General features: G+C 41.9%; 1 protein-coding gene across 1 annotated transcript; it reads left to right on the forward strand.

The window, feature by feature from the left end:
* The first annotated feature begins 22546 nt into the window (after positions 1-22546).
* gabrb2b (gamma-aminobutyric acid type A receptor subunit beta2b) lies at positions 22547-102841 on the forward strand. Its single transcript, XM_079565982.1, has 10 exons — positions 22547-23047; positions 23213-23313; positions 23772-23839; positions 64165-64385; positions 76330-76412; positions 88677-88814; positions 92887-93039; positions 97746-97990; positions 99642-99779; positions 101245-102841. The coding sequence occupies exons 1-10, from the start codon at positions 22965-22967 to the stop codon at positions 101587-101589; spliced, it is 1575 nt and encodes a 524-aa protein (XP_079422108.1). The 5' UTR covers positions 22547-22964; the 3' UTR covers positions 101590-102841.
* The last annotated feature ends 41338 nt before the right edge of the window (positions 102842-144179 follow it).

A 144179-nucleotide genomic window follows, 5' to 3' on the forward strand; every position in this document is an offset into this window, starting at 1 on the left:
AACTTGACCTGTTAATATTTTTTTGATTGAAATAGCTTTTGATTTCAGTAAGTATGACCTCCTAATGCTACAAATTCAACAAATGACCATTTTCAGTTAATTACAAGCTTTAAAATGTATTGAAACGATGAGTTGCATAATAATTTGGAACAGTGGATTTTGAGGTTTTTACTATATTTATTTTTGAAAAAAGTACTGTTATCACTAGGATTTTTTTTCCACCACATTTAAATGATCCTCTACCAGCTTAAGACTTGAAAATTATGCTGACTCTCATTTGAGTTGACAATTTAGAAAATCTTAGAAAAATGTCATTTGCATAATAATTTGGAACGCAGTGTACATGCGTTTCTAATGACATCACGCCTAGTTCCGGCAGCCATTTTGAATACCAAAGTAGCATTATACAGCACGACAACATGTACAATATCTCTGCTCAGGATGAAAATGAAAGACAACTGATTGACAGTGGCATATTTATGTACTCGTAATCATTGCTCAAGAAGGTAACAGTAAAAACACGTACCCTAGAGACGCAGGTTTATGTGATATAACCAGCAAATGTGGCACAGAGGTAGCAGCGCTGTCTGTCGAGCTACAGCAGGTTTTTACTAAAGATCTGTTTTTCTCTTCAGACTAAATTAACACATCAAAGAGGAAACAGAAAACCTTTCTCTGTGATTTTTTACAGGTTGTCATGTCAACAGAGTCTCAGTCTGAGTCAGTGTTTAAGCTGCTCAAGACGTTAGCATGCTACTGGTTAGCAACTGCCATCAATCAACTGTCAATGACTTCAGGATAAACACGTGTGGCTCACATCTATGAATACTGAGGAAAGCCTACAGTAACAGCTCAGCTCTGACGTTGTAGCCATGGTTTGAAGTGTGGTTCAGGGCTTTCTCTTGGAGAGATCGGAGCTGAGCTGTTGCTGTAGTATTGTTGAAGCTAAGTGCTAACCAGTAGCAGGCTGTCTGCAGTGAACCGATTTTATAATGAACTGATTTTACTACATTGCTGGGCAAATGTATTGGAATGTATGAGTGGAATGTATGAGCAAGCCAAAGACAAATTTCTGCCATCATTGTGCATGGTGGACAATAAAGTTTTTCTATTCTATTCATTCTAACATCTTGAGCAGCTTAAGCACTGACATAATGGTTTCTTCACATAAATGTGCGTCTCTGGGGGTGTCTTTTTACTGTTATCTTCTTGAGCAATGATTACGAGTATATAAAAATGTCACTGTCAATCAAATATCTTTCATTTTCATCCTGAGTAGAGATATAGCTACATGTTGTAGTACTGCATAATTCTACTTTGGTATTAAAAATGGCCGCCATAACAACAAAAGTCATATGACTGAAAGGCATGTATAGGCCTAATAAAGTTTTTAGGTAAAAAAAAATGTAGAAAAACACAGAGAAGGTTTCAAAATAAACATCTTTTTCAAATCAAAATTGCACTAGATAAAAGTGTGACTAAGTGGGATGTATTAATTACATTTATTTTGTATTGTATTTTTATTAATTTAATATTTTAACTTAACTTTCAAAGTTATCACACCTCCGCTAACACCCACATTTGATCTACATCTACACAACTTTGACATTCCATGTGATACAAGTTATTTCAGTCGTAAAATTACAAACAGCATTGTGTACTTTTCAATTTTCTTTGTTTATTCTCAATGTATTTATCATGTACATTTTGAACTCTTTGCATGTCTTACAAGCCCTGTAGCAAACATGTACATACAAACAATTGCCCCGGGTACAGACTTACACACGACAATAGCAACGATACAATACGTTGTGTGGGAGACAACAGCATCCCCAAGAATCCGATTATCTTCAGCAGTGTACAGTGAGTTCACCCCCAAGGCGCTAAGAGACTTTTTGATTAGGAAAGAGCACACTTTTATGGGACGCAGTAATAGTTTCGCTGCCTCGGTCGCCATTACCCAAAAAACAGTGCATTGTCTAAACTAATTCCTGGCCAGAAGAACTCAGCGGAGCTATAAATACATGAGAGCTCCCACGTGAGGCTCGACTTCTCCACAGCCCCAACCATGTGGTCTCTATGGAAACCACTTACAGTCGGAAAAAAAAATCTGGTGGAATCGGAGCAAAACGAAAATAGAATTGTGAGGGAATTCTGATCACTGCGGCTAAAAGTGGAGACGAGATTCAGTAAATATAAAACAGGGATTAAATGTAGCCTCATGTTGGAGTCTCCGCGGTAAGTGTTTTTTATATAGTTGTTCATTTGTAAGTAACTCCACTTTTTACTTCTATTTGAATAGTATTATTTGTAATAATATTGAAACACTATTTAACTCCTTTCATGATCATTAAGTCTATATCAGTGACAAAAACGTGGTGTTGACATGACTTTATGTCATACTAAATTTGTGAAGAACATCTTTCAAAGTGATAGTGTGTAAGACTGCAAAATGAAGAGAGAGAGAAAGTCCAAAAGTCAACAATCTAGCCCCTCCCCCTCATGATTGGACCGGAAATCCATAACTAATTTGCAAAATGAGGAGAGACAAAGACAAATTAAACAATCAAGCTCCCGCCCTCTTCCCTCCTGATTGGCCGGCTCATAGGAAAACTCGTCTCATTGCCCGAAGTGATGGCACCGTGGATTCTGATTAGCTGCTGAGATCTGCAAAGGGAGGGCCTTTAAAAAAAATCTGATAATTTAATAATAAGTATATTATTTAATATTACTTACCAGGCGGTCAATTATATGCAAGCTATTTATTGTGTTGCTTTAAAGCAGTACTAAGTAACTTGTGCCCCTTGAGGCCCTAAGCGCCACTGCAGGTCGTAGCATGTTGCATGTTTTACTCATTAATTGTCTGTGAGAGTAAATATTACGCTGACAGAAAAGACAAAGGGAGAGAGAGATATTGTACAGCCAACTACACAATGGAGATATTTTTTTCACTCAAACGTGGCTGTAAATACGGTTTAAGTGGTGTTAGCCCACAGTTAGCTTTGCCTGTTAGCCTGTTAGCTTCCTTCTTCGTGATTCCATTAGTGTGTATTGGTGACTCCTACCCGGTGGCAGTGAAGTTGCAATTGTGGTTTTCTGGCCAGAGACACAGGGGGGAGATGAAAGACCCTCCGTGGCTGAAGTGGTAGAAGTTAGATGCAGGTAAGCATTTGGATAATTATATCAGACATTAAAAAAGAACATTGTTGAATGTCTTTAAAATTCAGCTTTTTACTTTACAACTTTTACGTAATGTATTTGACTGCAAGTTTGCAAAACCTCCCAAATGTGGCCTTTGCATCAGCCACCACTGAAGAGCATTTTTATTGAGTTGTAATACTATTCCTCAAAAATCCTCTTGAGGGCCAGGAGTTCTATGCTGGAAGGCCAGATTTGACCCTCGGGCCATTATCCCTGTGGAAGGAAATATGTGATAACTCAGAGGAAACCTTCACAAACACAGGGAGAAAAGGACAACTCTATGCAGAAATCACAGTGAAGCTGGGGTTGATCAATATAAGCAGGTCTCCTCATCAACTAAAGTTGTTTACACAAACATTCAATTAGCAAGTTGTTGTTATGCTCTGATGCCGAGACATGTGATTAACCATTAGCTTTAAAGGTGCACCATGAAACGTTTAATGTGAAACAGCAGTTGATTTCATATTACCCTTTATTATCCATCATGGTGGCCTCTGTGATGCTCCAGGATCCATTTAATTGCACATTGTTTGAGGATTTCTGGTAGGTTTTTCGGAATGAAATGAATGCGTAACCATAGAGACGGTTAAATCAGCTGTGAAAACCTACCAGAAATCCGAAAAACAACTGATCATGGAGCATCTTAGGGGCCACCAGGATGGTATAAGTTAAGGCGCTATAAGCTAACCACCCGAGCACTAGGTCACTGAAAGGGTCAAATAAGCACTGATATAATTACTATTTTTATTTTTTTTATTTTTTTTTCATAAAAAGTTGCATAGTGCACCTTTAACCTCTTAAACCCCCACCTGAACCAAGCACCTTTTCTCCAGTTTGGCTTTACCCTAATCAAAACTCAAAGCTTCTTGAAAAAAAGCATCAAAATTGCGACAAAGACATGGATGAAGACACAACAAAAATGTGACAAAAAAGCAACAAAAGAGCAACAAAAACATGCCAGAAAAGCAACAATAAAAAATAAAAAAGCGACAAAAACAAAAAAGCAAGGCAAAAAAATGATGACGAAGCAACAAAAAAGCCACAAAAGAAAGACCAAAACGAGCCAGCGAAGCAACAATAACACAACACAAAAGCAACAAAAAAAAGTGGCAAAAAAGTGACAAAGACATGGTGAAAACATGACAAAAAAAAGCAGAGAAAAGCAACAAATTAAACAACGAAAACAAGTCAAAAAAGCGACATAAAAGAGAAGAAAACAAAGCTGCTCTGCTCTGAGAAGCTTTTGGATTTGGGTAAAGCCGAACTGGAGAAATTGCGCCTCGTCAAGGTGGGGGGTAAGAGGTTGACAAAGAACAGTCATTCCCTGATCTCAGTTGGCCATTACTGAACAGGGACGCCTCAATCCCCTGTTGTGTCTAAGACGAAGCTTCTGTTTCACTGCAATGAATGCTTCCTGGACGAGCGAGAGGAACCATAGTAACCGCTGTGCCGACATAATCCCCGCTGAGCACCATTCACTGATTCAGAATCGATAGATTTACAGTAAATCCAGTGTTTGAGCAGAACTTCGGAGCTGATCTTGTGTGCGTCGGTGGTTATGCAGTAATCTATTAGTAAGTCGACTAACGGCACCTTTCTCCCTTTATTTAAAGCTCAGTAAAAGGCCATTACTGTCAAAGATGACTTCAGCCTCAGAACTTTTTCGCGATTCTAAAACTTTCAGCATGCTCTGCACCCACACACACACACACACACACACACACACACACGCATCCAAGAGTGCCGCTTTATTTTTTTTATTTATTTTATTTTCACAATGCTTTTTTTTTCTCCCTCTCCCATATTCAGCGCCACCTCCACCTCCTCTGGATGTGACGCCAATGGTGATGATGATGATGAGGAGGAGAGGCAGACGAAGAAACGGCTGCTGTTTCCATGGATACCATCTATATCATCGTAAGATAAAAATAAGCGTTTGTTTTTATTTATTAATTTACTGTTGTTTTTTCTCTCTCTCTCTCTTGTTGCAGCACACAGTTGGCCTCTCTCTGCCTCAGTTGACCTATCGCCCGAGCGCATTCAGCGAAAAAAAAAAAGCTTCCTCTCCACTGGGCCGCAGCCAATAAAGCCCGGAGGATCCAAACGGTAAAACTATGTTGCAAACTTTGCAAACTTTTGTCCTAAAAAAAAAAAAAAGTTATTTTGTTCCTTTTAACGCATACGTTTAAAACAAGATGTATAACTTTGCACTTGGGCGCTTCATATGCAAACAGGCCCCTATAGCGTCTATAGATCCAGCCTATATTAGCTTTATGGCTGAAAAAAAAAAAAGGGAAATTAAGGTTTTAGTTGCTATGGTAACCAGACTGCTCTTTCTGACAGCCGCGTTTCATTTTTTTAAGTAAACTTCTCCTTTTTTTCCCTCCACTCCCTGCCTTCGCTGTGCAGAACTGTAAACTGTAGACACAAAATCAAACTCCTGCCAACAGCTCGCGGTGCAACACAAAGAGAACAACCAAATAAACCGGATTAAAGAGGGAGAGACGCGCTTGACACCGCCGCGGATGTTAACTACAGGAGGAGATCAATTTCTCTGGGGAGGCTGGATTCATTGCAGCCATTTTCCCTCTTCACGTCGGCCGTTTCGCGGGCGTAATCGTTTACAAATAGTTTGCGAAGTTATTGACGACCATTATTGGAAACAAAAACAAATGGCGCCGCTTCCCGTTTGTCCTCATGAGTCAGAACTCGGACCTGATTCCTTCACGTTCCTTCAGCTGCTGTTCCGGCTGTCAAGTCTGAAAAGTGAATGACATGAATGGGAACAAAAAGAATAGATACAGACGGCATCTCGTCATGTATAGATAGAATCTTTTGGAAATCACAATTGTTTATTTATTTATCGTCTAAAACAAAACGGCCTCTCCGGTGCTGTGAGTGTGGATACCTGCTCCTCGAAGGTGCATGGAATTACATGTGGTGTGCCCCAGGGTTCAATTTTAGGGCCAGTGCTTTTTAATCTGTATATGATCCCTCTTGGTGATGTCATCAGGAGACACGGGGTCAATTTTCACAGTTATGCTGATGATACACAGTTATACATCTCCATGTCTCCAGATGACACCAGGCCAATAGATGCACTTTTTAACTGCATTTTAGATATCCAATCCAATCCACTTTATTTGTATGGCACATTTAACCAACAAAGATGTTTCCAAAGTGCTGCATATGAGATCCTAAAAACAGATACAATACTTATTAGCTCTACCACAAAATAATAATAATAATAATTTAAATTTTTTTTTTTTTAAAAAAGCATTAAAATAAAAAATAAAAAAGATTAAAAATAAAACCAAAAATAATCTACTAAAACCTGCATAAAACAACAAATAGTTTGTAAAAGACATTAATAAAAATAAAATAGATAAAACAATAAAAATAATTAAAAACATTGAATAAAACAATAAAATCAACAAGATAAAATAAATAAAAGACACAGATATCAAATTCTGGATGGCAGAAAACTTTCTCCAGCTTAACCAGGACAAAACTGAAATGTTAATCATCAGCCCTGAGGCCCAGAGAGAGAGACTTTTACTCAAACTACAGTCACTGTCTATTAATCCTTCCTCACAGGTGAAGAACCTGGGTGTGATCTTTGACTCTGAGCTGGCGTTTATTCCACACATTAAGAATTTCACAAAGATAGGTTTTTACCATCTAAAGAACATAGCCAGAGTCCGATGAAGCATCATGTTAGCATTCGCTGTTTATGTATTGATGGGCTGTTGCTCCTCTCCATGTCTTTGTATCTTTATTTAGTAGAAAACTATATTTACAATTCAGTGTTTGTTAAAGTCCCCCCTGGAACCGCCACCTTAACGTGGTGGAGGGGTTTGAGCGCCCGAAGGATCCTGGGAGCTCTGTAGTCGCGGGCTTCGTGCCCCTGGTAGCGTCTCCCATGACAAACAGGTCCTAGATGACGGGTCAGACAAAGAGCGGTTCAGAAGCCCCTTATGAGAGACCAACAGAACCATGAGGCCATCCTTCTGTGGACCCACCACCTGCAGGAGGAGCCATAAGGGGCTGGTGCAATGTGATTTAGGCAACTCCAACAGCTGCCCCCACAATCCGCCAACGTACAAGTGGAAGAAAATGGATGGATGGATGGATGGATGGTTGGATGGATGGATGGATGGATGGATGGATGGATGGATGGATGGATGGATGGATGGATGGATGGATGGATGGATGGATGGATGTTTGTTAAAGTAGTTTTTGAATAATTAGAGAAAGTTTTGATTTTTCTCCCTTAACCTTTTTCAAACATGAACATATGGGCGATTTCAGAGATGTCATCTGTATCTTTGAGACAAAATATGGTCCTAAGAAACATACTTTTAAAACTTAAACAGCATGGTTATAATGTAATGGGCTAAATATTGTTAGTGAGCCCCAAAGGACACCCAGCAACACCTGAACTAAAGGATAACATTCACGTAAAAGGTAAAAAATACCGTTGTCAGCAGTGCCATGTTGGATTTTAACATATGTGGACAATTAGCAAGCTGGCTAGCCGGTTCAAAGTATTTCTCCTATAGCCGTTAGCATTGGCAATCAAATATCGCAAACTACGAACGATCCAGATGTTTTCAGCTGTTGTCAAGCCATCGACATAGCTTATTGTTAGAAATCATCAACCAATGTGCAGACCTTTTCAGATTTTACTAGAGACGGATTAGCATGTAAAAGTGGCTTCTGAGCTAAATGCTAAATCATATTCAGTTTCTGTTTTTTGCGGGGTCGGATACACATCCAATGGCCACCAAAACATCATCTTAAAATACGTTGATGATGGGAAAGTTGTATAAGTGCCCTGAAACCGACGTCATAACTCGCCATACTTTAATATAATGCCTGACTTCACTATTCATTTCTATGGAGATAGAACGCTCAATACAAACAGGTCCGGGAAGCCATTGGCTAACAGAAATATGCGTTTGTAGGAACAGCCTCAGGTGCTTCTATGAGTTCAAAAACAATGTCTATTGGCTATGTAAAAGACAACAAATGGCTTGCTAACAAATCAATGGTGCTGTCATTAACACACTTGGACAATGATGAACAATGCAGAACGGGCCTGGTGATGATTTGGGGACTTTGACTACTCAAACTTGGGTCAATATAACATGAAATACAACCCAATCAAGCGTCATTACTCTAATACTCAGTAAAAATCGATACCCCCATGTATGCACTAACTTTAGTAGCTGCTTCGATTCTGTCAAGTCAACTCAAACAGAACGCAGCGGGGATGTGATGGTCGTGTAAGTGGGTACATTGTTGGCGGGTTGCAGTTTTGTAATAAATTCTCGCCGCGCTCGTGTGCGTTTCCTCTTTTAGCACACGTTTGACAGATGATTATACAATCACTATGGTTACCACGTAGTTAAGAGAACGGAGTGTCAGGCTAAAGTCGTGGAGCCTGCAGAGGTGGAGATGGATATGTGAGAGAGGTGTTCAGAGGAGACTGCCCCGGTCAAAGCGTCAAAGTGTGGCATTTTCAACACTTTCTCAGTCATTATCTTGCCGTATAGAAATGCACTGACTTCCTCTTGTAGGTGGGATTGTAATGGGAAGCAACAAACAACAAGTTCAGTCTTTTCAGCCAGCGTTACGGAGAACCCTGCGAGTGTGCGGCTAATACTTAGTTATATCAGAAACAGAAGGAAAAACTGAAAACTGAATATTTATCATTCTCTATTGCAAATTTTGTGACTTTTTGAATGTTTTGTGGAGGATTTTGAACATAAATAGAAAAGGTTTGATGTTTGGGTGAATGTTAGGCAACAGCTGATGCATCCAGGCCTCAAACGCTGTTACCGGTATGTTACAGTGCAAGGGAAGCATTGCCCTGTTTGAGAACATTGCTTTTGCCTCATCACAGAACTATTATTATTTATCTAAAACATTAAATTGCCCACCAGACGTGACGACATTGCGATCGCTTGTATTAAAAGGGGAAGCAAAATCGACTTTTTAAAGAACTTTTTACCATGTTTCTATCAAAAACATATCTGGGGCTGCGTTTCAAGCTGCTTGCGCAACTTTGAGTAATCTTTCGATCTTTACCAGGGAGTATTCTTAGCACCATTTGCATCAGCTCTCGAAAAGCTCCTCATATCCAGGAGATTATTTTCTCGCCTCTCAACCTCTTGCGCTGGTGAAAACACTCATCATAGCTTCCCTACAGTTTTAATTGTCCTTTTATGGAAACAGCTGCACAGCGAAGGGGAGCAGGGGGAGGGAGGGTGGCAGTTTTAGCTGTTTTAGATCAAAACAGCATTTTCTAGCCAGCAAAATGTATGACAGTGATACACAGTGATGCCAGTAACACGTTTCTTAGTAAAGAATTACTCTAATCTGACTACTTTTTTTTTTTTAGTAACGCATGACTTTTTCCAGATCAGTAATCGCGCAAAATTCAGATTAGTCTGAAAAAACAAGCTTTCACCTGGAAACAAAAAATATACCTAATCTTCACAATAGCATGTTTTTAATATTGCACTGATTCAATGTTCCCCCATAGATTTACATGGGAAAATGTAATTTCAAGGGCCTTTTTCTCAAAACACAATATCCTCTCATTGTGGCGACATTATCTCCACGTCAGTAACACCTAAAGACTTTAAATTTTTAAAGATTTCAAAGGGATTTTTTAATATTTAATTCTTGATTGATTTTAAAACTAAACAAGATATCCAAAATCCCCTCTGAAAAATTGTAATGATTTATGTAATTGTGTTAGCTATTTTATTTCTTAGGGACCAGGTCTGCGAACTAGCTTTTAGCTATACGGCCTATGAGCATGGCATCGGTTATTGTAACAATGCTTCTTGTTCTGTCCCTATCAAATAAACATAAAAAAGCTGAATTTTGGGGCATTTTTAGGCATAAAACTCCTTATTTTTATACAAAAACATAAACTGACAGAAAACTTGCAATATATTTTGTTCTCACATTTATGCCAGTAATCTAGTACAGCAACAGTTTCAAACTGATATCTGTACATTTAAAAATGTTCCCTATTCACCTGCAGTGTCTCGCTTTAAAGTTACTTTTCCACTGTGAGTCACTGTGAGTTACTATTCAATAATCTTGCGTCTCGTGGAGTGATGCAACATGTGTGACCAGTCACATTTTCTGCATGAAGGCAACTCATGACAGATAACAATAGAGGAGAGAGATAGAAATATGTCACTATTCTGACTCTATGGCAGCATAGTTGATGTTACTGTCAAAATCAACTTCCAGTAACGCGAGCATTGGCTAAACCGGTCGTCATTCGCATTTTGAGGAAGGGGAGGTGATTTCAGCAGCAGATAAATGAAACTAATAAAGTAATTTGTGATCTAACTTAATTACTTTTTAAAATCAATCAAGAATCTGTAATCAGATGACCTTTTCAAGTAATCTGTGACAACACTGGTGATAAAAATACATTTGAGAAGACCCAGCGAAAAAAAAAAAAAAAAATTTAGTTGTCTATTTTCTCAAAAAGGTTAGGGGTCGTCAGAATGGATTTGTGAGGAGTGTGAACATGGCAGGAAATACAACAAAAAAAAGGAGAGAATCTTTAAAGGAGGAGAGATAAAATACACTAAAACATCCAGCACTGCCACTATTTATAATCTGCAGATAACTGGTGGGAAAGGAAACATAAGAGGCGACCCACGGTGTCACCATCCATTTCATCCACCTGCGCGTGCGTGCCAAGGCACCAAAACATGCCGGGGCTTTTGGCGGAGCACCTCAAACTGATCCTGCTATCTCTCCAACTGTGCCCAAAGATGACACGCACCCAGATACTGTCAGCAGTTCTGGCACGGGGATTTTTCAAACTGCGCCAATGGGGGGGGGCAGAAGGAAAAAAAATAAATGAAAGACGAACCAGAAATGGAAGGTGAAGTGAATGGGGACTGCTGCCAAGAGTGCTGGTGCTGTTTTGGTTGAAGGAAAGGTCAGTGTAACCTTGGAAATGCAGCAGGTGGCGCCTCCTCTGGTGGAGCGAGGTAATGAGGCATGAAGGTTAGCCCGGTTGACCTGAAGAATGAGAAGACATCGTTGACTTTTAAATGCACTTTTGTTATTTTACTCACTAATTAAAATATGATTGAACTTGGTCTTGGTTCATGATTGGCTAGAGTAGTTTATTTTTTTTATTTTTTTGTAGTTTCCTTGCTGGAATATAGAAAGTGAGTTCACAATCTTGTTTTCCAGCTATAACTTTGTTTTGTTTCCATTTAACTATTTCCCACCAGCCACCACATTACAAATCAAACAGGGCGGCGCCATATGCACGCAGTCATCAGTGTGGCATTTGCAGTGGGACAGGTGGCTAACAATAACCTTATGGCAGCGTCCTGGGGTGCGCTATGGCACCCCGTGGCTTGAACCCCCGCTGCCCCCAAAGATGGCTCCTCCATCCGACGTGTCGAGGAAGGGTTTCTCAATTATAGCCACGGGCCAATGAACGTATACACAGGAACGGGCTGTGGAAACATTTATTACTTGAACTCGGATTATTATTACGATTGCAATCAAGTGCCGTAAATGCCCTGAGTGCTGCTCTGGAATGAGTCTGAGGAAGCAATTTTCTTTAAGTACACACTGAAACTGTTAAGAGCCTTTTTTTTTTTACAATTAGACTGCGGTCCTGGAGCCCACGCGATGCAAAAACTTTAAATCAATAAGTCTATAGGAGGCATGGGGCAGCTGTTGTGCACTAGTGTTGAGTGTGTAAGCCTGTGTGTTTGTGGTGTTTTGTTTTTAAAAAATTGCCTACGCATCGCATCCGCATCAGTAATAATGACAATAGGAGGCAATTAGGCAATTCATCCATATAACACATCTGCTCCAGTCGGTTCCCAGCTCCAGTTGAGTTGAAAATGACGAAGTATCAAGCCGGTTCCCCTGTTTGGGTTTGAGCTCCGGGCCCACCTTGTCACCGCTCAGACAGACATCATTCCCCGGCTCCACTGAAATGCTCCGCTCTCCCGCTGGGTTAAGGCACCAATCAGCTCCGCCACTGCACTAATTATCATCGACACAAAGAGGAAAAGGTGTAATTGTAGATCGAGGGAGTGAGTCGTTTTCCGCTTTTCGACTGTTTATCACTTTGTCGTTTGAGGATCGCGCTTCAAAAATACAAATTATTCCGTTAGAGACGGCGATGGATTGGGCCTTTTTACTTTTTTTTTTTAATGCTTACGTTGTATCTACATGAGGAAGCTTTGACGTCGGTGCAGTTAGGGCTAACACTATAATAATAAATAATTTAAAACAGTAAGAAATAAATAGTCAATTTAACATCAATAAACGACAAAAAAACAATAAATAGTAAGTAAGTAAGTAAACTTTATTTGTATAGCACCTTTCAGAGACAAAAAGCCACAAAGCGCTTCACAACACAGTTTAAAGCACACACAGTATGAAAGGCCAAGACAACACCAAAAATCAAAGCAGCATAATCAATTATTAAAAACAATAAAAAGAAAGAAGAAGAAAAAGGAAGAAGGAGGAACATGTGAACTCAGGTTGGGGCGATACAAAACTTATCTCGACACATGTCATTATAACAAACTGAAAAATCCCAAAGTAATAAAGATAATAAAAATAAAAAAGCACAAGTTTAGTTTCCAAAGTGTTATATTAAATATAAATCACTCAAACTTTTGAAAACTGCAAATGGCCGACACATTTTAAAAAGCATCCTCTTTTGATTAAAGCAGTATTAAGTAACTCTTGCCCCTAGAGGCCATAAACGCAACTACAGGTGTTGTAGCAAGTTGGGATTTTTTTACCTATTGAGAGTAAATACTACACTGACAGAAAAGACAAAGGGAGAGAGGGATATTGTACATCCAATTACACAATGGAGATACTTTTTTTCACTCAAACTTGGCTGTAAATACTGTTTAAGTGGCGCTAGCCCGCAGTTAGCTTTGCCCGTCAGCCTGCTAGCTTGTTCTTCGTGATTCTATTAGTGTGTATTGGTGACTCCGGTCCGGTGGTTTTCTGGCCAGAGACACCAGGTGGAGATGAAAGACCCTCCAATCATCCCATTAACACTTGGATTACCCCCAGAGGGACAATGAAAGGATTTATTAAGGTAAACAAATTACTTGGTGCTGCTTTAAAGGCGCATTATGCAACATCTTATACGAAAGTTGATATTTGTGCATGTTTGACCTTGTAGTGACCCAGCAGCTGAATGGGCGGTTACCATGGCGCCTTTACTTTCGATCACGGTGGTCTCTACAACGCTCCAGGATCAATTGTTTTGTAGGTTTTCGGATGAGAGGCTCTGTCAACAGTGAAAACCTTCCAAACCCTGTTTCACTTAAAAAGTTGCATAACACACCTTTAAACCAATCAATGGAATGGAATGGAATTAAACAAAATCAAATGAAGCAGATCCCCCGTCCCAATGATAATGATAATATTAATTTACCTTCATCTCAGTGCATTTAGCTAATTATATGTGGTTGATAATTTGTCCTTTTTGTGCGACAAGGCCCATAGTTAAGAGCAAGCCCCACCTTGAATAAGAATGAAAATCCCATACCTGACATCTTTTCTCGTTCCAGGCCTCCGTCACAAACGACTTCAAAAGTGTGGCGAAGCGTGCCATATTTCCCCCGACATGTTCTTGGAGCCCACGTTGGACCTCTCGCGGAATTGGATTTATTTCACAGAGCGGATCGACGGGAGAGTTTACCTGCCGAGACCGGACCAGGTGTAAACTCCACAGTCAGACTCCGCAGTTTATTAAGAACCGAGGCCTAATCCGCCCACCAGCAGGTCCGTCTCACCGGGACCAGCTTTTGAATGTGTAAGTAAATAAGGCTCATTGGACGGGCTTTGTGGGACTGCCAATATTTGTGGAGGGTTTTTAGAGGACTCGGAAGGTAAATTCATAATGCCCCCTGTGTTGGAGAAGATTAAGTTGTAGGCAGTTTGGTTTACAGAAAACTGCTACTTTGAGACACTTTTTTTCTCACTGGTTTACCCTGGGTCAGGAGTAGTACACATCAAATTCACAAGTGTTAAAGCAGTACTAAGCAATTTATTTACCTTAATAAATCCTTTCCGTAGTCCCTGTGGGGGTAATACAAGTGTTTATGGGATGATTAGAGGGTCTTTCATCTCCCCCTGGTGTCTCTGGCCAGAAAACCATGTTTGCAACTTGACTGCCACCGGTGCGGAGAAAGCAATACACACTAATGTAATCACGAAGAAGAAGCTAACATGCTAACGGGCAAAGCTAACTGCGGGCTAACGTCACTTTAAACAGTATTTACAGCCAAGTTTGAGTGAAAAAAAATATTTCTATTGTATAATTGGATGCACAGTGACCCTCTCTCCCTTCGCCTTTCCTGTCAGCGTAGTATTTACTCTCCAAGACAATTAATACATTAAAAAATCGTAACTTGCTACTACACCTGCAGTTGCGCTTATGGCCTTTAGGGGGAAGAGTTACTTAGTACTGCTTTAATTCAACTCTCATATTGTTAATTTTAACACTTTAATGTTGTCATATATGCTCCACACCAGATATTGTTAAAACTACACTTTTGAAGATGTTGAACACTTAACACTAGAAAAGTGACATGATAACACTATAGATTGTAGAATTTGACAATATTCAGGGGTTGATTATTTTACACTAGTGTACAGTGCAAATCTAACGACACTATATAGACATGTTTTAACACTTTATGAAGTTTCAGTTGTGTTCAGTGCTCTTTATATTACACTATGCAAGTGTATTCCTTTAAACAATTCAAATTAGTTAGTTGATGCCATTCCAAGTTATGCTCCCAATAAACAGAAAAAAATGGAATAAAAACTTTATTTCAAGTGAAATTATTAAACAGGCACACCATACAACAGCAGTGTGACAATTCAAACAGTGTGACAATGGTGACAAGGTATGTATTGTCATCTAGTGCATTTGAAAATTGCATATCAAAAGGTTTGTAATAATACAGTTCTCCCAGAGCGATAACAGAAAAGGAGTCCTCTGTATCTTCAACACAGTATGCATTCAAGTGTTCATCAAAATAAACATGTACTTGACAAGTCATGAGAAATGCCTGACCACAATTATGGCGTTAATCTTTTTAAACATTGGAGTATCTAAAACCATGTCAGTGCAAACAACCATACCAATCTGATATTCAGTTCCATAGTATTTTACCCAGTTTGTGGTTGACACCTCATCAACATTTAAAAGAGAACTCAAAGCTTCGCCTCCTTCAATCATGTTGTAGTTGCAGTAGAAGTAATAGTCGCTAAAAACATACTAAAATCGTATGTTCAAAAGGACATGTGGGAGTGTCTGGATGTGTTTGTCAAAAGGCGGGCAGCTGCGTATTACGCCGACCGAAGGCAATGCAGTGAGGATTCACTAAAATAGAGTGCGTTACAGAAGTCGATGTGTGAACTGATAAGAGCATGTGCGGCCTTATCGAGTCCACTACGAGATGAATAAGGGTTTGACCTTTGCTTAAAGTCGCAGCTGAAAAAAAGCTGGATTCGACCACAGCATGTTTGACTTGTTTGTCAAATTTCAGCTCTTTCAGTCACATTTGGGGATACAGTTGAATCGGAATAGAAACCATAAGGAAAGAAACTGGAAAGCGGACGACAGAAGCAGTGGAGGAAGACTCCAGGTATAACATTTTAATGACGGCAGCCAGATAACACACAATATCTAAGGCGCGATCGTTCAAAAGGCACACTCCTTTGATTTAAATAATCTCAAACTACAATGAGACCGATAATTACGCTTTGAAAAAACGTGTTTGTGAAGAAAATCTTGTGGTTAAAAAGAAATCGGCGCGCTCATCCAGCTCATCCAAGGGCAGTGAAACCTGTGTGCTGGATCCAGAATAAGAATACGGTGATTTAAAGTAAGGGTCCGCACAGCAGTGAAGCTCCCAATATTTTAATCACTTTTTACACCATAAAGTTAGGTATATGTGACGTTTTAGGCCACATCACTGCTTCAGAGTAAGCTTCCCATGCTACTCACAATTCTATGGTGTTTGTGGGAATATTTCAACTTCATACATCTGTAAATATTGTATATCTATTGTTGTAAACATTTTTGTAAATATTGTATATCAGTGGCGGCTGGTGATGTGAAAACTAGGGGGGGCTGTTGCCTCTACCTACCTTCAATAATATTTTAGAAGATACTTATAAACATTTTTCTTTTTTTTTTTCTTTTTTATCCGGGGCCGGGTCGGGCAGCAGAGATGCCCAAACTTCCCGATCCACACACACCTCCTCCAGCTGTTCTGGGCCCGGATAAAGCGGAAGAAAATGGATGGATGGATGGATGGACTTATAAACATTGTTTTTTTTACTTAAAAAAGAAAGTTATCTTAGAGGCATTTAATAATTCATTATGAGCGTCAAAGCCACAGGTTTAAACCAGTATAAACCGTCAGACAAATGATCCGGTCAGAAATAATGTGCAGCTCACGTTGTGAAGAGAGTCCTCCTTCGAGGCACCTGGAGCTCCACATCTGTTTCCCTCAGTGAATGAATGACGTTCCCCTCTCCTGTCGTAGCTCCTCCTCACGGTCCTGAATCTTCTCTCTGTCAAATGTCCACGTCCTGGGACATGAGTGTCCAAGTCAGCGAGTGTTGTCCCAACGTGTGAGATAAACAAGCAGCAGCTAAAGCAGATGAGCTAGTTAGTTAGCATCGTAATGCTACCTCCGGGAAAGTCCGTTTAGACGTGACTTCTGAGTGAAGAAAGTTGTCCCAAGTCCATTAGTTTGACTAAATCCTTTCACCTCCTCTCAGGAAACAACACAAAGCTTCTCCGGTCTCTCAAATGAGAAGTTTTTCCTCCGATCGTCCGTGAGCTCAGAGCTGCTCTCACAACGAGCTACTCGCGTTTGTTTACAGGAGACGCTTCCTCGTCTTTCACCTGTTAAATCTCCGATGGGCGCTTGGCCTCAGCGCCCATCGGAGATTTATTATTGCGCGTCTCTGATTGGTTGAATTAATGAGATTTGGTGACGTTTTTATACCATATCAGAGCGCCATTGGTTAGATGCTTGGGGCGCTGTTCCTCGCCGCCCCAAGCACAAAAGTACACATTTATGACGCTGTTACAGCGGTTACAGCACACGATGAACCAGGCAGACAAAATGACACGCTCCTTCACCTCCGCTCCCCCTCCCTCAGTGTAAAAAACACCTGTACATAAGAAAGTTATGACTTTGCTAAACTTAAAACTTTTTATTTTATTTGCAAAATTGATAGGAGGGGCGGCGCCCCACCACCCATAATGGACCAGCCGCCACTGTTGTATATACAGAACATTGTGGCTTGTGGATCATGTTAATGTTAATTCTGTGACACCATCCCTCATGTGTAGAGATGTGGGTCATCTTATACAGGTGCGTCTCTAACATGCTCATGTCTGATGAAGAGCATGTGGCCCGAAACGTCACATATACCAAACTTAATGGTGCAACAAACCACACAGCTTTCACTGCTGTGTGGACCCTTACTGAATAAAATCTTGTGCCACAACTAATAATAAGAGTCTGCAAATATCTGACAACTCATTGTTAGTGCATGTAGAGGAATGATCACATATATATAGCGCCTTTCTACCGGCTTTAGGCGCTCAAAGCGCTTTACATCAAGGAACCAGTCACCCATTCACACTCTCGTACGCAGACACTGGAGGCGAGGTGGGGGAAGTGTCTTGCCCAAGTACACAACCACAGTGTGCACCTACAGGATCTCAAACCACCGATCCTCCGGTCACAAGACGACCCGCTCCGCTCTCTGCGCCGCTGTCGCCCATGTAGCTTTCACTTTAGTGCAAAAAGCGTTCACTTGTATCGCCTGCTCTGTTGTTGGTCTGTATTCTCGTGCTCGTTCAGGGAGTTCTGGGTAAAATTGACCCTCCAAAAACGATCAGGCTCTTTTCACAATTGAGGAGTAGTATACGGCAGAGGGTATAATATTGTTGTGCATAAGTTCAGCTCTCAGTAGTAATTAGAAAAAAAACTATGAGGAGTAGTCCCTTCAAAATGTTGCTTTTACATACCTGGGTGTATATACAGTGACTGGTCAAACCCATCATTTTGGGCACGTCATTTCAAATTCTAAATTATAGTCGTCACAACGTCCGGGCCAGTGTTTGTGAATGACCTTTAAAGACCGACTTTTACACCGGGCTGTCCTGGTGTAGCATTTCAACCCAATATTTGAGGTCTTCCATCACGTTGTTTATTGCTAAAACAACAGTGAATGCCAAAGCAGATGATAGACTCCGGTGTGCGCTATCTGTGTACTCAGCCTCCACTCTCATCTCCAACACACAAACAGAGGAGCGAGGAAAGAGACAGCCAGGAAGAGAGAGAGAGAGAGAGAGAGAGTGTGTAACTCCATAAACATAAAACATTTCCATCATCTCGCCAAGATAGCGGCCAAACAAATGCCCGTGCGCCGCCATAAAGCCACACAAATACGTCTCTTTTCATCTTAAGGACAACCTGTTTTGTGCACAAGCCGAAATGAATGGCGTCTCAAAAGAAAAGCAAGTCATTATTTCCGTCTCTGGGCGGAAATGCATAAAGATAGAGCCGGAGTAGACAAGAAAAAAGAAAGAAAAAGCTCTTTTGGGGAAGTTAAACAATTGAGGAAACCGTGCATTAGTGGGATGTTTAATAGGAAAAAAAAAAAAGGCAGAGATTACAAGGAAGTCATTTAGGCCCGATTGGAAACGCATTGTGTGTATTATGCATAATGTATGCGCTAAAAGCTACAGTATGTGCACATTTAACTCAGAGATAGGGCCCATATGAAGTTAAATTATGTATTAGGACTTGTTTTGTTCAGAAATGTTTCAAATGTGTTGGGGAAACTTTCAAATGCACGTTACATGATTGAAAGGCAATGTCAACACTTTTACAAATTTTAGAATCTGGTTCCATCGCTTTGGTTCCTACATAGCCCCACAGGTTTGTTCATTATGCACTGTTGTGGCGGAAGTGTGGCTGAGTTCAGTAAAAAAAAAAAATATCATACCAGCAATTTTAGTAAAGATCTTTTGCTTGTTCATGACTCTAAAATGTGCCTGAATGCAGGAAATTTAATGCATTTGGTTGAAATTTTCCCCCGAAAGGGATTGACTCTCGACCCCCAAATATTCAATCAAATGTTGTGCCCTTGCATAGCCCCAAAACCATCCATCCATTTTCTTCCGCTATATCCAGGGCCGGGTCGCGGGGGCAGCAGTCTCAGCAGAGATGCCCAGACTTACCGATCCACACACACCTCCTCCAGCTGTTGTGGGGGGACCCCGAGGCGACACCAGGCCAGCTCGGAGACATAGTCCCACCAGCGTGTCCTGGGCCTTCCATGAGGCCTTGTCCTCAAAACCTTACTGAACAATTTGATTTTGTAATTTCCAAGCATAATTGTGACTTATGCTAATTCATTCAAAGGGGGGGTGTTAAGCAAAATCAACTTTTTCAAGCTTTACATCATGTTATTATGTCATTCCCTCATTAAAAACATGCCTGAAGTGTTGCCTTGGCACATTCACGTATTTTTGAGTAATCTGTAAAAACTCTGATGGCGGCCATTTTAGGGATAGGTTTGCCTGAGTCCTCCTAGGAATGCCCCCACCTCCTGGAGACGCCTCCGAGCTTTCGTCACCAGCCGAGTAACCAACCACTGCTCCTCAGCAGAACCCCCTCCCCACTGATGCCACAGACAGCGTGTGGAGGGGGCGTGTCGGAAAGGGTCAGAGGTTCTTAAAGAGACAGAGGCCTATTTCAAGACATTCACTACAGCCATTTTGAGAGAGCAATTTTATACAAGGCAGTTATTCTAATTTACTGCATTTACAGACCAACAGAAGGTTTCGTCATCATTGCAGTGTGATATAGACTGGTGCTATGTGATTGAAAAAAGCATAATGCCCCCTCTTTAAAACAACATACTCTACATACTGTTGTCCATTTGATTCACATTTTACAATACATTTCAAATGTTTACCAGTTGACAACGTGCTTGCTCCAAAACAACATATATTTTTTTTTTTGTTTTGCTCTGTTGCATCATGTACACATTACATTATTCATTGCTGTGTTTTTCTTACAGGGACCGTGCTGTAGCTGTCGGTTTGGCTGCGGAGGAGCTGTCCATGGTGCTGATCCGCTGTGCTCTTTGGAGCGGAAGCCTCCAGCAGAAAAAACTAACAAAAACGCACACGCCAGATTGACATTATCCGAGCAGCGGGTCACAGGGCCCTGTACCACACCCTTCCCCGGAACCTAACACCTCCGATGGCAGACGCCTCGCCGTCGTCCCCCAAATGGCTCATGTTTCCATGGGCGTCTTGGACTGAACTTGCAAGAAGATCGCTTGAGTATTTGAGCATTTACATGAGGAACGTTAGGCAAACATACATTTTTCATTCATGATTGTGGGAACAGTCATCTTAAAGGACATTGTTGTTCTTTTTGTAGGGTAACATTATTTTAGCCCCATAAAAGTATAGTCATTTGTGGAAAAATCAGCCTGATGTGTGAGGTGTGCCCCGTATTATGATTTGTTGATGTTGTCAACACAAACAGTCAATTGGTAGGTTATTTGGGTTTCCCTTTTTCGTCACATATTGACTTTGAAGGACAAAAAAATGTTCAAAATGATATGATATGTTATGATTGAGACAGGATTTCCCAAACAATGAAAAAAGTGTATTCAACCCTTGTTGCAGAATCACTACTGTTATGAATAAACTGTGTATAACATTATGCTGGGAATAAAGTAAATAGAGTGGTATCGTATGAATTAGGACTATTCATGTATGTATTTATTAGTTGAGCATGAATGTTTGTGTGAAAGCATCTGCCTGTAAACCGTTGTCAAATAAGTAATAATATATGTACATCTTTTGCACAATTGATGCAAATGTATAAATAAAACATAATGACGACAACGTGCCGAATACTACTGTTAATAACAGCGCCTCCCTCAGGTCAAACGCTGTCAATAATTCAGTAGCTGCTGCCTTTTTCATGCGAGGAAGACCCATCCTGTACTTTTACTCTCAGTGTGCGTACAAGATTAGTTTACACGACTGTTTTTTTTTTAATCATTATTATTCTTTTTCTTAGTTTGTGTCCTCCCTCTCGTTGGCAGCTGGTAGCTCTCCCACGTCCTCGACACCCCGCCTCTGAACCCACCGTATCCATGACTCGCGTGGTGTTACACAGTGGAGCGCGTCCTGCTGCCCACCGGTGCGTGCGCAAGAGCTCTAACGGGACGCTGCGCTTTTGCTGTGTGCGCCGCTGCCGCTGTGTGAGGGGGAAGAAGAGCGCGTGTGTGTAGGCTCGCTCGGCTCCTCTGCTCTCCCAGTGCGCGCGCGCGTGTGTGCGTGTGTGTATGTGTGCGTGCGTGCGCGTGTGTTTGCGCGCAAGGCTATATAGTGCTTTTAACCCGGAGGCGCTGCACACACTGGCTCGCCTGCATGCCTGCGCGCCCTCGATCTTCCTCCAAAGCACCAAAGCCGCGCTCCCTACACTTCGTTGTTTGTTCGTCAGAGAGGCCCGGGAGTGAGTAAGTGAGCAGGGGATCGATGCGTGAGTTGTTGGAGCAAAGGAATCAGCGCAGCGACCATTACAAGTGGGAAAAAAAGGAGAGAGGACTATTAATAGACATAAAAAGATGGGCTGATGTCCTTTTGATACCAACATGAAAGCTAGAAATACACCATGAAACCTACCAATTGACCGTCCATGGTTCACTTGGTTGTGTTGTTTTTAAAAAAAGTTGTTTGTGATTACTTGCCCACTATAAGGGAGCCTTTAAAGCAGAAGAATATCTAACCACCCCCGAAAAGACGTTTATATATATACAGTGGGGAAAAAAAAGTATTTGGCCAAAATCCAATACAGTGTCTATGTGAAACTGACCAAAATACTTTTTTTCCCCACTGTATATATATATATATATATGCACTATGCGCTAACTATCAATATGTATATAAATATATATATAAAACATAAACTTCTTTTCTTGTGGCTTTTGCGTCACCGTGAAGTCCGCTCGCAATTACGCACAACTTTTACGCACACGCTTTCTTTGCTTAATCAGCTTGTCCAAATGTTATATTCCCGAGTGGAATTAGAATGGGGGTTTCCCAAGACGCGCAAAGGGGGTTGTAAGTGCCTTGCTCAATGACGGCTGGATTGTGTGTACGTGTGTGAGTGTTGGTGTGTGTGTGTGCGTGTGTTGACGCCAAGTGTCTAAAGAACGAGGAAACCCCACCCACGCGCTTCCCTTGTCCCGGGGTAATCGGGCCATTAATAACCACCTATACCACGAGTACATTCTGTGGCTTTCTCTTATGAGGGAGACCCTTTCCTGCCCGTCCCGCTTGTAACTTGACTCGTTCTTGAGTCCTGCATCCCTCGTATTCGCTGCCTGGGTCCTGTATCCCCCCCTTCGCTGTGTGTCTCTTCTATACTACGGGAGCAGCGGCGGCGGCGGCAGGAGCAGGAGCAGGAGCAGGAGCAGCGCTGGCGGCTCGCTGGCTGCTCCTTCATGTTGTGGTCGGGAACACGCATGCGCCCGGCATAGGAATTACAGCACTGGCCAGAATAAGTTGGACCTCGCGTGTCTTCGGTAAAAAAAAAAAAAAAGGAAAAAAGAAAGGGGGGGAAAGAAATAAAGACACTACGAGATAAAGTATGGCGCTTTTGAGGCTACGGAGCATGGGGCGCTTTGTCGTGTGGTCGTTCGCCTTCGTTGTGGCCGCCGTGTGCGCGCAAAGGTAAGTGGATGAAGGGGGTCGTCAGCTGCCCCCCCACACTCGCTTTATACCTTTATGTTATTATGTTTTTGTTTTTTTTTAGAAGACAGCGAATAGTAATTAACTCAACGGGAAACGCTCGCTTTAATTGACTCTCCCATGCTGTTTTGTCTTGTCCCGTTTTAGTCCCGGCGGTGTCCACGACCCGAGCAATATGACTTTGGTGAAAGAAACAGTGGACAGGCTACTGAAGGGTTACGATATACGCCTGAGACCGGATTTTGGAGGTAAACGGACGCACAGTTACCACAGACCCGTGCCTTGTCAGCGCCGCGTTCGCTTGTGTTGCAACTAAATGCCCCATAAAGAAAATTGTTGTCAGCTTATACCGCTCGTGTGCCGTTTTTTTTTTTTTTTTTTTTTTTTTTTTTAACAGAACAGGGTGACAATCAAAACAATGTGTGATCTGGACCTGGTGGTAATATCTAAAAAGTGATATGTGGGTTTAAAAATCAGCGACTGTTGGAAACCGGAAAGCTGCGTTAAGTACGAGCCACATCATGTCAATTCTTGCCACCAACTTTCAGGGTGTCTTTTTTTTTTTTACCCCCTTGTAAAACGTAAAAACGAGCACGTTTTGCCTTTGGGTGACTGACAAGCGCACGGGACACAACTTTTAACCCTTTCCCTTGGTGACCACTGCCTCGTTTTGAATGATGATGATGATGATGTGTATTTGTTTTAGGGGCTCCGGTTGGCGTCGGGATGAACATAGACATAGCCAGCATTGACATGGTGTCTGAAGTCAACATGGTAAGTAGGCCATTCTTCACAAAAAAAAAGCTTGTCCCAATAATCCCCGTGACTCCCCCCCACCCCAAACTAACGGGGAAACCCCCTGCTAATGCACCTTATATAACTGCCTCTATTTTTCGCTCCCTCGCCCCTGTGTGGCTGTGGGTGCTGCCGCTGCCTCTGTGATCGTTTTATCTGAAGCCACAATACACCAATTGTCTCTCGAGTCCCCCCCTCCTATGATTGACACGTGCTGATTGACGCTTTATTTTATGTCCTGTGCACGCGTACGTGGATCCCTACTCCAGGCACAACACGCACATCCTTCAATCAATAGTTCTGTTGACAGTTTTAGCAGCAAAAGCACAAGGGCAAAAACACTTGTCGTTTCGTCCCCGATGGCCTACTTTACGTTACCGGGCACGTAATGCGCGTGCCGTTGTTTCTCATTATCGCGTGAGTTAATTGGAGGCGGCTTGCACTGGGCTGTCATCATGCTCAACTTTGGTGCGCGCCGTGGCGGTGTGGCTCGAGAGCACGTTGAAGTTTTTGCTTCATACAAGTGCGCCTCCTAGTGATTGCAACGCGGGACTGCGGGTGGATGCATGTGGGATCGTGTGTGGCTTTTACCGGCGGTGATGAAATGTCGACATTCACATAAGGAAAAAAAAAAAAAAAGTATTTTGTCGCACACATACTTTTTTCTGTTTTAACTATAGAGTTGTGAGGCTGCCTTTTCTTTTCTTTCTGTTTCCTTTCTTCGCGGTGTTGTTTGTGTTGTGATATGAATCACGCTGGTGTCAGAGGATCATTATATGGAAGAGTATTTTTGGCAGTCACACCCAGGGGCTCCGTTTTTTTTTTCTTTTTTTTTTTTCTGCAAGCTTGGAGTTTGTTCACGAGAGCGGAGATGAGATGTAAAGCTTCTTGGCAGGCGCTTTTCGTAGAGTATTTATGGATCACGAGAGTCACAGGATGAGAATGATGTCCTTTTTATGCTTTGCTAATAATCTTCTAAAGTGCTCTTGTATGGTAATAGATGTTTTTTTTATGTTTCTCTTTGTATGCCATTCAGTTATAATATTCACCTTTCTTTTGTTTTGGCAAAGTTGCTTTTGAGATTGGCATTCAGTGAAATGGCTGCCTAATTGATGTTACACGACCCTTACAGTGCAGGCGTCTAATTAAAAGTATTTTCTCACAGAGGCTGACAAATACGTTATTTAAATGAGGAGCTAGTTATGTATGACCAGGGTGGTGCGTGAAACTGCTTGAAATTCATGAGGATTGGAGCAATTAGCATTTTTTGACTTTGCAACCCGTTTCAGTGATCGCATTGCATCACCGTTGCATTATTACAGCAAAGGCGATCACTTGGGAACATGCTTGATTTCATTATTTCAGGATCTGTGTCATCCAAGCCCCAAGTAGATACAAGAGTCCACTGTCAGATCGACAAGGTTCCATCATATCTTTCTTTGTGAACTTTGCTGAAAAGTGTTCCCATTATTCTATTCTATTCTATTCTATTCTATTCTATTCTATTCTATTCTATTCTATTCTACTTTACTCTACTCTTTTCTACTCTACTCTCTTCCCTTCCACTCTACAGTACTGTTTTCTACTCTATTCTTCTCTTTTCTTTTCTACTCTTTTCTCTTGTACTCTACTCTTTATAACCCTTTTCTACTCTACTCTTCTCTCTTCTATTCTATCTACTTTACTCTTTTCTACTCTTCTGCTTTCTATTCTACTCTTCTCTTTTATACTCTTCTCTCTTCTCTTCTACTCCACTCTTTTCTACTCTGCTCTACTCTTTTCTATTCTATTCTATTCTATTCTACTCTTTTCTCTTCTACTCTACTGTTTTCTACTCTATTATACTATTTTCTACTGTACTGTTTTCTACTCTGCTCTTATCTTTTCTATCCTACTCTTTTCTTTTTTCTTCTACTCTATTCTCTATGTTGTTTACTCTATTATTTTCTACTCTACTCTATTCCTTTCTCTTCTATTCTACTCTTTTCTACTGTACTCTTTTCTATTCTACTCTATTCTATTCTACTTTACTCTTCTCTTTTCTATTCTACTCTATTCTATTCGACTTTACTCTTCTCTTTTCTATTCTACTCTATTCTTCTCTTCTCTTTTCTCTTATGTTCCTCTTTATTCTGTTCTATTCTATTCTAAAACATTGTATTTGTGCTTAGTAATTTGTGACCAACCCAAATCAAATGTCTATCCTAAAAGTAACAAGAGAGGGTGGCATGCCATGGATGTAGTGAAGTAATGGTAATGCAAATACTGCATCAAAAGTACACAATTCATTCCAAATAGCACAGTGGTGCAGAGGTTAGCTCTCGTGCCTCACAGCAAGGATGTCCTAGGTTCAATTCCCACCTGGACAGGGCCTTTCTGTGAGGAGTTTGCATGCTCTCCCCGTGTCTGCGTAGGGTTCCTCCAGGTACTCCGGTTTCCCCTACCACTAGGATATGTACAATAGGCCAGGCAACTTTATTAGTAGAGCACAATTCATACACAAGGCAATTCAAAGTGCTTTACAGTTGCCCGAAATTACAAGAAAGCAGATCAAATCAATCTATTTTCAGCCTGGATTTGAACCTGGACTAACCTGTAAAAGAGATTCCTAATCTTATCAAATAAATTAAGTTCCTCCTTTTCTTTCCATCCAATGAATACAATGACAATTACATGTATTCATGGGTGTTTTAGTTGGTGAAAAATCTTCCTGAAAGTGGCCTCAAAATCACATCAGCTGCTTTGACAAAACAAAAACAGTAGAGAGCTATAATGCTCCGAAGAGACTTGTGTAACTACCCAACTTAGGGCGTTCATGCAAGATACGTTTTTTCTTTGTACATCACTGTATTACCCTGGCCTTAGCCATCCGTAAACTCCGGTCAATTATACTTTCCCTACATGTACGTCTGGGTCTGATCTCATCGTTGAATTTCAACCTACTGGTTCCTGGTTGTAGTTTGGAAATGGCGGTGGATACGAAAGTAATGGAAGCTCTTCAATCTGTTCTGGCTCAGCTCCCAAATATCCAGAAATTGAAGTCTTGGAATGCGCAAGGAATGGCCCCAAGAGTTATGATAGAGTTATGATAGAGTTATGATAGCTGCTTCACTCACTCGGGCGCATTACATACGTCACGACCAAACGCTAGCGAAAATCAGATCCAATCGTTTCAAAGGAGTTCACCCCTCTCACCTGATAACGGAGCTCAATTGTGAAGACCTTGTACGAAGGGTCTTGAGGGTATGGTAAAACCATCACTGTATTAACCTTGATTGTTTTCAATGCGTTCAGAACAAAATGAAAAATGCATCAAAAAGTCTGAACAATCAGGAGTAAGTTGAAGTATCAAAAGTCTTTGGGGAAGCATCTTGGAAGGGGCTGGAGAACTGTTAGTTCCCGAGCTAAAACTGGAAAATTCCTGGGCTGCAGATCGCCAAACCCTAAATCTATTAAGCCCTCTTCCAAATGCTTGATTTTGCCAACCCACGGCAAAATAGCATTGTCGTCTTGTGTCTGATCATGAGGAGCAGGTTTGGCATGTTTGTTTCATGTTTTCGGAGAACACCATATTCCGTTCAGTCGACAGTCATTGAAATAGTTTCTAAGGGATCAGTTCGTCAAAGTACATCATGTCCCAAAGTTTGTATTTAGCTGAAGTTAGCTCCAACCAAAGCTCCTCACGTGGACTGTGGGTCGCGCACACCCACTCGTATGCGCCGAAAAGAAGAAGAAGAAGAAGAAGAAGAAGAAGAAGAAGAAGAAGAAGAAGAAGAAGAAGAAGAAGAAGAAGAAGAAGAAGAAAAGATGGGAAAATCTCCCTCTCCCTCCATTGGAAACCCACAAAGCCATCCATGCTGCAGCTTTCTTTGATCATCCGAAGCCCTTTTGTCCCAGCCCACGGAACAGCCTCTAATGTGCGTGTGTGTGTGTGTGTGTGTGTGTGTGTGTGTGTGTGTGTGTGTGTGTGTGTGTGTCATTACCACCTGACCCGTCTGAAACTCTGAAAGCATAGAGGCCACATGTGCGCGTAATAGTCGGCCATCTTTGATCCCCTTCCTCCCTAAATGTCGGCACTTTTCAGGAGAGCAGCTGGGGCAACAAGCATTTTCATTTGTCTTATTTCCTCTCTCTTCTCCCCCCCCCCCCAATAAGGTTCTCTGTCTGACGCTGATTCCGGCGTCAGACACTTTCTTCATAACCGAGAGACATGTACCCTAACGGTGTCCTATTAGCCATTACACTGGGCACATTGGGACATCTGCGCTTTGATGTGCGTTATAGTGTTTTATGATGTACCGCTGCGCCACGACATTAGGGTGTGGGGGGGAAAGAAAGATGGCGGTGATAACACGGTGTCTGAGCGTTAGGTTTGGGAATGGGCCATTACAAAGAAAGAAAAAAAAAAAAGAAAAAGCAAGAAAAAAAAAGATGGAACGGAGAAGAAATTTGTCTCGGAGCGTCTTTGTTCACACTGTGTTACCAATGGCACAGAGATAAATCCTATTTAGAGACAGCACAGACTTCTAATGCACTTTCTTGAACCGAGCAGGAGTTTGAAAAGAACACTGTGTACTTTTCCACTGCTGTGTATTGTGAGGTGTAAACTTGTGCAATCCAGAAGTCACTTCCTAATTAGTTGAAAGACGTCTCACTTATATCTGCCCGGGGTTAATGTGATACATAGGCAATATTCTGACTCTTGCTCTTGGTAACTCTTGCAATTAACCTCCTCGTGGCGAGATATTGTCCTAATTATGAGAGAATCCTGGCTTTGGACATCCATTTCTTTGGGCTGCCAAAGTTATTGCGCTAAGGCATGCGATTAATCATAAACAATGAACGCATTGATCTCACTCTTGTATACGCGAGCAACTTCCTGACAGGCGGAGGAGGTCACCAACGGAGTCATCTTCATCGTGCAGTTGGTCTCAAGATGTTTGAACTCTGTGAAGATGGCCCCCCATCAAACACAAATTAGTATGTCAATCGTCTGTGCTGCTTTTGTGCAGCTATAGTGCTTAATACATTGATGATTTTATTCATGATGATTTATTTTAGGGATGGGCGATACAGATACTATTGGGGTCATTTTTGCCGATGCCGATACTGGTCATTTTATATTGGTGAATGTATTTCAATCAATATTATAATATATATATATATAATAATATTTCTAAAGCTGGTTATTTTATATAATTAATTGGTAAAATTAATTGGTTAAAATTGTATTACTTTAACTGGTTAATTAAACAATGTTAATGTGAATTAAATACATAAACAAAATTAATACTTTAATGACAAACAGAATCTAAACCAGAATGATATGGCTGGCTCAGTTCAATCCTCTGCTGCTGTGGACTGTTTTGGCTCAGAACAAAGATATACATGGTCCTTTTGTGTTTAAAATTGCTGCCCCGCCTTCTTTTTACATATGCAAATTAGCATTGATTATTTTGCCCAATATCGATACTTAAAAAGTAGCCATTTGGTATTGATACGTCAATACTGTGGTATCGATCCGCCTATCCCTAACGTATGACACTCATGCCTGCCTCGATGGCTGACATGCACTCTCAATTACACCTCCGACTCGGATATCATCGCGACTTTCAGACATCTGGTCGTCCTATTCTTTCAAAGTGATGGTCTGTAAGTTTTACAAATTGAATAGATTGCGTATAATTGAGCGCCATAGGCTTGCAATGTACCATAACGTAATATGTACAATGATAATATTAAATCATTGTCTTTTTTCTAAAGTGATTTCAGAGATCAGAGTCCACAGTGCCATCACTTTGACCAATGATATGAGCTTTCCAGTGAATCGGCCTGCCAGGTCCAATCAGGAGGGAAGGAGGAGGGAGATTGACCTTCATTTTACAATCTTACATACTACTACTTTAAAGTGCATATGACACATTAGACACATTTTTTTGCGAGAACATAGTTAACACAGTTATATTTAAGATTTTGCTAAAAATTGTACCGAGATCTCTTTAGTTTGGCCATTTTTGTGATGTTTATAGTTTCACTTCCTAATTGGACACCGACAGGAAGCAACTTAGATGAAGGCAGCCAATTTTAAACTGTTGTCGTGCCAACCATGTCCGATCCTTGGGAAATAAGTGAGTCAAACTGCTATGGGACTTTACCTTTATCTATGCCACTTCCAAAACAAAAACAAAAACGAAGCTTAAACATTTGACATGGTTGATTGGGTGGACATTTTTTTACTCGAATGAGCTGCACCATTGCAGTTTTGCCCAGACTAAACTACATATTTGTTACGTGCGACCACAAGTCAATTAAACCCTTAATGCAAGAACTAGAAGGACATAGCAACGACCCTGTTACCAATAACCAATTTTGCTTGAAGATGATTACACATGTTGTATTCCAGTACGATTCATATGTGCTCAAAATAACTGTTGACGTGCAGACAACTTGTGTCACTGCTGCCGCATGTGTGTTCTTATGCGTCACACAGCGCCTGAGCCGCCATATAGCTAACCTGCCCGGAGCGCTGGCCAGTGTAGATTACATGGCCATGAAAGGTCAGTGCTCCTGAACGAGGAAGCCAAATGTCCCGCGCCTCGGAGGGATGAGCAGCGGCGGGATACGATGGCGGGAAACCTAGAGGTCATGCATTTTCACCCCGGCTTATGTGTCAGGATGCGAGAGAGAGAGAGAGAGAGGGGCGAGAACGCTTGGTGTGACATTAACAACTTAACATGAGCTGAGCCTGTAGCGAGCAGCTGATGGGGCGATGGTTGTGCACCTATGGGGCCTGCGATGGTGAGTTCTCTCTGGGTGAGTCAGAGCTTGTGCAATAAGACACGATGCTCCCTGAATACCAATGTCACGTTACTCTCAAGGCTCTCAAGTGCAAGGCAAGGGGCAATCGCCAAGTCATGCGTCGACCAGTAATGGGAACATACAAGAGTTGGAATTCTTGATTTCGTCTCCTGGTCGTCCTGAGCTTTCACTTTTGTCCGTAAAAGTGTTTCATCTATTATACATTCTTTCACTTTCTCTTTAACCCTTCTTTCTAGTGTAGAAGGGTTGGAAGTACAGGAGCTATGTGTCACTATGTGCCTTAGGCGGGCTATACATGGATAGAGAGGATCTAGTCACAGACAAAGAGCTTCATAAAGAGATTATAAAGTTGGCAGTGAAAAAGAATAGCTTTAACATGCTTCAATATTTTGTTGGACCGCCTTTAGCTTCAATTACAGCACTGTGGCCCTGTTTCTGCAATCTCAAAAATCCAGCGTTGCAAACGTTTTCCGCCAAGATCTTGGGTTGATGATGGGAGAGTGTGACCACTGAGCAAAGCAGTCTCCAGCACATCCCAAAGATTCTCGATGGGGTTCACATCTGGACTTGGTGGCGGTCAATCCATGTGTGAAAATGATGTCTCATGCTCCCTGATCCACTCTTTACACAATATGAGCCCGAGGAATCATGGCATCTTGGAATATGCCCGTGCCATCAGAGAAGAAGAAATCCACTGATGGAATAACCTGGTGATTCAGGCTGTGCAGGTCGTCGGCTGATCTCCTTCTTTGGGCACAAAGTGTTGCTGAACCTAGACCTGACTGACTGCAGCAATCCAAGATCATAACAGTTCATTCAATCCAGGTGACCACTTTTTATTTTGGAGAGGCAGTGTATGTTATAAGAGACAACTATTTTAGATTCATTCACTGTCGACTTTAAAAACTACATACGTACAATCAACTTTAAACTTGCTCTTTAATTGTGAGAAAAGACTAAAGGCCAACTGATGCTCTACGTTCGAAACACATACAGATGCAAATGGAGCTTCCTGTCCGTCATTTATGTGACTCTATCCGTCATTTTGTCGCTCCGGGCACTATGGTGCACAGTTCAACAGAAGAAGATTAAACTTTTGAAAAGTGGTTTGAACGATTTGCAAACAAACCATCGCTGCTTTATGGCAGTTTCTGTAACTCTATTAGTCGTTGTCTGAAAAAAAAATATTGGGTGGTGCCATATTTGTTTTGGCCCTTCTTCTCCCTTTTTGGTAAATGTTTGGACACACTTCCAGTGCCCTCTGGTGGCATTGTTCGGAAAACGTGTGGAAGCATAAATGAAACAGCAGCACATTAAAGGAACAGGCCACCATTTTTCCATACTGTGATATGTTCTTACCTGAGTGAGCGTAGACGAGTTGATACGTACCTCTCTGGTCTTAGTGCGTGCCCGTGAAAGAGCGCAGTAGCGTCCAACTTCACCCCCGTTTGGAGCTATAGGAATATGCTGGGAGAGGCCAAACGCTAACAACATCTTTGGTCGTTGTGCGCGACTGAACGCAGGCACAAAGACCAGACAGGTACGCATCAACTCGTCTAAGCTCAGGCAAGAACATACCGTAAATTCTCTAATACTGGCCTGTATCGCATTAGCGGCCGGGTCTCTAACAGTGGCCGGGTTCGCGGCTGGCGGAGGCAAATTAAAGCCGGTCTCTAAAACAGGCCGGGGCTTTTATTAGAAACTATAGCGGTAGAAATATTCCCCATGTTAGGAATTTGTCTCATACTCGTGTAAATGAAAACCCACGGAGGAGCTGATCCGAGCGTAACTTTGCCACAGATTTAGCCACTTTTCAAACCTCCAGTGACTATTTGTAGAAACAGGGAAAGCAACAAATGTTGTGTGACCCTCCAGGGTTTTAATAAAGTCACCATCGCGACCCACGCCTCAAAATAACTCCTCCGATCAGCGCGAGCGTCTCGTCTTCTCTCGGGTCTTTTGTGATCGATCACAAACACAAACGCTCCGTCTAAACTCGCCTTTTACACAAGATAACAACAAATAATCCGGTCCACGGTAAAAACGAAACAGAAACCTAAAGTGACATTGATGTCAATGTTCCACTAACAGCAACGAAACACTTCCTGTTGTCCCGACAAAATAAAAGGCGTCAGTGTTCCAGCCACTGGGAGATGGTTTGAAATGTTAATTAATAAATGAACCTAATATTTTAGGTGCAAATGGACACAAATGTTGTTTTTCTTCGTTTTCCTGGTCGTCCGTTTTGCTCAAATAGAAATAAAGGCCTGTCTCTAATTGTGGCCTGGTTCCAATAAAGGCCTGGTCCTAGATGGTATCTTAGTATGTAAAAACAGTGGCCTGTTCCTTTAACAATTGTAGATGGATATGAAGTTTATATTTACATAAACGTATATATTGCTTACAAGTGCAGCATTTCTTAAATACGACTTGGTTGACGATGCAGTTTAATGCGCACAGACATCAAGGATATAGGCATTAGAGTGGCAGCAGAACTCGACAATCCATTCTCAAGTTAGAGAAATACTACGGTTAACCATGCGCCAAATCCAGCAGTAATGAGAAATACAAAGCCGGCGCTACGGTTGGACTCTTCTCTCTTCCTTCCGAGTGATCCCCGTCCCTTCAGCTTTCCCACTTTTCCCAATGAAGAGCCAATATTTGTTTCTGCTTGAGTGTGCACAGCGCTGCGGTCCTCAGCCAACAGTTTTCATGGAGGAGTAACACTCCTATCAGAGGATTAACGGGAGCGAAATATCCTTCTCCAAAAAGTGGAAGTATCATCCGTGAAGCACAGAAAGGTCAAGAGGAGCTTATAGCTGCTCTCACGGTCTCGTGTTGTTGCTAGATATGTTGTAAGTCTTCAGGTTCTTTGTAGTTGTTTCAAGTCGGGAGCTGGAATGATTCATTTGACATTGGAAGACAAACAACACACTTATGATTAATGAACTTTATGAAGTAACATCTGCTGTAAGTCAAGAAAATCAAGCTAGTTTGGCTGATTGGACGTTGTATAATAGGAACATTACATAAAGTTGCACAAACACCCAAGCAAGATGAAGCTCGCCTTACTCCCGATACCATGCCAAAGGTCCTGTACTGGCTCCTTTACTTAGTTACTTGTCGGACTAAACTAACATCCTGGAAATAAGTTTTCTGAAAGAACCATTGATTTCTGAAAAACACAGTCTCCATCGTTCCGTTAGTACGTTCACCTCCCCTCCACTGAACATAATGGGAAGTGTGCTGTAAATGCATCACGGCAGCGCTCAGAAGTGGCCTATACATTATGCAGTCGTAATGCAATATAATGGGTGTGGGCTGAAAAGAAAGATCTGATTGCTTGCCACATGATAATAAAAGTAGGGAATGATAGAGAAAGCACTTTGGCAATGTTGCGGAATATCTCATTCTCCACTTAGGCGCTCTATCTCACAAATCTTCATCTTCTGTCCTTTCAGCGCGGTATATATTGTTCACGCTGTGGAGGATGGAAGAGTCATGATTAAGGAATGATAACATTTTTGTTCTGCGTGCTGTATAGGAGTGGCTAGGAATAATGGTGGCGTGATCTCGGAAATTATAGCCTATTGCGATGAGGTTTGCAACATTCAGTTCACATAATTGGCGTTGTTTCAGTAAGCTTCTGCCATGTCAGAAGATCCAGTTGTTGTATCGATGGTGGGAGAGTGTGACCAATCCGCAAAGCTTTCTCCAGCACATCCCAAATATTCTCAATGGGGTTAAGCGCTAAAAGTAACTCATGGCTTGCACAGAATACTAAGATGTTGCAATGAAGACTCTGTGACTGTCGTCTTTAGTTTCGCCGTCCCACCGTTGCATGGAAACTGAAAACTGCGAAGCAAATGTGAGAAGATTCACTGCCAGAAAAAGGAAACGGTGCTAGTTGCCATGTGTGAGTTTTCTCATTGTGAATGAACTGTCAAACTGTTCAGTCATATTCTTACTTTCATCAAACTATAATGAGATAAGTGTAATGGGAATTGGCCTGCGCACCAGTCATTTTCAGTGCTAAATACTCGATGACATGAGATAACGGGTTGATTTGAGCTTGTTTGTAACTTTACCAGTGGAAAAAAATGATTTTTGACTCCATGGTTCTCAACGGTTGTATACAGTACATTGCAAATATTCATTCTCTTCTTTTGAAGCACTTTTCTGGCCTCATCTTCTAAGATAGCCTGGTTTTACCATACCCTTGTACTCATTTCGTTTCGTACAAGTGTCCTTCACAATTGAGCTCCGTTATCAGGTGGGAGGGGTGAACTCCTTTGAAACGATTGGATCTGATTTTCGCTAGCGTTTGTTCATACAAACTGCTGTGCAACATAGCACAGCAGTCCCCAACTAGATATGCTTGAGGTCCAACATGCAACCGTTCACCACTCCAAAATGGAGGCTGTTCAGCAACACAGAGCAAAGGATAATTTACTTATTTCTTTAAAAAACACACACACAATGCAATTGTTGCTTATAGAAGAATGCTTTTTTTTTTTTTTTTGTTCTGACATGGCTATAGCGAGAACACAGTGATCTCAACATGGCCCTCTAAGCTGGACAAGCTATGGAGCAAGGAAAAAGATTGACCAATGAGCTTACAGCAGAGGCATCTCGACCCACCCCATGATTTGCATATCATTAAGAGAAATACAGAAATAAATACAGAAATAAATAGAAAAATAAATAAATAAATATATAAATAAATAAATAAATACAGAAATAAATAAATATATAAATAAATAAATGCAGAAATAAATGCACTTATTCTCATAATTGCACGCATTTCTTTGCAAATTTTATCTTTTTTAAATGTATTTATTTATTTCTGTATATATTTATTGTTTTGGGAGCCACGGTCCTCCATATTACAACCCCCCCCCTCCCCCGGCTCGCTGAATGGTAGGTTGAAATTCAACCGATGAGATCAGACCCAGACGTACATGTAGGGAAATGATAGTTGACCGGAGTTTACGGATGGCTAAGGCTAGACTACTTTAAACACAGTGGACCTGTGGAGGCCCAAATGCCTCAGGTAAATATACCACTAACACCACTTTCCTCAGAGCCTGGCCCTTTATACTGTAGTTACTTGTGGTTGTAACTGGCTTTCATGATTGGTGCTCATCCATGAGAGGCCTGAAGAATGGCATACACAAAGCTGAGACCGTGACATTAGCACAGCTCTTGAAATGGGCAGTGACGATCTTCTGTGTATCTTCTGTGCCTTTCAAGTAAAGCGTATTCGTGATACAGGACGCACTCCTGTATCTGGCGTAAGTTCCATATATTTTGTGGCTTTTATTTTCTAAATTTAATAGGTAATTCAGTCTGTATGTTATCAGTGTGCATTAACAATGTGCTGTAGGTGCAGGGATGTGGTGCGAACGGCAATCATAAAGACAAGGTTTGTTTGGTGAAAGTATGGTGTTGATGTGGCGTGGCTTGGCGATACGTGGTGCGCATCAACTCGTCTAAGCTCAGGTAAGAACATATCTCAGTATGGAAAAACGGTGGCCTGTTCCTTTAAGGTGCCGCACTGTTTAATAGGTTGAAGTTGGAGGTCCATAAAGTGGTGCATTTGCTACATTTTGTGAAATGTAAATGAAAACAATACTGTAAATTATGTACAAAAGCCCATGGATATAGCCTCTGTGGATCTCTTTGAACGTGCCCTAGTTTTTTCGCCTCGACACAACACAAAGCTTCTGTCACTTAGTTTGATTGGCCGCCTGAGTGAAATAACTCATTCACAAGTTTGTGCCAAAGTCATTTTAAGTCAGAGAAAACAAAGTCCTTTAAATCCCAATGCACATAGGCCAGACATGGATATATATACAGTGAACACTTAGACTGTGAAATTGTACACTAGACATTTGCAAATCCTAATCCCCCACTCCAGGCGTGTGGGGTCCAAACTCCAGGAAAGTCTACGCGCTACAGGCTTACGTAATCGCCATAACAGGAATGAACTGAGGCAGGGTTCAGAGCTTTTCACTTGATAGAACGAGCCAGGGAGAGTGGATGTTTTTTTTTTTTTCTGTAAGGAGAAAGCTAGCCTCCAACGCTAGCCCTATTGATCTATTTGTGCTACAGAAGGATACATGATGCATTAGGGAAACCTGGAAGACAAGCTACAGCAAAGCCGGAGCACACCGCCTTGAATAATTATGTTAGAATTTCAGAATTGGATGAATTGCATTAGAGCTTCCGGGGTTTTGTAGAGGGAAGGCTTGTAAACAGAGGGCTAACTTTCCTGTGCCAGTAAAGTGTACTGACTCAAAAATTACATTATGTATAGTTTAGCTTGCGACATTTTGTGCCATGGAAGCGATTACGTTTCACTATCTCCAACTTGTTTCTATACTTTAGTTTACATTGTCTTTCATTCTACATTTGAAAAAGTGACCACACTGCAAAAAGTACCCTTCTAAAAACAAGGAAAAAAAATCTTAAAATAAGACGTTTTGTCTTGTTTGAAGGAAAAAATTCTGCCAATGGGGTCAGCATTTTTTACTTGCTAAGAATTCTTATTTTTAGAATATTTGTCTTATCATAAAACAAGAAATTTAAGCTAATAAAAAGCTAGAATTAAGTAAAATGTCCTCAGAAAATGGAATAATTTAAGGAAAACATTCTTATTTAGTGAAAAATTGTGGGATATTTTACCTAAATGTTGCCTGATTTAAGTTAAATGTTCTAAATTACACACATTTTTGAGCAAAATGTTCTTAATAAATACTAATGTTTAAGGAAAATATTGCCGCGCCCGGGGACCCATCGCCATGATGTGGAGCCAGGCTGATGGTCAGAATCACCTATTGTACATCTTTTTAGTGGTAGGGGAAACGTACACAGACACGGGGAGAACATGCTCCACACAGAAAGGGTGGGAATCGAACCCAGGACCTTTGAGCTGTGAAGCAGAGGCTCTAACCGCTGTGCCACCGAGCCCCCCACTTGAAAGAATGGAATGTATTATCTATCTGAAAAACAAGAAACAAGAAAAAATATTCTTTGTCTAAAGCTGAAGAAGATTCAAAAAGTTTTTCTTTCTTGTTAGAAGAAAAATTAGCATGCTTTTAGCAAATATATCTGAACAAGAAATGGCTAGATTTTATTTCCTAAAATAAGATTTTCTTTTCTCAAGAAAACTTTGCTCGGCAAGACATTATTACTTTTTAGGGAAAAAATAAGAACTTATTTCTTAAAGTAAGACATTTTTTACTTGCTTAGAATCCACTTTTTGCAGTGCAGGTGATGTTGATGAAATCCAGACAATTTGACGTGTTGTTGAAGTCGAAGAGAGAAGTGTGAAAGAATTACCTGTTTGTTCAATGCTGTTTTTTAAACGGTTATCGGTTAAGACAAGACACGGCAGGTGAAAACACAGATTTGTCACACAATGGTCAATGTTTAGTTTCTTCGCTAATTCTCTTCCTTAACGTCTTGGATTTAATGTCAGAGTAAAAGACAAAACACCCTTGGGAGGCTTATCGAAAAACGTTTTGTCCACCAGCAAGCCAGAGATTTCCCATTCACAAAAATTGACATATTTGATATTCGACCGAGATGACGCTGTAACTCAAATATCACACATTTCTCCTCGAAAGACAGTGGTGATAAGAGACACTGAACTCTGCAAATTTCACTGAAGACATGCCATACTTACGTTTCTTCACCCACTTTGACAATAGACTGTAGGGCCTTGGCAAGCTTACATCTCTAACAATACGAAGCCTTTGCGTTACACAAGCCTATTCAATGTCACACCTGGAGATGCTAGCCCATTCTGCTACACGCACCAGCGGATTCCGTACAGAACGAACGCAGCAAAACAAACTCGAAACCTCTCCACGTTACATAGAAAAACCGACAGCAGCGCTTTGCCCGTGCGCTGGTATAGTCACTGGGGACAGACGGGGGAAACGCGAGGCAGCGAGCGGGGCGTTGTGAGCGAAGTGCCTCTGCCTGCATTATTCAAACGACTGGCTTCAGATACATACGCCTGTAGAGATTTACTCATCCATTTACATTACACTGGTTTGCTGCTTGATTTCAGCGAGAGGTCGGGCATTAAGTGGGCCGAAAGTGCGACTAAAGAGGGTTCCTGTGTCGCTGGCCGCATAGGTGTGTGCTTAATGCGCAGAAGAATTACACTAAAAGGTGACACGTTTGTTAAAGGAATAGGCCACCGTTTTTATATACTAAGATATGTTCTTACCTCACTTTAGTCGAGTTAATATATCCCCGTCTGGTCATTGTCCGCGCGCTCTGTCACGCAAACGGAGCACATACGCAGCCTCTCCCATATGTGACATAGCTCCGAAAAAGCTCACGATAGAAGCTACCAAGCTCTTCCACGTGTTCCCTATTTAAATAAAGTTACGTGAAGTGTTTTCATGCGAAGTATATTTACACAGAAATGTAACGTGTCGATTTTATAAGCAAATAAAAAGGGGGACTATATTGTGAGGCGTAATGATACGAGGAGCACAGCGTCCGCGTAGTAACTCCTAAAGACTTCCCCCCGCTCACTTCCGTCAATAACCTTTAGGAGTTACTGCGCGGACGTTTTACTCCTCGTATCATTACGCCTCACAATATAGTCCCCCTTTTTATTTGCTTATAAAATCGACACGTTACATTTCTGTGTAAATATACTTCGCATGAAAACACTTCACGTAACTTTATTTAAATAGGGAACACGTGGAAGAGCTTGGTAGCTTCTATCGTGAGCTTTTTCGGAGCTATGTCACATATGGGAGAGGCTGCGTATGTGCTCCGTTTGCGTGACAGAGCGCGCGGACAATGACCAGACGGGGATATATTAACTCGACTAAAGTGAGGTAAGAACATATCTTAGTATATAAAAACGGTGGCCTATTCCTTTAAAGTGGAAAGGGCATATTAATTTAACCTTTGACCCTTTCAATGTGTTATATTGAATAGTCATTAACTTTTGTGGTTTTGAGTTTGATGTGGGATTGAAATTGTAGTAAAATAAAGCAGGCCTAAGTTCGATCCTTGAGGGACGCCACCTAACTTGTACAAGCAATTAACTAGCTTTTTATTGACTATTTGCGAACACTATCATTTACTTTTATGGTGTTAGTTGGTGGAAAGTTTTTAGAGGAAAATGATGTCCCAGAGACACAGTACATACTTAAAAGTAGTGGTAATTGTAGCAGTAGTCGTAGTTGTAGTTGTAGTAGTAGGCGCCTTTCTGTCTGGATTTTTATTTTTCTCATGTTCTCCTTGTGGCTGCGTAGGTTTTCTGTTTGTGCTCTGGTTTCCCATGCGGCAGGGAAAAAAAAGCAAAAAAGATATGAATCAAAGTGATATGTTTTTAAATGCGCGACGTGTATAACAACGGAGCAGACGACACAGGTGAAAGCTTTATGCACTAAAGTCAAAGTCAAGACAGTTGCAGCCTCTTTTTATTAGTTGTGGTGTGAGATTTTATTCATATATTTTTTTTTTTAGCGGTCCCATGGACATGTTGATTATACAAAAAGAAAAGTGTCCCTTGTATCGATCGCTGCCGCTATTAAAATGTTACATTAAAACGAATCAGACTTTTGAACGACTCTTTGAAGTGAACAGATCCAAAAGACTCGGCTCCCAGTAAAGAGCCGTAAAGAGCCAAACTGTAGGCTTAGTTGTAGTGCAGGTAGGAGTAAGCAAGAGTGGCAACCCGGGATCCTGACTTCCTGATAAACTTTAATATTCCATAAATGAGGCTAATAGCGCAGAACATGCAATTCCATGTAACTGTGCAGTCAACCGTTTACAATATTGGCAATAGTTGAGAAATGAGCTGATTATTATTTATTTATTTTTGACTTGTTAATTCGATCAGATACTGCGAAAATGCCAAACAGTTTTGAAATCAGTCACTCAGTCGAGCAAAGACAAATAATCATGTTTAGCAAATTGCACTAAATGAATAATGCAGCTAAACCTTTAGAGCGACAAATTTAATCTGTTGATTAGTTTGGGAACTTTTCTTTTAAATATTCTGGGTCGTCAGCAGTCTTACCGCGGTGCTTTGCTCATGGGATTTTATTAAAGAACAAACTGATTGCGAAATAGCTCAGTATATACGCACAAATACGGGCTGCAAATGACCAACGGCATTTCTATTACTGTAAACACCGTAACCAGCCCACCTGCACACCGCCTGCATCATTATTTATGTTCGAGGCACCGCTCATGGCGCAATTAGCAGCGTAGCTTCAAACGTCGGGGGAGAGCGGCCCCGTAATCAATCCCCCATTGGCGGGATTGGTGTAGTGCTTAGGCAAGAGCATCCCGGGACAGTGACTGATGAGAGGAGGGGCATTGTTCCACTCCGGTACAGGCCCACACTTTAAAACGGTTGGTCCTGCCTGTGAGTTGAGTGTTGGAAGACTAGTAGCATTGGCTCTTTGAAGACTAGTGTATCTGACACCTTGGATGGCAGGTCTGTGTCAAAACCTGGTACAGTACAACAGAACTTCATCAAGGCAAACCAGGTTTTTCTTCAGTTATTTCCTATGTTTGTTATAATTAGCCATTCGATTTGTGGTTTACATTACACTACAGAAAACCAAGAAGTTTCAAGTGCACCTTTTAAATGCATTCGGAACAGCGGGCAAGGAAAGCATTTCTCTTCTCTGACTCCCTAGTGGGTCTTCAAAAGGCTTGCTGTAATATGGAATCTCATATAGACTTTGCATTTCCCCCAAAAAACAACTGAAAAGTCTGGCTCCAAAGAGTTTCTGAAAATATATCTTCCTCCTGTGACACCACTGAGCGGAGTAGCATACTTTTTAGCCACGCTGACCTTTCTTTCATGGATTTTGAAAGTTTTGGCTTTGGACTTACACTGACAGACCCTGGAGAACTGCGGAAGCTTGTAGCTCCTCTCGCCCGTTTGCCCTTTTCAGGAACACGGTCATCATGGATTCTCTCTCAACCGGTGTTATTTACGTAAATGGGAGGTGTGAGGGATGACGGTCTAATAATGAAATGTTTGCGGTCTAGAAGCATTCGCAAGAGAAGAATCACAAGCATTGCAACCTTTAAAATGTGTTAACTGTGACCATTAAAATTGCAATTTCAGTTCAGTGCGGATTAATTGTGCAATTCCAGTTTAGTTTTGTTTTCATCCTGCTGTAAATACCGGCAAAAGTATACTTCATTTGGTAAATCCGCATCCTTTTTTCATTTTGTCGGCCTTGTCTTATGTGTGGCACATAAAAGGCACATAACTTCTATTGTCACTTGACCCCTTTTCTTTATCACGCCTTGTCAAAACACAGGAAGCTGATCATTGGCTTCCTCTTGTTTGTCAGCGAGGCATGCCCTGGAATGAGGTCAGCAGTTCCCACCTGGGCTGCGCTGCGATGAAGCCGGGGTTTTTTGTGGTGTCTTTGCTCTTGTACAGTGTCCATATACCCTTGTCTTTGCTCTGTGGCCCGGTGTTTAATAATGTCCCGATCTCCTCTGCGAGGGGCTTTGTACGAGTTACAAATCGAAGTGGGTTGCAGCACCTTCAGCCCAATAATTGACCCCCGCGCTGAATTTTGAGGTTGCAGTTGTGGGCCAGACGATGCCATGGAGCGCTTTGCAAATTCTAGTTTGTCATAGGTTTTCAGTCTTATTGTTGGTTCTGTTAAGCTCGAATGAAAACAGCATTGTGATGTAGTGTACTGTATATGTATTTACTAGTGCCCTAGGTGTCCCGCCTCTATTTTGCTATATTACACATGACAGTTGAGGGTAAAAAGGGGTGAGGAGAGATATTCAGCAAACTATTGGAAATATGAGGAACACCGACGCGTGGTGCAGCTAACTTCTCCACTGTTAAAGGGGCTAGATACAAGTTGGCCATTTTATACTCACTACTGCCACCTCAGGTCGTATGTGTAACTGCACCTTCTAAGCATGACGGCAATTCGGACCCGAAGTAACAGTTGTGGTGAACAGGTCTGGGCTCATTCTAAACATTAGGACATGGCCAGAACATGTAGGGGGAGGAAAATACTTAATCTTAACTTTTTAAACTCCGCATAGTCCCTTTAATGATACATTTGCCTGATGCTGCGTAGATGTAACGCTAAATGCTCCTCCTCTGGTGGAGTTATCAGATAGCCATGGGGTCAAGACATGGATCTTCACTTACAGAAACCTCAAAAAAATTAGTTTACACAAAAATGGCAAAAACAAACAAACACTGGGGACAGTAGACCTTTATCAGCAGGAAAAAGTTGGTTTATGGATGGAGCTCTAACATTTTGGCTCTAAAATTCAAGCATCCAATCATCATAAACTTAAACCAATGCCTTTTTCTACTTATTCATGCTGCAATGTTGGGCTGTTGAAACATCAACTGGGAACCACTGTCTCTTCAAGATTACTACAATAACAATACGCAGCAGCCACTACAATTTGCAGTGGAATAAAAATGAAATTGCCTTTGTGTGCCCAGTGACTCAACGAAAGCTCCATTCACAATCATTAAATCGGGATGTGTGGGCATATTGCATATTAAGAGTCATCCATGCAGTTTGTTTCTGTGCATATTTTAACACATGCTATTCATGCATTACTTTATTGTTGTTTATGCATCTCTTGGCTGAAGTATCGACTATGAAATGTATGCAACTGTTTCTTTTATGTGTATGATTTTCAGTTTAGCTTCTTTGTCGACTTAAATTGACCTATATAGAGATTTGCATTGATGGCATTGTTTGTTTAGCTGGAGCATTACCTCATCAAGTGTTGCCGGGCGGATCTCAGCGCGTGGGGGTTATTTTTAGAGAGTTAATCAAGTTAACATGTTCAGACTGACACGCTCAGTATGATATCCTCTAAAGTGTGCGAGAGAGCGGTGATTGCTTCATTTCAGCTCATCAAGCCATACAAAGTAAATAGGGCTCGTCGTGATCTATGCCTACAGTATATTTTTATGGAACATTGACGTAGGCTCTGTTATATTAGTTTCAGGTCAGAAAGCTGCATGTTTTATGGAATGGCAGTGATGGGCCATGGGGTGATTCTGGTTCAAAGGAGTTCAGCGTTCAAAGGAGCGGAAATTGGAATGTGTGAAACAAGTTTCAACAATAGGTAAAAAATGATGTACGTTGTGTGGTGTGTCGCGAGGTTCAATACTAGGACATCCAGATCTTTTTTTGTTAAGGACACACACTCACACACAATTATATTAAAGCATTCTTTTTTTTTTTGTATGAATATAGACAAATTCGCATTATCACAGTTGTAGGAGACTTCATATCCATATTGCAAGAAATCACAGCCCAGCAAAGTCGCAGAGGTACGCCATCTGACTGTGACTTTTTTTGCTAGCACAGTTTAAATCAGAAATGCATGGCAACTTACACATGCACAACAGTTTAGATTCAGCCTTGATTTGCATAACTTAACTCCACTGTAATATTGTTGTGGTTGTGTTCTAACAAAATCTGCTGACAAAGTGCTAACTTTTTTGTTCATGCAGTATTTAATAGAGCGCTCTTTGGGGGTCATTTACCATGCGTTTGCTCATGTGCAAGAGTCATTTAAGCATTTTATGTAGAGTAACTTTTTCTAATAAAAATGTAATACAGGCTATTTGAAATGGTAAATTTGGTGCAACATGCCCAACAAAATTGCCATTTACGAACTTGCACTCCCTATTTGGCACCTGTCTTGATAAATGACCCCCTAAGTCTTAATGGTTTAGTTATTCATTTGTCTTAAGAACCTTTTTTGTATGTTATGTGATCTAGAAATCGATCAACTTCCCACAGAATTAAGTAATAAAGAGTCATTCATAAAAAGTTTGGTAAGTCCCAAAATAGGTGTCCCTCAAGGAGCGTACTTAGGTCTGCTTTATTTTACAATAATTACAGTATATAAAAAATAGTCAAAAGCAGTTACATCAGTCAAAGAGCGTCAATAATTCTCGTAGCACTTCAAAGCCTGAATCATTGAATGGGGATTTTGTTGTTGTTGTCGTATTAAGACTTTGGTATAGTGTGCCAAAAATGTGTATCTCTCAGGAAAGGACTCTAAGCCAAGACGTATCTCTAATAGCAAGACACTTTTCCCTGTTGCTTTGACTCTTTTGGCACACACACGACTTCAATCCTATTGTCAGTGGAACATACGTTTTCTCTTTTTTTTTTTATCACACCTTGTAAAAAAAAAAAAAGAAAAGAAAAGAATAAAACAGATGTTGATAATGGTTACAGACAGGAATATGTTAGGTGTGGATTGGTTTTCACAAGAAGAGCAGCATGATGCTCAGACCTGTTAATGGGATTGCGACAGCATCACGACGAGCTCGCTATCCCTGAAAGTTTTCTGTTTTTAGTTTTGTGACGTCATCCGTGTTGGATGTTAATAGAGACTTAATGCCAGTGAAGTTTAACAATAATCTATTATACCGGCATTTAAATATAAGCTCAAACATTGTTGGACTAAATACACCCGTGGCATTTTACCATATTTAAATGAATGAGTGTTGTTTCACTGGTGGATGACCTGCTCACATGTTAATGTCTGCAGAATTTGAAGGGGAGGGGAAGAGATTGCACTTTATTTGAGAGGGCAGAGAGCAAAAAAAGATCAAACTATCTACAAGTGTGTAATCTTGATGTCCCTGTGCAGTTATGGAGGTCATGTTGGGTGAGATACTGATCAACTCTCACTGCTACAACAAGTAACTCTGAGAGGATTAGTGTTGACCTTTCTGTATGTGGTTTGTCATTTGGACGGATGGGAGTATTAGGGCTTTGCAGTCATGTAGATTATACCATTGTTCGTCAACATGTCAAACTAAGTGATTCAGCTTATTCCAATCGATGACCTATAAACATGCAACTCTGAGACGATAATAAAAAGCTCCTAAAAGTTAAGCACGGTTTTACCCATCATCAAATAACATATGTTGTGAGTTTTGTTTTGGTCTGTTTGGGTATGTTCCAGTCCATACCCCTTGATCAGGCTAGTTCTGATCATTTTAGCGCTTTAGCATGTGAGCAGCCTTGCTTTTAAGCTTGTGCCAAATGATTTCACTCTGAACTGCTCTTGCAAAGACTAAAGACTGCTACTCTGCAGGCAATTTGCACACACATAAATGTCACAATGTGGTAGTTTTGAGATGTTGTTCTTTTACACTGTATTCTAAATGTATCTATGTGCCATGCCAAAGCTAAGGCGCCGGAAAGTACTTTCTGCAGGTCCTTCAATGTTATAGTGCTTTAGTTTGCTGGCTCATAATGTGCGTTTTGGTGGCAGACAATATTGCACGGACACCGAGGTCACTGACTCACACTTGTTTTCTGATGTGAAGTACGAGGGACACCGTGTGCCTGTTTTACATGTGGAACATTAATTTTCAGACAAATTAACATAACAAGTGGTGTGCCGCTTTAACCACACAGTGCATCCTGGCAACGCGACGGAGATATATTAATAAACCTGATCATGTTTCTGTAGTGCAATGAAGTGGACTGTGATCACGCGAACAAAAACTGGACACTCTATAATGAATGTTGAATATAATACTAAACCCGGACAGTTGAGTAATGACTTTGCTTGGACTTGCTAAGAGTGTGGTGTTTAGTGTACAACGAAATTGAACCTTTTTGTTGCTGTCTTTGAAAGATGGCAATGTCTTGATTTTTGTAAATGCTTCCACAACACTCAGTTTACCTCTTAACCCCCGCTTCAACAGAGCACATCTTCTCCAGTTCAGTTTTACCCAAATCTAAAAGCTTCTCGATTGGAGTTTAACACCTCATTTGAAAGCTAAGACCTACAAAACTGATTGTCTCTTATGTCGCGTTGTCACCGATTTTTTTGGGGGGGATTTTTTTCTCTTTTTTAATGCTTTTTTGTCGTTTTCTTGTCATGCTTATGTCAGTTTTTCATCGCATTTTTGTCATGTTTTTTGTCACTCTTTTGTGGCTTTTTCATCCTTTTTTGACGCTTTTTTCATGAAGCTTTTAGATTTGAGTAAAACCAAACTGGAGATCCGGTTAAGGGGTTAAGAGGTTAATTGCTACCATTATACAAATGAAGGTCTAACAACGTTTAACAAAAAAACACACACACAAAAGTGGAACATAGACAATAGATTTGCCGTCTAATGAATGTGAAGTTTCATAGTGTAAAAACAATGCTAACATTATCTGTACATTTTGATTGTTCCCCAACTTATTTCATTACGATCAGAGCAACAATTTCTGCTCTAAACACCGGAGAGGTCATAAAACCCATTAAGGTTTTACAGGTCTTCATTTGTTGCATGTTCCCAGTTGTAACATGATTTTGGTCTGTATTTTTGGCTCAAACCGCCGCCCTCTCTGTCTCTCTCTCTCACACACACACACATATGTTTGCTGGCTACACGCTGAGCTCCCCTGTGTCTCCTGTAGGTCAGTCCCGCTGTGTGGAGATATTGCTTCTTCCAGGGAGTCCTTGCTCAAGGATATTACCACTTCACAGGTCGACACACTGCTTACAAACACATGGGCGGCGCCAAAGACATAAAACAGAACTTGTCATATTGCAATTTGTACTAGTTTAGTTTTATACGTGTATTGCATGAATTCATTATGCGTATGTTGTACTACTGTATTTCTTTTTTTCCCCCTTTTCTTTACCAGATGTTGCTTTAAGTAGGGCTGGACAATTAATTTAAATCAGCAAATCACAAATATTGCAATTTTGAAAGCAACACAAAACTCAAAGGATCTACTATGTAAAAGAGCTCTACAAACACGGGGTGGGAACCTCTGGGTACCTCACGATTCGATACGATACATGGCTCATGAGAACCTCACAATATGCCGATAATCAATATATTGCAAAAAAAGTACCTACAATACACTGCGATTTTCAACGAAACGTATGCAATTTTAAAACTTGTTTTGAACAAATACATGATATTTATGATTTGCATTGCACCCCCATACTGAATAAATGATCCCTGACTTAAACACTGAAATGGGTCTACTGATCTGTGAATGGCATCACTTACATTTAAATAAGAAACCACACATATATCTGTGTGACAGGGTGAGATCCAAGTGCTTAAATTGAAGTGCTGCCCTCTACTGTTCTGACTGAATTCTTGATCATTATTGACGTCTATTGTGAAAACAGTGGAGCACTGCAACTTCAATATGCATTACGCTGGTCATTAATATGCATGACATCATTAAAAGTATCGATGTCAGAATCAGAATGTCCTGCAAAATATCCTGATAAATCGTTACACCGATATATTGTCACACCCATACTACAAACATCTTCTATTGTGGTCCTCACTGCCCATATAAAATGGCCCGAGGAGCAATATGTGATGTATGTGGAAAGTAAAGGACGGCCCAATTGATTTGATTGAACAGTTACTGTACATGTCATTTATTGCTCATACTGATAGAAGTACGTCAGGAAACGGAGAAAAAACAACAGAGCCCCCTACTTCCACAATACAAAAAGGAATTCAAAGTAATTGTAGAAATGACTGGTTGTAAAATGTGGCCATTTATTGTCATGAACAGTGTGAGCATACCATATAGGACACTCTGAACAAGTGACAATTTTTCTTTGCCTTGCTCTTGACGGCTAACCTTCAATCAGTGCCTTATGACAGTGGAGATTGAAATGGCCATCAATGTCTCTCTGGCAATATGAAAGCACCCTAATCATCTTTGTCCTCCTCTGCCCCCTCTCTCTCATCCCTAGCCCATTTTTCTAAATTGCCTCTGTACATCTCAAAGTAAGAATGTCTAAGGATGCTACAGTTTTACGGTTCAGGGTGGACTGTTAATGTCATGTTACCATGGAAGTTTGCCATGCCAGGGAGCACGAGCAAACACTGTCCACAGCTAAAACCAAGAAAGCTTAGCAGCCCGATCAATACGAGTAAATACATCCAGCACAGTGTTAGGGGGAAATATATAACACACTTTAGTTTCCAAATGGCTTTTATGGCTTTTATGTGAACAATAACTCCAGAAGGGCCATTTTACATTTAGAAATCTCCATTGTTTTATTATTACGGAAAGTGCTTGGAGTCTGAGGAATCAGGTTTGACCCAATCCCAATCTCTGTATTGTCAGATTAGTTTTGAATTGGGAGGAAACACTGTGGTAAGATGATTCTCAAGCCAAAGTGAATAAGGATGCACAGTGGAATATGTGGAGTTGGCCTTTCTCTTTATGGTCAGGAGTTTGAGGAGACAGTTCAAGAGACAGTTCTTTAAGGTAATGGTCTTTAGAGGAAAACGTACAACGTGGACCGAGACTAAGAGCTTTAGATTAGACAGAGCAATTTATTGATTCGGCGACTGAATTTAGCAAACTCAATTTGGGAGAAAAACACCAACAGACACTGATACACAATTACAAAGTAGGGATGCTACTTGGCGGCAACTTGTGTCCGCTAAAGTATGCAGAAAACTAGAATCTTCTTTTCTAGCTCTCCGCGCATTCCTCCATGTGCAATTGTGTTTAATTAAGTAAGTAACTCTTGCAAGGGGGTCAGCCTGAGGTTCCCATGAGCTGCAAAACTTGGTGTACCATCGCAGTTTTCTCTTTAGTGTCAGGGCGAAGGTTAGGGTTTACGATTCGGATTGGCTTCGGAGGTCTGAGGATGGTCTCTGGGTGGCGGACTTATAATTCGAAGAGTACCCACAGAACATTGCCTGGGTTCATTTGTGGGATAGGGCATGGATGTGTACAGGGAACAGCTGTACTGAGGCTGACAGGGCCGCTCCTCCCCGAAATCTTGGTGAGAGGACAAGTACAGGGAAATATTTTCACGGCGGAACCCTTGCAATTCCTACTAATCCTACGAAAGCTTACCGTCACCAACACATGAAGGACCAGTATGTCAAAGTCTGTCTTTATCATCGTACCGAACCACTTAAGCATTGACACATCTTAACTAGAAACCAGCGCTGTTTCTAAGTGAAATAAACAGAGGTGACTTATCGGAGGCATTCATAGTGGCTCAAATGGGCCTTATAAGCCCCTGCAGCTGCCCCTGTGTGCTTCCTGTGTCAGATTTACTCCACGCGGCGCTCAAGCTGTTCTCTATACACAGCCTCGGTTTATACACACACTGTACACAGGCCTGCGGGGAGCGAGCACGCATGTCACTCAGCTCTATAGGGATCCTCTGTCTATTATTAGGGCACTTCAGATGCTCCCTATGCCAGTTTCCTCGTGCCCTGTCGCGGTCGGCACGAGGGCAGCGCGGGGCGGGAAATTGAAAGTCACTTGTTGTTGGAGGGCTTTTTTTGGAAATGTACAAGGGGGTGGGTAATAGAGTGTGAAGAAGAAGAAGAAGAAGAAGAAGAAGAAGAAGAAGAAGAAGAAGAAGAAGAAGAAGAAGAAGAAGAAGAAGAAGAAGAAGAAGAAGAAGAAGAAGAAGAAGAAGAAGAAGGATTGAGTGTTAAAGTTTGAGCCAGTGGGATGTAAAAATATACAGCATGTGTTGAGAGTTGAAGCGTTAAACAATGCAAGCATCAAAAAATGATTTCTGCTTTTGGTTGGAGCATTTACTCGAGTAAATGCTTCATTGATTGGTTGTAAGTTTCCGAAGCTATCTGCTCAGCTTGTGTGATCTTGATGGCACAATTAGTTTTGAGTATCGTGAACAGAGCATGAAACAGTGTCGAGGGTGAGTTAGAAGCAGTGGACGGGAGCGGACTGCTTTAGGATTCAGTGCAGCTCCTCAAGGTCAGAGAACAGAGGAATGGCTCACATCTATCACAGTTTAAACCATTTGGACGCAGAGATGTGGCGCATTCAATGCAAATGTATAAACTCCATCTCCATTTGTGCGAAAAGGGTTACGCTCCACAATGGGTGACGTTTTTGGGGGAAAACAGAGAGGCCTCTATACTGGGAACAATATGGTCAGCAACAATGGAGCCCAGTTGTAGATTTTGAGCCAGGTTTTGGTCTGGAGGTTTTGGTTTTAGATGACTTTACAAAGGGTGTTCACTTGCCGTTGGTTGGTTGGTTGGTTGGTTGGTTGGTTGGTTGGTCGTTTTTGTTTCTCTTTCAACCTAAGCTTCAATTGTAGGTTGACACTAACAGGTCTGGTACTATGCATCACGTTGCATCTCAAAAGACCCTTAGACTCCAGACTGTTAGACAATGATCGAAATCACTCGCACATGCATCACTATGATCTCTTTTGCATCTGTCGGCTCCTCTGAGAACTACGTCAACGTGAGGCCGAACTAGACTGAGAAGGCCCGATCAAGAATGTGAAAACAAATGATAAGCCCGCCGCTATAAAATGATGGTTAAAAAAAAAAAAAGGGGCTGAGCAGATCGAGATGTGGCACTGGGAGGTCACTGCAGCTACTGAAGTTATGCGGACGTGGAGAGCCGGGAGAAGAAAAGCAATTTACATCACTTGGTCCACTGAGCTTTGCGACGCCTTTCATTTAGCCAGTCCATCTCCACAACGCCACCTCCACAGCCCTCCCCTCCTCGTCCTCCTCCATCCCATCCCCGCAGCTACGAGCGCGCCACGCCGCTCTCAAATGGAAAAGCGGCTCGAAGGGCACTGGGAAGAGAGAGCAAACCTAACAGTATTAAGTCATTCCAAGTCTCATTGCTCTCTTCGCTCCCCGTAGACTTCGAGAGACTTCATCGCCCTTCCGCACAGCAAACTCCACAGCCCCCCGAGCCACACCGCGCACACGTATTTATTAACTGTTTCCGCGGCACGGGAGCTTTGAAGCATTTGTTGTTATCCGCCGTACGCCCGTATATAAAAGCAGTTAATGTTTTTTATTCATGCAGGTCCGGAAGGGGATTTTCTGTATTGAGAGTTCAACCCAGGTTTATGGCGTAATATACAGTTTGGTTTGTAGTAACTGGGTCATAAATTCAATTGCCTGGTTTATGCTTCGGTGTACGGGGGGGGAGGTAATGCTAATGTACCAGTTTTAACAGAAAATGTATGAGGAATGTGTGAGACGGAATTTGAAGAAACAGCTGCATTGTTCTTGATTTTGTGCCATCTAGAGGCCACAAAGGCAACTGCACTGTCGAGCAATCTGTTTCGACATAGGCCACTTGATAAACAACTAATCTGAAGGATCGTGAATTCATTTGTCACAGCGATATGTGTTCCGACTTCATTAGAAAAAGAGTCATTGGCTGTAATGCAGATGAAGTTGGGTACGTACAGCGCTGGTTGTTGACTGGTGGTCGGGATGCCACCAGGGATCATTCTCATGAAGTTTTTTTTAAATTGTTTCGGCGAGACACGGAAGTGGTCAATGTTGAGATGATAGCCACAGTAGTTTTCTCTCTTAACATCAGAAAGGTTAAATTCTCCATTTGCAATGCTTATTTTATGATGTATCGTACGCCATCAAGCAAGGAAATAAGCAAAAGGTGACTGAGATGACGCTGTAATCCAAATATGGTCATTTCCTTTCTGGGTGACACACATAAAACGTATGGTTCTCTTTACACTCCGACAGCAATATCTACATCAAAGGAACACGCCACCGTTTTTTTACATATTGAGATATGTTCTTACCTGAGCTTAGACGAGTTTATATGTACCTGTCTGGTCTTTGTGCCCATGGAAGAGTTTCATCGCTTATAACTTCACCCCCCGTTTGGAGCTATAGGAATATGCTGGGAGAGGCCACATGCTGTGTGTGACTGAGAGCACACAGTTCTTCCCTACTGTGACATGTTCTTACCTGAGCTTAGACGAGTTGATATGTACCTGTCTGGTCTCTGTGCGTGCCCGCGGAAGAGCGTGGTAGCTTCCAACTTCACCCCCGTTTGGAGCCTTGGGAGAGGCCGAGTGCTAGCAAAATCTTTGGTTGTTTTGCGTGCACAAAGACCTGACAGGTATTTTAACTTGTCTTTATCCATTATTTAGACTTCATTGCTGAAAATATGGACAATTTGGGCCACATAAAATGACAGAAAACCTTTTTTTCTTATATTTATGTCAGTAATCAACAGCATCCATTTCAAAATGATGCCTCTACATGTGTTTTTCCCCCATTCACCTGCAGTGACTTGTCTTTATACTGTAGGTTGAAGAAGGTGCGTCCCAAAGCTGTACTGGTTGAGAACCACTGATATAAAAGATGTTCATGTTGGACAATACTCTACTTAAGTCACTTATTTGTTTGCCCCATGCCCGTCTTTAGTCTCTTCACACACAGAACTGCCTTATTTCGATCCATATCTTAGCATTGACAATAACTTTTGGAAAAATGGGGAAAAAATGTAAAGTGTGCGTGAGCTTTTCTGTGGCGATAACATGCAGTGACGAGCTCGTGGACGGGCCAGCCCTCATATGATTGGGGCTGAGAAGGTCATGTTGAGCAGCTATACAGACTATTTTTTATTTAGACACGTCATTCTTCAAATTCTTTATGAATGTCCAAATACTCTTGCAAATAGTATACTTTGTTAACAATAGAGAATGCGTGGCCATGCACAATGGGGATTTTGTGCATTCATGAGAGAGGCCGTCGTTCCTCGTCCAAGCTGAACCGTAGACTTGTTTTTCGTGCTCGGAAATGTCAACAAGCGAGTTGGCACAATTTGTCAGGCTGAAAGGCGGTGACTGACCATACATAGACCTCCCAAAACTGTGGGCAATTTGACTCAGTGTTCGCCGATAATGCGATCGGGGTTGTAAGAGTTATCAAACACAAAACAAAAAAGAAAAGGGACAAAAAAAAAGGCTTTACAAAGTTTTACTGAAATGTGCGTGGTTATAGTCTATCCCATACGCACATCCCAAGAACTCCTCTAAAACTCGCTGACAAGGATATAATTTATGCAGTACACCAATCAAGAGACTTACATCAGTAGAATGAGATGTCCTAGTTAAAGCTTTTGAACATTTTTTTCATAGAGCTGTAGCCTCATACCGTAATGCATCGATGCAGTGCCTTTCTTTATTAATTTCGTCTCGTCCACGTCCAAACTGAGGTAGTATAGTTCTCTCCAAGTATCTTTGGCTATGGATATTAGCTGTAGCCTCAGCTAAAGGGGCATAGATACAGACGGCATCGCTGGAATCACCCATATATGGTCATGTTTGAAGCATTTGAGGGGGAAAACAAAACGGAGAAAAATCCATACTCCAAAACTGCTTTAACAAATGCTGAATTATGAATATAGTTTTCTACCCAATAAGTGGTTCAACAGCCCATAATTTGCCCATAATACCAGGAGTAGTTTGGCATCCGCACAGTAAAGTGAAGATTACTGTGCGGATTTCGAACTACTCCTGGTATTATTACGCCTTACAATATAGTACTTTTATCCGCTTAGAAAATCCACATTGTTTAATTTTGTGTAATTATACTTTGTAGTGTAACACTTCACGTAACCATATTTAAATAAGGAAAACGTGGAAGAGCTTGGTAGCTTCTAACTTGACCAGTTTTGGAGCTATAGTGGAGAAGGGGGAGAGGCTAAATGCTAACGCTGTCTGCGCTGTGTTTACGTGATTGAAGGAACGGGGGAAGACCAGACAGGTCCTAAAGAACTCGTCAAAGCTAAGGTAAGAACATATCTCAGTATGTAAAAACGGTGGCCTATTCCTTTAAGGACCAATTGTCGGAATAGCGGTGTCAAAAAGTGTCGGATTGACGGGATGTCGCAATGGAGGGATGTCGGAATGACGGGCCGACCCCAGCATTATGCTACATGCTAACGCTAGCTACGACTGCCGTCTTTCCCCCCCGCTTCTACTGAACAATCTGCTGTGGAAAAACATCCATATTAGCCGATTTAGACACGACTTCATTTGTGTATGATAAATAGTTTCATATTCCACCAGAAAACAATGAGAATCAGAAAAAGAATGTATTTTCCAAAACGGCAAGGCCACACCTCCTTGTATGACGCGATGCTGTCTGCAGGGTTGCCTGGTCTGGGCAGCCAAACCCACCCAAAAATATCTGAGAAACCGCAGAAAACCCGCGAACATACAGCGTGGCTGGAATTTTCAATATTGTTTACTAGTTAACAGAGCCCATGTGCTCCTGCGATGATGAGAAACCGCCCCCTATCTCCCTCCCGTATTGAAAAAGCAGCTCACCGAACCTTGGATTTGAGATTTTGTCATTCGAGATTAGCCTGGCTAACACCAGACTAAAATCACAAGTGATATTTAGTCTGGGGACCACCAATTCATTTTCTCGTAGGAGAGGTGTGGTTTACGATCATCCATAGTCGTTTATTGGGCGATACGGAAGAAAAAAAAAGTCTATCATGCGTCTGCACATAGCCATAGCCAATCGTATCATCGTATGAGATGACATATGACGTACCCGCTGTTTTGAGCTAAACTATTTAGAACAAGGTCTAAAGCTTGATCGAAAAATACCATCGTGTCTGCTGCTGTCATGTTGGATCAGTAAATACACTCTTTTTAAAAATCTGTAAATAAACGTCAAGCTTCCGTATATCGAACAGCGCGTCATCGTCTTGCCTCGTACTGTGATTGGTTCCCAAATCCATGCGAAAATTTCGGCCATGGTCCCCAGGCTGTTGTGCAGTTTGAAATGATTCGAGCGCTCACAGCAGCATGGCGTTAGCCAGGTTAATTCGAGATAGTGATTTTGATCAAATAAAATAAGACAGAAATAGCTAATTTTACATGTTACATCTGACCTGGCAACCCTGGCCGTTTGTATCTATGGGCCACTCCTTGACACTGAACGGCTACAGCTAATATCGCCTCTAAATTTAAATGTAATTACTCTCATCCCATGGTGCGTTATCGGCCGGGGTAGATGTAGTTGGGCAGTTGGATTACCAGAATGCTAAAATGTAGGTGTAATCGCAATTCAAAATTTGCTCATAGGCTTAATATAAATATCGGTTGGCCCTGGTGCCACCCTGAAGCATTTGACGTCAATGAAAAATGAAAAAAAATAAAAATGGACAAGACTCAGTCCAGTATCAGTTACTGTATGTAGCTATAGGAAGTTTGACCCCCCAACAGAAATCACACGGAATTCATTGAGAAGTCATGGAGAAAAAGGCTCAGCATGAAAAACATGCCAGTTCTTCCGTATGTTCTGCCGAGCTCAGTGGGGTCTTCCATTGACTGCTCACTGGTTACGACAGATACAAGCCTGTGCACTGCGTTGACGGCTCTCGCTGTGACATGGTGTGCCGGTAGCAGGTCAGGTAGGCTCAGTCAGCACGCCACACACAAAGGACACACTGGAACATATTCTCGAGTGGAGGCCGCCGGCTCAGGAGATACTGAGATACTACTTTAGCATTCACTGCGTGCGACTGGGGCAACGTCAAGAGAGGAGTCGAAACATGCGAGGCTGGGATAAGTTATGCTAGCTCGTGTTTTATCCTTTGATAAATTACAGCAGGCTACAGACAGTGTGGCATACTTACGAAATGTATCCAGTCCAAACATTGTAGATATGACAGCGTGTGTTAAAAGATAAAAGCCAGATAAAGCCAAATTAGCCAAATTAAGTGGTATACCCACCTACCTACTACAAAAGTTAGGGAGGAGATTGGAGGCCAGGTAAATTAGTAACGTCTGCATTTTGTCCAAGATTAGCTGTTTTGACAATGATGCAGAAGTCTATTACAGGCATTTCAAGCCTGTAGTTTGGGAGCGACAGGCCTTTTCTCAGTGACACAAATGATTTTTTTCTCATATTTATTTGTTTTTGCCCTATTGTGCACCAAATAAGTAATGAAATATGAACATATTGAACCCTAAAGGGATATTTCAGGATTTGTTTTACATATAGCCTCCTTTCCTAGTTATCCAGAGTGTTGTTGATTTCTGGAGATATTTTTTTTTTATTCATGCAGTCCATATATTTGAAGAGTTTAGTGGCACTAGGCTAGCGCATGTCTATGGTAACTAGTAGCCTGCATTAAAAACAGTCTGACCTAAGCACAGTGCTCTGAGGTAAATCACTTATAACACCAGACTACCGATGTAAATGTCTGTGTTGACTGAATACATTTTTAAATATAACCATTTTGCATTTAAAACAACTTATATTTGACTTCGAGATCGAGTGAGGAGCTCAGTTACCCGGGAGGAGCTCGGAGTAGAGTCGCTGCTCCTTCACGTTGAAAGGAGCCAACTGAGAAGGCTAGGGCATCTGTTTCGGATGCCTCCTGGTCGCCTCCCACGGGAGGTGTTCCAGACATGTCCTAGTGGGACAAGGCCTTGTGGAAGGCCCAGGGCACGCTGGTGGGACTATGTCTCCATGTATCTATAAAAAAATCATTTTTGCCAATACTGTAATTTTCGCTTCTTTTTTCCCACCCTTTGAACCTTGCGGCTTGTACAATAGTGCGCCTAATTTATAGATTTTTATAGCTTCGGACACCGGGAAACTCCCGAGCACAAAACTATTTGTGCGTGCGCCACCACGCTGAGGAGGGCAGCACTTTGGGTTCATTAAACACACATGCGTTTAAAGAATAATATAATCCAAGTTCTTAACACACTTTAATAAAAGTGAATGTACCCGTAGGCTGCTGTTCTCTTGGTATAACTGACTGCACACGAAGAGAAAAGTGCTTGTGCTTGGAACACATGTGGCTTATACACGAAAAAGTATGTGAATGCTTTGGAATTTCTCACATTTCTGCCTAAATGAATGAATATTTTTCCAGTAGTGCTGTGGAGCATCTGAGAGCTCTTTCGCAAACCAAAGTTGAATAGTTTGGGAGGAACACACAACGTCATGTGAGGAGGACAAATGAAACAGCACATCAACATCTTTACACTATCCCCACTGGGAAGTGTGGTGCAGGGAGCATCATGGTTTGGGGCTGTTTTGTTGCCTCAGGGCCCGGACAACGTGCTATCATCAATAGAAGAATTTATTCACAAGTGTATGAAGATATTTTGCAGAAAAACCTGACATATTCACAACAGCATGGACTCCCTTGTATTAAATATCTGGCGGATCCTTCTTTCCTTCCTTCAATAACTGCATTTCTGTTGCAGATTAGACGCTCACAACGATCAGGATGAATCTTGGATATTCCTCTTTACAAAACTGCTGCAGTTCAGTGAGATTTCTTGGCATTGATGCTGTATAACATATGATCAAATGTAATTGTTTAGGTGGTATTAGCTTAAGCAGACACTGTTTAGTCGTTCATGTGATTGTGTTGAAGTTCAGACCACTTTAGGCAGAAATGTGAGAAATTCCAAAGCGTTCACATGCTTTTTCCTCCCACTGTAAAGGTTATAATTTAAAAAAAATGTTATGAATGTTGTTGGTGCAGCTTCTATTCAGGTTCTCTCAATAGTCCAGAATCTACAGTATTTTGTCCGAGATAACTGAGAGGCAACATTTCAATAGCGTCCAATGTCGAGTTGTCAGCCTCTAGTCTGTAACTTCACAAAAGTCAATGGGTGCACTAGATTTGAAATGTCAAGTTTTGGTTCATACTGTACATTTTTCATAATCAGGAGTCAGACCCTCTTCAAGCTGATGACGGAAAAAGATTTGAAAAGAGTCAACCGGCGGCATTCTCGATTTGTGCAAACGTGTGGTAGCCTCACCAACGCATTTAAATTCCAACAGACTTCATAGACAGATGGATCAAACCTTTTCTGTCCTTTTCTATTGTTTGCGGATAGACATCGGAATTACTTTCTGACACAGCGCCTCACTTTGTACATGACTTTAATGATCTCAGTGTACTGTCAGCTTTGGCAGATGCTTCCTTGTCTATTCGCTCATCACTCTTCTTCCGCTGTTTTCTATCTGCCGCCGCTTCTCTCTCCAACATTTGTACATTGATGGTCATTATGGCTGCTGTTATGACAAGCCTCCCTTTGGATTTCCATTTAGTCAGATGCTGCGCCAACCTCAACCTCCCACGTGCAAAGAATAGAAGACGCGCACAATGTAGCTGTCGTTTGTCCACGCTAAGTCCTACACACACGCGCACACACACACACACACACACACACACACGCACCAACCTTCATGTTATTCAAGAGTTTTTAATAATACGCACTCAAGCAATGACAATGGCATCACTCATAGGTTTCAATAAAAATAGCACCGACAATAGCACAAAACTGTCAATTTTCTTCTTCGCGTCGCTTTCAAAGTAGCTCGCTTTCATGTAAAAAAAAAAAAGAAAAAAAAAGAAGGAGAAGCCACGCGGTTGGCAGGATGACAGAAGGCTTGTATAAGTGAAGCTTATTATCAATGCGGCTGTGACAAGTAATGCAATTCGCAGCACAAAAGGCTGTCCCCTATTCAATCCGTGGCTCCAGGAAACAATCGGAAAGCCGGTGTAATCCGCACTGCCAGGTATAAGTCACACAACACGCTGCTATTTTTCCACATCCCGGATTAACCCAAGATTATGATCCTTGAAATTTCATCTGTGCGGGAGTGGTGGAAAGGGTGAGTTCAAGTGGAACCAAAAAAAAAACAAACATTTAGATTAGGCCCAAGCACAATTGACATGGTGTCTTGCTCACAAATCAATCCAGAACATGCACTAGAATATAGAGATTCTAATATATTGTAGGGAGCCATTTAAAGGTCCCATGTCATTCTTTACACAACTTCAGACACCTTGGTTTCGGAGGTAGGGGTCTCTTCTTTCCCATGACATCTACTTAGAGTTCTTCAGTAACTCATGAATAGGCGTCGTGATTGATGCTTTTTAATACAAACTCATTATGTTGAGGAAACAAGAGCAGGGGACAGCAGTGACTTTGAAATGAGTTTTATCCAGGATAAACTTGAAATTAACGCGATATCAGACACTGTATGATCAGCAGTGTTGAGCAAGTTACTTTAAATTTGTAATATATTCTATATAAACAGTTACAGCCTCTAAAAATGTGGTATAGTTGTGTTACATATTACTGTTTCAAAAATGTTAGACTACTTTCAGTTACTTTTGAGTTACTTTTGACAAAAAACAAACTGGAAATAGCTAGAATGCCTCTGAGCAAGTGATTTTTGTTAGTATTTCAATACATACCATTTAAAGCAAAACTAAGTAACTTGTTTACCTTAATAAATCCTGTTCGTAGTCCCTATGGGGGTAATACAAGCGTTTATGGGATGCTCGGAGGGTCTTTCATCTCCCCCTGGTGTCTCTGGCCAGAAAACCACACTAACAGGCTAACGGGCAAAGCTAACTGTGGGATAGTGTCACTTTAAACAGTATTTCTCTCCCAAGGACCACAACCTCAGATAGTATGCACAAATACGTTTATTAATATTTTTACAAAATGGAAATGCCGTTCTGGGGATTCGAAGAGGTAAGATCCCGGGCTCGCGTCCCCTGTAGGAAAAGCAGTAGAAAATTAATAAAGGGAGGGAGGCTGGGGCCGGAAACCCCGAATGAGAGAACGAGGTCAGTAAACGGGGGGCTTAAATGGCTGCCAGGAAGGGGTGTCAAGAGGTGTGGTCCGGCTCCCGCACCTCAGATAACTGCTCATCTCCATTTATAGCCAAGTTTGAGTGAAAAAAAAGTTTCTATTTTGTAATTGTATGTGCAATATCCCTCTCTCCCTTCACCTTTTCTGTCAGCCTAGTATTAACTCTGACGGACAACTAATGCGCTTATGGCCTCTAGGGGCAAGAGTTACTTAGTACTGCTTTAAAGCAGTACTAACGTGTTTACCTTAATAAATCCTTTTCGTAGTCCCTTTTGGGGGTAATACCAGTGTTTATGGGATGATTGGAGGGTCTTTCCTCTCCCCCTGGTGTCTCTGGACAGAAAACCACACTTGCAACTCAACTGCCACCGGACCTGAGCAACCAATACACACTAATAGAAGCACGAAGAAGCAGCTAACAGGCTAACGGGCAAAGCTAACTGTGGGCTAGCATCACTTTAAACAGTATTTACAGCCAATTTTGAGTGAAAAAATGATTTCCATTGTATAATTGGATGTACAATATCCCTCTCTCCCTTCGCCTTTTCTGCGTCAGCGTAGTATTTACTCTCCAAGACAAAAAATCGCAACTTGCTACGACATCTGCAGTTGCGCTTATGGCCTGTATTACCGTATTACCGTATTTGGTAGTTATTAGTTACTGAAAAAGTCATATATATTTGTACTGTGTTACTTTTGTAATACGTCAACAGCCCTAACTCTGGTGATGAGGCTTGTCCTCCCTCCCAAGTGGCTTTTGTTCTCTGCACTTGTTGCACTCATCTTTCTGATCATCCAGGCGAGGCAACATTCAAAGAAGACATTCAGTAAAATACTGAAAATGCTTTTCCTGAGATTATTTCAACACAAATTGACGGGTTTTTTTTGCCATACCATTAATACCTTGTTCCAACATCTTTCATGTGGCACTCTCACCAAATCGTCGACAGAATATAATCCAACTTCCACAAAAAAGCGTGAACCACAGATTACTCTCAATGCCCACATTTTCTTTTTTTTTCCTTCCCCGCCCTGAAGCAGTGAATCGCCAGCGTTTGTGTCTGTTACGTGTCGACAAATGCACAGAGTGAGAAGTGCCCCTGCTGCTCGGTACATCACAGCCAGAGCTCCCCCCCTTTGATGGTACAGCGTGTATCGATGAGTGCGGAGGAAATAGTTTGGGCTCAACTGCATGGCAACAAGCATCTCCGCGGCACGTGCACATGGGCGCAGCGGGCAGGAAGAGGCGAGTGTGTAGCGGTTACATAAGCACCGACGGGGGAGAGGAGTGAGAGTACGGAGCACGTGCTGGAAAAGAGACGAGCTGGCCCCAATTATTCCACCAACAAGTTCATTCCGATTACATCTGTAGTTAAATTAAACGCGTGAGGAGGTGGGAAGAAGCTGAGGCAGGTTTACATGTCGAGCTCCTGGAACTGGAGTTGATTCCTGTTTTCGGTCAAGTCTCAGCCATCGGGATTTGGAACAGGTCAAGCAAGGACAGGATTCATTTATTGCTCGGGACTTGAGAAGGGATCAATTGAGCCTCACTTGTTGTGTTTCATGTTCACTTTGAATTTGGTCAGTGTGTGGTATGGCTCTCGATGCATGGCTGGATTAATCCTCAGCATGGTCAAGAGTACCGTACCTCGATGGGTTAAACGCAGTACCTGAAAGACCCCAGGTTGTTCCGATACAGATAGCAGTGGTATTATTGAGGTGCCTAAACTGCCAACAAACTCATAAACACAAGCTGTGGAGAACCTACAAGATCTGCAAGAAATCTCTAAAGAAAGACGTTTTGTGACAGACTTTGCTGTAGTTTTTATTCACAGACTAGTATCAGTATTGGCTGCTACCCCGGAGCCTGAATGTCATAATAAAAGGTATTGGAACAAGGCTATGTGGAAGTCCACGTGGTCTGCGAATCAAGGCTGGGACATAGTTTCTTATGTAAGGCAAAGTTCTGCCGTGATTAAATCTGTTGGGGTAGTTGCCAACCCATCGCCAGATCGTGAACTTAAAGCTTGATCAGCAACATTTAGTTGGCGGATGTTTTGGATAAACGGGGAAGACCCAAAATCCATGGGGGAAAGCAGCACAGAACTGCGCACAGACAAGGCACCGTCTTGCTTTGAAAAATGCTAGACACTCAGCAACTGTGAGTTTCTATATACCTATTCTTTGATGGCCTTCGACGAAAAGCCAAGTAATATATTTTTTGTCTTCATCCTCACCCTCAGTGACACTGCTGAATAATTTATCTGTCGTCTTTAAAAAATTGAGAGGAAGTGTCTGCTCCTCAAAGCGAAAAATGTATAAACAACAGAAAGGCAACAAAACCCCATTTAAGTCAACTAAGACGACGCGTGCCAGTCCCCTAACCTCCATGTCCCAGCGAGGGGCAGGATGTCAGATCTGTAGCCGTCGGCCCGATTCAAAAATGCATGTTCAGCCTCTCCCGCAGGAAGGGGAAAGGAAATGCCAGTCATGACAAAAGTTCCCCCAGACAGCGTGTGGATTTGAATATTTCATGGTGATCGGTAGGAGTGCAGTGAGTGCTTTGCTTGACTGTTTTGCCACGTCCTAGATTTACTGTTTGTGAAATAAGCTGCATCTGATCAACGTGTGTGGGGCTTTGGATATTCGTCAACTTATCAAAAAGGTGCTGTTTATGTAATTATGTAAACTAGTGTCTATTTTTAGACATTTCTATCAAACTCCAAAATGACCACTGCAACTTCATTCCTGGCCACCAGTGCATACTGTTGTAGCCTTCTTAGGAAAGACATTTCAATCAATCAGTCAATCAAAGTGTATTTCGATAGCACTTTACAATAACACCAGGAAGACCAAAGTGCTTCACAGAAAGATAAAACCAATTCAACAGCGTTGTGTCCGCTTTGTGAGCGCAGCGATGTCTGAAAGTGTGAGTTCTTTAGAGTGGGAGGATTGTTTCTTATTTCAAACTCTTTTTGAGGGCCTGTTGTTGTTGAAACAATGTTGTTTGTGACCATGTCATTTTAGGCAATTTCAACACCTAATCTGTGAAATGTTGTCAAAGCAAATAGAGCAGATCGGTGCAAAGTATGTGAAATACATTTTGGAAAATAGCCAGAGGTTATTATCATTTGTGGTTCTACTACACGTCCTGGCTGTGCACACAAATAAGAAGCTGAAATAATGCTACAAAGCATATAATAATAATAATAATGCATTGGTTTTATATAGCCTTTTTCTAGACCCTCAAAGATGCTTTTACATTGCACTATTCATTCACTCCATACTCGGTGGTGGTAAGCTACTATTGTAGCCACAGCTGCCCTGGGGTAGACTGATGGAAGCGAGGCAACCAGTCTGCGCCATCGGCCCCTCCGACCACCACCAACCACTCACTCACACACTACATTCGCTAGGCTTCCTGGTGTTGCCAAATAGTCTCCCATCCATGTCCTGCCAGGCCCTTCCCAGCTTAGCTTCCAAGGTCTGACGGGATTGGGCATAGCAAAGGCGGTATGGCCACAATAGCAGATATATCTGTCTCCTCATTTTGTACTTTTATAAAAAGTAATCCACACTCTGTCCTACCCTCATGTTTCCATGAACAAGGAATCCCCAATTGCTTTGTAGTTGGAGAGTGTATCCCATTTGCTTTTAAGAGACCCTCATCTAATATTGAAGTCTTGTCTAGTCGTCTGAGTTCAGTTTCAATCCAAAATAGCTGTAGTTGTAGAAAATACTCTATTTTCTTTCTCTGGCTTAAATTTGTTGTTTGTTTTTCTTGGATGTCTACCCCTTTCAGAATACGTACTACAAAAGCAGGTCGTGTTTGACTTGAGCTCTTTTTATAATGCGCAGTGAAGACACCAGTGGAAATGAAGATTTTTAGGATGTTAATGGCAGCCTACTTCAAAGACGCAATCAGAGCAGTCGTGTTCCCCATTCGCTTGCCTTTTTGTGTAATGTCTCTCTTCTTCTTCTTCTTCTCTCTCTCTGCCCTCCACTGCCCCCCGTCTGCGCCCCTACAGGACTACACGTTGACCATGTACTTCCAGCAGGCGTGGCGGGACAAGCGTCTGTCCTACTCGGAGATCCCCCTGAACCTGACCCTGGACAACCGTGTGGCCGACCAGCTGTGGGTCCCCGACACTTACTTCCTCAACGACAAGAAGTCCTTTGTGCACGGCGTGACAGTGAAGAATCGCATGATCAGACTGCATCCAGATGGCACGGTGCTGTACGGGCTCAGGTGAGGCTTACAGCTTATAGCTATACAGATGGCGATTAATCAATTCATTAAGTGCAAAAATGACTATCTGTTGTTATGCGTGGTAACGGCACTTTTCCACTTACGGTGGACCGAAAATGCAGACGGAGTTGATAAATACTCTACGGCCCGCGACTGAAACTTATTTGCGATCTTTGTGTTTTGCGTGATACACAAAATACAATGTCCTGAGCAAACAAAGATGGATATTGGCCTGGCATCTGATTGAGCTGGTTCAATACAGCCCGGGGTCTGTTAATACTGCTCTCACGAGATTTGTCCCAAAAATCTCAGTGGCTTTTTTGACACTTTGGATCGATTCAGGGTTTAGTTGTGATATTGATTCACTTCGGTCTGGAGTGAGTGGTTTATCACGGCAAACTCAAAAAAAGAAAATGTTTCACTTACTCCAGGTGAAATTGCAGGTATGTCGACAATCAAATGGAAATGTGAAGGATTGGGATTTGTCCTTTAAGGGGCCTAAGTTATAACGATACTCTCGTCAAAAAACATGTCTGGAGTCCTTTTTCCTTCTTATTTTCAAGTTCAGACTAGCTTCACCAAACTTGTTTAGTAATTAAGTAAGAAAGTATTGCTTTATTTGTCATTGTTCTACCGTACAACATAATGGTGTTCAGGTGTTAGTCCTGAGCTGTTGTGACTGAGCCGCGCCGCCGCTGTGTGTCAGCCTGACCAAGATGTTCTTGGAGGTCGGGGAAACCGTTGTACCCAGAGGAAACCTGGCCTTCAGTCTCCTCTGAAACGGTGCAGCGCCTAACGGGTTTGTCCCTGTTTCAGAGCGTGGTGTCCTGCACTGTTCAGCTCCTTCTTCCTCTTCCTCCTGTGCTTCTCCTTCCACTCCTTCCACTCCACAACAGATGTTCACCATCTTTTGGGACGAGCTTAGTAGTTAATCTGTTTCATTCTCCAGTGAACGTCCATTAGCCAGAACACAAGGGATAATAATATAATAATAATTGACTCCAGTACATACAGAACAGTGCAGCGAGACTACTTGTGCAAGCCAGGAAGTATGAGCACATCACACCCGTTCTGTTTTCACTGCACTGGCTCCCAGTGTCTGCCCGGATCGACTACAAAATCCTGCTACTCACCCATAAATGCATCACTGGTCATGCTCCACAATAGCTGCAAGAACTCATATCACGGAAACCCTCCATCCGCACCCTCAGGTCATCCAGTAGCCTCCACCTCCATGTTCCTTCAACTAAACGCCGAACCGTGGGGGACAGAGCCTTTTGTTCTTCTGCACCAAGGCTTTGGAACAGCCTCCCCGTGGAGTTGAGGGAAACAAAAAACCTGGACTTTTTTAAAGCTAAATTGAAAACTTTCCTTTTTAAGAAAGCTTATAATTGTTGATGTTTTTAATGTGTGTGTTGTCTTGTTGCACTCTGAGATTCTCTGAATGAAAAGTGCGTTACAAATAAAATGTATTATTATTATTAATTCTAATAATGCATTGGTTTTATATAGCGCTTTTCTGGACACTCAAAGACGCTTTACATTGCACTATTCATTCACTCCATGCTAGATGGTGGTAAGCTACTATTGTAGCCAAAGCCACCATCGCCCCCTCCGACCACCACCACTCCCTCACTTCGCTAGGCTTCCTGGTGTTCACAAACAGTCTCCCATCCAAGTCCTGCCAGGCCCTTCCCCGCTTAGCTTCCAAGGTCTGACGGGATTGGGCCTAGCAAAGGCGGAAAGATGCACGTGTGGTTTTGCTGTGAGTCTTGCCCGGATACCTCCTCGTTAGTCCCTTTTTTGTTCCCTGTAGCGCCTCTTGTGACGCCTCCTCTGTGCTGCAGGTGTGGGGGGCTCTTGGTGCCTCTTCAGTGTTTTAGAAGAAGAAATATGTAGGTGTTAAATGTCTTTAGCTCATAAGCTAGCTGTTTGTTACTTTTAAAGAGCTGCTTTCTTCAGGACCATTATGGACCCACCCTAAAGATGTACAAAAGTATCCAGCAACGCAATGTGGAACACAACAAATGCAGCTGTACCAAGAGAGGGGGAGGTTGCTGCCTGTTTACACGTTGCCATGATGAGCATGTTTGCGCCCTCTGCTGCCATTTTATTTTGTATAAGTGCATTTAGAAACATTCTCAGCCCAAGAGGTATGTTCTGGACACACACAATGTTTGAAGTCACAAAACAAGCAAAGGCTGGTGTCCAAAATAAATCAATTTAAAGCTTGACATAAAGCATCATTGAGGACCCACTACTTTTATATTTACAATGATTGTTTTGTTTAAAGTGTGTTGTATAATTTTCACGCCCTTTGATCATCTCTCACAACACACCAGCGCATTAATTTTAATTCCATCAGAAGCGCTTGTTTGCCAAAAAGCCAGTCAGCCCCTGTTGGATTATTGAAGTTGATGGCCCATTCCTCAGCCCTTCAAAGTCCAAAATGATGACAGTTCACTTCTGGCCACTCACTGATGGCTCATCTCTTCATTTTCCAAACAGGCCTCTAATGCCCAGCGTCTATAAAGAAGTTATTGAAAGGCATAACATCTCTATGGTCATCCTGGCAGCGCTTCGGCTCTGCAGAGGGAGCAGAGGCTAAACTCAGATGAAAGGCCATGGCAGAGAGGGAGAGAAATAAATAGTTAGTGACAAAATGGACGGGTTAGTTTTAAGGCAAAATGGTGAGGTGTATTTAGTGTTGTGTCAGTGTAGCAAGGAATCCAAAAACGCATTGTAGTCAAAAAACATTATTTCGATTTAGCAATTGGACAGCAACACACAAAATATAGCCAATTTTGCAATTCATGAAAAGATTAAAGGTATACATATCCCTGCTCTGGCATTCAAATGAACAGAACTTACCCATATATCAAACCCAGTGTGTCCAGTATGCAAACGCACAATCCATAATCGCTTGAAATATGGGTTTGGCTGTTTCCCACGCACAAGGGAAGTCACAGACATTGCTTTGGATGGAAGTCGGATTAGATTGAGACCAGAGGAAGAAATCCATCACTCTTGACACGCAATATCATGTAAGTAGGATGACCAGATTTGGACACATCCTAAAGTGGGTCAGAGAATCTTGTCACTATAACAAGTCCACACAGCACTCTCCAATGCAGCGGCACCCCACCCTCCCCACCCTCCCCTCAAAGCCAGCGAGAGTTGATATATTACAGGCGTAAATTAGATTAGATTATGAGAAACTGTAATGGTCCCCGTGATGAAATTGAGCCGGTGGATAAGGTGGATAAGGTGGCGAGGCCTGTGCAAAGCAAAGAAAAACAGGGGCTGGTGGAAATGCTTATGACGCCCTGTGCGTAGCATGACTATTAATAAACTGCAATTGCTGCGACACGGGGGTTGCTTTTAAGAGAGTGAACTAACCGTTTTATTTAATCACCGCAAATGAGCATAATTATCATTTGAGACAATTATGAACTTAATTATAAATTACAACAATGACGTCTGCATTCGAGGTCGACTGATATGGGTTTTTCTAAGGCCAAATGTTTATTTGATGACTTTAGGTGATCCACTCATAGTTTCTGTCTCAGATTTGATGACTTGCCGTTAGCATTAGCATGCTGCAGCTCGCTGTGGCATTTTGCGCGACGATACAATTGCAGAGATTGTATTAAACCTTTGTATTTAACAAACTAGTTGATAACCAGTTTTCATTGCAATGTTTCTCAGTTCCCCTGAGGCTGAGGAAGACTCATTTTAAAGCCATGACTTAGCTCTTTCCAATGAAAAAAAAATGGAAGTCTCTATAACATTTGGTCCCAGAGATAGCCAGCATGGTAAAATCCCCAAATATCAGCCAGACCTATTTTCACCAGGCCCTTTTTTTTTACACTAAATATTTAAGAGAAAACATTTTTGTTTTTACTGCAAAGCTTTTTTGTTCATGCTAACAAAATTGTCCTTATTTCTTGCTAAAGAGTGTTGTCTGTAAAAAGAAATAATTTCCCCATGCGGGTGAGTAAAAGTCTCTGGGGCCCCCTTAAAATTGGGGCCTAAAACATTGTTTGTACTGATGTCTGGAGAAATTCATGTTTGATATTTTTTTTCATATTAGCACATTGTTATTTTACGTTTCAGCATACCCAAATATCACATTTAAAACACAAATATTATGTAATTGTGTGTTATTTAGTCACAAACTAAAGTCACAAACTCTGCTGTGTGTCGGCTGCTTCATATCACCTTCACATTTGGAGACAGGCAAAAAACCCACCTCAAATTGAAGTCAATTAGAACAAATATATTGCGCTGTAAACATCTGGCAGACGGCCGCGGTGACTGAACTCTAAGTGGCTGCAGCCCACAGCTGTGGAAGTTACTGCCTTGTTTCACTTTGACGATGGAGCCTATGGAAATTTAGGAGCAATTACACTGCAGCTCAAAGCATTGTCAGTTTTATATAGTGTGACAATTAGATGTTTAAAGATTTGTGGGATGTTTTAACTGTATATAATAGAAAAGTGATAATTAACCTCTTAACCTCCACATGAACCGAGCACATTTTCTCCAGTTTGGCATCATCCAAATCTGAAAGCAAAAAAGTGGCAAAATTGCGACAAAAATGTGCCGGAAAATCAACAAAAACACATGACTAAAGAGTGATGAAAAAGTGACAAAAAGGAAGCGAAAAAGTGACAAAAACACAACAAAAAAGCAATTAAAAAATAGTACAAAAATACTTCCAAAAACGTTGGAATAGACCGTCAAAAACGTGTGGAAAAGCAACAATAACACAATTAAAAGAGCAACAAAAACACATGACATAGAGTGACGAAAAAGTAAGAAAAAAGTGACATGAACGTGAAAAAAGACGAGAACACTACAAAAATGCTTCCAAAAACGTGGCAAAAAACCCGACAAAAACGTACGGAAAAGCAACAATAACACAACAAAAAAGCGACAAAAACACGACTAAAGGGCGATCAAAAAGGTGACAAAAATATGATGAGAGAGTGACCAAAACACAACAAAAAAATGCGCTCGGGAGGTACGGTTAAAGGTACGGTATGGTTAAATTAACTCAAATCTTTTGAGTTAAATTCAATATTCACCGAAAGTGAATACAGAAAAGGAAGACATTGGTTAAAATGTATGTAAATGTAATGTTATAGAACGTAATTACGTATTAAGGACAAACAAATCTTTTCTCCCTTTTGTATTGATGGTGAACCATAGCGGGCTCGTTGTTGTTCCCACAGATTGAATCAAGTCCAAATAATATCATACAATCCAAACAACCCAGAAATTAGGATAAATGAAATGGGGATAATGTTAGGCCTTCAAAATTAACAGCGTCAGTATCACGATCATCTGTTGCCACCAATCCTCTGCGCTGGTGTCCAAGTGCTTTGGCATGGACACTCGGCTCCCTATGTTTCTGTGCCGCCTGTGGGAGGACACCAGCTGGCCATGGGGACGAGATCATGCTGAAAGCTGCCATTACCATAAATATCAAGTCACTCAAACACAGGCACTGGCAAAGTCTGACCAAACACGCATTTTACAAGCTGGGGCCAGTAATGTACACAGCATGTGCAAGTGAGATACACTTCCTGGCATTTCAAAAATCCACATAACGCTACTGGTCGGCTTTTGTGCCATGTAATAATTATGTATTTGTTGTTATGGATTTGTGGAGTTGTTTTTTTTCCATTGGGGACAATAAAACCCAACCATCAACTGGTGCCTTAGGAAAATCTGCCAGGAGAAGTGGGCAAACGCAGTGCAGCGCTTGGGAAATAAAAATAAAATAGGTCACACGCTCTAATATTCGTTGGACGGCCATTAGCTTTGATTATAGCAGGCAATTTGCTGTGGCATAGTTTCAATTAGCTTTGGCAAAGTCTTAAGATCATGTTTCCCCCAAGATTTGATTGTATTGATCATGAGAGAGTTTGACCCCAGTGAAAAGTCTTCTCCAGCATATCCCCAATGATTCTCTATGGAGTTGGCCGATCCATGTGGGAAAATGATTGAGTGACCCTGAGTCAGTTTTTCACAATGTGAGCCCATTGATGGAATAACTTGGTCATCCAGGATGTTCATGTCGTCAGCTGATCTCATTCTTTGGGAGCAAAGTGTTGCTGAACTTTGACCTGACAAACTGCAGCAACACCAGATCATTACAGTTAGTCAAGTCCTGGTGGTTTTGGACTCTCTTTTTGTGGGAGTTGTTAAGATAAGAAAAGATAAGATGAGATAAGATAAGATAGCCTTTATTGATCTCACAATGGAGAAATTTACTTGTTACATTCAGCTCCTGTCCCGAGTCCAGGGGCAGCCCAGGACGGAGCTGGCCCTCATCACCAACTTGTTCAGTCTGTTCTTGTCCCACTCTGTGCTAAACACACGGCAGCGTAGTGGAGAGCAGAGGCCACCACAGAGTCATTAAAAGTCCTAAGCAGAGGCCTCTTCACTCCGTAAGGACCTCAGTCTCCTCAGAAGGTGGAGGCGACTTTGGCCCTTCTTGTACAGGGCGTTGGTGTTGTGGGACCAGTCCAGTTCATTGTTGAGGTGAACACCCAGGTACTTGAGACTGTCCACCTCCTGGATGTTCAGCGGTGTGTGCGGTAGTGTCCTCCTCCTGAAGTCGATCACCATCTCGTTACTTACTGGTGTTCAAGCACAGGTGGTTGCGCTCTCACCAGTCCACAAAGTCCATGATATTTGTTTTGTTTTCTTTTGTGATGGGGAAACTGGAGCACCCACCTGAGAATTATACAGACAAAAGCGCATTACAGAGTCGTTTTTTGTTGTTGCACTCTTGAGTGTAGTTATATTCCAAGGAGATCGAAATGTTCAGATTTGCGTACCAGTTCATTGTGCATCGTTGTATCGCTGGCATATGAAAACACAACCCAAGCATTTCCATCGAAAGTGACAAAGCTTGAAAGTTACATTCCTTTAATTGAAGCCATTAAAACTGAAGCACCAATGTAAAGAATGTATTGTCAATATAAAGTGTAATAACACGGCGACTGTTGCTTTATATTATTGCAGCCTCCAGGCCAAGTGTAGTGATGGATTCAAAATACTAGGCACAAGTCGATTTGGCCTGTAAAATGTTCAGCGCGCTTGTGGCGGGGGTGATTCTGGCTGACGGCAGGAAAAGCTTAAGGCAGCTTGGTCCTGGTTTGACCTCAGCTGAGTTTTGGTTTGGTTGAGGAAGCTCCGCGCTGGGAAGAGAGAACATGAGGTTATTGTAGGTGAAGAAGCATATGGAAATCAGTGAGAGAGCGGTTGGGAGCGCTCACACGGAGTAACTAAGCAAGACTCACTCATATCACGTTCATCACGGCCCACCTTCCAGGTCTTATTGCTAGTTTGGACTGCGTCAATCAATACGGGGTTCGTGAGAGGCAAAACGAACTGTATGGCCAGTTTCACGGGTACTCACGCGTCCAAACAATAGCAGTAGCAGATGGGAAATGTTAAGACGTTGGACCGGGGACACACCGGAGATTATCCCATGCCGCGGAGCAGACTCGGGATGAGCCCCTTCTGGCGCCAAACTATCTGCGTGTTCAGGTGTGCCCAGACGACTACCCAGCATGCAACACTGCTACTGCACTGTTCAAGTCAAGCCCCGAAGACGAGAGCTTGGGCCAAGAGAAACTACTTTACCTCCTGCCCCAAAAAAAGCACTATAGAAAGACCGTAGAACAGGTGGCTGATGGACCATTCGCTCCCTGGCTTTGGTTTGATAATTGCTAGTTTGAAACAGAACTACGCTGGCGGCTTCAGAGTATTAATACTGCACAGCTTCCGCAGCCGTACACGGATCGTTTGGAGAAACAACCAAAGGTCGTTATTGAGACATAAAAAGGCGATGATACGATGCCAGTGCGTAACTTCAGTACGCCTGTTCGATGTGGGCAAACACTTAGCTTTTACATGAAACATTATGCTCGTAATCAGAGGTTGTTTTTGTAGTTTTTTCCCGTAACCCCACAGCTGTCAGGGGGAGTCATTTCAAAGCTATCTCTCAGTTGGAAAGACAATTCATTATTTAAAGCGCTTTCCCCCTCTCTTTAGTGAGCACAAATAAACGGTTTGTGCGTAAATAGGGAAATGGCTGGCTTGAAATTGAAATAATTATGGACAACGGCTCCTGTTTTAATCTTGTACAGTAGCGGCTGTGGGCTAGTAATGTAAACTAGCTCAGGCTGTGCTGGGGACAGTTTTTGTTTGTCTTTTACTATCAGATCTGATAACTGCTGTTTGTTAGAGTATAATGAGGCATCATTGAACCACATATCACCAAACACTGTACCTAGATTGAGGAGTTGTCATTTTATATAAACCTGGAACTCAATCCGTTGGTGACGGTGCATATCACTATAGAGCAGGAGTGTCAAACTAATTTTGGGTCATGGGCCAAAATTCAGCTCCCACAGCGGGACACATATAATGTAAACCAGAAATAAACTATTCAGAAAACATGTTTTACTAAATAAAAAATAGTAAGGAGCCCTGTGACTTTAAAATCAAAGCCCGACAGGACTGTGGCTTAATAACTAGTAGTGACTTACACTTTACCAGCCCGAGTCACAAGTTTCTCAAAGTGTTGTAGTATTATTTCCTTTTTTATATACCCCTAGTGGCTGGAGTGAGTATTCTGGCTATGTCTTTACAAAATTCGTACACATACTCACATACTTTAAGCTCTATAAGTTGCAAGCCAAACAAAATCATCTCGTGGGCCGCATCTGGCCCGCGGGCCTTGTGTTTGACATGTATGTCATAGAGGGTGTGCTGGTAGCCAAAATGACTGTCATATTCAAGAATGTCGAGGGATCTGTTTCCGAATGAAAATTATAAAAAGACTTTGTTCCAGCCATCAACCCCAACTACAGGAGAATAAATGGATAAAATGTCCAACGATGGATGTTGTTCAGAAACTATCCAAATAGATACAGCTTTAAAGGGGGGGGTATTATGCAAAAACAACTTTTGCAAGCTTTTAATCATGTTATTATGTCATTCCCTCATTAAAAACATGCCGGAAGTGTTGCCTTGGCACATTCATATTTTTGAGTAATCTGTAAAAACTCTGATGGCAGCCATTTTATGTCACGGTTCTGTCTGTTATGTTCAGTTCCCCCTTGATTTTGTTTGGTGTTCTTGTCCTTAGTGTTTTATTTTGACTTGTCTGTTCTGTCCTTGTGATTTTGCTTTGCTTCCCCTTTGTTGATCACCTGCCCCGCCTTAATGTGTTTCACCTGTTCCCTGTTCCTTGTGTATTTAGACCCCTCTGTTTTCCCTTGTCTTTGTTGGATCATTGTCGTTCATGTCTGTGTCTCACGTCTGTGTCCTGGTTCAGTTTTGTGAGTTTTTGTTTTTTGCATTTTTGTCCTTGGATTTGTTACATTAAATTTATTTTCAGTATTTTGATCTGCTTGCATCTGGGTCCTCCAAACCACGACATATTAGGGATAGGTTTGCCTGAGTCCACCTAGGAACGCCCCCACCTCCTGGAGACGCCTCTGACCTTTCGTCACCAGCCGAGTAACCAACCACTGCTCCTCAGCAGAACCCCCTCCCCACTGATGCCACAGACAGCGTGTGGAGGGGGCGTGTCGGAAAGGGGTCAGAGGTTCTTAAAGAGACAGAGGCCTATTTCAAGACATTCGCTACAGCCATTTGAAAGAGCAATTTTATACAAGGCAGTTATTCTAATTTACTGCATGTACAAACCAACAGAAGGTTTGGTCATCATTGTAGTGTGCTATAGACTGGTGCTATGTGATTGAAAAAAGCATAATACCCCCTCTTTAAGGCACATCTTTTATTATTTATCCACAATGTATCATATGCTATACAAACCTTTTTTTCTTTACTCATGCAAAGTCAATTTTATTGCTCACAAGGAAGCCTAAATCCGATTTGTGCAATTTCTGGGACAACAAAACCCCTATCTGTATATGTGCCAAAGAGACTTTATGGTCCTCACAGTATATTTCATTCAAAACTGTATCAAAACGCACATGAACTTCGAAGCAAGCCTAACAGCTTTGTCCATGAGCAGTGACAACGTTAACTGGACCTTTGCGGGAATTCTCATCTCGCTCGGGTCATATCGAGGTACATTATTGCCCACTTTAAATGAATCATACAGTTAAACTTCATTGGTGTCTGGGGAGGCACGGGTTATTTCATTATGTTATATCTTGGCATATTTATGTTGACAAGTCACACCAGGCAGCACCGCTCTCTCACTACAACATCACCACTCATGGAGTCAAGCATATTCACAGCACAGAAATGGTTTGTAAAATTGCCCACCCAAAACGACTGCAGCCCATTTTATTTTTTTATAGTTTGCTTGTGCATAGACTAATACAGTTTTCAAAAGCAAGGCCCTGTCAGTCCAAACAGAGGGTAGATCATGTTGAGAAACTGTGCATTATGCCAAAAGCTTGTTCTACTAATTGCATTAATGTTCACTGCTGTGTGGCTGATACTGTTTTGTATGGCTGTTATAGTGTGGTATGTCACCTCTTTTTTTTTAGGTGCAGGCTTAAAGTGGACCCAAAGGATTATCCAAACAATGTGAAAAGTGAAGTGGTATTGGCGGGATTTGCTTTGGCCCTGTAATCCCAAATGCAGCTGTGCCTCTCCAAAACTTGAAATAGGTCCCCAGGAAGTCAATGTTACAATTGACATCGAGTTTCGGGTTTCTTTTGTGTAAGGGAATCTTTTTGCATGCTTATCTCGGTTAGTCTTATGACAGATGCCCTTGTTTAAGAAATTCTAAATGAGTTCCTCTTATTAAAGGGTAAATGTCATTTAACAGAAACCGCTCCTCGTCCATATATTCATACCAAATTAATCAAAACGCTTCACTCTGATCCAGCTAAAAATAAACTTCAGCTCTAGCCAGGAGCGTGTCCAGACTATTTTCTTATTACCAACCAGCCAAGTGGCTGGCATAGTGTACATGAACATCTGTGCAGAGTATGGGCTGGAAACCCAAAGGCCAAAGTGGGAAACACTTCCAAAGGTGGCAGAGAATGACCGAGCCAAGATCCTGTGGGACTTCCAGATACAGACGGACAGAATGGTACTGGTTAACCAACTTTACATTGTGGTGGTAGACAAAGAGTAGAGGAAAGCCGTTGTGGTCGACATAGCAATACCAAGCGACTTCAACATCAGGAAAAAAGAACATGAGAAACTAGAGAAATACCAGGGGCTCAGAGAAGAGCTGGTGAAGGCATCAGTGGTGCCTGTGGTCGTTGGGGACAATGACCCCCAAACTGTAGGAGTGGCTACAACAGATCCCAGGAAATACATCAGACATCTCGGTCCAGAAAAGTGCAGTTCTAGGAACAGCAAAGATACTGAGCAGAACCCTCAAGCTCCCAGGCCTCTGGTAGAGGACCTGAGATTGGAGGAAAAAAGAGAGCAGCCTCTTTGAGGGAGAGTTTTATATTAGTTTGGAGGTACAATATAAGCAATATTTCATACGAAAATAATTCTGACCCCCAATGTTCTCCCTCAGCCCCTCTGAGTGGCATGGAACCTGCGGTAGCCAATCAGATTCCAGGGGTATCGTACGCCAGTGTTTTTGTATTGTGCAGTAAAATACAGTACACAGACGATCACTGAAAGGTCCGAGGGGTCCACAAGATAAAAAAAAAGTTGAGAACCACTGTGGTACGCCTCTGGATGTTACTTCCTTTAGCCTCACCACTCTTGCCATCAGGTCTTTGATTCATGGTAATAAGGGCTGACGTACTTTCACTTTTTCGTACATATCTTTTAATTTATGCATTGTAAGATCAAGACAATGGTGCACTAAAGTGTTTGAAGACGCAAGAATAGAAAATGTGCAACCCTTAAAGTGCAAGTGTGGCTTGTAGTTTTTATGGAGACTTACCTCTCTCATTTTGGTGTTTTTCAGAATCACCACCACAGCTGCCTGCATGATGGACCTGCGGAGGTACCCGCTGGACGAACAGAATTGTACATTGGAGATCGAAAGCTGTGAGTAATACAGTATTTGTGTTTCTCACTGGTTTTTCCACATTTACGGAGGCGCCGCTAACCTCTGCCTGTGGGATGAATGGGATAAAAGCGAATGGCGTTTCCCTTTCTATGAGAATAAAGAAGAAACGAGAAACAGTGACTCACCCGTGTACTTTTACTTCATACAGGCAAGCGTAACACACATGAGTATTTTAAGACATTTGAACTTTCATGCGAGTGCCAGCGTCATGGGTCCACTTGAAGCCAACGAGGTCAAGAGAGGAAACATCTTAATCAAAAACCACAGCACACCCAGAGCACCTTTCAGAAAGATGCTTGTAGCTGCAATTGTCGGCCCCTGCTGTGCGGCGGCCATTAAAAAGTTAATGGACTGGAGTAAAGCGTGGGAGTCAATGATCGACAAGTCACACAAAGTCATCTGAGTCATCACATAAGTGCGTTTTTTACATAAAACAGTGCATGGGATATCTCCACACAGCAAAACCTTTACACCTATATTATTGATAGTTAAACACTCTTTTCATTTTTTTTTTTTGTAGAGCCCAGGCCCAGCTTTTCCTCGCACATTCATTCGTAAATATCGACATATTTTATTTCTGCTATAATCCAAATATGTCATATATCATTTCCTTTCTGGGAGAGCCCTGCATACAAAATATGGCAGAGATGTATTCGCAATTCGTAACTATATTTTGAAGGATTTTCAGAGGGATTTTTTAATATCTGATTCCTAGCCCGATTTATTAAGCTTTGAACGCACACAAAAAGGCAAACTTTTATTTATTTATTTCATTTCAGCAAAAAAAATCTTAGAAACAAAATAAAACCATAATTTGAAACCTGGGTCAATCCATTATCTAGATTTTGTTGCTGAAAATATAGTCAATTTTGGCCATTTTTATGCATAAAACATAAAATGACAGAAAACTTGCCATACATCTTTTTCTCATATTTATGTCAGTAATCTACACCAGAAGTTTCAAGTTGATATCACTAAATGTATTGTTTTCATTTTTTTTCCTATTCACCTGCAGTGTCTGGCCTTAATAGAAACTCATAGCTCATAACTCACAGCACTTCAGCCAATTCCTGCTGTCTGTAAAATGTCTCTAAGATTAAATCTGACCTTGACCTTTTTCACATCAAGTCCCACTTCATGAAGAACAGGTCTAAAATAGACCTTAACTGGACTGTATTAGGTCTAAACTGGTTTTAAAACACATTGAAACCAGAAAAACAGCCAACTTAAAGGTGCATTATGCAACTCTTTATGCAGGGGAAAAAAAGTTGACATGTGTGTAGTGACCCAGCGGCTGTATGAGTCTTCAGCGTGGAGCCTTTACTTTCCATCACAGTGTGTGAATCGCATTGTCACATTGCAAATAATCCTCATTGATGATTTAAACATGAAACAAGGCTACAGCTTTAAAGTTTATGGGCAGACTTGATTCAATGTTGCGCTGCATCGACATGCTCCTCCACGCCATGGGCCGAGCACAGAGGCTGAGCCCGGACCAGAGACACTAGAACCTGGACTGCGGGCCATAGAGACACTCATGGTGTTTTTTTAAATATATTTTCTTTTTTTAACAAAAGACCGCTGTTGCGCAAACTTTGTGTGGATGGCTTCCCCGCCTCACACCCGCTGCCGTGGACTCACCTGGGTCTTCGCGAGGCCCTGCTCCGTGTTGTGGCTGGTTTGAGCTCTGAGTCTGTGGACCGTATTCCGTGACGCGAGTAGCCCGGGTGTCAAACAAATCCTTTGACAGCTCCACAGCTTCCTTTGGTCCGGACGGGTTCGTAAGGCCCAGGAGTGGCGCGCCTGTGGTCAGCTGACCGCGCACTCTCCTCAGGGGGATGATCAAAGCTTGTCCCGTCGTGGGCTGTGTTCGGTCCGGACGGGTTGGTTAGGTTCCGGTCGGCTGTCAGCTCTCCGCGCACCTGTTTCCTCTCGGAGGAAAGCTCTGCCCAGGCTGAAAGACGCGTAGTCCTGCCCTCGGCTCCAGCGCTGGGTCCACGGAGCTGCTTTTCACTGGTTCAGATCATGGTTCAGAGTCTCTGCAGCGTCACCCCAACATTCTTCTTTTTACCACACACTATTTTTTTTTTATGTGGTAAATGTATACCCTTCTTTCTTAGGCCTACAGCTTATTTAATAAACACTTTTTATTGCTTGCCCTGAGGAAGGCCTAGAGCCGAAACGCGTTGGCAATTTTATCTCATCTAGCCATGTTTAAATAAAGGCTTTTTATCACCTCCACTTATGGAGTGCCTCAGTTTGTTTGATTTTTTTTCCGCTAAAACGGATCCCTGCACTGAAGAGCACCCAAAAGACCAAGTTTATACAACTTCTTTAAATCCAATTAGCACACAACACTTTTTTTTATTATTAACCTATTTCTTTTTCCCCCTCTTCTTTTATTTTGTAAATGTGATCTTGGATTGGCTATAAGGTTAATGTTGGTTACTGACAGATTCTTGAATTTTCCTCATGCGCAAGAATATCATATTTGTTGTGCTAAAAACAGCTCTTTATCATTTCCTGGTTGAAGAAATGTTCTTTTTTTGCCGTGTTTAGTGCGTGTGATCAAAAGTAAAGACGCCATACTGATCACTACGACATAAAATACGCACAAACATCAACTTCTATTACCACATAAAAAGTTACATAATGCGCCTTTAAATGCATGTAATAAATAGGATTTAAATAGCCAATGATCCTGATCCCCACCTGAGGAAGCCCAAGCCCACGATAACAATACCTTGCCTGTATTTCTTTAGCGCTTGAGCTTTAGTGACATCTTGTGGTAACCTCACACGGCTTTTTTCCCACTGCCCTTAATTGACCCGTGGTTGTCACAGAAAACGTCTTTATGAATGACTGCTTTTACTGCAAGTGAGTTCCCCCCCCCCCCCCCATTTCCCCCCTTATCGTACTACGTGAATAATATAAAGTAAGGTTAACCGAGACTTCTCCCTCAGTCTGGACAGATGGGGCATTAACCTTGCACGGCGAGACCTGCCACCTCGTATTTGTTTAGCCGCTACCAACACGTGCCTCTCCATAATGCATGTCCAACCCAGGTTTCCACATGTACATTTACCTCATGCACAGGGAAATACCATTCAGGGGGCTGTTTTATTCATAAGGGCGAACCTCCCTGATGTTCTGGGTCACTATTATGAGCAGCTGTTTGCCACTCTTTTGGGCACAGCATGCTGAATATGCCAAAACATTACTACTGTACATGCTAGTAAGTGCAGCATTGTTTTTTTTTGTTTTTTTTATAAATCATGACGGGAGGAAGGCCACTTGTGTTTGCAGGCCTCGGTGCCGATAAAGTTTTTTTTATGTGTTTTGAGTTTTCAAGGTGTTTGCGAGGAAAAAAAAAAAAGTCATTGTTTTGTATGATTCTAATTCATTAGATGCCGAGCAGATCTCATTATAGCAAAAAACAATATCCAAAATATAAAAGCCCCTGGTGGAATTGGGACGTGCCATTATTGTTGTGATAAAGTTTACTTTAAATAGTCTCTTGGGTGTAATTGTCTTTGTACGAAATGAAGATAGAAAGCTGCGTGGAACCAGTTTGGTTAAAAATAGTGTGTGTTTCCAAAGTTTTCCCAAAAATTATCAAGCAATATGATACAACCACGATATAAGAAGTAAATAGCACTGGTTTTAACACCTCTTAAAGGGGCTAGATGCAAGTTCGCCATGTTATACTCACTACTACCACCTCAGGTCATATGTGTAACTGCACCTTCTATATTAAAGGGATTTTTCAGGATTTTTGACATAGGGCCTCATTTCCTAGTTATCCAGAGTGCTGTTCTTATATTTGAAGAGTTTTGTGGCGCTAGGCTAGGGCATTTCTAGGTATCAGCTACAATGCATTAAAAACAGTCTGACGCACTCCACAGAGCACCTGAGGCAAATCATTTATAACGCCAGACTAACGATATAAATGTTTGTGTCGATAGAATAATTTTTGGAATATAACTGACCTTGCATCACATGAATGATCGCATTTTGAGGGACTATTTTCTAAATAATAATAATAATAATAATGCATCAGTTCTATATAGCGCTTTTCTGGACACTCAATGACGCTTTACATTGCACTATTCATTCACTCCATACTCGGTGGTGGTAAGCTACTATTGTAGCCACAGCTGCCCTGGGGTAGACTGACGGAAGCGAGGCAACCAGTCTGCGCCATCGGCCCCTCCGACCACCACCACACACTCACTCACTCACTCCATTCGCTAGGCTTTCTGGTGTTCCCAAACAGTCTCCCATCCAAGTACGGACCAGGCCCTTCCCTGCTTAGCTTCCAAGGTCTGACGGGATTGGGCAGAGCAAAGGCGGTATGGCCGCCTAGCAGATCACTCCGCCACTGCGTAGCTTATACAACCACGAAGCTGATGATGCTCGATCGACAGACATTTGTATCGCTAGTTTGGCGTTATACGTGATTTGCCTCAGGTGAACTGTGGAGTGCGTAAGACTGTTTTTAATGCAGGGTAGCTGATATCGTAGAAATGTGCAAGCCTTGCATTAGCCTAGCGCCACGAAACTCTTCAAATATAAGAACTGCTTGAATTACAAAAAAAAACATCTCCAGAAATCAGCAACACTCTGGATAACTAGGAAATGAGGCCCTATGTCAAAAATCTTAAAATTTCCCTTTAAGCTCGTGCATGTCGGCACTTCGGACCCGAAGCAAGTATGGTATGAGCAACAGGTATGAGCTCATTCTACACATTAGGACATTGCTGGAACATGTACGGGCAGGAAAATACATAATTTTAACATTTTTAAACTCTGTATAGTCCCTTTAACCCTCACCTGGACCACGTTTGGGTTTACCCAAATCTAAAAGCTTCTTGAAAAAAGTGTCAAAATAGCAAACAAAAAGGAGATGAAAACGAGGATAGAAATGCAATAAAAGAGTGACAAAAAAATGACAAAAAAGCGAGGGAAGAGTAAAAAAAATGTGTGACGAAAACGCAATAAAAGACCAAAAACGTGACAAAAAAGCGCTAGAAAACGCTACAAAAAAACGGCATTAAAGTGACAAAAAAGCCACAAAAGAGCAACAAAAAAGGGACAAAACGGGATGAAAATGTGGCAAAAATGTGATGAAAACCAAACAAAAAAAGCGATATAAAAAGATCAATTTCGATGAGTTTTTGTAGGTCTTAGCTTTCAAACGAGGAGAAAAGGCACTCGGTTAGGGCGGGGGTTAAGAGTTAATGAATCTGGTCTAAAAATATGTTGATACAGTATGTCATTAGCTATACTGTACTGCTGAACCTACAGTGTGCATTTCAAATGGCCTCTTTGATTCCAGTGGTCTTGCATGAGGAAGCTGTCACTGCCAGTCCACTTTGTAAGGGGGAAGTGAAGGCTCTTTTGCTCGTATTATCGTCGCGTCTCCACCAAATATTTTCTGCACCAGTGGCGCACATCATATGGACATAGTGGCTTCCTCGCTTTATCTCTTCCCATCGGAGGACATTTTTAGAAAGCACCAACCGTCCTCCGGGGTGTAAATACTTTCAGTTTATTTATTTATCTTATCTTCAGATGTGCAGTCCCCTGTCCGGGCTCCAAAGTCAGCAGCAGATTTGTGAGTGCTGCTGCAAACTCTGAAGTGTCTTTTTTTTCCATTTTTTTTTTTAATTGGACATTGGGAATGACTTGAAAGTGACTTTGAACCGAGAGGAATCAAAAATTAATCTGTGCCGCGTTTAGCAGCAGAGGATGTGGAGATGGAGCGAGAGGGAAGTGGGAAGTGGGCTGTTGTTCCGATCATTTGATGTGAATTGTCTGTTTATGCAGGGGCCATATGTTTGACGAGAAGTAATTCTCGCCACGCGCTATAAAAAGGAGTCTATTCTAATTGTCTTATTTGAACCAGAGTTTGTGAAGATTGTACTAAACTGACTGCTATATTTAATGTTGTTGCATATATTTAACATTTTACTATATGTGTAGCATTTTGGCACTTTGTCATCCATCCATCCATCTATACAGACGGCATCTCGTCATAGAAGGGGCCGTGGGAAAACAGAATCTTTCGGGAAACACCATTTTCTCTCTTTTTAGCCGTTTTCTGGTGGAATATATATATATATACAGTGCCTCTCGAAAGTATTCATACACCTTGAACTTTTGCACATTTTGTCATGTTTACAACCCTAAACATAAAGATTTTATTTTTATTTTATTTATTGAACGTTCACACACAAGTAACAAACAACTGTGAAGTGAAAGCAAAATGATACATGATTCTGTTATTTTTCAAAAAATAGAAAAGTGAAAAGTGGGACGTGCATAACTATTCATACAGCATGAATGAATACTTTGTGGGACCCCCTTTTGCTAACAGCAGCAAGTCTTTTGGGTCTGACTCTACAAGATTTGCACATGTAGAGACTGACATTTTAGCCCATTCATCTTTACAAAACAACTCAAGCTCTGTCACATCAGAAGGAGAGCGTTTGTGAACAGCAGTTTTCAGATCTTTCCACAGATTTTCAATAGGATTTAGGTCAGGACTTTGACTGGGCCATTCTAACACATTAATATGTTTTTATTGAACCATTCCATTGTAGATTTAGCTTTGTGCTTCGGGTCATTGTCCTGCTGAAGGTGAATCTCCGCCCCAGCCTCAGTTCTCTTTCAATAATGTCCTTCTTCTTCCACTCGTTCATGAAGGCCAGATTTGTGTAGATACGACTTATAGTTGTCCCATGTACAGATTCCCCCAGCTCAGCAGCAGGACTTCACAGCTCCTCCATAGTTATCTTGGGGCACTTGGTTGTATATCTTACCAGTGCTCTCCTTGTTTGATCTAATATTTTAGATGGGCGACTGTGTCTTAGTAAGTTGGCAGTGGTGCTTTACTCTTTCCATTTCTGAAGGATGGATTGAACAGTTGCTCCGGGAGATGTTTAAATCTTGGGAAATCTTTGTGTAACTTAACGCTCCTTTAAACTTCTCCACAGCTTTATCCCTGACCTCTCTGGTTTGCTCCTTGGGTTTGCTCCTTGGCCTTCATGATGCTGTTTAGTGACCGATACACTCCGACCACAGCTCTGAGGGCCTAAAAGAACAGCTGAAATTATACTGAGAGTAGATTACACACAGGTGCCTCTATTTAATGGTTAGGCCAAGGTGTGAACATTCTGGAGTCATTAGGAATGTTATAAAGGCAATTTAATGCACTTAGAAAATGCTGTATGAATACTTATGCGCGCCCCACTTTTTACTTTTCTATTTTTTGAAAAATAACAGAATCATGTATCATTTTGCTTTCACTTCACAGTTGTCGGTTACTTGTGTGTGAACGTTCAGTTAAAAAATCTAAATAAAAAACTATGTTTAGGCTTGTAAACATGACAAAATGTGCAAAAGTTCAAGGTGTATGAATACTTTCGAGAGGCACTGTAACTTATTTATCATACAAATAAAGTTCAGTCTAAATCGGGTCCATATGGATATCTTTTCACAGCAGATTGTTCAGTAGTAGCGATAAAACGGCAGTCGTAGCTAGCACTAACTAGCATTAGCATGTAGCACTCTGTTATTTATGTATTTATGGGCTGATGAACCACTTTGCTCCTCTCCATGTCTTTATATCTTTATGTAGTAGAAAACTATATCAATAATGATGCATTTGTTAAGGTAGTTTTTGAATAATTGGAGAATGTTAAGATTTTTCTCTTGGTTTTCCTCTTAACTGTTTCAAACATGACCATATATGGGCGATGCCAGAGATGCCGTCTATACGTTTGTTACGTTGTGACGTCACAGCTCTACTTCCGGGTTCGCAGATGTGCAAGAAACTGCAAAAAACTCTTTAAAACCACAATGAATATTTCTGAAACGCAACCAAGAGTTACTGAACATACTTATTTATCAGGCCCATTTGCCAAAAATGCTGTACCTACTGCTATAAAAGTAATATTTACCTAACGGCGCAGCAGCTAAGCTAACCCTGGAAGTAGCGACTTTAGTAAATAATACGTTTTTAGCAGTAGGTGCAGCAGTTTTGGCTAATGAGTCTCTCCGTTGAGTTTCAGAAATATTGATGGCTGTTTTTAAGAGTTTTGTATGTTTTTTTCTCAGATATTTTTCCAGAGAATATAAATGATAACACAAACACTTTTTTTCCCCCTTAGTGGTTGTGCTAAGCCTTGGCCTTGAGGCTTGTCTCTGTGCTGCTACTTTGTGCTGATACTTTGTGGCATCTATCTATCTATCTATCTATCTATCTATCTATCTATCTATCTATCTATCTATCTATCTATCTATCTATCTATCTATCTATCTATCTATCTATCTATCTATCTATCTATCTATTCTATCTGAACTGAAGATGTCTATCTATCTTCAGTTCAATTAGCAGCTAGTGTTGGACTTAACTACTGTTTGGTTTACACAGTAATGCTTAACCCGCAGTTACTCCGACAAAGGTCAAAAGTCCACTCACCAAATACAATTCATCCAAATGCTATTAATTGACCAGACACTTCAGCCAACTTCAATATTAATACAGTGAAGATGTGTTTTGTATTAATGGGGTGAGGAAATGTCAGCGCTGGCGGGAAGAGGGAGGCTGATTTAAGAGAACGGAGCATGTAGGTTACAGTGGTGTTAATGAAGAGGAGGGGGGGGGGGGGGGGGGGGGGGGGGGGTAGGGCGTATAGGTCCGCTTACGTAATACGACTGTACAGGCTACGTCACCAGCATGAATGAACGAGGGCAAGGCGCAAGGCAAGAAACGGGGGTAATCGGACGGAAACCAGCGCTGAGTGGTAGGAGGAGGAGGGAAGAGTTGTTGTCTGGGGCATTTGCAAACACAGGCCGAATTTTTTCTTTTTCATTTTGTCATTTACTTGGGAGTATTGAACATCGCTACACTGCGGGGTCTTGTAGGTGACTCTGTGTTACTATGTCAACTGAATGTTTGGCTCTCTTGGCAAAGTCAGGTCTTTTTAGGGGACCCATCGCTTACTCTTAGTCTTAGTATCCCGCTTCAGGTTGGAAAGAGCATTGTTAGAACCCAGGAGCTTCTCGCTGCGGGGCTTGACACTAAAACTTCCTTGAGAACTAAAATACCTTGGGAATACTTAGCAGGGTTTAATGGAAAATCAAACAACAAACATACGGCTACTTTTTCCACCGTGGCCAAGGCGTGAGTTGACCTCCAGGAGAAACAACGTGACGGCCAGAGCGGGTGACGGACTGAAGCTGCCTCACGCTGCAGGCCCATGCATTGAGGATTACATAACGGAGATCACAAAGACAAAGTGCATGGCCTGCCTTGACTTCTCACAGTCCAGCGCGCTCCCTTCGCTTCGCCGTGATGTAATGTCAGAGTTTAATTCGCGCTTCCTGCTGTACCCACCACCGACTCGCTCCGCTATTCCCTGTTGCTGCATGACGGTTTAAAAACTCTCCAGGTCAGTCTCTGTACTCAAGGACCAGGGTTCATTGAGAGCCTATGGCAAGAAGAGTGACCGTTGTACCACATCTATACCTAGAGCAGCCTGTCATATATCACACTGATACGGGTGTAGGGCTGTACAGGTTCGGTGAAAGCAGATCTATTCTGTCGACAAGTATTGCTTAAAGTGCATGGAGACTTAATATATGATAACATAAATGCACCGAAAGTTTAGCTATTGCCCCCCCCCCCCCCCCTAAATCTTTCAGCTCTGTTCTGTGCACAACAACCTCCCTGACCTGACTGCGGGCACTGGATTATACAACCAACTTTTACGCTCTGAAAAATTTCGTACTTTCTTTCAACTTCCTTCACTATTCCCCCCCCACCCCCCCTTTCTCGACAAGTTCAATCGGATTGTCATCAGCCACGACTACAGAGCCATTCTAGTCAATCATTTATTCGCCTTGCCCACTGTCCGTGTCTCCGCTGATTCGGGCCAAAATGAGAGCGAAAGCAGGCGCCAACTGTGGTTTTGGATTAATATTAATGCCTCCCTTTACACATCCACTGCAGGTTTAAGTGAATCAAATGGATACTTGCATGTTTTTTTATTCATTCTTCCTTTTAGCCTTAATTATTTAGCGGCTCATAGGACAAAATGTTATCAAATGGCAATGTATTCAGCATGTCGGGCTTCCCCCAAGTTGCCATGCGGAATCTTGTATGTTTAACTTGCTTCAATAATGTAGCTGCTTGGACCAGACGTCTTCTATAATGGACGTATTGTGAGGCATGTAGGCACCCCCGCGCGCCTTGGAGGAACCCTCATGGCAGCCGCTGAACTCCTTGGGCGTCGCCTCGGCGGTTTAGCACTTCTGTACAGTATGAGGAATTGTGTGCATGAGCGAATGACCATGTAGTGTAATGTAATGGTGGGGGAAAAAAAAGGCAGGGCGTTGGGGCTGTGCAGTTATGCGAAACTTGATCAAAAACACGATCTGAACTTTGGTCACTTTCAGTTGGGGTGGCCTTTGAGTTCCTGGAAAGCGTTCATTAAAGTGCCTATGGCAGGTTTTAATGCTTTTGAAAATATGACTTATTTAGATGGATAACATCTGTTGTAAGTAATAATTATCTTTTTACAGCAATTTTAAAGTGATAGTGTGAAGTTTAAATGTCTTGCAAATTTAAAAGATTGTGAATAATTGACCGCCTGGGCCTGAAGTTTGACGCAACAAAAGTGGTAATAAATAATAATGCCTTTTCTAATGTCCCTCCCTTTGCTGATTTCAGTAGCTAATGAGAATCACCAGGATACAACTTTGACCAATGAAACAAGCTTTTCCTGTGAACCGGTCTGTCAGGATGGAGGGGGAGGAGCTTAATCATTTACTTTTGAAAATGTTGTTCCTGCTTTCCTCATTTTGCAAACTAGGAGTAGATTTCTGGTTAAAGGTGGTGGATATCTCTCCTCACTTTGCAAACTTACAGGCTATCACTTTAATGGAGAAAAGTTGGGAATAAAAGTTATTTTTATTTGCATTTTTAAGCAACATAAAGTGACAGATAGAGGTTAAGTTACATAGATACAGACGCCGTCTCTGGAATCGCCCATATATGGTCATGTTTAAAGCAGTTGAGGGGGAACACAAAGAGAAAAAATCTAAACTTTTTATAATTACTCCAAAACTACTATAACAAAACATGGTTGGCACAGCAACAGTTTATATATGTCTATATCTATATATGTCACTTCCTGTCAGTAAGTGAGTGAAACTATAAACATCACAAAAATGCAGGTCAAGCTAAAGAAAGCTGGGTACAATTTGAAGCAAAATCTTAAATTGTATAGCAAAATTGAGTCTAATGGGTCATTTCCACTTTAATAGTTTATTGATATGGTTTATACTGTATAATGGATCTAATTTACGCTATATTTATGGGACTCGATAGAGCGGGTGTTGCAACTGCCACTGCACTGTGAGCATGGAGATCCGTCATGGTTCGGACTGTTCGCGTACATTTTCTATAGACTAACATTAGCTAAAAACAGCATGAAAGGCGGAGAAAAGCCAACAACTCTGTTAGCTGCTGAGTCACTACTGATAAATACATCTCACACACCGTGGTGTTCAAGTGTTTTAATGTAAATAATAACTCCAGTAGTTTACCTATTAAATCTCCATTCGTTTATCATTGCTGCAAATCCCATCATGCCTAGCGATATGACATCACTGTCCTGAACTCTATTCACCTCCTTTCAACCCGAGCTGTTCCATCTCATAAAGCCTGTGAGCCAATAAAAGAATAAAGAATTAAAGCATGTTGCTATTGTTATAGACAAGAGAAGAAATTGTCAAGGGTTCATGGGCATTTCATTTCAAACTAATGTCATTATAATGGGAGACCGGTAAGCACCCAGGTAAGTGCTACCCACACTGATGGACTATTACAGCACCGAGGTTCAAACTTTTTCAGGACTGACTAACCCATGTGAGTAGAGTATGCGCAGTATAGGCTTAAATGGGTTGGTCAGCAAACGATAAAGTGAACAGCTGCGGACATCCCACAGAGCATGAATGTATGCACACAGTTATAGTGTGACATCAATATTAATGCATATGTTTTAAATAGTGAGTCAACCAGATGACGGCTCACCGCGGAGACGTGGCAAATGCAGACCCAATCATGTTAAGTGATTAATGAGCTTCCCCCATGCACATGTACAGCTGGGCCATAATCACAGACATATAGAGTATTAAGCCTGAGTAACTCTGCGCTCTCTGTCCCCTGTCAGACGGTTACACCACGGACGACATTGAGTTTTACTGGAGAGGGGGCCACAACGCGGTGACCGGAGTGGACAGGATCGAGCTGCCGCAGTTCTCCATCGTGGACCACAAGCTCATCGCCAAGAAGGTGGTCTTCTCAACAGGTAATACATTGCACTATAAAGGCACTCGAGCGGTGTGCCTTTTACAGAAATCAAGAAGCAGGACCCACACCAAGGCATTGACCAAACAATCTAGAGCCCAAAAGTGTATGGTAAATGATCTCAACTTATATAGCACTTTTCTACTTACATTAGGTTCTCAAAGCGCTCAAATAATAATAATAATAATAATAATAATAATAAGGAATTGGTTTTATATAGCGCCTACTCAAAGACGCTTTACATTGCACTATTCATTCACTCCATACTCGGTGGTAGTACGCCACTATTGTAGCCACAGCTGCCCTGGGGTAGACTGACGGAAGCGAGGCAACCAGACGGCCCCTCCGACCACCACCAACCACTCACTCACTCACTACATTCACTAGGCTTTCTGGTGTTCCCAAACGGTCTCCCATCCAAGTCCTGCCAGGCCCTTCCCTGCTTAGCTTCCAAGGTCTGACGGGATCAGGCAGAGCAAAGGCGGTATGGCCCTTTACAGCAAGGAACAGCAAGGAACCAGGAACCATTCACACTCTCATTCACACACCAACGTACGCAGACACTGGAGGCAACGTGGGTGAAGTGTCTTGCACAAGGAGACAACAACAGTGTGTATCAATGTGCTTCTTTAAATGGCGGGATTCAAGCCCCCAACCTTCCAATCAAGCTCTACCACTGTCGCCCCCTAATCCTGTTCACTTTGTTCATTTCAATCAGAAAACTGTCCTCCTGATTTCTAAAGCCAATCATCACGCTCAAAATGTATTCATCACGGCACCACTGATTTCCAACTAAGCCGTTAGCTGAAAGCGAAAGCTTGTGTTCACAGTTTTGTGGCGTGTTATTTCCACTGCAGCCAGTTCAAAATCACAACCAGCCCAGTCTTACACTCCCTGTCTTGTCCTTGACGTAAAATATCCACGCTGAGGCGCTCAAATATAATGTCAAAGTCTTAATCGTGTTATATCCACTCTCAATGGTCGTAATCTGTTAGTTGTTTAATTATATGAACACAACTTTGTAGAATATGTCATTTTGTAGACACATTTGAGATACTTGTGCTCAGCCATCCCACACACTTATAACGTCTGAGCGAGACGCATTTTTATTTCTATTCTGTAAATCATATTCCCTCCAAATGTGTTGTCATTTATTTTAATATGATGTATCGCTGTTTCCGTAATGTTAATTAAAAGAGGCCATTATCATCTTTGCTTTTGGGCACAACCCATTTCATTTTCATTGCGGCAACACGGAGGATAATGTGGCAATTTGAACTGGCCCGCTTTTGCATTACCATAAAATTAGCATGCACTTACAATCGCACAATGCGCTAAGCGGCACGTGACGCTCTTTAAATCAAACCCTAAACAGGTTCATTGTGATATTCATCTACATTGCATCTACATATTTATAAATTTGCCGCACACGCAATTGTACAAGTGGAACCACCAATTTGCTGAGTACAATACGTAGAAATCGGGTATATTGAATCAATGCAAAACACAGATTCAACAGCTGTGGAAATTGCCAACCAATAATCTGAAAGCTGCCTGCAACGCCTCAGCCTATTTATTACACAAATGCATTATTTGAATGCACCGCAACTGTGTGTATCCACCCATGCGTGAATATAAGCCTGGATACGTTTGTCCTTGCATTGTGAGAGCCGGGGTTTCATTAGCTCATCCGCTGATATGGAAGACGGGGGAATCCCTTTTAACAAACGCTCTTTTTTTTATATGATGAGTGTGACCCACAGGTCGCTCTAAACGCATCATCAGCGCCAAGTGTTCAGCCTTTATCCAATAAAAATCCCAGCCAAGGATGGACAATGTCACCACCTTGCCACAGGGGAGGATTTCTCGGATTAAAATGAGTGGCTATTGCTTGTATCAGCGATAAGCTTCTTTTTTTTTTTTTTCTACAGATGGTCAGTGGGAGAAAGACAGAGGAGGTGCTTTTTGCGGTGGTAATTGACGTAATTCTTTTCCAGAAAGGCTGACCAAGTTGTATTCTGCTTCAAGCCAGAGCCGTTCCATTGGGGGAGACAAACCAGGCAAGGGTCCCGTGCTGTAGGGGGCCCCAGGGGATATGGCTACCTTAGTCAACAGTCTTGTGAAAGATACAGCTGATAATACTGTCAAAGTGTGAACGGCTGGAAGTTGGGACATGGTTGGGACAGGTTAAGACAAATTAGGGATGCGATGCTGGTATTGGGTATCAGAGCCAATACTGGAAAAATTACGATATTGGGTATCGGCTATAAATAACCGATACTGAACCGATATCTGTTTTGGCTCGCACTGCTTTAAAAACACAACTTTCACCAGCTAAATCTATGTCAGTACAAGTAAGTACAAGTTAAGTACAAGTTTCCGTATGTCAGATAATGCGTCATCGTTTTGCCATCCATCCTCGTTCTGTGATTGGTCCCCAAATACATACGAAGATTTCGGCCATGGTCCCCAGGCTGCTGTGAAGTTCGAAATGATTGGAGTGCACACAGCAGCATGGGTATTGCCAGACTATTTGGGAACCACTGTTTTAGTCAATCGTTTTGCACAAGTAGGAAGATGTAATTGCCAAAGGAAATAGTCTTAATGTGATGGCTTTGTAATGGACTTTGCAAGTAAATGGGTGATCGGAAGGTCGGGGGTTCGAATCCCAGCTCCCGCAAATGCACGCTATTGTTGTGTCCTTAGGCAAGACACTTCCCACTTCTTGCCTCCAGTGTCTGCGAACATTGGCGCATGAATGAGAGAGTGAATGGGTGACTGGTTCTTACTGTAAAGCGCTTTGGGCCATGATCAAGGTAGAAAAGCACTATATAAGTTGAGTCCATTTACCATTTTACCATTTACAGCTGCCCTGATGTAGACTGACGGAAACATGGCTTCCAATCTGCGCCAACGGCCTGCACCAATCACTCATGTCCTGCCCCTGGACACAACAGCACTGTGCAACAGTCGGACCCGATATTGAAACTGCTGACCTCTGGATACAAAAGCGCTAATCACTGAGCCACAGTTATGCAATACTATAATGTGTGCATTTTATGAAAACAAAAAAACAATACCCACGTTTTCATTTAGAAATAATGACCAATTGCTGCTTTTCAAACAAAACAAAATCCCTAGAACACTCTGTACGCTGACACTGTTTTTCAGATTTTACTCGACATAAGCAAAAAACCCACACTTCACAATCCATCACGACTCCGAGAAAACCTCGCATAAACATAGATTTGGAGGAAAACACAGAGACTGCTGACACTTGAAAGTAGATTCATCTTGTTAGCGAGACTGCCATTGTTCTTTGCGCTAAAATATCCCATTGACACACAGAGGAGATGGCTCCGTTGGCATCAAACAAATCTGGAGTAGTTCATCAACTCATGAGTCAGTGCACTTGAAAATAATTAGGAATCACATCTGATAATTACGCTGGGGGAAGATGGTGCAATTAAATTAGGTTCACTGTGCGCGCAGTCGAGAATAATTTGTCTGTAGATAATAATACATGATAGAGCAAGCTATGGATGTTTAAAGAGACACATTTTCACACAATAAAAGAGGCTGGACTCTGCTTTGAGGAAGTATTATTAGTAATGGGTGGTCATTTTAGTTTGTATGTATATATAAACATTGTGAAATGTAAAGTCTAAAGCACACAGAGGGCCAATCATAAACTAAAGTTACCACCATTCTTAGACCTCTGTCTTATCGCTTAATCCGTAAAGCAACTTACACCCAACTGCCCTGCGTAATCCCCAAACAGTTTAGCCAATTAATTAAATCGACTTTATTTCCGCCCATAGACTTAATGAGTGAGGTGTGATGAACAGATTATCTAATGGATAAACTTTGATACCTGGACGGCTGGGCAATTGTTCAAAAATGATAATATGAGAAAATATGATACAGATCTGATTAGATTTGCGAATTGTTGTAGAAAGGGCTTGATATTCAAGGCATAGGACTTGACTTGGTCTTGACGCCAAAGACGGCCACCCCGTAAGTCTACATCCACTGATTGCAGCCGATGTTTTCTCTCCTCTTTCCCCATACAGGGGCGTACCCTCGTCTGTCCCTGAGCTTCAAGTTGAAGAGGAACATCGGCTACTTCATCCTGCAGACGTACATGCCCTCCATCCTGATCACCATCCTGTCCTGGGTCTCCTTTTGGATCAACTACGACGCTTCGGCCGCCAGAGTCGCCTTAGGTAAAGTCCACGTCCGGATACTCCTGAGACCCGGCAATGGACCTGTGGCTGAACAAAGGGGATTGCCGCTGTTAATAATAATGATACTGTTTGGAGAAGTGCGCCGACATCAATCAAAATAGTAATTGCCTTTCACCCGGTGTGTGCTGAGTATTAGATCTCAAACAGTGCCTTCCAGACGGACTGAATACTAAATGTTTCCCCCATTGCAGAAATAAAACTGCTGGGAGATTGGCTCACACATCCAACGACAGAAATAAAAAAGGAGAATTGGCGTTTAGCGTTCAGAGTCCGTTAGCCTACTCAGTGTATTTAATCTAGCCGTTAGCGTTAGCCATCAAACATCGCAATTTATGAACGACCCAGATGTTTTCAGCTGTTGTCAACACCCATCGACCGCATGTCTACCTTATTCCTGGGGTCGTGCTCATGTAGAAACGATTGGGAATATTTTCCACTGAGCCATTGGTTTCCCAGTGGTTTCCCGGGCGTGTTTATATCAACAGTTCTAGATGATTTTCTTAACTAACTGCCTCCGTAACATTAACATAAAATAACAACAAAAGATATCAAAGTGTATCTCCGACCCCACGTAGTTCCCACTTAAATGTGCTTAAAGTCTGAAGTGGCAAGATCACAAAGTGCGCACCTAATATGTTAAAGAGGGGGTGTTATTCTTTTTTCAATCACATAGCACCAGTCTATATCACACTACAATAATGACCAAACCTTCTGTTGGTCTGTAAATGCAGTAAATTAAAATAACTGCCTTGTATGAAATTGCTCTCTCAAAATGGCTGTAGTGAATGTCTTGAAATAGGCCTCTGTCTCTTTAAGAACCTCTGACACGCCCCCTCCACACGCTGTCTGTGGCATCAGTGGGGAGGGGGTTCTGCTGAGGGGCAGTGGTTGGTTACTCGGCTGGTGACGAAAGGTCGGAGGCGTCTCCAGGAGGTGGGGGCGTTCCAAGGAGGACTCAGGCAAACCGCCATCAGAGTTTTTACAGATTACTCAAAAATACGTGAATGTGCCAAGGCAACACTTCAGGCATGTTTTTAATGAGGGAATGACAGAATAAAATGATGTAAAGCTTGAAAAAGTCGATTTTGCAAAATACCCCCCCCCCCCCTTTAAAAAAAAATATGTTAATGATAAAATAAATTATATAATTGCCATGAAAAGGATGAAACGCGCCTCGCCATAGTTAAGTATTGGGCCTGGCTTCCCTATTCATTTTTATGGGGATAGAGCGTTCAATTTGAACAGGTCCGGGATTCGACGTCGAACAAAATGTGTACATTTGTATTTCAAATTGCTAAAGGCATTTCTCTGCTTTCTATGTGCAGGTTATCATTTATCAAGTTAAAAAAAAAAACGTTGACCAACTGCTTGAAGAAGTGAGGGACGCACTAAATGGCCCTATTACAATATTGGAAATTATTATGATGTTTTTAATTTTCATTTAGTTGCATTGAAATTACACCTATTACTATAATGAGTTCATGCTGTTGTAATAAAACAAAATACAAATCATAATTGTTTTATATTGTCATATTGTCTAATTGGTGCATACTCTCTAACTTTTTTCAAACACACTGACCTCAAAATTCCAATCGCGCTTGTGTTCCTCAAATGTGCCGTCATATTTTTAGACACTGCGATATTAGCATGTAAGAAAAAAATCCATCAAACCATTGCAAAAATAGCCTAAACCCTTCCACAAATTAAACCAGCATGGTTTGCATTACTCTATATTTATCTCGGGCCTTCTTTCCAGCCGCCACAGTATATCTCTCCACTCGTGCATGGCTTTATTCGACAGGGCAATTTCCCTGATTGAATTGAGCCGTGGCGGTGGGAAGGGGTGGGGGGGTGGGGGGCTAAGGCATGCGTGGGATTGGATGGGAAAAGTAATGCGTTATAATGGAGGCTGGTCAGTGGAGTCGCTAAACTGTTTGGTCATAGATAACTTTGGCGTGACCTGGTTTGTGGGCTTTAGGGTAAAAATGTATTAGCCCAGAATGTTTTTTGCATGAGTGGGGTTTCCCAACTGTGGACACCCCCCCCGAATAGAATCACAGTGCCAGCGGTGTTTAGAATTATATCATCGTTTCAACATGAGAAAGATGGGGGCTATTTTTAGAGTGAACTAAATAAACGAAAGTAAAAGAATACAGGAATAGAGTTCTTGAAACTCGAAGGTTGGAAGTTCAGATCCTACAGTCCAGGATGGGCTGACTTATATGAGTTTACGTTTATTATAAAACACACCAAAAAACAACAACATGTAAAATAGGGTTAGGAACAAGGTTAGTTAAATGTTTTTTATGCACAAGAAGTGGTAATATAATTTGTTTTAGCCCTATCTCCAATGGAAAACGTTTCGGAAGTCCAATCCAACTTGAATTCTATAGCACATTTCATAAACAAAAAGTTTCCAAAGTGCTGCACAACAAATGAAAATATCATTTAACCAGAAACAATAAATAATTAAAACAATTAAAACATTGAAAGTCAATAAACAGAGTAAAACATAAATAAATTGATACTATAAAATACTTTAAAAACGTGGGGGAAAAACAATAAAATAAAAAAAATGAAAATAAAAGATGCATAGGACCACACAACTCATGTAGCGTTAAAAGTGTGAGAATAAAAGTTTGACATGATGATTGGAGTTTAAAGTTGCAGTTTGTAAGATTACAACCTTAAACCCAGAGAGAAATAGAAGTTTCGAAAAGTAAACAATCAAGCCCCTCCCCCCTTCTCTCCCGATTGGACCTGACAGGCCGGTTCACGTCAAAGCTCGTCTCATTGGTCAAAGTGATGGCACCGGGGATTCTGATTTGTTGCTAGGTCGGCAAAGGGAGGGTCACTGGAGCTTTATTTTTTTAGATTAATTATTTTTGCAGGCACAGGCGGTCACTTATAAGCAGTCTATTATATATTTGTAAAACTTACAGACTTTCACTTTAAGTTCGTTACAAAACATAAGCACAAAACCAACACGGACAGCCATAAACATTCATTCTTTACATTCTTAACCTTAACCTATAAAATTGGGGGTATCAAATAAACACCAATAAATGTTTGCAACAAGAAATACGACTAGAAATTTAAAAACATCCACTTCTTCTTCATCAAGTTCACAACAAAAGCTAAATCCAGTGTGGCTGGTGACTTGCCTATGCTTCAAGAAACCCAGTCTACAATCTACAATGCTATCGCTACTACTTCTGTTACTGTCTGCTCTATTTCTACTGTTATTGGCAGAGCTCTTTTCTTTGCACAGAGCCACTTCAGCTTGACCTGGTTTTGGTCATTACTGTAAAACATAATAGAGGCCGAAATCCTTTGTTGCGGGGCTATATGGGAGAAGCAGCTTGTGTGAAATTGCCTGAGTCCTATTTTGAGCGTTGACAGCCTTGTGACAGCTGCCTGGCCCATTTGCTAATTGTTTGCCGTGACTGTTGTTTGAAATGACTGTTTACTGTACAGTTGGATGTGTAATAATAATAATACAGGTGTGGGTGGGAGTTGTGGGGTTAAGCTTCACAATGGGGCTTCTCATTTTGTGTGTTATTACAGCTGCAGGATAATACCTATACACAGAATCACAACCAGGGCAACTGATGACTTTCATTTGAGCCTTGATTTCACCTCTTAACCCGCACCTGAACAGAGCAGGTTTTCTCCAGTTTGGCATTACCCGAATCTAAAAAACTCCTTGAAAAAAGTGTCAAAATAGCGACAAAAACAAGGAGGAAAATGCAATCAAAAAGCGACAAAAAAGCTTCTTCCATTAGTGTGTATTGGTGACTCCGACCCGGAGGCAGGGAAAGTTGCAACTGTGGTTTTCTGGCCAGAGACACCAGCAGTGGCTCAGGGGTTGAACATTTTCCCATATAATCCGGAAGGTTGGGATTTCGGCTGCCGTTGTGTCCTTGGGGCTGTTGGCACCGATTGGCTGCCGCGTTACTGTCAAGTCAGTCCCAGGGCAGCTGTGGCCAAATAAATCATTTCTCACCACAAGTTACGGATAATTGGAGAAATTCTAATGAAATGTGTGATACTTGACGTATAAATGACTAAACCACAAAGAACATTTTGCCAAGAAAATGATATTATATTTATTACCACAAATCCTGCATTTCATTACATTAAAACATACTTAGTGAAAAATGTCAACATATAGTTTCTATGATGCTAAAATCCACAAATTTCCTGTCTTATCCCTTCGATTTCTATCAACTGTGTAAAACTTTTTTCCCCAGCACGAGTTCCCGCTAATGGCCAGGCCCAAGGCTGACATTTGAATTTCAAATCTCCCCATGCTGTCCGGCACAGCTCATTTTCGACTCATCTTTTCTAAAAAACTAAATCTGAAATCACAGGAGTGGGGTCCTTGGTTTCATTGATCGTGACAGCCTTAATCAAATCTAGATGCGGTATTGATTTGATCTCCGAGATCTCACTGTCGGAGGGGAGGAATTGTCCCGCGGTCTCAAAAAAACATCACTTTGAATATCATATTTTTGTGAGTTTGATGGAATAAGTTTTTGCTGTGGCGCTGAAAGAGAAAATACAAGATTGTTGCCCATCCAATCTAATACTGCACAAATACAAATGTCCATTCATCTCTAAACTATTTGAACCAAAAATAAAATACCTACTTCAATTGCCTTTTCTTGTGTCTTTTCCGACAGGTATCACCACTGTGCTGACCATGACCACCATCAACACTCACCTGAGAGAAACGCTCCCCAAAATCCCCTACGTCAAGGCCATCGACATGTACCTGATGGGCTGCTTCGTCTTCGTCTTCCTCGCTCTGCTGGAGTATGCGCTTGTCAACTACATCTTCTTCGGCCGGGGGCCTCAGAGACAGAAGAAAGCGGCGGAGAAGTCCACGCTCGCCAACAACGAGAAACTCAGAATGGATCCAAACAAGGTCGGGGGACTTTAGTTGTTTCGTTTAAGTCGTAGTGAGAAGGTATTCCTATTAGGTGCCCCCTTAAATCCAAGCAGTTATTTGTTTTGTTCCACATCGTACCTCTGTTTTCTCAGAAAGTTTTCTCGAAAGTAACAGTATTATGCAAAATAATCAACTAAAACTTCTCAAAGCTTTTTACCATGTTTCAATGTTCTCCCATCAAAAACATACCTGGAGCTGTGTTAAGACCCACTTGCGCACCTTTGAGTAATCTTTGAATCTTCCCACAAGGCTATTCTAATCATTGCAGCAGAAGCTCCCAAAAAGCTCTTCCTGAGGTCCTACGAAATATAATTTTTAATCACTTTTTCGTCACTTTTTTGCCACGTTTTCGTCACATCACATTTTTGTCACTTTTTTGTCACTTTTTCATAATTTTTTCGTCACTCTTTTGCCACTTTTTCATCACATTTTTGTCACTTTTTTGGCTTTTTTCATGACTTTTTTGTCACTTTTCCATGACTTTTTTGTCACTTTTTCATCTCGTTACATTTTTGCCAATGGTTTGTCTTTTTTCATGACTTTTTTGTCACTTTTTCGTCACTTTTTCATCACTTTTTCGTTACATTCTTGCCAATGGTTTGTCTTTTTCATGACTTTCTTGTCACTTGTCGTCGCTTTGTTCATGACTTTATCGTCACATTTTTGTCACTTTTTCATGACTTTTTCGTCATTTGTTTGTCACTTTGTCTTTTCATAACTTGTTGGTCTTTTTTCTCTCACTCCTTATTGAAACAGCTGCACAGCAAAGGTAACAGGAGGAGGGGGAATGGGAGCGGGAGGAGCTCTAAGGGAGATCTCATGGAAATCAAGATGTGAACCTACAAGATATTTTTGTTTCCAGCGTAAAACCCCCTCTTTAAATAGAAAAGTCTATGTCATGTCAGTGGCTGCATAGTGCGACTAATAGAACTTTGCTGTGAAAATTCTGACATTAAAAGTCATTACAATTAAACATTCTGAAGATATAATAAATCAATGTCTTAGTAAGTCGCCACAAAGCTTTTGTTTTCATTACCGCGTTGTTTACAAGACGTAAGTACAGTACACAATGCAGTAAAAGTTTACGAAGCCTTCTATGTAGGTTAGAATAATTACAAGCGAAGAAGAATTGTGGATTTTCGAAATCCTGGTTTGGATGGAGATGTGACGACCTCTGCAGAAAAATGTCAGTCTGGCCCAGTTGGAATTCGCGCTAAGAAGAATATCAAAGTAGAACACTATGTACAAGAGAGAGTAATTCTTCTCACTGAAATGATGAAAAAATAGAGCAAGTAACAATTGAAATGCTCCAAATTATAAAGCGCAAACATTAACGTAAATAGTGTAGAAAGTTTTTTATTGTGTTAGCTTTCAGTTGTACACCAGCTTGCCAATATAAAGGCAAAGGTTCTAAAGCCGTCATCTGCCCTTTTTCCTCTCATTCAAGAGGCTTTGTCAGCACTCATGATCTTTGTTTGGCAGCAGACTGAGTATACACTGGTCCAGGAGGAGGAGGAGGTGTTTCACTTGTCATGGTACCACCCAACTTTGTTTTGAAAAGTTCGATGGGCGGTGCCATGACCGAAACACCGATCACGTCCGTCATGGTGCTGTTATGTCTTTGCAGTGGCTTGTGGGAAATGTAGTCGGCCGAGATGACACTCTTTACGCCAGAATGAAGCAGAGGGATCTGGACGGACACGACTCGATGTGGGAGCCTATCTTTATGGACGACGCAGCCATCGGCCTGGATCAGAAGAACAGGGTGAGTCTGAAATAGTAGTTGTTCACAATCATTTTAGGCTTTTGTCGAATCTCGTGAGAGCACAAAATGCAAGAGTTTTTGACCTCTCAGAAGAACACCTGGCTTAGTCCTGAATTTGATGATTAAGGCCTTGTGTAGACCTGATTTAATTCTGGCTTTGCTCTGGTCTCAGAATATGGTTTGGACCTGGGGTAGTCCTTTGTTTAGGTCATTTACGTGAAGTGCAACTTGGCATCGACATCTAACTCAATGGTCAGTGGTAACTCTTTGACCATTGACGAACTCTTTGCCCACCTTTTGAATGTTGATAACTGGGGGGCTGTGTTCACAGACTGGTGGCTTTGCTTCTGTCACTCTGCCCCAGGGGAACCATGGCTTCAAACGATAGCTAAGTTTAGCGATATCTGTAGCTCTGGAGCGTAGCCTTATCAAGTAGCCCCCCAAAGACTGGGAGAGGATCGAAACATGTTGACGTGTCCATGTTTACCTCATACCCCAGGTCCTCTTCTTTTTTACACAATCTGAAGTTAGTTTTTTTTCCCTTGAAAAGCACCTGCCTTCACGTTTTAGACCCAGCGATGCAGTCACCTTTCCAGACTTTTAGCTCCCAAAGACATTCCACATTTCTTCATGTGCATTTTACATTCATTTTGTCTTTGTTTGTGTAGAGATTGAACTCTAGTAATCTTCTTCAAAGCATAGGTAGCTCCCTGCCATCATAGTCTAGTAAAAGTAGCTTGCGGGTTAAAAAGGTTGTGAGGAAGGGAACCCAGGGTGCTGAGGGTGCACTCCCTGGTGGATGGTTTGCACATTGCAGGCAACATCAAAGGGGGGGTATTATGCAAAATCGACTTTTTCAAGCTTTACATCATGTTATTATGTCATTCCCTCATTAAAAACATGCCTGAAGTGTTGCCTTGGCACATTCACGTATCTTTGAGTAATCTGTAAAAACTCTGATGGCAGCCATTTTAGGGATAGGTTTGCCTGAGTCCTCCGTGGAACGCCTCCACCTCCTGAAGGCGCCTCCGACCTTTCGTCACTAGCCGAGTAACCAACCACTGCTCCTCAGCAGAACCCCCTCCCCACTGATGCCACAGACAGCGTGTGGAGGGGGCGTGTCGGAAAGAGTCAGAGGTTCTTAAAAAGACAGAGGCCTATTTCAATACATTCGCTACAGCCATTTTGAGAGAGCAATTTTATACAAGGCAGTTATTTTAATTTACTGCATTTACAGACCAACAGACGGTTTCGTCATCATTGTAGTGTGCTATAGACTGGTGCTATGTGATTGAAAAAAGCATAATACCCCCTCTTTAATAAATAGGACATAAGTACAGGAAAAAATGCCTTGGCAATCTTGTCCCTCAGCACCCCCGGACCAAAATATGTTCTTGTCTGTGACCAAGTATTGAATAACTGACAAATACATCAACATCTGTGTTCGGTTTCCGCTCTCCTCCAGATGGACCCCCACGAGAACATCCTGCTGAGCACGCTGGACCTGAAGAACGACATGGGCATCTCCGAGCTGGCGCTGGGGCTGAACGACCCGCGGAACACCATGCTGACCTACGACAGCTCCACGCTGCAGTACCGCAAGGCCGGCCTGGCGCGGCACAACTTCGGCCACAACGCGCTGGACAGACACATGACGAAAAAGAGCCGGCTACGGAGGCGCGCGTCCCAGCTCAAAATCACCATCCCCGATTTAGCTGACGTAAACTCTATCGATAAGTGGTCGCGGATGATCTTCCCCACCATGTTCTCCTTCTTCAACATTGTTTACTGGCTTTACTACATCAACTAAACGGGGGGACATTTATAGGGAAAATATAAACATAAAGTAGTGTTTTTTTTGGTTTGTTTTTTACTTGTTTCATTTTGAATATTCAGGATTTTAACCACCATATTTACCGGATACTTGTAGACCAGATTACAAACAATTAAGGTGCCTGTTCCTGGTTGATTCTGATTTTGTGCATTAAGTTCCTTTTTTTTAATATGTTTCTTCTTCTTCTTTTTGTTGTTGTTGTATTTTCTGGATATGAGTTGTTGCCAAAATGTCCGTTAGGTCCAAGTTTACATGGAGTAACGCGAAGGGTGATATTGAGTACTGTGACTGAGGCTAAAATACAAAAAAACTGTGTCAGGTCTTTGATAGTTCTAGCGCAAAAAAAATATATATACTGTCCTACACTTGACTTTTTATCCAATCACCGTTTACAGTAGTAGATTCCAGACTGTGTAAAAATCACTGACCGTTTATTTTGAACAAACATACATTCCAAATTGTGTAGCCTCTTTAATGTAACAAGTGATTTATTAAATATGTAAACATTTAGCCCAAAGCACATTTACACAGGGTATTATGAAGGGGGGTCTATCACTCTTAAAGTATATCTCCTCCTTAAGCAACTGTGTAAATACATATACTGAAGATGATGTGAATACAAGTACTACAAGAATAATAACTTCGAGCTGAAACTGCGGATTCCCTCACTACTGAGCCAATATAGCACTTTATACAATTTGTAAATGTTGGTTTTATTTTGAAAAGTGTGGCACATAAACAAGCACAAATCATTATCGAAAGTTACATATTGGAGCATATCCTTTTCTGGGGCTGAAATAAGGCTTGTTTTGGTGGTCATAATTCCGTCTTAGTTACCTGGAACTCTACTTGGTCTCTCGACTGGGGGTAGATTTTATAAAACTTTTGCACACTGTTGATCCTAAAGCCATAGAGGCTGTACCTTCAGAACCTGGTGCTCGCTGATAATCTTCAACTTACAGTCACAAACATCTCGGCACACATTCCATGAATAAACTATAGACAGTTTTACAGAGTGCATTTTCACGAGTTTGTGAGGTCCAGTAAACGGGTGCATTTCGGAAAATTTTAATATTGTGTATAAGTACATTTTCTTAAAAAAGTAAACAAGGTATTTGTACTTGAGATAGAGTAAAACATCCCAAACAGTATTTTCCTCATAGTTCAAATTATAGATAATACTGAAAACAAAACAAAAATCAGTATTCACAAAATGAATTCTATCAGTCAAGTAATTACATATACTCTGTACTCATTTTGGTCTGAATTACTACCTCCTGAAGGATGGGTCTGGATAGAGGATTACAAAATGACCTTTTGTTGGTGTCGGGCCAAGGTTAAACATCTATAGAGGTGTCAGTGGCTGATCTAGCCCCACGTTAGTCCGAGCAGCCTGAGCAGAGCATTTAAAAAGCTACGAAGACGCACAGAGTGACGCTCGCTTAGAGGAGCCGCTCTGATTGGCTCGGTTGACTTTCTTCAGATACATCACTTCAAGTATTGGGCCCAGACCCATTTTCTTTCAATCAGAAAGAAGTGAGTGTGGCTGTTCAGGATAGTTAAACACCACCACCTTTGTTCCCTTTAAATTTAATGACTAATGGGTGTCAGTGGCCCACATGACGGTATGGTACATTGAAGGGGCCATGAAGATAAAGAGAGACATTAATAATCAAAAAAATCCTTTTGCTATTTTTTTTTTCATTAAGAGTTCACAAACATCACACAACACCCACTGTTATCCCTCATTATTCTCATTTTGTGAATACAGGTTTTGGGGGATTTCTCAAGTGTAATTTATACCTTTTCATAATAATGAAAAAAAACTGCTTGAAAAGTTTTACTCTTAGTACATCTAAAGTACAAATTCGTATATTTTAGATTATTTTTCCCCCGACAAAATTTACTTTTACACAATATTCAAATGTTTTTGAATGCCCCTAGTGGCTCTTCAGCTACAGCTATTGCCTAAACATTTAGCTCTGCTAAGTACCAACAAAATACAAGGCTGTGTCCGAATGTCCACAGTGTTCAATGCATGGTGCACTGTGTACTGTAGTCCTCACTGTGTTCTATAGTGACGTCCGACTGATCAGAGAGAAGTGGTGGACTCAAAATGTCCAAGACAAAAGCGGTGTTTCCAGAATGAGTGCACAGTATAGTCTGCTGAACAGTGCAGCACTATATTGTGATTGAAGGGTCATGGTTAGTGGACAGTCGGACACAGCCCAAGTTATTCTTGCCATAACTTGTCAAAAACTAGAAATGTGCCACTTAATTAATGTGAAAAACTATTTTGGTTAGAAAAGAGTAACAAGTGTATTAACAGGTTTAATCATTTTACTATCCACAAACTAAATCATATGTTGTATGAGGAATATCATGTTTGTCACTGTGTATCGCTAAAATGACAATATAGACAGAGCTATAGCTAGATATGTGTTGTGGTCTCGCAAAAAAAAAAAAAAAAGAAATAGACTGTGAGCCAATTTAATAGAAAGAAATACTGAAGTACCTCACACGGATTCAGGAAGCCTAATCCTTGGTCCACTTTTGTAACTGCCTATAGTCTATTATACTCCAATGAAACGGCCATTTCCTGCCTTCAGACCAAATGATCCACGAACTGCCCTCGAGAGTCATGTCTGCGATGCGCGTTGGGCAGATCTCTTGTGTCTTTACGATGAGGCCCTGGTCAGATATGGGAAACATATTGTATCCATTTCACTTGACACAGATGAGTCATTCCTTTGTGATGCTATTTATTGCACTGTGGAGGCGAGAGCGGAGGCTGCTTCTGTTTTAGTTGTTTTAATACGTAGCCACATATGTGTGTTACTGCATGCTATAGTCAGTGTTAACTTTCTACTCTTTGGGGAATTGGGGTCACCTTTCTCTCACAATGTTTGAATACAACCTTGAGTAGGACATTAAGCAGTTTATTAAGACTTATGGTTCAAAATGTAGGATACAACCCTTTTTGGAGGAGGCCAAGGACTTTCACTAATCTTGTGTTTTGTGAAGTTTAAATTTTAATTTCACATTCGCGCCATTATTTTATGTACACAATGGGATCAGGTCTTTATCCTCAATGTTATTACAATTATACTTACTAAAGGCATAGGCACATTTTGTTTTCTGAAGGACGTGCTTTGCTCCAAGTAATTATGTATGTACATAAAATATACCGCGAATAATAGCCTTCGATTGGTACATATGATATTATCTTTGTAAATAAAAATGACCTTTCTACAGAAAAGAGTAAAGGAAACTTCAGTAAAAAATATTTATACTGTAAGCATATGCTAATGATGTGAAACATGTAAATAGCCTATTTTAGCGTGTCACTCAAACACTTAGTAGTAATGCCACACTTCGGTTGTTTTCTGCTCTTTTAATCCAAGCGTTTCTCTCTTTGCCAAATGTAACAGGTGTAAACATGAATGTAGTAGCGATTATTATTTTTTGTTGTATGGTGTGGCTGTGTAACATTTCCCCATGAGTATAGTCACATATCCAAGATCATCTTAAAAGAATCTCAGGTTAGAACGATTTACTCTCCAGTACACAGTGTTTGACTCGAAGCTGGGGTTAGGCATTGTATTCCAGTCCGACTTTTACTTTTGTCTATTATCTTTAGTCAAAGTCTGGTGAATCAATACGGCGAGACATTACCTGACGTGTTGAGATTTATCCGAACCCCTTTTCCATGGCCAAAGTTTGCAGCAGGATTCCTACCGTGGTTGCAAAATTGGCTCCCGGTCACCATGCCAACCAAATTATGATTTAATAGCAGTCCAAATATCACACCCCCCGGTATGAAAAATGTGTTATTATAATCGTGACTTGAAGCCATAAATGACAAATACTAATGCTACGTTCCAGGCAACTGGTCAATTTTTTGACCTCCCGACTTGGAAAAATGCCTTGAAACGCAGCTCGAACTTGTAAACTCGGAGATGGTCAGACTGCTCAGAGTTGGAGATGAGGAGAGCAACGGCAGCCCCCAGTGGAGAAGTGCAGCTAAAGAGAAAACTTTAACAAAACCAAAGCATCAGTGAAGTGGACGTTACTTTTGCTCACAGCCTTTAACCTCTGAACCCCCGCCTAAACCGAGCACATTTTCTCCAGTTCAGCTTTAAAGCAATACTAACTTGTAACTTGTTTACCGTAATAAATCCTTTCCGTAGTCCCTCTTGGGATAATACAAGTGTTAATGGGATGATTGGGGGGTCTTTCGTCTCCCCCTGGTGTCTCTGGCCAGAAAACCATGTTTGCAACTTGACTGCCACCGGACCGGAGCCACCAATACACACTAATGGAATCACGAAGAAGAAGCTAGCAGGCTAACGGGCAAAGTTAACTGCAGGCTAGCGCCACTTAAACAGTATTTACAGCCAAGTTTGAGTGATTATTTCCATTGGATGTACAATATACATCCCTCCCTTTGTCTTTTCTGTCAGCGTAGTATTTACTGTCAAGGACGATTAATACGTTAAAAAATCCCAACTTGCTACGACACCTGCAGTTGCGCTTATGGCCTCTAGGGGCAAGAGTTACTTTGTACCGATTTAACCCAAATCTAAATGCTTTTTGAAAAATAAAATAGTGACGAAAGCGAGGATGAAAACGCAAGAAAAAAAACGATGAAAAATTTGCGAAAAGGTGACAAAAGCAATAAAAATGTGGCAAAAAATGTGACCTACAAAACTGATCGCAACGTCTTTAGCGTTGCTGCCGCCTTTGCCGTACGTCACATTTTTGAAGCGTTTTGTCATGTTTTCATCACTCTTTAGTCGTGTTCTTGTTGCGTTTTCCTCGCAAGTTTGCCGCTTTTTTCAAGACGCTTTTAGATTTGGGTAAAGCCGAACTTGAGAAAATGTGTTCGGTTCAGGTGGGGGGGGGGGGTTGAGAGCTTAATATACAACCTTATCTAACAGGTTTTGAATTATAGCCGCAGTGAAGAAACATGAAGAAACGTTCATATAGCATTAGCATCTTTTGAGCTAACTGTAGTAGAATTAGCCGTTTAGCTGTTTACGTACGAGTTCAGCTGGAACGCTCTGAGGTCGTTAAAAAAAAGTCGCAATTTTGCAAGTGGCGAAAAGTTGCCTGGAACTCAGCATAAGCCGAGGAAGTTGGCAACTGACTCATTTAACCTTTGTTCACAATTGATGAGTTTTCCCCAATGGCCTTTTGTGTTGTGCATTGAATCCATAGCAAATACAGGATTATTCAGCAAAATCTAAAAAAAAAATGATATTGAAAAATACTGTATCTTTCCTACTCCACCTGTTCATTTTGACACTGCGTATGTACAAATTCCAACCAGTTTAAAATCCATATTATACAAATGATTAGCTCCACTCATCGGTATCAAAAATATATGATACAAAATGCTATGCGTGACTGAAGGCGTGATGTGGATGTGTGTGTTGGGCCGGTCAGTAAAGCACATGGTATGAAAGGTCAATAGTTCATTGCTTTCCTCTATGTGTTTTGATTCACAGTGCTTTTTTTTTTTTTTTGGTTGGATATATTTTTATACTGTCTATATATATTTAAAAAAAAGAAAAGAAAAAGTGCAACACTGTCGTCTGGCGAATCCTTTAGCGATTCTGACATTTATACTCTTGACAGAATGATAGAAGATTTTAAGCTCTCTGTTTCTGGAAGTCCTTTTCATAGCCCCTACGTGCGACTTTTACAGATTGCTCGTAGGCGGTAGCTCCCCCCCCCCCGACCCCCCCTCAAATGTTCGGGTGTAACGTGAGAAGTCAGGGTTTTTGCTTAAGACTTGAAAGGACACAATGGAGATGGGAGGACGAGGGCATATCTGGCGACAGTGATGTTTGCACACACTCACAGAAGAAGCCTTAGCCTGTATGCTGCCCAGGATTAACCCATCCAGCAGCGCCATACTATATATCCCCCCCCCCCCCTCTCTTTCTCTCTCCCCCGCTCCACCTCTCACCTCGGAATAACCCTGTCTGTGCCACTCACCAGGAAGCCCTAAAAGCCCTGTAAAACCAGTGTCCATCTTTACTACATGAAATCCTTTGGAAATGAATACCTTGTCAATAAATATTGTATACAGTTCTATCTAGTTGTGCAAATTCTTTCTGTTTGTGGTGCATGCATTTGAGGAGTCTAAGTATCAGACATATGTGGGTGAGGTACAGGGGCGGACTGAAAAACAGCCCTGGACTCTGATCAGCCTGGCCCAAATAAGCGTAATTGTGCACTTCCACAAATACATATTTTAACCTTTTACCACCCGCCCTAACAATAACGAGTGCATTTTACCCAGTTCGGCTTTTTGTTATTATTTTTTTGATTGGTATCATCAGCAAAGAGAAACAGAAGCAAAATCATTAATATAAATAATAAAGGTCCCAAAATTGAACCTTGTGGTACACCATACTCCACGGAATTCCTTTTAGATTAATGTTGGTTTTTTTATACTGGGCTTTACCCAAATCTAAAAGCTTCTCGACTGGAGAGCAACAATGTAACGCCTTATTTGAAAGCTAAGACCTACAAAAGTGATGGAAACTTTTCGTCACGTCGCCACATTTTTGTCATATTTTTGTTGTTTTGATACTGATTTTTTCTATCATTTTTTGTTGTCTTTTTCCTCACGTTTTTGTAAGGGGTTTTTTGTCTGTGTTTTTCTCCTGTTTTGGTTGACTTTTCATCCTCTTTTTCTCGCTATTTTGATGCTTTTCTTTTTAGCTTATAGATTTGGGTAAAGCTCGGTTGAGGCGGGACTTTTGGCCCTTCTGTGCTCTTCCAGAATGGACATATGGCCAGTCCGCCCCTGGTGAGGTATATGTTCTGACCCGTCCAGTTTACACTCGACCCCGCTCACGGTCATTGTGCTTGAACTATTTCACCACCAAAAACCTTCATTCTGTGTGAATCCGTCATGTACTGCACAGGGAAGTTGAACCTTGAAAATAGAATATGTGTGAAATGTTCTCATTGAAAAGATATGGCTGATTGTGGTAGAACCTTGAAACCACGGAAATTGTTTGTAGTAAAATGACACACTCTGTATTTAACACAGAGTGAAAAATTATGAACAGGACGAGAATATGCAATTCGGAACAAACTTAAAGGTGCACTATGCAGCTTTTTATGTAGCCTTTCAGTGACCCAGCGGTTGTATGGGTGGTTAGCTTGGCGCCTTCGCTTCCCATCCTGGTGGCTCAAATGATGCTGCAGGATCAATTTTATTTCCGCTTTTTTTTTTTTTTTAGGATTTCTGGTCAGCTTTCGGAATGAAACCTATGTGTAACCATGGGAACGGTTCAATCAGTAGTGAAAACCTAAAAAATAATAATAAAGCGTAAAATAAAGCATAAAATAAAGCGTCCTACTATTAATTTCGCCTTTTTTTTTTTTTACATCAAAAGTTGCACAGTGCACCTTTAATGTTGTTTTTTTGTTTCTTTTTTATGATTCATTATCGTATATCATAAAAAGAACCAGAAATATAAACAAAAAGCAAGAAAGAAATCTTTCATCAAATTTTTACACCAAAACAAAAAAACAGAAACTAGACTTTAACAACGTTGAAGATGCATTAAACAACTTTTTATGTGGAAAAAAAGTTTATATTTGTGTGTATTTTACCTTGTGGTGACTCGGCAGCTGTATGAGTGGTTAGTATGGCGCCTTTACTTTCCATCACGGGGGTCTCTAGGACACTCCAGGATCAATTGTTTTGTCGGTTTTCTGATGAGAGAGTCCATCAGCAGTGAAAACCTTACAAACAATTGATCCCGGAGCGTCCTAGAGACCACTGTGATCGAAAGTAAAAGTGCCATGCCGACCACTCATACAGCCGCTGGGTCTCTACAAGGTCAAATACGCACAAATATCAACTTTTGTTTTTCACATAAAAGTTGCATAATGCTCCTTTAAGTCCAGTTGAGTTAAAATGTCCGTTCACTGACCATACGCATTCACCCTATTTTAATTAAATGTCAATCTTACTCGCCCTCACAGAGAACACTTTCTCAACAGTTTCATTTGTCTGACTTAAAGCATTGGTTGACAACAAAACCAAAGCTATACTTCAAACTCCTCGGCTGTCTCTCCGTGCACAGGTTTGCCCGCGGATTCTCCCGGCGCTTATTGGGTCATTAAACCTCTAATGTCAGATCACCGCACCTGCCCCTGCAATGACGGAGCCCCAGCCTCTCCTGTGGCAACAGCTGGAGGAACAGTGACTGGAGCGCCCTCTGCGTGCCGTATATGCGACACTGCACCCTCTGGACGCCCCCAAGACAAGTGTCTGCCGCGCCACCGGTTCAAAAGCCGATCCAAACATAGAGGAATCCGCTAATGAGGAGACGCGTGGGAAGACACTGATCGCTGCTGAGAACAAAACGTCAGGACGTCGTCTGAAACAAGAAATTAAGCTTCCTTTTTTTTCCCACAAAGAAACAGCAGATGTGTCGGCTGATCTTTGATGCATACACATAATATACATATACATTTTCAAATTGAATAGTTTAAAGGAATAAGCCACCGTTTTTACATACTGAGATATGTTCTTACCTTAGCTTTGATGAGTTCTTTAGGACCTGTCTGGTCTTCACCCGTGCCTTCAGTCACATAAACATAGCGCAGACGGCGTTAGCATTTAGCCTCTCCCTCTCTCCACTATAGCTCCAAAACAGGTCAAGATAGAAGCTACCGAGCTCTTCCACGTTTTCCCTATTTAAATATGGTTACGTGAAGTGTTCCACTACAAAGTATAATTACACAAAATTAAACAATGTGGATTTTCTAAGCGAATCAAGGAGGAACTATATTGTAAGGCGTAATAATACCAGGAGTAGTTTGGCATCCGCACTGTAAAGTGAAGATTACTGCGCAGTAAAGTGAAGATTACTTCGCGGATTTCGAACTACTCCTGGTATTATTACGCCTTACAATATAGTTCCCCCTTTTATCCGCTTAGAAAATCCACATTGTTTAATTTTGTGTAATCATGCTAGTAGTGTAATAGTGTAACACTTCACGTAACCATATTCAAATAGGGATAACGTGGAAGAGCTTGGTAGCTTCTATCTTGACCTGTTTTGGAGCTATGGAGGAGAGGGGGAGAGGCTAAATGCTAACGCCGTCTGCGCTGTGTTTACGTGATTGAAGGCACGGGTGAAGATCAGACAGGTCCTAAAGAACTAGTCAAAGCTAAGGTAAGAACATATCTCAGTATGTAAAAACGGTGGCCTATTCCTTTAAGAGAGTGGAGCAAAAAGTTCCGCCTGCAAACCATCCAGGAGCAACATTACCGAACATCTAAAGATACAGCACGAAGCGGCATCAAAAGAGCGCATGGTGTCGGATTCACAAAGTTGGAGATCACTAATGGAGTGCGGATTCGTGTGACGGGACATGAGTCATGACACATGGAGGTGGGACGGTCTGGCATTTACAAAAAAAGACACAGAACTGATGCAAATGGCTCTTTTCATCGCTCTCTCTCCCCGCCGCAGATCCTCAGCGCTCGCTCGCTCGCCCCCCCCCCGCTTTATGCATAATGGTGCGTCGGCGGCGTCTGACCCATGTTTTACAAATGAGCCACGGCTTCATATTAGCTCGACAACAAGCAACCTGTTTGTTCTGCCAACATTTGATGCCCGTTCTATGGTCAGCACTCATCAAAGTGGACATTTCATCCTTTGTGTTTTTACCGACCTCGCATGAATGAGTGGCGCAGTTGAAAGCTCATAAAAGTCGCTGTTCGGTGGACGATTTGTCTTTCTAGGTGTATGAAGTATAAATGCCATTGAAAAATATACAAGCGCTAAAAAAGAAAAAAAAAATCATGTTCCTATATATAGACTCTGGAGACAGATGGAGCGTCCTGCTGATATGGAAAAGTCAAAACACTGCCACGAGTGAGGCTGCCAGACAGATACACATTTCCATGATGCAGAAAGGCAAAGGTCAGGATTATCATTTCACAACCCCATGTGGACGCATTCATAGTGCGAGTGTGCTAGCAGAAATCATATTGAGACAATATTGATCCATTGTTCAAGAAATTTATGATTTGGAAGAAAGATTTCCGCAACTTTTTCTTGGGTTCCAAGTTGGACATTATAAACGGTAAGACTGGTTTATTGCTCGACTCGTTCCAGCATCTTCCTGTTACCTTTGTACATTGTGTGTGAGTGAGTGCTGGGTGATGGTCAGAGGGTGGAGTAAATTCAGAACCGTCTCTTGTGAAGCACTTTGGGTGACTTCTGATGTGTGAAAAGTGCAAGATTCCCTAAATATTTAGCAAGCTGAACAAGAACTGAAGCGCCAACAAGGACTGGACGTTCTACGGTCTTGGCCCATGTGCTGAGGGCCTTCCAATTGGTCCTGGATCTCTACAGCCTGTCCGTCCATGGGAGTGGATCTCTCTTTTCTGGGTTTTGGAGTTTTTCCTTGCCGTGCCGGAGAGTCTACGGACAGGGGGCACCTGAACTTTACATTGTCTTGTTTACTGCTTTGTTTCATTGCTTCAATGGTTGTACAGTCCTGTGAGGCAAATCCTGTTATTATATTGGGCTATACAAAACCATTTATTGATGATACAGGAGTTCCCTGTTGCAAGTAAAAAGATTCCTCAGGCATTGTTATTCTCATGAACTAATCTCACCTTGTTCAGCAAAACAGAACAACAAAAACTACATAATCACGCGCACAGGAAGTTATAGGGAACAGGAAAACTAACCTTGTTTGTTTTGTCTCTGAAGGAGTTGAGACTGAGAGTAGTCCTGCAGAACAAAGTTGGGCATTAACTGTACAAGTCTAACCCCTCTTATTGGAGTTTTAAATGCCTGCTGGCCAGACACTAAGACCATTAGTGTTGCCAACGAAGCTTCTTCATTGAGAGGCGAAACGTCCAACACTTTAACTACAGGGTACAGATGACGACTTGGGAACCTGGGAACCTTTGTTTAGTAAAAGGTTCCCTACACATTCCCCTTTGACAGAAGCAATGCCATGTGTGCTTGTAACGGAATTATTCAAAATGTTGGTGTTGGGGTGTTATGTCATTTGTCATGCACAACACATGCCCATACTGTGAGTGAGAAACAACATGCGGCCTAATAAACGGTCATGTTCGACGCATGCTTTTGGCATACGACCAGGGTAAATCATGCTTTACCCCAATGACTGCTCGAACAGTGCCGGAACATGAGCAACATGACGGATCGATTAGTGCCGCTGCCTCCACAGCTCCGGCCTCAGCTGCGGCCGTTTTCAACCGTTTCACATTTACAGCAAAATACAACCGGGCAGTAAATCTCCACGAGGGGCCAGCGTGCTGTCTGAGCACTGCAGTTAATGTGTATAGCATTCATCTCGACTTGCCATTTGATTATTCAACAAACAAACTTGATTTTTAGGTAAGTTATTATAGTCAATTATTATAGTTGGTGAGTTGTTTCTCCCTCGCCGTGACACTGCGGGTACAACAAGTACAGCTTTACTTTAAGTTAATTTATTTTCTCATCTCACCAAATGTCAGGCGGCTTCTTTGAATGGCTCTCTCCCTCCCCCACACTGCTTTATGTGTGCGTCCTCAGTTAATTAGGACCAATGTATGTTAATAGAATCTGCGCGCACACTAATTAAGATCGTGATTAAAGAGAAGACACTGTCTGCTCTGTCCTGATGTACGCTGTGGTTTTATTGTACCCAAAGACAAGCCTTTTTTTTGTCTCTCTTTTCTTTCATGCCTGCAGGAAATCACTCTGAATACCATGCAGCATAAGGAGCTCGCACACAAGTAAGTTTTAAGTGTGTCAGTGTTAATTAACTACAACCAACTAGTCGACCACAGAGACACCCAGGAACTCTTCTAGTCAGGTGGAACTTCCTGGAGGATTTCTTTCATCCTGTAATGTGCATGGTTTTGGTAGTTTATTTGAGAAATTTACATTCTTAATTCACCAAATCACATCATGACATACAGTAGTAATGAAGCAAGTACCTACCCCATATTCATATTAACATTCATGCATTTCAGATTGTATTCATGCCTCTTTGTTCCACTCAGTGTGTAAGATGGCTCACGTTGGTTTAATGTGCTTTTAGCTATTTGTTGGCTTATACTTTTATGTTTTGATTGCATGTTTCCCATCTTGTTGCCACAGCTAACCATGTGACTGTTTTAGCCAAGCCCTAAAGCCCCGGTGCTTGTGCATTGGATCACAGGATAGACTGAAAAAGGGAAGTGAATTGGCACACGGAGAGGAGATTGAGTGGGCGCAGACGCGGTCGTGACCAAAGGGGTCACCGGGAGACACGGGTCAAGGCCGTGGTCTTTGGGGGAAAGGACTGAGGATGCGGACATGGGCAAGGTAGACGGAGGAGTCAGAGGACAGCACACTAGGGGCCAGATCTTGTGACTGGCGCAGTCCATGCGCAACTCTAAACGCAACGCGGTACACGCGCGATCTTGCATGTGGCGCAGGTTTTGCGCTAAAGGCTGCGCTGCAAGGGAGAGGGCGTTATTTAAGAAAAAGAGGCCGACTGAGGCTTGGTTCATTACAAGCAGCACGACTCTTCTATGAAAACCTTCACATTATGTTCCTCTTACATCCCACTGCCTTGTCTTCTTCCTTAGAATCGATGTCAAATTGAAAACAAAAGCGAAATTGCCTTGAAAAGTCTGTTCGAGCGTAGGATACACACGGCTTACTTTCTACAGTAGATCAACACCACAACACAACACCAAAACAACAGTTTTCCATAAATAAACCACACATGCCTTCAAGTGCCACAACACCACGTCTGATCTGAGTTTTAAGGTGACATTTCCATCGTGTGTCAATCTTTACCTCCTGATGATGCTCTTTGTGTAGCCACAGCTCAGGGCGCATAGCAACTTTTTTTTCTTTTCCAATTCAGCCGCTCCAAGAATCCTGCAGCTGTTCATCTTGCTCATCTTGGATCTGCAGCGAGTGGCTGCAGCAGCGGAGGGACAGTTTTATTTCTTTAATCTTTACTAAACATTGCGCGTTGCATCACGCATGTTACGCGTTTACAAGAGAACCCCCCCCCCCCCCCTCCGCTACCCACCGCCTTCCGCAGGTCTGGCGAAAGCATGGGGAGGGGGCGGCACCACAACATCGCAATGCGAGTCTGCCCCCTCCTCCTGTCCTGCCCACTTTTTGCGCCAGGTATGACACTGAAGATTGCAAGGAGCGCCACCCGTCTGCCTATTCGTCTTCTCTACAGCCTGCACTATGAACCACAAGATCTGGCCCTAGGACTGATACGGGAACGAGGACGCTGTGGTCGTGGGGGGCCAGGAGCAGCATGCGGCGGGGTGACTGGTGTGACCGGCAGGCGGCTGAGGAAGGAGCAAAGCAACAGGAGCCAACACAGCGGCCGTGGACAAGGCATCGAGGAGATCCCCATGGTTCGACACTGCTGGAGCTCTAGAAGGCCGCAGCAGGGGGAACCTTACCGTTGGCGTAAGTGTCCTGCCTGCACGAGGAGACCTTTTGGCTAGCTGTTTTAGGTTTTAGTTGCTTTCGGCCTTCTGTAGAACATGGCTTACAATGGGACTTACTTGGATCGAATTGGGGTTGCGAGCTTTAGGGGTCTAGGCCAGGTTGACTCTCATAGTTTCTGTAAATAGATTGTATTTAAATGTTTGTATGCCTTACACTTTGTTGGTCACACCGACAAAAGCTCTCACTTGATTTGTAGTTATAATTTTGGTTACTGGTTTATTTAATTCCGGCCACTAATTCACACCCAAACTTTCCATGAAACGCAAACCCGTGACGAGTGCCTGAGCCATGAACAAGTTCCCTTCGTCTCCCTGTGCCAGTCTGCTCATGGAGTTCCAGGTACAGTGTATTCCGCTACCTTCACTTCCTCTTTTCGTTACCGTCGCCAGGTTTCTTCCCTTCTTCCACGTTTCATGAGCATCACCAGGAATGAAACCCGGGACCTTCTTGCTCTGAGACAATAGTGGTACACACTCCGCCCAGCTGGTCCAACCAATGGGACATCCCTTATTTCGACTGGAGAAGTTTAATAAAGGGCTTGGGGAGGATTCAAAGACAAAGTATTAGTAGCCAGATGATCAGATGTTCAATGCCATGGAGTTGGGGTTGCACTCTTTGCTTCTTTGAATAAGTAAAACAGGGCCGAAATGTCAAAAAGTTGTATTGTTTGTGCTGGCTTGTTAAATTATGAAATAGTTGAGAGGACTGTGAACAGAATTCCAAAATGCCAAAAAAGAAAATGTTTGCTCAGAGTTGGATCAGAGGGAGTCCACAAGCTCAATGTATCATAGCAACCAGCAAAAGCCAAAATGTTTTCCGAACTTTGCATTGTGGCCCGGGTTCTCATTCTTTTCCTCGTGAATGCTTGTTATAAACCTTTTCACCCACACATTTCACACATGCAATGCCAGAGTGATGTAAGAACCATTGACAGTGATAAAATCCTGGATCGATTCACAGCAAGGACTCTCTATTGTTGGTTGGACAAAAGATGTGTGCACCACAAACAACCTGGGCACATTGACCATGAAGAAAGAAGAACATACAGATGGGAGCAACATCCGAGGAACAGAAGCTCTCGTCCATTCAAATGAATGGGTTGAGATCGGTTGAGAACTTCTAATTTATGTTTGCAAAATGTTTTATGTATAGGCTATATATATATGTGTATATATATATATATATATATATAAAAAGAATGCAAAGGAAGAGATTTGTTGATTCCGAGATGATGGTCACACAAACCGAACCTGTTACTGTCACTGATAGTCTATTGCGAAAATCAGAAATTTTAACTTTGGTGGTTTCCGAATCATAGGGGTTGGCAACCATGTTTTTATGTTAATATAAGATGATGGGAACATGTTTCATGAATATGCCACTCAGGTATTGCCTTTCTCTGTTTTTGTATTGAAAAAATAAGAACAGAATGTTTAATGAACTAAAAAAAAAAAGAACATTATATCACCTTACAGGAAATCTTGGATTTATAGGTTTAAAAATGAACAAATTATGTGAGTTTCTTTTTTATAATGTAATTGTAGCTTCAGCTTTTATCCTGTCACTTTTGTGTTGTAGTTAAATATAATGTGCAGCCTATAAAGTAATTTTCTACATTGTGAGAGCAAATTATAAGCCTATGCTTCCAAGCTAATCTGCTAGCTGCTATTGCTAACATGAGTGTGCATTTTCAGACCCAGAGAATCATTAATGAGGCCTCATGCTAAGCATGTTTGATAAGCAGGCATATATACCGAATCAAGCTCTATACACAACTAGGTAAAGGCACTATGCCGAGGTTTCTATAGCCTGGGAATACCTATGCTGCTGTGTGCACTCGAATCATTTCGAACTGCACAGCAGCCTGGGACCATGGCCGAAATTTTCGGGGACCAATCACAGAACGAGGAGAGATGGCAAGACAATGACGCACTATTCGATAGACGGAAGCTAGTTTGTTTACATTTTTTCATTTTTTTTAAGTTTATTTCAGACCCAACATGACTGCAGCAACTCCATCTTTCGATCAAGCTTTAGACCGTAATCTAAATAATTTAGCTTGGCTAATGGCTACTGCAGACACATATGATAGACATTCGTAGCGTCCAATAAACGGCTATGGACAATCGTAAACCACACCTCTCCTACAAGGAAATGAACTGGTGGTCCCCAGACTAAATACAACTAGTGATATTTTGTCTGGCCAGGCTAAGGTTTTTACCAACTTTGACAGAATGTGCTAAAATAGGTATTTTACTATCACGGCTGTCCTTTGGAGTCAAGGTGTGACGGAAAGAGTAAACCCCTTTTCATCCACACATTGACTATTTAGCCTGATCATATACAACGTCAAAAAATTATTATACAATGCAAACTTCACGCATCAGGCTTACGTACGGGCCTTTGTTCTACAAAAAGAAAAGGCCCATATGTGTCTGCCATGTGGAGCTGTTTCCCAATATTGACCCCGTGATAACCCTGCTCTTATTTTTTGCCATTCAAAACAAAATTCCTCACGACGGTCTATTGACAGTGAACTGTGGCTTGAAAAATTTCACACCCCGAAACGAGAAAAGATCAGAGATTTGGTTTGTACCGTTTTTAGAGGGAGCGAGGACTCGGCAAAAGTGCTCGGACGTTGCTATGGAGCACCACATAGGTCACTGCGCTTTTTGAGGACCAGTTGAAAAAATAAATCACTAATGGAACAAAAATCCGACCACCATCCAGGCAGTTTTTGTGAGTGACTTTCCTGCCCAGTTTACAGCCACCTGACTTGTATATTCCAGCCCACGTTCATAAAGGACACACATTGATGCTGTTTTTACTAGTCATCTTTACAAGCCACTGAAATGAAACCAAATGAACACCAATCATCCTTATAAATGATAACCCTTAAACCCTTTCACTCGCTCGACTGGAAAAGTGATCCGCGGCTAATTCACTTTGAAACCTGAATAATGCCGAAAGTCATGTGCCGTTGTGCGCCGTGATCGTGAGCCTCTTCATTTTCCTGTCGATTCCTCTTCTCGTGCACATTTGAAACACACGTGGCGGCGCACTGGCCCTGAACCGTGTTTGAAGTGTAAAGGTGTAATGCATGTGAAAGCCGGGCTAATCTCTGCGCAGTTGAATTGACACATTGCTGCGTTCAGTCCACGCATGTGAGCCCCGGCAAAGTTCATTTTGAGCGATTATAAGTGGGGAAATATTAATCGGATATTGTGCGCACGGTGAATTCAGCTTCTCGCCTATTGTCTAAAAGCCGCGTGTCATTTCACTCCCCTTTCGTCGATAGTTATGCGCAAAATTGTGAGTGACAAAATGAGAGGGGGGGAACTACTTAGCAAGAACCCCCCAACCAGGCGCGAGCTTTAGGCAGAACTCCCCACTGTCTGTCGATCTGCAGGTGGTTGTCACATTTACCCACGATCCTCTGCTCTTAGCCATGCCACTCAACCCCACTCCTGCGCTCGGGAAAATCTCCCTCTCAACGCAGATTAGCAGAAGAATGCCGAAGAGATATGGCTATAAGAACTTAATGCCCAGAGGCTTTAGATTCAATATGTTTGTTTAACCTATTCCCGCTCCGACCGGCATTCAAGATTTCACATCTAATTTTGTAGTCGATGGCTCTTATGAGTAGCATTTGAAAAAAAAGCATTGGAAAAGTTATTTTAATAGTGGCTATAGTACTAGTTGAGACGTCTGCAGTACTTCTGGTCTGAAAATGTCTACAGTAACCTGCCCAATTACCTCTTGACTTGCAAAATGTCAAAATTAGTTTGTTTCCTTGTCACAGCTCTTTTGTGACATATGGGGGATTCTTTGTTGTTGTATGAATTAGTCATCTAATTGTACGTCAATCTAAAGCACACGTGTCAAACACACACACAAAAGTAAGTCTCTAGCCCATTCCTGTGCATAGTTATGATTTTTTAAAGGAATACCCAGAGAACTCAATCCAGCCACTAGGGGGCAGCTTAACTATATAAAAAGGAAAGAGTTCCACACATGTCCAGCAGAGGGCACAGAGATATTAAGAGATCAGGATATAAACGACACATTATAGCCAAGTGGTAGATGATCAGTCTGCCCCAGGGCAGTTGTGGCTACATTTGTAACTTACCACCACCATAATATGTGGAGTGAATGAATAATGACTACAATGTAGCAGAAACTTGTGGCACTGGCTTGTAAAGTGCAAGACAAATGAAAGCCGTTATTATTATTTATTAGGCTACAGTTCTGTTGGGTTTTTATTTTAAAATGACAGCTCATTATTACTAATTTATTCTAACCGTTTTGTCAATAGAATTTTCCTCAATCAGTTTCTCTTTGTTTAGGAGTTCAAAGCTCAATAAATATGAAAAAACCCTGATAAGGGCGCTCGGGTTAGGGTTATGATTAGGTTTATCTTACACATACAGCAGTTTTAAAAACTATAACTTTCAAATGAGGTAGCACACTGGCATACGGTAAGGTCCCCAGTCAACAAGCTTTGAGATTTTGATAACTCTAACCCTAAGATAGAAGGTACAAGGTAATTTTTTTTTAAACATTTTTTAATCAAGATCCATCTTTTTTTGCTCCCAAAACCGATACTGGGGTTTTCAGTATCTATCGACAGCCAACACCAACCGATACCAAGAGACTTCCTCAAAAGTAGCTTACTGCTAGTGAAAAAAATTAATAGTACATTTCTCAATGTGTGAGATCAATAAAATCTTGTCTTATCTTGCAGACAAGATGTTTTCAAGTGTGAACTTTTATTACTTTAGGTGAACAAATGCATTTTGAGAAAATGTCCTGTGAAGCTTCAATTTTTTCCATATAATTCTTAGAAGAAACGCTGACTCATTGCAATGATTCAACACTTTCTCAAGGAAATTAGTCAAATCAATAGTTCATACGTCAAGGGAGCAACCCGGTCCAAATTCTGAACATTGAGCAGGTAAAAGGAGTTTTGCCTGCAGTGTCTCCCCTTAATTGGACTTCTTCTAGATAATGCTTGGCCTTTATCCTCCTTTGACAGTCTGGAAATTATACAAAAGGCTATTCATCACACAGCCAATATTTCGCCTGTGCTTTTGGAATGGACTCCGGTGACCAAGTCCAAGTGGCTGCTTGTCAAAGCCGAGCGCGGGCCTGTTCCATATTGTTATGACCACACAGCTTGCCCCTTATAAATGAACGCTTCTCCATTCGTCTGTAATGCCGGAGCGCTTTGGTGTTCTCGGTCATGCATATTAATCACATGCCCTTTGAAGTTAAACATTTATAGTCCACAAATGCAACACAGGAAGAGTTTTTCTTCCATATGTGCCGCCACAGACGAGCGGAGCATGTAAATAGGTCAATCCTGATTAAGCGAAGAGGCGGAGAGAAATGCACTGCGAGGACGTAACTGTGGGTTTTTACTTAAACAAATGTGATTCTAACTGTTTCTATTGGGAAGTAGAGCCTGAGGCCATCATCTTCATCCTGCACCATGACCGAAAGGAAAAAAAAAACTAAAACAAACATATGTACAGTGAGTCGAGAAGAAGATCCGTTAATTACAAATCTGTGCATTTCCGTGTTTTTGAACCATAAATCCAGGCGGGAGACAGCTGTTGTTTTGGCAGAAGTCGGTGGCACCTCTGAAGGATTAACCTCGGAACGCAGCTCTCTCATTATCCCGCCTTTCTATATGGCACAGACTAATTACAGACGAGCTAAACCCGCCTGGCCGGGGTCAGCGCACCCTATAGGGCCAATTAAAACAAGTCAGGAGCAATGTGGCAACACTTTTAACGAGCGCCGACCACCGCCGTGCTGACCGAGGACACGGCGATATTTTTCTTTCTTGATATTTATTTGCTGGAAACTGAGAGGACATCAGTTGACTTTGAGTCTGTGGTAGGAAATCCAATGAGTTGTAGAAGTTGTGTAGATTTCCCAAGTTTTCCTGGAATTTGAAGGCACGAGAATGGTGATTTAAAAGTCCGGCGAGAATAGACACACAGAGATTATTATCGTATTTTATAAACGTTAAATACACGTTTTCCAATAGCAACTGGTTTCCAAAGTTTCGTTTTTGGACTGCTGCTGCTCACAAGAAGAAGAAGAAGAGGAAGTGCACCCTCTGCTGGAATTTTCTACAACTACATTTAAGTACATGTGAAAGAGTTCGCTCACTAGACACATTTTGTTTAACCTCTTACCACCCGCCTAAACCAAATGCATTCCGTCCTCTTTGGCTATTATATAGGCCTGTGTAACACCTCATTTGAAAGCTAAGACCCACAAAACTGGTCTTTTTCCTCGCGTTGTTGCTGTGTTGTGTCACCTTTTGTATGTTTTTTTTTTCTTTTTTTCATTTTTGTGACATTTTTGTTGAGTTTTTGTGAAATTTTTGTTGATTTTTTTGTCACTTTTTGGTTGAGTTTTTTGTCACTTTTTTGTTGAATTTTTGTCACATTTTTGTTGAATTTTTGTCACATTTTTGCTGAATTTTTGTTGAATTTTTGTCACTTTTTGGTTGAGTTTTTGTCACTTTTTGTTGAATTTTTGTCACGTTTGTTGTGTTTACATCCTTGTTTTCTTCTCATTTTTTCTGGCTATTTTGGTGCTTTTTTCCCAAGAAGCTTTTTGATTAGGGTAAAGCCAAACTGGAGAAAATGGGATCCGTTCAGGTGGGAGTTAAAAGGTTAAGTAAATACAATAGACTAAGGCAGGGGTAGGCATAAAACCGACCCTCCATCACAGAACCTCTGGCCCTCAAGATGATTTATTTATCAGAGATCAAATGCCTGTTAAAGGAACAGGCCACCATTATTACATACTGAGATATGTTCTTGCCTGAGCTTAGACGAGTTGATGCGTACCTGTCTGGCCTTAGATGTTGTTAGCATTTGGCCTCTCCCAATGTATTCCTATAGCTCCAAATGGGGGTGAAGTTGGAAGCTACCACGTTCTTCCACAGGCACGCACAAAGACCAGATAGGTACGTATCAACTCGTCTAAGCTCAGGTAAGAACATATCGCAGTATGGAAGAACTGTGTGCCCTCAGTCACGCAAAAAGGCCAAAGATGTTGTTGGCAATTGACCTCTCCCAACATATTCCTAAGCTCAGGTAAGAACATATCAAAGTATGGAAGAACGGTGACATTTTTGTAGAAAGTGATGCTTTACTTTGCCCTATGTAATTGGAGGGTTTGTCTCTTGACCATGAAGAAAATCAGCCCTCTGCCAAGCAAACTTGCCAACCCCTGTGTGTACATGCTGGAATACTTTGTTGTAGCATCTTTAGCTTTGGTTACAGCGCACAAGTCAAAAGTCATCCAGTGTTGCATTGATTTTTCTCCCAGATCTTGTATTGATGATGGGAGAGTGTGACCACAGCGCAAAACCTTCTCCAGCACAAAGATTCCAAAAGATTCTCAGCAGGGTTAAGATCTGGACTCTGTGGCGGCCGATCCATGTGTGAAAAGGATGTCTCACGCTCCTGAACCATTCCCTTTTATAATGTGAGCCAGATAAATCATCTTAGAATAAGCCCGTGCTATCAGGGAAGAAGAATGCCATTGATGGAACAACCTGCTCATTCGGGATGTTCGGCTGATCTCATTCTTTGGGCACATAGTGTTGCTGAACCTACAACCTCAGCAACCCCAGATCAGAACAGTTTGTTAAATCCAAGTGGCGTTTTCTTTTTTGGTCAGGCAGTGCAATTGTAAAAACCTGAATAAAGATGAATATTGTAAAGCCACACCGTATAACATTTCACCCAATAAATAGAGTAAAACACAAGCATTTATTTAATTACAGTTATTTTTAGCGTTGAAAACTCTCTCAACTCTCCTCAGACCTGACAGTAACTTTACAGTCTCCATGGAGATGTTTACTAAAGGCAGCCAAATATGAGATGAGGGACCTCATCCAAATCCATTATTTGATTACCCACTGGTAAAATAGGATTTTCTGTGTCGAGCTGTTCATTAGAAATATGTCTTCTTCTGGCAGGAGTAGAGTCCAAAAAGTTATGCAGTGTACCTTTAAATAAACAGCACAATATCTACTTACAACGCTTGTATAGTGGAATAACAAATCATATCTGACATGGTAATTTATTACAGAAAGATCTTAACTCAAAAACTGCTGCGGGAAAGCACTATGTAAGATTTTTGATAGAAGAGTCCCCCAAAAAAGTGTGAGTGGCATTTGCAATTTTATCTTGAGTCTTTGATCTGAAAGGATATTGTAATGTCGTTATGATGGTAAAAATAACAATGTGGGATATAACAATGCAGAGGATGCTTTGGAGATGTAGTCAGATGTGTTCCGATTAAGGTGGACACGTACGAAGGAGGGACAGCGATGGGCTTGCTATATGTGGTTATGAATTGTAAGCCGATGAAAAAAAAACTATCTTTAGAATATCTTTCCCTCGATATTGCCATGTTCCCCCACAGTGTGACTAAACCAGCCCGTGCCACGCTGTTGCGGTGAGGTCATCTCTTAATGACCGAGCCACTTCCCCGTGCGGAGCATCTGCAGAGGAAGAGAGGTGCTGCGGCTCCATCCGGTGGCTGGTGGGTGCCAGGTGGGTGCCACAGGGTGCCCCGGCTCTGCACAAATGTTCAGTAATTATGTGTTAATGTGCCAGTTCGCGTGAGAGAAAGATAAACACCAGAGATGGAGGGAGAGAGAGAGAGAGAGAGAGCTGGACCCTGCATGGACTGTCTGTCTGTCAAACACTTAAGAACGGAACATTAGCCGCGTTAGCTCCTGATTGCTACGTTTCAAATGTCCAAAATAGCTCTGCCCCCTGTTTGCCATGTAGATGGTCGGCGTTTTCATGGACTTTTATCAATCTTGTGACTACAGCATGATTGATACTATACATTTTTGCTTCAGACTCAGTGCCAATCTTGAACAAAAAAGGTTTCTTCTTCATCTTGAAGAAGGTTTGGTCGGGTTGTTTTGATGAAAGGACATTCTCTTTCTCTTTTCCGTTTCAACATGTAAAAATGCTTTGTTTCTTTCTGATATTGGACTATGGCGCTGCTTTATTGCCGTTTTCACAGAGGGATTGAGAGCCGTCCATTCTCTGTACTTTACATGTTTGAATAACACTCAGGCATCCGATGTTCCCACAGACCAAGTGCACTTTGAAAACTCTTACGAAAGCGGGGAACACGCAACAGTAATCCTCCTCTGCATAATTTATTCCAAGGTTGTATTGAAGCAAAATTAGCGAAGCATTTCATCTGACTCTCTGCACAGTGGATGAGCATACACACAATTTGTCACACAATCCTTATCTCTCAAGGGCACCTCCCATATGATATTTCTCATCACTACCCTTCAAGGAAATGCTTGTGGTGGCTGTTTGCATTGCAGCAGTGACAGCCCGCCTTGTATGACAAAAGAGAAAGTCTTATGGGAACACAGTTTATTAAATGAAGGTTTACAGAGCGGCGCGTTGGCTTTTCCTGTGCGGTGATTCACGTCGGATCAGCGGTATATTGTCTAACTCCAGCTGTCTGTTCTGACATCAGAGCTGTCACTTTGAAGGTGTCTATTTGATTTATTGCACCAGGGTTTTGACAGCATCTCACACGTCGCCGTCTTTGGTCATATGAGTGAGGGTCGCCTACATGACTTTGATCTGAAGAAAACGATAATCCTTCAATTGTTTAACATACTGGACGAACAACGTTGAATGAAATGTGACTCGCTTTTTGGCATTTCAATGAATTTGATGGGATGGATATGAGTAATTGTCGATGTGTGATTCAAAGTCTTTGCCCTTTTCTAAACAGCAAACTTCGGCGAGAATGAACCAAAAATAATGACATTAGAAATTCTGGGGTTGACATTTACGAAAACATTGCGCTTTTGTTAGATTGCAGCAGCTTCATTTGCATAGTAGTGTAGTGGCAATGCTAACCAGGCGGCGTGTGGGCAAGAAGTTTCATTCCTGGATCGTGAAGGCCGTCTTTGTGGAGTCCTCGTGTGTGGATGGGTTTCCTCCGGGAGCTCTGGTTTTCCCTCAACAGGGCAAAACATAAACAATATGTCAATTCGCAATTATGCTCAACAAAATCTGGAGATGCGTTCCTGAAGGATTTGGTCAAATCTTGGGGACAAATGTCTTAACCACCCTGAACTAAGACACTACCATAGAAAGAGAAAGGAGAAGCGGCGTTTGATCCTAACGTATGCGGCAGTTAGCAAGTAGGCTAAACTTTTCAGAGTCTGTTAGCCTGCTCAATGCATTTTGCTTATAGCCGTTAGCATTAGCCATCAATCATTGCAAATTATGAAAGATCCAGCCACATATAGCTGAGGTCAAAGCCTAGTTATCATGAATGAATGTACAGACCTTTTGAGATTTTACTTTAGATACAAATTAGCTGATATAAGTGGCCTTTGAGCTAAATGCCAACCCAAAAAAATTAATATGTGTTTTTAGTGATCCAAGGGATGCTTGGGTGGTTAGCATAGCGCCTTTATTTACCATCCATGGCCTTTAGGGTGCTCCAGAATCAATAGTTATTTAGGTTTTCACTGCTAATTGATCTGTATCCATGGTTACACATGCATTCTATTCCGAAAACCCTAATCCTAAAAATCCTAAAATAAAATGGATCCTGCAGCATCACTGGAGCCACCGGTATGGCGGAAGTAAAGGCGCTAAGCTAACCACACGAACGGCCGCTCGGTCACTGAAAGGTCAAAAACATACTAAGAAACTACCAAAACTATATAAATGCCGTGAAAAGGAAAAAACACACCACATAGGTTAGTATTGTGCTTCTCTATTCATTTGTATGGGATAGAACGTTTTAAATCGGGTCCGGGATTCGACAGCTAACAAAACGTGTGCATTTGTAGGAATAGACTCAGCTAGCTAAAGGCATTTCTATGATTTCTATGAACAGCACTATATTTGTATTTGAAATCAAGCTGTGTCAAAAGTTAATGCAGGTAAAGTATCTTGCTTGATGGACGCTATGACCCGATGCTTTGAGTCTATTGAGTGAGAAATCATTAGGTGCCATATTTGGAGTGAAATAACAGAAGTGTTATGCACTCGAACCATGTTGCATTGCATTATTCATCCGCACATTCATACTCTGGTATTGAGCCACTTCTGCAGCGACGACAGGCTTTCTGGGGCCACCACGTACCAACTCCACACTCATGGTTGCGTTCACACAGGCAAGGTGTGAGATGTGTTTTGCTCATATAGACAGACAGCAGAGATGTGATGGCACCAGATTGTGTTTGTGCTGCGTTCCAGGCTCCAGCAAGCATTTTCAACAAATAAAGATTGATGCGCTCAGACTCAGAATTTGCCCTTTTCTCGTAGCAAAAGGGTCTTGGGATTGAATTTCCAGATGGGGCTAGGCCTTCCTGTGGAGTTTGCGTGCTTGCACCACATCTGCTTTGAGTGCTCTAGCTTCTCCTACTTCCAATACATGGAAAATCGCCGGCGAGTTAAGATATCGGTCATATTGGCAGAACTTCGGTCACTTGCCAATATTCCTCCTTTGATACATTGTCCGAAATTGATATGCAACTGGATGTTTTCAAGACAAGAAAAGTGAATGATAAATGCTCCAAACAATAACAACCTCCCGTCTTTCGCCTTGATGAGCCGTCTAGTTCATGTCTCCGTTTACCAGAAGAAGTTGACGCCGCTTCTCGCTGAGGCCATTGCTTCCTGTTTGTGTGCTTTTCAGATCAGCCCTTGTGACCGGGCGAATGACTCAGCCTCGCTCCGTTAGCCAAGCGCTCCTGGCCCCGTCCCGAAGCCCATTTGGAGGCTGGACGTTTAAACTGCCGCGTGCACAGACGCGTCCCGCTGAGTGGCTCCTCTTAGCTCATCAGTGGCAGCCGGCACAGCTTCTCCATCCGCGCTGATTGCTTTATGCCGCCTCGTGATTATGGCTTATTGCCTATTTATATGGAGATAGAGGCCGGGGCGAGACGGAAGGCACGCTGCGATGCATAACTTAGCGCGGACAGTGTGGAGTGATCATCTGGTGGAGAAGCACGGGTGATTTGATAAAACAGGACACGCTTTTGCAGATGGGTTGACTCCGGGCCTGGATCTCTCATTCCAATAAACTGGGTTAGTGTAAGAGTTCAATAGATCATTGTTCATCACGATCCGAGTGCTTACAATCAAGGCCCTATTTGCAATTTGAACAACATCGCAGGCAAGGGGACCAAACAATTTCCAATCACGGTAATGCTTTTCATTTCTCAAAGTGTTCTCGGACTTGCCAACAGAAATATGGACATGCATGGATTTGTCTTCATGTCTTAGGTTCTTTGTTCTAGCTGTGGCATAACACGCGGTAGCAAGTCTGTTCATTACTATTCACATGGCGTCCCCTGTCCTGTGCCTGTTTCAGATCGAACAGAGGAACCCCGCCGACAGGGGTTGGACAAGAAGAACTGAAGCTCCAACAAGGACTGGACGTTCTGCGATCTTGGCCCGTCTGCTGAGGGACTCCGATTGGCCGTGGGTCTCTATAGCCTGTCCATCCAAGGGAATGGATCTCTCTTTCTGTGGTTCTCCCCGAGGTTTCTCTGTTCTGTTCCTCGCCGTGCTGGAGAGTCTAAGGATGGGGGACATCCATGCGGCTCATCACTACCTGCAGCTGACACTTATTTGACTTTATGTTTGCCTGAATGCTTAATTTGCGTGAACTTTACATTGTCTTATTTACTGTACTGTTACGATTTACAGTCCAAGGGAACCCAAATATGAACTTATCCCCATACATTTAGTTATTACAGGTTCTTTGACTAAGAGGAACAGAGACATCTGCTATATACTATTAGCATATGTCTGTCATTAATACATTTTATGAAAAAGCAGTAAGAATATTAGTCAGACATCGCCCTACACCCCTCTGCATTAGCCTACTGAGATAGAGACGGCCCTGCTGTTTAACCATATCTTTAGATCTGGTTTTAAGTCCGGTCTAGTGTCTAAATTTGACATTGACACATCAAGAAATGAAATTCACTGGCCCCACAGGGGAATTTGTCCCCTGCATTTAACCCACATCATTCAACAAGTGCCTCTGCGCATGGCCAACAAACATCGTCCATTATTTTCTCTGACACCACCCACACAGAGGGTTCGAGCACAATCCGATTTTACTGACTTACGACGTGCTTTTTGCACTTCTCCAGTGACCGACTGGTCTCTTCTCTTTGACAGGTGAGTGGACCACTATGAACTTTGTTGGGAGGGACGAGAGGTGCAGCAGAGACAGCTGAAGCGTCCCCAGAACTCGCTGTTACTACTAGCTACCAAAAAAACAGCCACATGTGCTTTCTCTTATTACAGAACTGACCTGTGTGTCTTGTTTCTGAAAGACATGCATACATCACCTATGTTTAAAGCGCCCCACAGTTGAGAAAAGCCCTTTGAAGTGCTGTGACATGCCGCTGCTCCTGTGTGTGTGCACTGGCCTTCAGGAGCAGTGGGTGACTGCGGTGCAGCACCCAGGGAACCATCTTTTAATCTACAGATGGCACTCTAGATGTTTCTTTTTTTTCAACTGTAATCCTGATTACAAAAACCTGTTTGTTCATGAAAGGCACGTTCTAGGACTCTCTTGAGCGTCCCCAGAGCATCCACTGTATCAATGTCCTTTTGGGGTTAGATTTGAGTGATTTCCAACTGTTGATCTGGACACAGGCTCAACCGTATGGATTTTGCGTGTGATCTGATAATGCCTGTATGACATTGGCGGGAAGAGATTATAGGGTGAAATAATTAGGGCTGTAAAGGACACTGCATGATACGGCTCAGTGCAGACAGGCAGATCTTTGTAACCGTGCGATAAGGATTTTCTCCGGAGTCAGAGAGATAGTAGCATTAATATTCCCCGACAGCTTCAGTCGTAGCTAATATTTAGCCAGGGTTTTGTACAGAAGGAAACCTGATAGAAATTCAGATCTAAAGGCTTTTGTGAGGCTGTGCAGTCATATATGGGTTTAGTAGCATAATGGGGTAAGCTATACTTACTGCTTGATTGATTCTAGAAGGGATAATAATGATTAAATAGCTATAAAGTTCTGAAAAATGTCAGGGTTATATCAAAATTAAAGGTTGATAACATTAGAGGTTCTTTTTTTCCTACAGTGTTCGGTGATCTTTTAAACATATCTTGATTGCTAATATACATTCATCTTATTCCAAATTTTGCTTGGTTTTACTTCTATGTGGGTTTGACACACGTCGCTAATCCCATCTGTCCCTTTATGCCACCACTGCGTTTATGACTCCGTAGGCATACTTTAGATTGGAATCAGAAGGTGCTGCACTTTACTGCTAGGTAATGCCAAAGCTTTCTGTGCCACAGATCGTGGATCTTAGTAATATATTAAAGTGGACATTTCTTGCATGTGGACCTTAATAATAGACTTACAAACATTATTTTCAGAGCCTCAGCTTTGATATTTTACATTTTATAATTTGAAAATATGTCTTTGTAAGAATTAAATAGCAACAATGAAAGAGCTGGTGGAAATCTTGACTGGGGCTCCTCCTGCTGGCAGCTATAGGAATTATTATCTTTAAAAAATAATGTATGCCGTGGTTAGCAACTCCAGCATTGCGTGATAAACACACTTCAAGCACAGAATGGCTCAAAATTGGTAATGGGCTTAATGGGATAATGGGCTTTAAAAATGTGGAGGACAGTTTTTGGGTGTGAACAATGACGTAGCTGTGATCAGGAAATACAGAACGAGGCGCTGACACTGTAGAAGAAGAAACAGCTAAATTTAACTTTGTCTGAGGATTACTCAAAACTGTGAGAATGTTGTGAAATACTTATACACCTCACGAAAGCATTTTACATTATATGTCCACTTTAAACAAAAAACAAAGCAGACATGGTACTGTGAATACCTGCCGCGGGAGATCACTCAAACTTTTGCCCTTGTGTTCTTGGGGCTGACACTCACGGCGATACTCTGCATTCAAGAAATGGTTAGCTGCTGTCCCTGGACCTGGATTATTTTATTTTTTTGGATACCATACCGGTATCACTTAACGGTACCCAGCCCTTGACAGGAGAAATTCTCTCAATAGCCTCTTTTATCCAATGCTTAAATTTGTTGGTTCTGTTCTGAAGACCCGTGATCCAATATGGCTGATTTTGCATTCGGTCCGGTGCTCCTTTTACTCATATGGAATGATCGCCCTGTTTAAACCTACGTACGATTTGTTACATTGATTGATTTATTGAAGTCAGTGGCATACATTTCAAACTGAGCTACATTGCATTTTGGCACTTGTTAAACTCCATATCACCAAACAGCCTCATCCCATATACACGCAGAGCATAGGATTTGCATAGCTATCTTTTATGTACGTCAAAACAGCAACAGAAGGGGGTGAAAAAAAAAATCTCCCTGACTCATCTCCCAATTTTAGCATCTGGCTCACAGTGTATAACTCTTTTGGCAGCTTCGTGTTTGTTCTTTGGGGTGTCATGGGAGTCTGCTACCAGAAAAGCTTTCAGCCCGACGTCTTACCGAGAGAAAATCCCCGGTGCCATTGTCAGAAAATTGAATCAGAGCCCACATTTATGCATCAGTATTGAAACATTTCTAAGCAGAGCACATTCGCAGCAGCATTTCGGATGCAAAGGCCCCATAGATGGAGTTCTGGAAGGGCTGAGGTGGATGCTATTTACGGCTTGTATGGGTTTGATGGAAAATACTGCGTCAGTGTGTGGTTGTTTATAAGCCATGAAAGAGCATCATATTTATCTCATAAGCCTTTGTATACATGAACTAGAAACACTGGGGATTTGATTAGGTATTTTCTGTTATTGCTTTGTATCATGGCCTATTCTCACTGTAGAAAATTAGGTTACGACCCCCGCGCTGACAAACGTTAACATGATTCTGTGGAGACAGGAGAATAAGACTGCAGGAATACATTTTCTGGGCACTTACTTTGGGGATAGAGCTCGGAGTATAGACGCTGCTCCTCCACTATCTGTTTTGGCTGACTGGACTCTTCTCTGGGGAGGTATTCTGAGGATGAGGTGGCCCCAGAGACGACTGGAGACATTAAGGAAAGACTTTGTCTGCATCTAAAAAGTGTTTACATACTGAGATATGTTCTTACCTGAGCTTAGACGAGTTGATGCGTACCTGTCTGATCTTTTTGCGCGCCCTCAGTCACTAGCCTGGCTAACGCCAGACTAAAATCACTAGAGATATTTAGTCTGGGGACCACCAATTCATTTTCTCGTAGGAGAGGTGTGGTTTACGATCGTCCATAGTACGCCTGCATGTGGCCAGAGCCGATCGTTTCCGATGACGTACCCGCTGTAAACTTTCGAGCTAAACTATTTAAAACATGGTCTAAAGCTTGATCGAAAAATAGCGTCACGTCTGCTGCTGTCATGTTTGAACCGTAAATAAACTTTTTTTTTTTTAATCCGTAAATAAACTACAAGCTTCCGTATATCGAATAGCTCGTCATCATCTTGCCGTCCCTCCTCGTTCTGTGATTGGTTCCCAAATCCATGCGAAAATTTCAGCCATGGTCCCCAGGCTGATGTGCAGTTCGAAATGATTCGAGCGCACACAGCAGCATGGCGTTAGCCAGGTTACTCAGTCACGCAAAACGACCAAAGATGTTAGCATTTGGCCTCTCCCAATGTGGGAGAAGCTACCCCGCTCTTCCATGGGGATTCTCAAAGACCAGACAAGTATGTATCAACTCGTCTAAGCTCAGGTAAGAACATATCACAGCATGGAAGAACTGTGTGCCCTCAGTCACGCAAAAAGACCAAAGATGTTGTTAGCAATTGGCCTCTCCCAATGTATTCCTATAGCTCCAAACGGGGTGAAGTTAAAAACTACCACACTCTTCCATGGGCACCAGACAGGTACACATCAACTTGTCTAAGCTCTGGTGAGAACATATCTCAGTATGTAAAAACGGTGGCCTGTTCCTTTAACCTTTGAGGCCGATGTCATGAGGTCCTCCTAGAGCAGGGGTCTCCAACCTTTTTTACTTGGCAAGCTACTTTTAAACGTCGGAGAGTTACTCTCGCTTGAAAAACACTTGTCTAAAATGCGACTTAGGTGGACTACACCATGGAGAATTAGTTGCCAAGATAGAATTTCAATGAAAATGACTTGAGTTTAGTGCTCATACTTTACAATATTGACCCAACTGTTCACATATTGTGCTCAGCATGTTCAGAACAAACAGAAAATGCATCTAAAAGTTGAGTTATAATGCTTATAAAAATGTAGAAAGTCTTTGGCGAGCTACCTAGAAAGGCCTGGCGAGCTACTGGTTGGAGATCCCTGTCCTAGGGGAACCTTTTGCAGTTTGGAACAGGAGCTTCGGCTGCTCCTTCTGCCTCAGGACAATCTGAACCTTCCTAACCCAGCAGAGCAACAACCAGGAAGTTACATCACACAATATACACTTGTGCACTGCAACAAATTTAACAGTACAAATCCGAGCAACTGCACATATGTCAAAATGATGTGTTAAATAAACAGCTCTTTAAACACTACTGTTCAGTTATGAATAATATCCACCCTTATCCTGTCCTTAAGTTCACTACAGACAGCTGCATTAGCGGATCTTATGCAAATTGGCCATGTGGCTTAAATTTTGTTCTTAACAAAAGTGTGGAATGCTGCTATATAAGTTCATAGACTTTCAGAACGCTGCATGACCTGCTTTACATTTTAAAAAAATGTAGGACATATTTTTAATGAAATATCACACAGCAAAACTGTCAATCATTTCACTCACGCAGAGATCGGCCGATCGGAAACCTTCGGGTGGCAGCACTTGTGGGATGGGCTTGTGGGATTGTTCGTAGCTCATTATGGCCTGATGGGAACGACAAGAAGAAGGAGGTTCCTAAGCTTATTTACACTTTTTAGATGCAGCCTTTGTCAGGTCTAGGTTCAGCAACACTATGAGATCGGCTGACCATCCTGAATGACCCGGTTTTCAATTATTGATTTCATAGATGACAAAGCCAGGATTCAGGATCATTGTACACTTAATGTCAAAGGATCTCACTGCAGGGATGGTAAAAATCTGCCAAACCATGTCCAGATGAACTCTCGCAAAAGTTCCATTCCAAATGTGACACCCTGGATGACTAAAAATAACACGCAAACACCAAATCAAACCCGTTTCATATTTCATCATATGTGTGCTGTCACTTACTCAACTATTCCACTGAGTGATTCCCATTCGTCTTTTATTGTGTCAAAAACAGACAAGCCGTGTTATGCTGATTGATGAAATAAAAGTGCGTTTCGTTTTTGTGATGTCTCTGCAAACTTGAGACTGACAGACACTTTTTGTTGTGTCTTTCCATATAAAGCATCTCCAAAACAAAAAGCTCAATTGTTCTGCTTCAATGGGGCGACTTACTGAAGTGATTGTAGTACATGATTGATTTGAACAAAGACCGTCTTGAAGTTCGAAAAAGGAGTGGCACAAAACAGCGATGGGAAATTTCCAGTCCGTAGGTCACCTTCAGATTCACAGACCCGCCGTTCTTTGTGTTTTAATTCCTCCTTTTCAGATTACTATTCAGCAGACAGTCAGGCAGTGAGGCACTTTTTCGGGTCACGCAGAAGTCAACACATACGTCTACCTTCGCTTTGTAGAGCCACAGAGGTCGCCAGCGCAATTTTCTCGGCTTGAAACAAATTAAAAAGTCAGTTCTGGAGCGCGGCGTACATCTGAAATGAATGTCAGTGTAAAATGTTACGAACGTAATTAAGACTCCCTGTGAAGAGCAATTTCTTTGACTTTGGTGCCTGCATTTTGAAGAAACTTCTTTTTCAGATTGATATTCAAAGCTATGCAGGGTGCACTGCAAAATATCGTGTTGTGTCTTGTTACCAAAGGACATAAACGAGTTTGGGATGGAATGGTGCAATTTTAACTTTACCATGGAAATCTGCTATGGTAAAGTGCATTAGCAAGCACCGTCCACAAATTAACATTAGTGGAAGAGTTCATTTGCAAAAGCAGATATTTTCAACTGAGGTTGTGTGAATTTAATTAAAGCAGCACTAAGTAACTCATGCCCCTAGAGGCCATAAGCGCCACTGTAGGTGTCGTAGCATGTTGCGTTTTTTTTACTCATTAATTGTCCGTGAGAGTAAATACTACTCTGACAGAAAAGACAAAGGGACAGACGGATATTGTACATCCAATGACACAATGGAGATAATTTTTATCACTCAAACTTGGCTGTAAATACTGTTTAAGTGGCGCTAGCTGCAAAAAAGCAGTTAGCTTTGTCTGGTAGCCTGTTAGCTTCTTCTACGTGATTCCTTAAAGGTCAGCACACACTACACGACTTTTTTGCCCGATTTTGCTCTAATTCTCAGTCGTACCGAGTCTTCTCGAGTCGCGTCTAGTCGAAGTCACACGGAGTCGGGTCGTGTAGTGTGGGGGGGTCACGACTGGACTGACGTTCGAATCATGTAGTGTGGGCGGTAGAAAGACGCGCCTAGACTCCAGTTGCAGGAAATCAAACATGTTTGATTTTTAAGCTCTATTTTGGACGCACAGGAGAAACGTGGATGCTTTTACCGTCCCAAATGTGAATGACAGAGTCACAGAGCCACAGCCCCACACACAAAACAGCACAACTTTATATCACCAAAAGTTCACAACAACCACCTTTTCCAGCTACATTTCAACGACGAACAGAGTTTAGCGGCACTTACTGAGTTTGGAGACGGAGTGTTCAGCTTCACCTCGCGGCTAACCAAACGGCGGCTAGCCTCTCCCCGCTTTCTCCGCTCGCCTCTCTCCGCTTTCTCCGCTGTCTCCTCCATCTCAAGGCTGAGGCCCGTCTCCTTTTCTTATTAAATCCACTAAAATACGTCCCGCTTCTTCAGGTTGCCAACTTTTATCTCCATTTGACAGAACTATAGCCAAGTTGAAGGCTTCGTAGTAGCAGTAGCCTAGCGCTGCGGTGTTGTGACATTGTTGACACTGTTGACCAATCAGGACACGCACATGTTTTCCCACGCTCACAAACACAGGCCTGTCTTTGCGGATTTGGGGTCAGTTTTCGAAGCCGGAGGTGAAATGAGGCGGTAGAGAGGACAGGCTGTGTTATAAAACATCAGCTGTTTGTCAGAATGGTGTAGTGTGTTCGCTCTTACGATTCTCAGTCGTTATGTGTGAACCCCCAGACGTTGTATAATCGCACTGAATCCAGTCGTGTAGTGTGGACCCCATTCTATATAAAATCGTTCAAGACTAGAAAAATCGTGTAGTGTGTTCTGACCTTTAGTGTGTATTGCGCCACCGACCAGGAGGCAGCAAAGTTGCAATTGTGGTTTTCTGGCCAGAGCCACCAGGGGGAGATGAAAGACCCCCCAATTATCCCATTAACACTTGTATTACAACCAGAGAGAATAAGGAAAGGATTTATTAAGGTAAACAAGATACTTAGTTCTTAGTAAAAGTGACAAATATGGCGGGCATGTCACTATTGGTTAAGACATCAAACATACGACACTGTCAAATTGCTTTTATGTGAACGATGAATCCAGTGTTTTAGACATTTTAAAGTCTCCATTGGATCGCTATTTATGGAATGCATTCCATTCCAACAATTATAGCAATCCCGAACTATATATCAGTGTGCAACGTTAAAAACAATCTTCAAAATAAGTAGACAAGAGTCTTTACCAACTAAGCTAGAGCTATGTAAGGCCTCTGCTATGCCCAATCTCATCAGATCTCGGAATTTATGCAGGATAGAGCTCTGTTTGTACTTTGATGGCAGACCATCGGGGAACAAGCCTGGGTGAATGTAGTGAGTGAGTGGTTGCCGGTGGTGCAGATTGGCAGCCGTGGCTACAAACGTGGCTTGCCATCACATGTTACGGGACCACGTGTAACTACATGTATTTTAATAGAATCATAAATAATCTAATACTTTTTTGTTTGGATTACTGGGTCTTTTGGTGGTCCTAATAAAAAGGAGTAGAAACAAAACTTTGGTGGAGCGATCTTTTACAGTTGTGTGAAATCGATGGTTGTTCGATGTTTCGTTGATGTTGTTTTGTTTTCGTTACACATTCACAGAAGTTAAAGTGATCTTTAGTGCTTAAATTAGCCACTACATGATCCCTTCAAGGAGTTAATTATAACATGTAGCCCAATCCTGGAAGGGAAGTCGTGAGGGACATTCTTAGAGACACCTTATTTAAAGAGAAAAAAAGCTACCTGAGACATTTTAATTAAGCTCGTGTGATGGCACATTTATCAGTCTGGGGAAGGAGCAGCTAACGTTGATTAATTAGGCAGACCTTACCTGGTGCTGTAAAAGGCCTGTTGGAAGTCAATGGGGAAATGTTGAGGGTTTTATAAAGTGAGTTCTACGAGCCAATGAAACGGCGCTGCTGCAGAGGGACTGGTGTGGTGTGGCGTCATAGATCATTCTCTGTCATTGTGATGAAGCCTCACATCAGCGACAGTGAGGGAGGACAAGCATTACTGCGGGGCCAATGTGTAGGAGTAGGAAGACCAAGCTGCCAGATCCGAGACGTCATGTTTAAAATGGCGATATGCAAAACTGTTGCGGAACAGAAACAACGTCAGATCAATTACGTAAACTGTGGGGCTTGAAAATAATGACATATATTGACTCTGCATAGCTATCATAGGTGACATGTTGGTCTAGGCATGGGAAGGTATTGTAATTTTGTCTCACAATTAATTTACAAAATATATGATTAGCAATTTTATCATGAAAATGATTAAACAATAACTTATGGTGACATGAGTTTCCTATTTTCACTTTGCTAGGATATATTATACATATAGATCTGGATTGAATCTGTTATACATTTTCCTTGAAAAATATCTTTCACCAAGATCAAGTTTATTTCTCGTACTGTTGAGCTGAAGGACTAACAGGTAGAGCTACAGGTTGGAGATGCCTGTAATCCTCTGCTGTATCACTCTCAATGGACGTGCACTTACAGACACCCTTGTGCTCGAACATGGTGTTCGTTATGGACAAACTGTAACTAGCACAGAAGTCCATTAAAAAGCACTATAGGGTTCAGATCGGGGAGGCCGTTCCTCTCAATCACCCCTGTCCAGGTCTCACTGCCGTTGCACATGGGCGTTGAAGCCCAAGAACAATGGAGTCCCGAGCCAGAGCACCGTCGAGTGCACCTCCCAGGGACTCCAAGAAGGCCGGGTACTCTGTACCGATGTTGGGCCCATGGACCACGACAACGGTGAGAGAGAGCTGCATGAGCTAAAAGCAAGCCGACACCAGAACCAGATGTGGAGCGCCCAGCCTCTCTCCAGGAGTTGGGATGCAAAACCTAAGCTGTGCAACGAGGGCAGGCCCACGTCGTCCCTTTAGTCTGAGCCCGGCCGGGCCCCGTGGGCAAAGGCCCGACCACCAGGCGCTCACATATGAGCCCCAACTCCAGGCCTGGCTGCAGGGTCGGGCCGCACCATACTATACATAAGAGTTTTCTAAACTGCTCTTAGTCTGGCCCGTCACTTAGGACCTGTTTGCCATGGGAGACCCTACCAGGGGCTAAATGCCTCAGACAACATAGCTCCTAGGATCATTTGGGCACACAAACAACCCCACCACGATAAGGTGGCAGTTCCTGGGGCGATACCTAAGTAATAATTTAACATAATCATTTATTTTATATTATTTGACCTTTATGTAACTAGGGAAGACCCACTGAGATTAGGCATCTCTTTTTCAGGTGAGTCCTGGCCCCAGAGTGGTAGGGGAAACCGGAGTACCCGGAGGAAACCTACACATGAGGAGAACATGTAAACTCCACACAGAAAGGCCCCGTTCAGGAGGGAATCGAACCCGGAACCTTGTTGCTGTGAAAAGCACGAGCGCTAACCGCTGTGCCACTGTGCCGTCCAACAATAATAATGTTAACAATAATAACAATGATTATTACTATTATGACAAACAATAACAATAGTGATAATAACAATGATGAAGATGATGATGAAGACGAAGGCGATGTCAATGGTGATGATACACAAAGAACAATGTAATAATGCTAATAATAATAATAACAATAACAACAGCAATAATGATGATGATGATGAAGAAGATGATGATACAAAGAACAATGTAATAATGATATTGCAAGAAAACACATAGAGCATAAAAACATGCACAGAAACAGAATGATCCACATAAAAGTGGGTCGGTGAGTCTTGATGATGAAAATGCTTAACCTCACACTAGAGGCTCTCCCACAGTGGTTCAATGAAGCCGTCTGAGATCCCAAGATCACAACTAACTCCACACATGTTGATTTAACGTGGATATACTTTAGGTATATACGAGAGATCTGTGTGAGGTTTGGATACAGAAAGAAAATGGCCTCACTTTGCCAGGGGGCCTCTGCGTAAGACTATAAAGGTTCAATACAAATACAAAGGTCAGTAGTTACATGAATCAAATAAAGATATAAAGTACAGGAAAGAACAGATGAAAAGAGATGTGGCCACGTCTTACTGAAGAGGCTCTCCCACAGTGGTTCAGTGAAACCTTCTGAAATCCCAAGATGAAGTGATGCTGACTCCTTTCTCTCAGCTCTGAGGCAGATTTCTGCTCAAGTTAGGACTTGCTTTGACAAAGACCCGCGATGAAGATGGAGGATGGACTGTGGTCCTCAGGTCACTAAGACTATCTACCTCCACTCAGACCTCAGTGCACTGGGCTGAAGCCAGAGACCTCGGGGAGAGACGCTGGGACTCCCAGGGCTCTGCAAACAAACCTCGCCCCAAAATAGTCCCTCAAAATGCCTATCTGTGAAGTTACCATACCATGGATCTGTGTAGATTTCTTTCACATTTTCTGGTTCCCCCAACAACTGAAATGATGCAAATTGATCCTAGTTTCTAGTTATCTAGTTTCTCTAACTGTGGTACAATTTCCACTGCACTTTTAATATTAGATGCACTTTTAGTTATGCTTAAATTTAGTATTTTCTTGGTTTACATGATTTGATGATAATCTATTTTTATAGTCCTGGGGTGATTCTTGAAAATGAGGCTTTGTATTGTTATTCATTTGTTTTATTTCCAAATCATCTTAAAATTTAAATACCATTGAAAATTGCATTGTCCACTCATGGTCCCACAACCGTGCCATAAATCATTAGATTAATAAAAACATATGGTTAAAGTAGATAAAGAGTGATGACCCAGTAGTAAAATATCCAATCATTTTAGATCCCCTAAGACGACACACAAATCTTAACACCTTCAACCGTTTCAAATTCTAATTACCAAATGATGTAAAACTGGAAGGAATAACAGTGATAAGAGAGTCTCAGATGAGTTAGAGTAATTCACACAGGATAATGAGACAAACATGTCCAGTTCACTGTGTTAAATCCAATTTGGACACTGTTTAAAAACTCAACACGCCGCCGCTTCATGGGCCCAGAGTCCCTCAAGCAATTTACAATTATGGACCTTGACAGTGCCCAGGCCCTGGGGTACGAGGCTGCAGCGGGGCAGGGCAGCACTTAGAGAGTCTAAATAACATGTGAGGAGCAGTTAACATGGAGCTCTGTGGGGTCGGTGTCGAGTAAATAGAGGTAATTGTGAAGCGACTGTTTCCACAAAACCAATCAACACGTGTCCTTGAGGAGAGGAGTGTGTTTGTAATGGCTTGTAGAAGCAGTAAATAAATGCTCGTAGACTGTTGGGCCAGCTGCCACATTTCAGTTTCGCATAAATGTATCCATCTAATCAGCTTTACAGACACATTTGATTGAATAATGTGTTACTTATTTGTTGGGGACCTGCTCTCAACCTGAGTTTTCAGATAAACTGCCTCATCAACTGTTATGGTCTGGGGTTGGTCAGGTCTAGGTCACAGACATACATAAGTCTTCTTTCCACAGGCAGGTGCGTATCAGCCCAATGCATGGTCAACCCGGTTTGGCGAGCTCTTCCATAACAAAGGCAGGGCCAAACCGGTCTGAGCTCTGGCTGTGGCCAAAGCTCGCTAACCCGTGTCTGATGTGACGAAGTATAAATCACATATACAAAAACTCCCGGAGAGTAGCAGATTGTGTCCAGATCCAGATTTATTAACAAGAGCAACAATCAGAAGAGCACAACAATCAGACATGCTGCTTTCAGAGCACATCCCATGTCTCTCTCACAGAGATTCACACAGAATTATATAGTTGTTCCAGTCCTTGTACGTGTAGACAAAACAAATAGACAGCATTCTTTCACATGCATTGCTGTTCTTGTCTCTCATAACAAATTGTACATAGTTTAGTGTCTGGGGTCAAATTAACCTTCGCATTGTTAAACATAACATTAGTTTAATTTCAGTTATTAAACAGAATAACTGAAATTTGATCTCCTCATTGGCAACGAGAGTGGGGATAACCCTCACTATTGACATGCAGGTCATATAGATTTAATATTTCACATCATACTGCTGTTTTAAAAAGGGATTTTGCCAATATTAGCATTTAGCTCCTGTTATCGCAACTTTAGCTGGTGCTAGCATAACATTTGCATGTAGCTTACCTTCATAGTTCGTAGTTTTGTGGTTTATTTTTTGTTTTATTACAACTTAGTACCTCTGAATGATTCTATAACTCCCACCAGAAGGCAGCATTTGTCCACATTTGTTCTCATCGTGGTTTACAAAGCTTTTAATGACGATCTTTACAGCGTGCTCCTCTGTGGGGGAGCCGCCCACAACGACTGCTGTTGTGTGTATTGTGGAAACAGGAGCGCGCATGGTCGATACATGCACGTAGATCGTGGTGTGTGCGGTCGAGTCGTGCTATGTGGAATAGAGGCTATACAAAAGATAGACGGTGCCATTCAGCCCCATTCACAGTAATGAGACCATTTGGTCTGTGAAATTAACATGGCACATCTTGCTCCTCCTAGAAAACATGTTCCTAAAAAGGACAAAGCTCATATTTGTTTATTTGGTCGGGACAGTGCATGTTAATGAACACACATGGGTCTCATGCATGTAAACACGCCACACCCGGATTATAGTGAGCATCCGTTTTCCCACACTTGCACTCTCAAACACACTCTCATTCATCCTGGCCTATTGTACATGTTTTTAGTGGTAAAGGAAACTGGAATACCTGAAGGAAACCTACGCAGACACGGGAAAACATGCAAACTCCACACAGAACCCGGGACCTTCTAGCTGTGAAGCATGAGCACTAACCGTTGCGCTTCCGTGCCGCCCATTATGTTGTCTTACAGAAAGTCCTGTACAACATACAAGAGACACGACAAGAACAAAAACATTTAAAATCACAAATTGTTATACTAATGCCACTTACAGTCAACAAACTGTGCGTCGACATGGACAAATCCCATTTTGAACATGATTAAATATAGATAAAGTCCTGTTACAAAGTAGAACAGCTGGTCAGAAACACAATTATCCACCGCTCGGTCCGGACCTGATTTAGTTCAAAGAAAGGCCTTGTCCAGGAGCCAGACTCATATTTGGAGCTTGGCACCGCTCTCTGCCCCATCTGCAGACTATAACAGTCACAATTAGTAGTTAATGGGGAGTTTTAGGGTCACTAACGATTTATAAGTAATTTAAAGTATTTTACTGTGGTCAAGCTAATCCCTGTAGGACAGTTTAATTTGGATGGGCAAGTTTCAGCACATTGCAAATCAGGCCAGATGCAGTATGACGGTCACATTACTGTACGTGAGCTGTTAAGGCGAGACACTGCAGGTGAATAGGGAAAAAAAAAAATGTAGAGATATCAATTTGAAACTTTTGCTGAACATTACAGATATAAATATGAGAAAAAAAGATGTATTGCATTTTTTCTGTCATTTTATGTTGTCACATAACAATAAGGCATTTTGAGCATTAAAATGGCCAAAATCAAAACGAAATCAAAATAATGAATTGAGCCAGATAAAAATGTATGGTTTGATTTTATTGACATATTAGTAACTAAGATTTTTTCAGAGGGGATTTTGGATATTTTGTTTAGTTTTTCAATAAACTAATCATCAGTGAAAAAATCTGTAAAAACTCAAATTCCGCCTGTTTTTTTGGTTTCAAAGCTGAATAAATCAGGCTAGGAATTAGATATTAAAAAATCCCTCAGAAAAAACCTTCAAAATATTATCAAGTCCAAGACTGGAAAGTTTGGAGTCTGTTGGAGCGACTATAAGGGCTCACCCGCTTCCCAAGTGCGGCTTCTCTCATTCAGAGAAAACCAGCCCTGAAGTTTTGTAGCGAGTGCGCATGCGCGGCCCGTTCGTAGGAGGAAAAATACCATATTTGGGTGAAAGCATCATCACGGGGACCCTTAGCAGGACACGTGGATGTAAAATCTGTCAATATTTATGAATGAATACCCGCGGGAAAGACGGCCTTTCTACGCGGCGCAGCTACTTCCAGGTTGCCCCCACCTCGCAGGCGGACAAAACATCATGCGGGGTGAGTTTTGTCATTTTTATACTCTGACATGAAAACTAAGATGTAAAGGGAGGAAAATAGATAAAAAATCTCCACTTCGACCACTGCGTGAAAAATCAATACTTTCACCTGCCGTGTCTTGCCTTAAGTTGAACTGATAGAAGATATGGCTTTACAATAACAGAATGTAAGAAAGTGCGATAAAAAAAATCAAACCAAAAATAATTGCGTTATTACTAGGGATGTCCCGATCAGGTTTTTTTGCCCCCGATCCGAGTCCGAGTTACTTGATTTTGAGAATTGCCCGACACCGAGTCCCGATCCGATACCTAATACATTGCTTTAAAAATTAAGAAAAACAACTATATTATTCCACTTGTTTTCTTTCATGGTTTTGGATATATAGAGTAACTCTACTTTGTCTGTTTTTTCTCAAGTAAGCAAGACTATTAGTCTTTACAGTGTAATATAGTTTTACACAGAGAGGGTGATCTAAAATCCCATTTGTTATTACATGTGTTTGTTGATTGGCAATGAAAACAAAACTTGGGCAATACATTTTTTATGCACTGCAATGTTAAAAACTGTCTGGCAGCACAGAAAAAAAATACAGCACTAATGTGGCCAAACAGTTAAATAATATATTTGGCCAAATGCTAAATGTGCCATGTTAACCTGATTACAGTCTCTTTAATAAGTAGATATAGGGTGACCACATTTCCCAGCCTGAAAACCGGGACGGGGTCGAGGTCCGCGCGCAGTGCACCGTCCACCGAGCTGTGCACGCGCGCCGTTCACCGTGGCATGAGCGCGGGTCACCTACTGTGGGCGTGTACAGAGTGCGTGTGTTTTACTAAAGGCTTAAGACAACCAGGAGTGACAACAAGTGCTTCAATTCACCTCCTGAACATAGCGCGGGGAGAAGCGAAGAGAGGAGGCAGTGGTTATCAGGTTATAGAGACGAAGTTTCCCCTCGTCTTTCAGCGTTTGCGCACGTATGAGCGCAGCGGGCCGCGCTCTCGTCTCTGTCCACGGACTTTTTAACATCTCACATGTAGCGGGGTAATAGCGATAAAAACAGCTGTTTGCTACTTCTTACCGCTCTCTCCGCGTCCTGTCTTCCCGTCCGTTCTCACTCCTTTCTCCTCGCTTAGCCTACAGTAAACTCTGCACGGGTTATCAGAGATGTTGTTATTGTTCTCCTGCGCTGGCACTTGTGTGGATTTGGGGATTTCTCAGACAAAGGGAGGACACGGACTGAGCGATGGAGCGAGTGGTTTGATGCAGCAGGTGGAGTGAGTGACAGAGGCGCTGGGCCAGAGGGAGAGGACAGAAAGTGGTTCGCGGTAGCTCGAAATCTGATCAAAAGTAACGAGAATGGACCCGCATAAATATCCGAGTCCTGATCGGGAGGTGCTGTCCGATTCCGATCGAGTCTGTAACCACGTGATCGGGCCCGATTTCCGATCACGTGATCGGATCGGGACATCCCTAGTTATTACTGTGTTTTGCCCC

This window comes from Gobius niger, assembly GCF_951799975.1.
Source record: "Gobius niger genome assembly, chromosome: 11".
Classification (NCBI taxonomy): Eukaryota; Metazoa; Chordata; class Actinopteri; order Gobiiformes; family Gobiidae; genus Gobius; species Gobius niger.

What these genes read in the sequence shown, in the direction of transcription:
- gabrb2b (XM_079565982.1), top strand. Translation starts at nt 22,965, where the DNA reads ATGGCGCTTTTGAGGCTACGGAGCATGGGGCGCTTTGTCGTGTGGTCG. An exon ending in TACATTGGAGATCGAAAGCT is followed by an intron (nt 76,413 to 88,676) that starts GTGAGTAATACA and finishes GTCCCCTGTCAG; the next exon opens with ACGGTTACACCACGGACGAC. An exon ending in GAAGGTGGTCTTCTCAACAG is followed by an intron (nt 88,815 to 92,886) that starts GTAATACATTGC and finishes TTCCCCATACAG; the next exon opens with GGGCGTACCCTCGTCTGTCC.